Source organism: Salvia splendens, chromosome 10 (assembly GCF_004379255.2).
Source record: "Salvia splendens isolate huo1 chromosome 10, SspV2, whole genome shotgun sequence".
Classification (NCBI taxonomy): Eukaryota; Viridiplantae; Streptophyta; class Magnoliopsida; order Lamiales; family Lamiaceae; genus Salvia; species Salvia splendens.
Window position 1 is genome coordinate 10735622 of NC_056041.1, and position 102023 is coordinate 10837644.

General features: G+C 37.7%; 13 protein-coding genes, 1 long non-coding RNA gene and 2 other non-coding genes across 19 annotated transcripts; 9 read left to right on the forward strand and 7 right to left on the reverse strand.

The window, feature by feature from the left end:
- Nucleotides 1-1802: 1802 nt before the first annotated feature.
- On the reverse strand, nucleotides 1803-3303 carry LOC121752979 (transmembrane protein 230-like). Its single transcript, XM_042148100.1, has 2 exons — nucleotides 2933-3303; nucleotides 1803-2081 (listed from the first exon to the last, which is right to left on the reverse strand). Exons 1-2 carry the CDS (start codon nucleotides 3120-3122, stop codon nucleotides 1960-1962), a joined length of 312 nt encoding a protein of 103 aa, XP_042004034.1. The 5' UTR covers nucleotides 3123-3303; the 3' UTR covers nucleotides 1803-1959.
- A 16118-nt stretch (nucleotides 3304-19421) lies between these two features.
- On the forward strand, nucleotides 19422-19528 carry LOC121753471. The gene has a single exon (XR_006040445.1). It is a non-coding gene; the product is annotated as a small nucleolar RNA R71 (small nucleolar RNA).
- A 1505-nt stretch (nucleotides 19529-21033) lies between these two features.
- Nucleotides 21034-24624, reverse strand: LOC121753233. Its single transcript, XM_042148447.1, has 4 exons — nucleotides 24316-24624; nucleotides 23978-24211; nucleotides 22252-23490; nucleotides 21034-21580 (listed from the first exon to the last, which is right to left on the reverse strand). The coding sequence occupies exons 1-4, from the start codon at nucleotides 24591-24593 to the stop codon at nucleotides 21562-21564; spliced, it is 1770 nt and encodes a 589-aa protein (XP_042004381.1). The 5' UTR covers nucleotides 24594-24624; the 3' UTR covers nucleotides 21034-21561.
- A 1042-nt stretch (nucleotides 24625-25666) lies between these two features.
- Nucleotides 25667-26719, forward strand: LOC121752604 (RING-H2 finger protein ATL43-like). The gene has a single exon (XM_042147725.1). The coding sequence runs from the start codon at nucleotides 25667-25669 to the stop codon at nucleotides 26717-26719; it is 1053 nt and encodes a 350-aa protein (XP_042003659.1).
- Nucleotides 26720-27218: 499 nt separating this feature from the next.
- On the reverse strand, nucleotides 27219-35013 carry LOC121752238 (villin-4-like). The gene is made up of 23 exons (XM_042147190.1): nucleotides 34738-35013; nucleotides 33332-33395; nucleotides 33069-33168; nucleotides 32328-32396; nucleotides 32010-32246; nucleotides 31741-31918; nucleotides 31523-31655; nucleotides 31207-31369; nucleotides 30968-31118; nucleotides 30736-30836; nucleotides 30477-30632; nucleotides 30277-30345; nucleotides 30123-30191; nucleotides 29896-30033; nucleotides 29687-29815; nucleotides 29456-29603; nucleotides 29329-29339; nucleotides 29066-29206; nucleotides 28816-28941; nucleotides 28668-28733; nucleotides 28245-28572; nucleotides 27951-28159; nucleotides 27219-27847 (listed from the first exon to the last, which is right to left on the reverse strand). The coding sequence occupies exons 2-23, from the start codon at nucleotides 33385-33387 to the stop codon at nucleotides 27734-27736; spliced, it is 2892 nt and encodes a 963-aa protein (XP_042003124.1). The 5' UTR covers nucleotides 33388-33395; nucleotides 34738-35013; the 3' UTR covers nucleotides 27219-27733.
- A 3005-nt stretch (nucleotides 35014-38018) lies between these two features.
- On the forward strand, nucleotides 38019-43411 carry LOC121751157. Its single transcript, XM_042145875.1, has 10 exons — nucleotides 38019-38192; nucleotides 38795-39011; nucleotides 39123-39280; nucleotides 39413-39558; nucleotides 39695-39757; nucleotides 40135-40227; nucleotides 40378-40539; nucleotides 41026-41117; nucleotides 41825-41991; nucleotides 42915-43411. Exons 1-10 carry the CDS (start codon nucleotides 38096-38098, stop codon nucleotides 43217-43219), a joined length of 1500 nt encoding a protein of 499 aa, XP_042001809.1. The 5' UTR covers nucleotides 38019-38095; the 3' UTR covers nucleotides 43220-43411.
- A 661-nt stretch (nucleotides 43412-44072) lies between these two features.
- On the forward strand, nucleotides 44073-48426 carry LOC121750665 (cationic amino acid transporter 2, vacuolar-like). The gene is made up of 14 exons (XM_042145245.1): nucleotides 44073-44778; nucleotides 45093-45294; nucleotides 45474-45558; nucleotides 45774-45914; nucleotides 45988-46106; nucleotides 46184-46280; nucleotides 46347-46519; nucleotides 46602-46668; nucleotides 46783-46941; nucleotides 47097-47352; nucleotides 47436-47544; nucleotides 47641-47753; nucleotides 47853-47928; nucleotides 48080-48426. Exons 1-14 carry the CDS (start codon nucleotides 44619-44621, stop codon nucleotides 48237-48239), a joined length of 1917 nt encoding a protein of 638 aa, XP_042001179.1. The 5' UTR covers nucleotides 44073-44618; the 3' UTR covers nucleotides 48240-48426.
- Nucleotides 48427-50793: 2367 nt separating this feature from the next.
- Nucleotides 50794-53901, forward strand: LOC121750587 (CDT1-like protein a, chloroplastic). The gene is made up of 7 exons (XM_042145147.1): nucleotides 50794-51159; nucleotides 51343-51462; nucleotides 51559-51787; nucleotides 52218-52964; nucleotides 53056-53254; nucleotides 53331-53421; nucleotides 53538-53901. Exons 1-7 carry the CDS (start codon nucleotides 50837-50839, stop codon nucleotides 53593-53595), a joined length of 1767 nt encoding a protein of 588 aa, XP_042001081.1. The 5' UTR covers nucleotides 50794-50836; the 3' UTR covers nucleotides 53596-53901.
- Nucleotides 53902-54836: 935 nt separating this feature from the next.
- On the reverse strand, nucleotides 54837-54909 carry TRNAE-CUC. The gene has a single exon. It is a non-coding gene; the product is annotated as a tRNA-Glu (tRNA).
- A 153-nt stretch (nucleotides 54910-55062) lies between these two features.
- Nucleotides 55063-58745, forward strand: LOC121753077 (NADH--cytochrome b5 reductase 1-like). 2 transcript variants are annotated; one of them, XM_042148238.1, is made up of 10 exons: nucleotides 55063-55187; nucleotides 55409-55539; nucleotides 56033-56174; nucleotides 56288-56378; nucleotides 56508-56585; nucleotides 57279-57359; nucleotides 57498-57587; nucleotides 57745-57810; nucleotides 58266-58352; nucleotides 58427-58745. In XM_042148238.1, exons 2-10 carry the CDS (start codon nucleotides 55425-55427, stop codon nucleotides 58517-58519), a joined length of 843 nt encoding a protein of 280 aa, XP_042004172.1. In that variant the 5' UTR covers nucleotides 55063-55187; nucleotides 55409-55424; the 3' UTR covers nucleotides 58520-58745. The 2 variants fall into 2 exon arrangements, with proteins under 2 accessions (XP_042004172.1, XP_042004171.1); XM_042148237.1 differs by lacking the exon at nucleotides 55063-55187 and adding an exon at nucleotides 55214-55235.
- Nucleotides 58746-59222: 477 nt separating this feature from the next.
- On the forward strand, nucleotides 59223-62190 carry LOC121750600 (probable arabinosyltransferase ARAD1). Its single transcript, XM_042145161.1, has 2 exons — nucleotides 59223-60750; nucleotides 61255-62190. The coding sequence occupies exons 1-2, from the start codon at nucleotides 59891-59893 to the stop codon at nucleotides 61826-61828; spliced, it is 1434 nt and encodes a 477-aa protein (XP_042001095.1). The 5' UTR covers nucleotides 59223-59890; the 3' UTR covers nucleotides 61829-62190.
- Nucleotides 62191-66133: 3943 nt separating this feature from the next.
- On the forward strand, nucleotides 66134-69429 carry LOC121750593 (FT-interacting protein 7-like). Its single transcript, XM_042145155.1, has one exon. It carries the CDS (start codon nucleotides 66314-66316, stop codon nucleotides 69305-69307), a length of 2994 nt encoding a protein of 997 aa, XP_042001089.1. The 5' UTR covers nucleotides 66134-66313; the 3' UTR covers nucleotides 69308-69429.
- Nucleotides 69430-73170: 3741 nt separating this feature from the next.
- LOC121751738 (stigma-specific STIG1-like protein 2) lies at nucleotides 73171-73590 on the reverse strand. The gene has a single exon (XM_042146532.1). The coding sequence runs from the start codon at nucleotides 73588-73590 to the stop codon at nucleotides 73171-73173; it is 420 nt and encodes a 139-aa protein (XP_042002466.1).
- Nucleotides 73591-75149: 1559 nt separating this feature from the next.
- Nucleotides 75150-77514, forward strand: LOC121751720. The gene is made up of 3 exons (XR_006040180.1): nucleotides 75150-75208; nucleotides 76940-77027; nucleotides 77240-77514. It is a non-coding gene; the product is annotated as an uncharacterized LOC121751720 (long non-coding RNA).
- A 9003-nt stretch (nucleotides 77515-86517) lies between these two features.
- On the reverse strand, nucleotides 86518-87480 carry LOC121752605 (protein PHYTOCHROME KINASE SUBSTRATE 4-like). The gene has a single exon (XM_042147726.1). It carries the CDS (start codon nucleotides 87478-87480, stop codon nucleotides 86518-86520), a length of 963 nt encoding a protein of 320 aa, XP_042003660.1.
- Nucleotides 87481-89716: 2236 nt separating this feature from the next.
- On the reverse strand, nucleotides 89717-96235 carry LOC121752948 (UBP1-associated protein 2A-like). Of its 3 annotated transcripts, none has more exons than XM_042148052.1 (4): nucleotides 94760-96235; nucleotides 93188-93913; nucleotides 92802-92884; nucleotides 89717-90299 (listed from the first exon to the last, which is right to left on the reverse strand). In XM_042148052.1, exons 1-2 carry the CDS (start codon nucleotides 96141-96143, stop codon nucleotides 93903-93905), a joined length of 1395 nt encoding a protein of 464 aa, XP_042003986.1. In that variant the 5' UTR covers nucleotides 96144-96235; the 3' UTR covers nucleotides 89717-90299; nucleotides 92802-92884; nucleotides 93188-93902. The 3 variants fall into 3 exon arrangements, with proteins under 3 accessions (XP_042003986.1, XP_042003987.1, XP_042003988.1); XM_042148053.1 differs by having other exon boundaries at nucleotides 89717-90316; XM_042148054.1 differs by lacking the exons at nucleotides 89717-90299; nucleotides 92802-92884 and having other exon boundaries at nucleotides 93600-93913; nucleotides 94741-96235.
- Between the last annotated feature and the right edge of the window lie 5788 nt (nucleotides 96236-102023).

The window sequence follows — 102023 nt, forward strand, 5'->3', positions numbered from 1 at the left end:
TAAACAAGAGTGAAGTAAAATCATGCTAAGAGTGATGTAATTTGTAAATAAGAGTGAAGTAAAATAATGCTAAGAGTGATGTAATTTGATTAAGTTAAAATTTGAAGAAAATATTAGATTAAACTTTAAGTTATTTCTAACCAATATCCATAACTATAAAGTATTATCCTATAAACTATATCTAAACAGTCAATTATATCTTAAATTATTTACTCCACAATCTATTGATTTTTAAGCAGTACACTTAATTCATCAGCTGAAAAAATACTCATGGGTTCAAACCCCTTCGAAGACATTTGGATTTAATTTGCAAATCTGTCTAATAGTTTAGTTCATGTGGTCAAACATGGGAAAAAAGTTTAACTTATAATTTGCAATTGACTGTTCCCTCAACCAAACACATGTAGGTTCGGCTTCCAAATCATCGAAATTCCACTCACTCCGATTTCAATTTATGTGTAGCTCCTCTTCGATCCAATTCCCAATCCGATCTCGCCGCCGATTATGAGGAATAAACGCGTCCCCGATTGGCACAACAGCTCTCTCTGGTCCGCTCCGTCGCCGCATCACGCCACTGCCGACCCGCAGCCTTCGTCCCCTCCGCCGCCCGCCGCCTGCCGAGAGACCGCCGCAGCCTAAGCCGGAGGTGTCCTCTCCCGTCTCTCATTCAGATTTGGAAGGAGAAGGAAAGGAAACAACGTAATTTGATTTAAATTTTATAATGTAATTTCCAAAAATACCCTTGAGCTATTTTAGATTATTAAAATAAATAATATTTGTTCCGTTAAGATGTGTGGCTGAGATTTAGTCTCTAGTTATACACTTAAAATTAATTATTTCTTGATTACTAACCTATATATATATATATATATATATATATATATTAGTTTTAAACGAAATGTGAGTGAAATGAGTTAATCGAATGTGAAACCTATGATCACAATAGGTTTGTATCTATCATTTTTTAGATAATCACTAGAAGACTCTTTCACAATCTTAATACAAATGATCCTATTTATACGCAAGATAATGTTAATTACCATCTCAACATCTTAGCATGCAGAATCAGATGCAAGCAAAACCACAGTTTGGGTGCAGGGGAGAGATGATTTCACTAGAATCCTTCCTCGAACTCAAGTTAATACGACTTTGGTGGAAGTCGGACACCATTGTCTAGAAACGGAGACTCTCACAGTTTAGGTGCAAGGAAACCAAAATACAGGAATTTTCTAGAGTCTGAAGACGATTTTTCACTTCACTGGTCTGAATTCTTTAGCTGTTATTAGAGGAAAATCTACACTATGTTGAGTGCTTGTGCAATAATAAAGTTATGGTGGTGGTAGAGATTCTGATGTAGAATATCATGTCTTGCAATATGTAATTCATAGAATGTATGAAATGTCAAAATATAACTATGTTCAGGTGAAAGTGAATTCATCAGATGTGATATTTGACAAGCTTCTTGATCTCACATTTTGTAGTAACAAGAAACTCTATTGCAAATAAGAAAACTACCTAAGCTTAAGAATCCCATCTTATTTACAATAAGCACACATATAGGGAACCAGTCATGACTCATAACAGCTCAATCAGGGATTGAAAAGGTCTTACTGATTAGTGTGTGTCCCTAAATGAGTGTCGTCAATTTATGCAATATAACCAAAAACTTCCCACTCAACAAGAACATCCAATGACAAGCAGGCCAATATCCGGTGACAGACCACAACAAAGCAGTCTTGGAGATTTGCTTTCATATTCAAGTAAAGAGGAACAACATTCAACCCAAACGACACAAGATAGTCTTGAGAGCAATACTATACTCAAACATGTATATATATTAGTGGATAAGTTTAAATTGTATTGTCATTGGAAGAGTTATGATAGAGACAGTATTAAGGTAATAGCAAAAATGCATGTATATATATATACAGTAAACAGTAGTTGAGCTTCCGAACATCTCTAGACTTGAGGTATATTTGAAAAGGAGAAACCTTTATATCCCTTGTAAGCATAATAGGCAATCCGTGTGTAGTAGAATCCAGGAATGAACAGAATCCCACCCAATACGGAGAAAAATAGCCCTGCATTACAGCATCCAAGATGAATAGAGAAGAATATGTGACTGCTGAGATCCAATATTTGAAAACTAAGTATAAAAGGTTAACTGGGAAACCTGTGTGCCATAACTAACATGCTGCAAAGGAAAATTTGTTAATGGATGAATCAGAGCCAGGGTCTTTAAAGGAAGGGAAAATTCTGAATTTTACTGCCGTAATGGATGCAACAGCCAAAATAGAAAAGCTCAGTAGACCATATAGTATTAGACTATTAGGTAGTCTTCATCCTTTCGCTTCCCCAACCAACAATAGACAATGTGAAAGTTGTCATTCTTCAGCATGGACTATGGAACACATACCATCCATTGATGTTGATAATGGAAGCATATGAAGATATTGCCAAATAACTGGAGATGTTATATTAATACTAAAACAACTGACACAACATTATCGCTTAGTATCTCCGTTGAAGCGCCATTTGAATTCATGGAACTAACCCTCTCCTTCCCTAAAACCTAATCACTCTTTTACTTACTTTAGAATCTCACAATTCAGCACCAATCTACTCCTAACATACTTCAGCATTGAGCAATGACCAAACTCCCCACACAATTTTAAATAGTCTGACACCAAATTTTTTAATGGCAAAGACATATTAGCAGTTAAAAGCCTATTTCTCCTGAAATTTTACTACTAGTATTTATTTATCGACACAGATCTCAATGATGAAAGTAGCTCACTAAACTGGCAAGAAATCTTCATGAATCTAGAAGCACGAACTAAACAGCAACCACCAAAACAGCTCAAAAACCCTCCAAAATCCATAAATCAGAACTGAACCGACAAAAAAAGATACTCCAGCAAAGAGTAAATACCATGGGCGCGGTCACCCCCGATTTGATTGACCGCCATGAAGATACCGACGACGATCCCTAGCGCGCCGAAAACAAAGAGAGCGATGGCGAGAGCTGTCTCCTTAATTGGCGGCCTGTTGTTGACGGCGTAGGAAGTTTCCATCAGGTCGTCGTCGTAGGAGATAGAAAACGCGTGATCCACATACGCCATTGCTTCTCTCAGAAGATTCCGATTCGGTTTATCGTCGAGAATTTCGATGAGGAGCAGGAGATTTGGTGGGAATAGGGAGACGTGCTTGAGAGACAAGGAAGAAGAAGAAGAATTGATAAGTAGAGAGCGATAAAGTAGCGTCAGATATTAATACGATAAAATAAAGAGGGGTTTTGGTATATCTGTGATTGGACTTCTCCCTAACATTGTTTGAACTTTAATTAATAGACGTTCGGTCTGGTCGTTACTAATATAACGAGACTATCTATTTATGATTAAATTGTAGGATTATTTTAATTTGAGGGGAGACTATGACTAATTATCATGAGACTATCCATTAATCTTATGAACCAAACATGATACATATTTAATCATGTGATTTAATCTTACCAACCAAACACCCCAAGTATACTAATTTAATAGTAAAGTCCAAAATCCATTTCAATATGCGACATCCGATATTGTTTTTAAAAATTAAGGATAATATTAATATTTAGATGCATTTTGATTAAAAATTTTGAATCCGATCAACTGCTTTTATTTTACTGTGTGCGGGTTAAATATTACTTCCTCCGTCCTATAAGAATACACACTCTTTTTTTTAGTCTGTCCACAAGAATATGTAATTTCTAATTTTAGAAACTCTTTTATCTCTAATAAGGTAAAACACATTCTCCACTAAAATTACTGTATTTACTTTTTCTCTCCACCTCTCTCTTAATTTACCAATTTTGCATTAAAACTCGTGCCGAACGTGCATATTCTTTGGGGACAGAGGGAGTACATATTTGGATTCTCTAATTTGGAAAGATAATATGTGCGCTTTCTGCAAAGAGAAGCAAGAAACGGTCCATTACATCATCTTTGGATGCAAATTTTCAAGTTCTCTATGGTATTTTGTATGTCGTTGGAATGTCATCTTCTGCATGTCTAGGGATACGATGTCATGTTTATAATCGTGGATGGGCATACATTTTTAAAGTTTGACAAGAATTTATGCAATACTCTCTTCTTCTATGTGATCTCATGGGCTATATAATGGTTGAGAAACAAGTTATTTTCGTAAAGAGAAACTTAGATGGAAAGTGGAGAATGGGCTAATTCCATAGAGAATGAAGTCGTGGACTAAAGGGTGGTGTCCAAAATTTTTTATTTACCAAGGCATATGAGTGAGAATTTGGTTGAAGTGAGAAGATGGTAGAGAAGGAGTCACAAAACAAAGCATATAGGATAGCCGAAGACAATTGATGAGGTTTTTTTGCTGATCCGTTGTCTCTAGTTCTTGCTGCTTCTGCGGATTCTTGTTGATCTATGTTGTTGGAGGTTGTGATCTGATGCCCTTTTAGTGCTTGTTGTGTTGGTTTTTTTTCTGGTTTTTATTTGTCTAGGATATTTGTCTTAGTTGTTTAGTTCTGTTTTCTGTTTCACCATGTTTTAGCTTGGAGTTTGGTGCATTTCTGATCATTACTCATAGAAGCATTTTTATGTATCGAGAAAAAAAATAAAATATTCTCATACATTGATATGACAAAATTACAAATTTATATGACACTCTCTACCAGTGCGCGAATAGATGTCTCTTTTTTCATTTTGGTCCATCCGCGAATAGAGTTCCAATTCATTATTACTCTAAATGGTCAGAGATCTCACATTCTACTAACTCATTTTACTCACATACTCCATTTGTCCGTGAATAGGATTCTCATTTATCTATTTCAGTTCATCCGAGAATAAGAGTCCCAAATCACTTTTAATATATATATATATATATGGGTGTGGTAAGGTCCTTCGCAGCTTTTCAGTCCAAGCTTCTTTTTAATCACAACCCTTGGATCCTTGGATTGGATGGTAGTGATGATCTGCATTATTACACTATAATGGTGCATTATTAGTCGGTGTGCATTATTCAACTAAAAATCTGCATTATTACACTATAATGGTGCATTATTAGTCGGTGTGCATTATTCAACTAAAAATCTGCATTATTAAATGACACGTGGCATCAATCTAACCGTCGGATGACAAAATCGTGGGGCTGAGATTAAAAAGAACAATAGAACAAAAGATACAAAAAGGAAATGAATACATCCATATATATATATATATATATATATATATATATATATATATATATATATACAACTCTATATATATATATATGTGTGTCTTACATTCCACTAACTCATTCCATTTACATTTCATTAAAACTAATACTAGTATATATAAATGAGACTAGAATTTCACTAACTTTTGTCTCACTCATTTTCTTAACATTTCTTAAAACTAGCGCCGAAAAGAAATGACGCTCCTATTTGCTAACGAAGGGAGTATTATTTAAAACTAATATATATAAGTGTGACTCATATTCCACTAACTTTCTTCCACCCACTTTTCTTAATATTTACTCTCCCATCCCTGAAAATTTATCACTTATTTTTATTTTTGTCCGTCCCCAAAATTTTGTCACCTTTGGTAGTGGATCCCAACTCATTAACACTCATATTTTATTACTATAACTTATAAAAAAGTAAGATTCATATTTCACTAACTTTTTCAACTCACTTTCTATTATATTTCTTAAAAGCCATGTCGGGTTAAATGGTGACAAATTGTTAAGGATGGAGGGAGTACTATTGAAACGTGTGCAGAAAAGAAATGTAACTCTTAATGGTGATAGGAAGGAATACTATTTTTCCTAACTGTAATGACCAAAATTAAATACGAAATCAATAGATGGTTTAAGCCTAGGATTTTAAATTAATCAATATAGGTTTTAAACTATTCACTTTATCCTATTAAAAATGAAAAATTTACCTTTTTGAATTATTCCATTAAAAATAAACATTTTCTAAAATAGAAATATTATCTCTACTTTTTTCAAAAGAGTGAACTACTTCAAAAGTCTCTAACTTTTCAATTTGTGACGCTGCAGGTCCCTAACAAAAAAAATAGTGCCAGCGGACCCTAACGTTAAATATAATCACGAATCATATTTTTTCAGACCAAAATTCCCTCATGCCCTAAAAGGGCATTTTTGTCACTCAATTATATTGTTGACATGTAATTTCTGCCACATTTTTTTCAGCAACTTCTTATGTAATTTTTTAATAAATTCTAGTACTTCATGCGTAATTAAAATTTTGTCATTATTTACACTTTCTAATTTTTTTTATAATATACATATTTATCATTATCTGCATTAATTAATATGAAAATAACAAAATGAGACATTTTCTTACTTATAAAACTCATTTCCAGGTATTTTTTGATGTTTTCTATTTCCGCTAATTTTTATTTGTTTTTTACCTTGATTTATCGATTGATTTTATTTATTATGATAGTATCCCAATTTTGCAGTATTAATTTATAAATTTACATTGTTTTAATTTCAGATACTATTATTAATAAAAAAATCTACAAGGATTAAATAGTTAATGTCACATGCTTGAATATTTTTAAAATATTACTCATGTTTCAATTTTATCATGAATGACAAAAAACTATGCAAATTTATATATAAAGATTGAATATTCATATGATGTTAAAAATTTCAGTTTGAGATAAATTAAAATTCTTAATAAAATATTAATAAATATAAAATCGTCTTGAAGTTAGGCTTAGATTAACAAATTAGTTCGACGATATATAATGAAAACATATTTTAAATGTTAGTGTTTCAAGAAAAATAATATTGTATCATTTAATTAAATATGAAATATTTTTTATTCTGTGTATTATTGATTCAGATTTTATTTCATAAATAACTTCACTTTTCCATATTTTTGTTCTTTCTCAATGAATTTCCTATATGATATAACTAATATATTGTTATCATTAACTAGAAATAGAGGAATATAAGAAGTTTTTTTGTGTACAAATATAGACAAAACTTTAATACGTATAAAGTATCAGAACTTATTATGATATCACATAAGAAGTTGTTGACATAAATGTGACAAAATTCATATATCAGCGAATTTAGGGATTGCCAAAAAACATGATTCGTGATTATGTTTATGTTAGGGTCATCTGATGATATTTTTTTTGTTAGAGCATCCACAGTGGGGCGGAGGATAGCCCGTCCGATGCATCCTCCGCCCTATCGTCCGCCACTGTAGGTGGGCGGACGATGCGCCCTCCTTCCTCCACGCCCTATGCATCGTCCGCGGAAGATCATGCAATTTTTGAATCATCCGGACTATCCTCCGCCCCATTGCGGGGGTCCGGAAGATAGGTCCGGACAATGCAACACAATTTCTTTTTTATATATATTTTCTTCTATATATATCACCAATTCTTTTACTTCATTTCATATTTTTCACTCCACTCTCTTCCTCATCTTAATTTCTCTCTAAATTCAATAATGAATTCGACGATTTTCCATATTTGCAAACATAAAATATATAAAATAAATACAAATTCTGGCAATAGGATTTGGTTTTAATTTGTGGTGTTTTTATATTTATTTTTGCTAATTGATATATTTGCAAACATAAAAAATAAAAAAACAAATACTACAAAATAGGAGTTAAAATTATAGGGCGTCTCACTGCAGGTGGATGGAGTGGACGATAAAATGCCGATGTGGCGGAGGATAGTCCGCCCTATAGGGCGCCCTATGCTCCGCCAGATCATCATTCTATCCTCTTACCCTTCCACCTGCAGTGGGACGCCCTATAGTCTGCCCTATAATTTTAACTACTATTATTTTAATTAATTTTTTATGTTTTCAAATATGTCATGCAAAATTATAAAAAAAAACACCACGATGAAAGATAAATCCTACATTACTAATTAAAAAAAAGTTACAAGAATTAGAAATAAAAAACAAGTTCACTACATATAATAGTAAGAGCATACTCTACATCATTCCCAGCTTGCGGCGCAGATCATAGATCATCCACTTGAGGTATTCGGCTTTGTCCGGGTCCTCGCACTGCATGAGGACGTGATGCGTGCCCAACAACGTCCTCAGGTTGGCGGCCGCCACCAACTCCGCGTAAGCATGTCCCACAGCCGAAGTCGGGGTCGCGATCGAGGTCGGGGCCGAGGCCTGTGAGGATGTCACCTTCGTCTTGCCCTTGTTCTTTGCAGCCTTGTTGCCGATGGGACGCCGGGAGGACATCGGTATGCCGGAACTCTCATCCTCGTACATCGGCTGGTTGAGGTCCATCGGAGGTGTGCCGCTGTCGCTGCTCGTAAAATCACCAGCGGCGGTGTTCTTCGCCCTCTTCGCCGCAGCCAATAGAGGCAGAATCCGTCCTTGGAACTTCTACTTGTCCTTCAAGAGGAGTCAGGAGTTGTAATGCTTGAAATCGCCGTACAATGAAATGTACGACGCAGCCACTTTATCGCGGACATCCGTCAAACTCTCACCGCTGCCCTTCTCCCTCAAGCACTTCTCGTACTCCGACGAGAACAAATTGACATGCTTCTTCACTTGATCCCAGTGCTTACGGAGCTGCTCCCTATGGCGCTTGTAGTCGGCCGGCGGCTTGGCCTCGTTGTAGCGATCAGCGATGCGCTCCCAGTACGCGATTTGATTTTGGTTGTTGGCAAACACCGGGTCATCTGAAATATCAATCCAACACCTCGTCAAGACGATGGTTTCATCCGGGTTGTAGTTGTCCTCCCTGGGGCAAACCCTTCATTCTTCTCCGGAAGCGGCAACTTCTGAGCACTTTGCTTGTTCCACTTATTCTTGGTGGCGGAGCCCGAGGCGGCGGCGGCGTGGGGCGGGGGCGCGGGTGGGAGACGGCTCCATGTCTGACAGCCGTACGAATCCGCGCTGAAATCGGGATCGTACCAGGTGTTGGAGTCGAAGGACCGGTATTCATCAGAGTCTGTACCTGGCCACCGTGCACCACCACCGAACATCGGACTATTCGGACTTGGGTAATCATCGGGATTCATTGTGGTGTATGAAAGAGTGAGATAGAGAATGAGATAGAGAATAAAAGTGAATGGAAGAGTGAAAGAAAGTATAAAATGGTGTATATATATAAATTTTAAAGAATTTTAAAAAATAGAAAACGCGTTGCATCGTCCGCGTCGCCAGCAGTGGGGCGGACGATACCACAGACGATGCGTGGTCGATGGCCCATCGTCCGCAGACGATGGATGTGCCATCGTCTGCATGGCTACAGTGGCGGACGATAGTCCGCCCAATGCACTGTGGATGCTCTTAGGGACCTGTCGTCCGCCCGATGCACTGTGGATGCTCTTAGGGACCTGTAGTGCCACAAATCGAAAAGTTAGGGACTTTTGAGGTAGTTCACTCGTTTCAAAATAACACTATATAAAATTTCGTGCCGAAAATAAATATTTCTTTTCTAATTGGACGGACGAGGAGTAATTACTAGTAATATATGGTTTACATAAATCCATGAAAGAAGTACTACGTACCAATTAACTTGGGATGTTCAATGAAAAAGTACACATCACTTACTTTTGGGAGCGAATGAGTAATAATTAAAGAGGGAACATCATTTTTTGTCCACGAACTTTGTCAAAGTATCATTTTAGGTTCGTGAACTTTGAAAATATCATTTTAGGTTCGTGAACTTTGAGTTTGTATCATTTAAGGCACTTTTTACTATTTCCAAGTTTTTTTGGACGAAAATACCCTCAATACCTTAAAGTGTATATATTTTTAATAAATTTATCATATATTCATATTTTTTTATAAATATCTTTATAATATATTTTTGACAAATTTTCTAAATATAATTTGACCTTCAATATTATCATTTAATTTTGTGACATGCAAGAAAAGATCTTTATTCAATTTTTTATTATTAAAGAAAAGTTCTTTATTCAATTTTAAAAAAAATTAATATAAAAAATTGAAGAAGCAATTTTACTTGCATGTCACAAAATTAAGTGATAATATTTAAGGTCAAATTATATTTAGAAAATTTGTCAAAAATATATTGTAAAGATATTTATAAAAATTATGAGTATATGATAAATTTATTAAAAATATATACACTTTAAGGTATTGAGGGCATTTTCGTCCAAAAAAACTTAGAAATAGTAAAAAATTCCTCAAATGATACTAACTCAAAGTTCACGGACCTAAAATGATATTTTCAAAGTTCACGGACCTAAAATGATAATTTGACAAAGTTTATGGACCAAAAATGATGTTTCCTCATAATTAAAATGTGATGAGAGAAATGCCACGTCAATAGTTCCGTTTGTATTAGTTTATCAAAATTTCGAAATAAAAGTTTGCAATGTGCCGAAAGTCAAAACTTTAACGTGATCTAGTGCTATTTCTTAATCATAGCAACAAACAATGCTCCCGGAATTATCTGTACATGATAGTGATGATATACGTGGCATAAAAACAAATCACTAAAAGATTTATATTAAAACGGAGAGATTGAATTGCAGTTATTGGAGATGTGTGAACTGTGAAGCGATATCATCAAGAATTTAATTGTTTTGTCTTATATCAAATTAGATAAGTAGAAAAAGGCTGGCAACAGCAAAGGGGAAATTATAGAGACGGATCATCATTCATATCTTTCCAAAACAATCAATACAAAATGGAATGTGTAATCTTCGTTTTAGGACATCACTGTATTATCTGTATATTTGAACTTTTCACAATGACACAGATTAAAGCCAAAGACAAAAGCAAAAGCAAACGCAATCACAAACACATTAATATATATATATACATAACATATATGCTGAAAGTAGCAAGGTGATAAGAGTGGGTGAGAGTGAACATTGAGTCATATATTATGATGACAAAAGAAATTAAGGTTCATTGCTTAGAGCAGAATGGAGTGAGAGCATACCGTTAGCGTATTGCTTTCTCACCTTCCTGTACTTGTCAAGCAGCATTCTGTAATGTAGTTCTACATCCCGAAACTCTACTTCATGACAAAATCTAGACCTGACCTGAATGAAAGCAGCCTCCGCTTTATCCTTGTGATGAATCAGTAGATCAAACAGGCACCTGCTGTCTGCCGACAAGTTAGACAAACTCACTATTTCCTCTGCTTCGAGAGTGAGGTACTTCATCCATCTTAAATGTTCGAGAGGGTCTTCATTCTTCAGTAGAGTTGCTTCTAGATGTGAAACTGCATCTGAAAACTCTGATTCACTGATGATCCTGTTGATCAAGTAGCCAAAGGTTTTTCTCTGATTTTTTTGAAGCCACTCTCTAGTAGTATCGGAAGAAAATGGCATTGCGTCAACCAAGCATGCCTTCTGAAATGCTGGATCAAGATTTCCGATTAATTTTATTGCAATATGCAATAGCCTCATAGATAACAAGTGTAGATTGCGTAGAATAGAATCCTCGGACTTGTACTGTAATCTCTGTTTACTATCCCAGCTAAAGAGGGCAGCATGCATAAAACCTTCTGATGTGTAATTTTGGAGTTCAATTATCAAGTGTTTAGTCATACAAGTTTGATTAATTAACTCTAATATTACAGCAATACTGCAAGAATACAGTGTCGATTGTAATATTTCGAGTGTCGATCCACAGGGAAGGAATTGATTATTTAATTCTAAAACAAAGAAAAGACATACTAAAAGATGATTTGTTTTGTAGATTTTGATTTCTAAAAGTTGATGACAAAAATACTACTGCAAGTTAACTAAGGAAGACTTTTCAAACAGGAAAAAGACGTCACTCCAAGTTGCTCACGAGACTTGTATTATTCTACACCGATATTAAAAGCACATATTTGGGATCAACAAATCAACCTAATCGCGTGCACTGAACATGTCTACGACGTATAGTTCACAGTCAGCTGAACACTTGTTCCATGAACCAACTTTCAACGACATTTAATTCCTGCGGATGCGCGGGAACGAACGTCGTCTACTATAATCACTTACCTAATCCACTATCAATTTATCCCCTGAACAGTTCTAAATCGAAAGCATACCAACAAACGATCAATCCTAAGCTATGTTAAAGAGACGATAGCAAAGGAATTAACATCACTACATCCATAGCCAAAAACATAGTGAATAAAATTAAGCACATTGTTGGACACAAACATATGAAATTAATGGTGTAAAAACATCCATACAAGCCTAGATTACAACTTGGAGCAACATAGGGAGCTTAGACTAAAAACATGGTGAAATATGCAATGAAAACCGTAGAAAGCTTGCTCTCGTTGAGTGGAATTGAGATTCTGAAACGGAGCGTCGGAATGATGGCAGAAACTCTGAATTCGCCGCCACCTCTTTCCTCAATTTTTTTGGTGTATCATTAAAGCTCCCTCACGTCACATCTATCTCTCTCTCCCCACCTTTTTTCTTTTTTTAATCCTCCTGCCAACTCTCCCCTCTTTCCCTTGTCACGTCCCATCCGTTCCCTTTACACATTTTTCAAACCGCCACAAAACTGCAATATAGCAGTTAAAATGAACTACCCGGCCGGGTTTATTTTACAGCTGAAAATTAACCCGGCCGGGTGGCCAATTTTGAGAGCTTTCTGGACAGCTTTTCACCCTCCGAGCTTCCTTCTTTGTTTCACCATTTACTCCTCTTCCTACACCATAAAACACACTTTTGCAAGCATCAAACTATATAAATCATGTAAAGTTATAGGAATAACAATGTAAATTTGATTCACATCAAATACCCCCAAACTTATTTACTTGCTCGTCCTCGGGCAAGATCATATAAAACACAACACTTTGAAGCTCAACTCACAAAAGTTTTTTTTTCAGAAGTTTTTTTTTTTTTTTTTTTTATAAGAATGAATCACGTAGAGACATGAATGACAAAGTCGAGACCCCCAACAATTTCAATCAAGATTTCCCACTCTCATGAACCATCACTTATCAACTTAGAACTTCAAGTCAAGGTGCATTTCAAAGTAAGTCCAAACATGTGATCAAACAACTCAAACCGTCATCATTGACTCGTCAAGCATTACTTACCACATAGACTCACGGATTTCAAATCAAACTTCATTAACTTTACCAAGTTATTTACAAAGCATCCACAAGCATCAACAAAAAGGTACAAGGTCTTAATTCAAGGTTGTAATGGGGCTAGGGATGAGGTAAGATAAATATGGATAGTGAGCTCAAAGGCTACACATTTGAGTGCCAAATTCTTCCCTCCTACAACTTCCTTCCAAAGATCAAACAAGATAAATTTTACAACCAAACTCACACTCCCCCAAACTTGAGATCTATTCTAGACAAGATTACATCAAACAAATGTAGAAGCTCTATCTTTATTCCATCAAGCTTATTCTTTTTTTTTCTAAACAAGACCCCGACTCTTGCAAATTTGGAGGTCGTCTTTTTCTTTCTTTTTGTTTTTTTTTTCTCTTCTCTAAGAACTTCATTCTTTTCACTTATACATTACATCAAGTCTAAAAATGTCTACACTTTTCCAATACACCACCCAACACTCAACATTCAACCACCAAGCTCAAACTAGTATTTAGCACCCAAATAGTAGCAATGTCTTTCGATGAGACTAAAATGAGGCTTATTTAATTGGCTAAGTGTTTGTACAAAAGAAATAGGGAATAAGCTCAAGGTGGCTTCTAGGGGATCATTTTTAGGACTAGGCATGTGAATATTTGGCCATGGAGTTCATTCTAGTGCCTTATCCTCCCTTATCATCAACAAATTTGAATGCAAGCACGCAACGCAATAGAGCAAATCAATCCAAAATAATTTCCACAAGGCATGCGACTTTCATACTCTCCTCAACTCAAGAAATCGGATGTAATCATGACATGCTCTTTCAAATAAATTCATGCACCCATTCCATTCATCCTAAGCTTCAAAGTTCAAATAAAATCAAGCAAGATTTCCCAACCAGAAAGCCGAAGATCTAACATGCACCCGTCAAATACATGATTCAAAACACATTTAGCAAAAAATACACCCAACAAACATGCATCATGCATAAATCAACCCCCCCAAACTTGAATGCATCATTGTCCCCAATGCATGCAAAGAAGAACATTAAAAGTAAAGGGAAAGAGAACTCCCCCAAACTTGGCGTGACGTCCATAGTGCATTCGGGTGGGAGGGCGGGTGTATCTCCAATTGTAGGTGTACTCTCTCATAAGCTCCAATGTAAGCCCTTTCTCCATGTTGCTCCTACACAAACAACAAACAAAAACAAAACACACAAAAAGAACACTCAATTCAAAATAAATGTTGGAGGAAAGAATTGAGCAAACAAAACCTCCAACATAAGAAATCAAAAATAAAAGAGAAAAAAAAAAAAAAAAAAAAAAAAAAAAAACTTGGGTTGCCTCCCAATCAGCGCCTTTGTTTATAGTCGTTGGCTCGACCTTCTTCATTCTTGATCTACACTCTTGAGTCCACTAGTGTAGTCACTTCCTCTGTCTCCATGCCTCCTTCAACTCCAACATAGGCCTTCAAACGTTGGCCATTCACCTTCCAAATGCTACCATTCTTCTGATCCCGAACATCCACAGCACCATAGGGGTATAACTTGTGCACCACATAAGGACCCCACCATCTAGACTTGAGCTTGCCCGGAAACAGTTTAAGCCGAGAGTTGTACAAAAGGACCAGTTGTCCCTCATGGAATTGACGAGGCTTAATGGCTGCATCGTGAATCTTCTTAGCCCGCTCCTTGTAGAGGTCAACGCTCTCATAGGCACGGAGCCTAAACTCATCCATCTCGTTCATGTCGCACATCCTCTTCTCGGCTGCAGCATCATAATCCAAATTAAGCTTTTGCAAAGCCCAAAAAGCTTTGTGCTCAAGCTCTACCGGCAAATGGCAAGCCTTCCCAAAGACCAATTTGTATGGCGAAGTTCCAATCGGGGTCTTGTACGCCGTTCGATATGCCCACAAAGCATCATCTAACTTTTGAGCCCAATCCTTCCGAGACGGCCTTACAACTTTCTCAAGCACCCGCTTTATCTCACGATTGGAGACTTCAACTTGACCACTTGTTTGGGGATGATAAGGGGTAGCAACCTTGTGCTGGACACCATACTTTCCTAGGAGGTTTTCAAACAATTTGTTGCAAAAATGAGTTCCTCCATCACTGATAATAGCTCGTGGTGTCCCAAAGCGGTTAAAGATGTGATTTTTGATAAACTTCAACACCACTTTGGCATCATTGGTTGCCGAGGCCACTGCCTCTACCCACTTAGAAACATAGTCAACAGCAACGAGAATGTATTGCTGCCCATTAGACTTGGGAAACGGTCCCATGAAGTCTATTCCCCAAACATCAAATAGTTCTACCTCGTGAATGTTATTCATCGGCATTTCATTTCTCCACGAGATATTGCCGGTTCTTTGGCAACTGTCACATCTCTCTACATAAGCTTTTGCATCCTTGAAGATCGATGGCCAAAAGAATCCGGACTGAAGCACTTTAAAAGCCGTTCGTCGTGCTCCAAAGTGGCCGCCATACAACGAATCATGGCATGCAGACAAAATCTGAAGGTGCTCATGCTCTCCAACGCACCTTCGAATAACTCCATCACTACAAATGCGGAAGAGAAACGGATCTTCCCAAACATACGTGCGGGTGTCACTCAAAAATTTCTTCTTTTGATTAGAAGACAACCCTTCTGGTATAATGCCCGTGACAAGGTAGTTCGCCAAATTGGCAAACCACGGCACATATGTTTCCCGAGCCTCCACTTGCAACACTTGCTCGTCGGGAAATTTCTCATTTATCATTTTCTTTCTTTCATCTTCCGTCTCTTCCAATCCTTCTAATCTAGACAGATGATCGGCTACCAAATTCTCGGTCCCCTTTTTGTCTTTGATTTCCACATCAAACTCTTGTAGTAAAAGGATCCACCTCACCAACCGAGGCTTTGCATCTTTCTTGTTCATCAAGTACTTGATAGCCGAATGATCCGTAAACACTACCACCTTCGTGCCAAGTAAGTAAGCACGAAACTTCTCGAAAGCATACACTACTGCTAGCATTTCCTTCTCTGTCGTGGTGTAATTCAGTTGAGCTTCGTTGAGTACTTTGCTAGCATAGTAGACGGCGTGTAGAACTTTGTCTCTCCTTTGGCCTAGAACGGCCCCCACAGCATAGTCCGAAGCATCACACATCAGCTCAAACGGCTTTGACCAGTCGGGTGTGATAATAATAGGAGCTTCGACTAACTTTTTCTTCAACAATTCAAATGCCTCAAGGCATTTCCCATCAAAGACGAACTTGGCATCCTTTTCAAGCAAGTTGCAAAGTGGCTTTGCAATCTTTGAAAAATCTTTTATAAACCGTCGGTAGAATCCCGCATGACCAAGGAAACTACGGATGCCCTTCACATTCGTTGGGGGAGGTAACTTCGAGATCACATCAATCTTCGCCTTATCCATCTCCAACCCCAACTCTGACACCTTGTGTCCCAACACTATGCCCTCCTTGACCATAAATTGACACTTTTCCCAATTTAGCACGAGATTTGACTCCTCACATCTTTGTAGGACCCGTCTAAGGTTTTCTAAGCAAAAGTCAAATGAGGATCCAAAGACGGAGAAATCATCCATGAAGATCTCCATGATGTCTTCATTCATATCGGAAAAAATTGCCATCATGCATCGTTGGAATGTAGCCGGTGCATTACACAAACCAAAAGGCATCCGGCGGAAGGCATAAGTTCCAATAGGACATGTGAATGTCGTCTTTTCTTGATCTTCCGGGGCAATTGCAATCTGATTGTACCCCGAGTATCCGTCTAAGAAGCAATAGTGGGAATAACCCGCAATCCTGTCGAGCAACTGATCCAGAAATGGCAACGGGAAGTGATCTTTTCTCGTCGCCGTATTCAACTTTCTATAATCCATGCAAACTCTCCATGAGTTCACCAATCGAGTTGCCAAAACCTCATTCTTCTCATTGACGGTCACGGTTATTCCCCCTTTCTTTGGTACACATTGTACCGGGCTAACCCACTCACTATCGGAAATGGGATAGATCATCCCATATTTCAGCAATTTCTTCACTTCTTTTTCAACCACTTCCTGCATAAGTGGGTTCAACCTCCTTTGTCTCTCTCTTACCGGCTTAGCTCCATCTTCCATCAAGATTTTATGCATGCATATTGCGGGGCTAATTCCTTTGATGTCGGCAATGGACCAACCTAGAGCTTTCTTGTGTGACTTCAGTAGCTCTATCAACTTCAATTCCTCTTCATCATTCAACATCGCCGATATCACAACCGGTAAAGATTCATCCTCACCAAGGAATGCGTATTTCAGATTTGTCGGGAGTGGCTTCAATTCTAGCTTTGGTGGTACTTCAATTGAAGGCTGTACATCCGCCACGAAACTATCCACCACACATTCATTCTCGAGACTTGGTTGATCAATTTGAGCATCCTCACTTTCATCAAAATCAAAATCAACTTTAATTGTCGAACCAAAGTCTCTTTCCAAGCTCCCCTTATCATAAACGCTTCCTTCTATACTTGCCGAGCAACGCATCTTATCAAAGATACACTTGTCGAGGACGTCAACTCTAAAGCACGCTTTTGCATCACTAGGATGCTTCATCGCTTTCTCCACGTTAATGGTCACTTGCTCACCATTAATTCTGAACGTGACTGAGTTGTCCTTTGCTCCAAGCAACACGTCCCCCGTGGCAAGAAACGGTCTGCCAAACAGAATTGGCACCTCTTTGTCCTCGGGCATATCCAATACTATGAAATCAACGGGGATGACGAACTTGTCTACCTTGACCAAGACATCCTCTACTATTCCAGTGGGCTTCACAATGGAGTGATCAGCCAATTGTAGAGCAATGTCGATGGGTTCCATCCTCTTCTCTAATCCAATGGCACGTGCCGTTTTCAACGCCATCAGTGAGATCCCCGATCCTTGATCCAATAGACATTTGGTGAAAATTGTGTTGCCTATCTCACAAGGAATCACACAACTTCCCGGATCCCTCTTCTTCATGGGCATCATTCCCGAAATCAGTTGTGAGCAATTCATGCTCAATGCCACTATTCCCTCGTCTTGAAGTTTCTCCTTGTTTGCCATCATGTCCTTAAAGAACTTGGAGAACTTGGGGAAATTAGTGAAGAGGTCCACCAACGATACATCCACAGTCACTTTTCGAATCACGTTCATCATCCACTCGAAGCTTTTCTCCTTTGGAGCTCTCTTCTTCCTCTTCGGTGGATATGGTGGAGGAGGAATGTGATCAGGGAAGTTGAACTTGCTTTTCGGGTCTAATGCCGGACTTGTCATCAGCTGTCCATTTGATCCCATCTCTACTTTCTGCTTTCCCTTCTTTTCTGCCAAAAACTTCTCGCTTAACTCGGATTCTACACCATTTTCCTTGCTGCCGGATGCAGCCTGTTCTTGACCATGTTGGGCACCCTGCACCAACGCGGGACTTCCCTTACATGCCTCGTCCGCCCCTGCGTGCGAGGAATGCAAGCCTAACATCTCATCCGCCCCTGCGTGTGAGATGCCGGAAGTACCTTGGCCGTCCATTGATGGTGTCGAATCCAACTCACGACCACTTCTCAAGACCACTGCCTTACACTGTTCATTGCCTCTCGGATTAGGTACGGTATTGCTCGGGATGGTGTTAGGAATCCTCGTGTGTGATGCCGTGGCAAGCTGCCCTATCTGCGTCTCAAGATTCCTCATTGTCGCATCCATCTGCCCAAACTTTTCCACCGTCCTTTCCTTGAAATTTTCGTTCTCCTTTTGACTCTTAGTCATGAAAGAGAGAATCTGCCCCAACTGATCATCGACGGTTGGCTTCTTCTCATAACCCGGCGGTTGAGTGTTGTTCCTCCATTGATTTCCCGAGTTGTTGCTAGGACCAGCCTGATTCCATCCCGTTTGTTGAGGCCTCCAATTTTGCTGATTGTTGTATTGGTTGCCTTGATTGAACCCTTGGCGATTGTTGCCAATATAGTTCACATCTTCCACAGGTGGTCCTTGAAGACTTGGGCACTGATCAGTATGATGCCCGCCTTGGCACAACCCACATCTCATCACCGTCACAGCTTGGGGTTGAGGAGTCAGTTGAAGAGATTTAACTGCCTTTGTCATCGACGACATTTGAGTGCTAATGTCCGCCAGTTGAGCCTCAATTGCGGTCACTCTTTCCGCATCCTTGGTAGCACCAAATGTATCTCCCGCTCTATCAGCCCCTCGCCTTGGATTGTGCCAATTCCGTTGATTGTTGGCCAGCCTTTGAAACAAAGCCCTCACCTCATCGTGAGTTAGATCATCTAGGTTCCCATTCGAACCTGCAGTCACCAATCCCGTGCCTTCACTGTTGAGTCCCTTGTAGAATTTCAAAAGGTCATGCCCCGGAGCTAGTCCGTGACTTGGGCATTTCCTTATCAATTCCGTGAATCTCTTCCATGCTTCCGCGAAGGACTCGTCATACTTTTGTCGGAAAGAGGTGATCTCCTCTCTCAACTTCTCAATCTTCATAGGAGAATTGTATTCCAAGAGGAACAACGTCTTCAACTCTTGGAACGTTGCTATGTTGTAGCCCGGGATAGAGTCATACCAAGCTCTTGCTTTCTCCCTCAGAGAGAATGGGAATAAGACCCTCTTGATTAGATTGTGTTCCACATTCGGGGGTCTGTGAGAGTTCGTCAACTCGTAGAAGGCATTGAGGTGGCTCACCGGGTCCTCATCATCCCGTCCATGGAAAAGATTCCCCCCATTCACCAAACTAATATAGTGAGGTGGAATGTTGATGTTGTTGTTCGCATAAGCAAACTCTCCGGGGTACTCAATTCCCGATCTCAGTGTATCGCCAAACCTCACAACAGGTGGTGGTATCTCATTGTTATCTGCCATCTCACTTTCTGATTCTGAATCTCTTTCTGTACTCGGCTCGCTGAACAAGTTGCCTCTGATTGGACTCGGATAGTCCGGGAAGATTTCAGTAGGCGATCCTCTAACTCTTCTTCTTTGATAACAGAGCAACCCAAACGGTGGTGTACCCTGTGATCGCGTGTGCATTCACTTTTTTATTTTTATTTTTTTATTTTTACCTACACAACAGAAAATACACCAAGCACAAGCATAAAATATTTCCTAATTACCGAAAGCGAGACCTCTCGACAACTTCGGGGTAAGTCCTATAAAATGTGTGTGCTTAAGTGAAAACTAAACTATCTAACTAAGAGATAAAAAGATGTCACCTAGAAAATATACTCCTTCGTCTTCAAGTCCAGACGCGGTAGATGGCTATCACCTCCAAGAACACGAAATGAGTACCTACAAAAATAAGAGAAAGATCAAATAAAAATAAAACAAAACACAAACTAGAAGTTAAACAATCTATTGCCTTCCCCGGCAACGGCGCCAAAACTTGATGTGTAATTTTGGAGTTCAATTATCAAGTGTTTAGTCATACAAGTTTGATTAATTAACTCTAATATTACAGCAATACTGCAAGAATACAGTGTCGATTGTAATATTTCGAGTGTCGATCCACAGGGAAGGAATTGATTATTTAATTCTAAAACAAAGAAAAGACATACTAAAAGATGATTTGTTTTGTAGATTTTGATTTCTAAAAGTTGATGACAAAAATACTACTGCAAGTTAACTAAGGAAGACTTTTCAAACAGGAAAAAGACGTCACTCCAAGTTGCTCACGAGACTTGTATTATTCTACACCGATATTAAAAGCACATATTTGGGATCAACAAATCAACCTAATCGCGTGCACTGAACATGTCTACGACGTATAGTTCACAGTCAGCTGAACACTTGTTCCATGAACCAACTTTCAACGACATTTAATTCCTGCGGATGCGCGGGAACGAACGTCGTCTACTATAATCACTTACCTAATCCACTATCAATTTATCCCCTGAACAGTTCTAAATCGAAAGCATACCAACAAACGATCAATCCTAAGCTATGTTAAAGAGACGATAGCAAAGGAATTAACATCACTACATCCATAGCCAAAAACATAGTGAATAAAATTAAGCACATTGTTGGACACAAACATATGAAATTAATGGTGTAAAAACATCCATACAAGCCTAGATTACAACTTGGAGCAACATAGGGAGCTTAGACTAAAAACATGGTGAAATATGCAATGAAAACCGTAGAAAGCTTGCTCTCGTTGAGTGGAATTGAGATTCTGAAACGGAGCGTCGGAATGATGGCAGAAACTCTGAATTCGCCGCCACCTCTTTCCTCAATTTTTTTGGTGTATCATTAAAGCTCCCTCACGTCACATCTATCTCTCTCTCCCCACCTTTTTTCTTTTTTTAATCCTCCTGCCAACTCTCCCCTCTTTCCCTTGTCACGTCCCATCCGTTCCCTTTACACATTTTTCAAACCGCCACAAAACTGCAATATAGCAGTTAAAATGAACTACCCGGCCGGGTTTATTTTACAGCTGAAAATTAACCCGGCCGGGTGGCCAATTTTGAGAGCTTTCTGGACAGCTTTTCACCCTCCGAGCTTCCTTCTTTGTTTCACCATTTACTCCTCTTCCTACACCATAAAACACACTTTTGCAAGCATCAAACTATATAAATCATGTAAAGTTATAGGAATAACAATGTAAATTTGATTCACATCACCTTCCCACCTGTAATGTCAACAACCATAGTTAATCTGTTTTAGAAATAACAGCAACCAAGTTTGAGCATAGTTGAAATTTGGATAATACTAAGTAATCAAAAATGTTGAAGCACCATATAATACTAAGTAGTCAAAATGTTGAAATTTGGATAATACTCTCCCTCCGTCCACCAATAGTTGAAATTTGGATAATACTAAGTAGTCAAAATGTCTCATAGTTGAAATTTGGATAATACATAGTTAATCTGAAGCACCATACAATACTAAGTAGTCAAAATGTTGAAATTTGGATAATATTCTCCCTCCGTCCACCAATAAATGTCTCATAGTTGACCGGCTCGGATTTTAAAAAATTGTTTGACTTTATGATGGAATGCATATAGAAAAAGTTGGTGGAATGTAGTCCTTAGTTTTATAATAAAACATGAGTGGGATGTATCAGTGGAATGTGGGATCCACTTATCAAAAATAGTACAAGTAAAATAAAACATGTATTGACAGCAAGACGGAAAAGGAAAAATGGGACATTTAATAGCGGATGGAGGGAGTAAAATATTAATGCATGAAATTGAAGGACTCACTCAAATGGAGGCTCTATTTCAATGGCTAGTGTCATATGCAAGGAGAATTTGACGGTGGCCACATTGTCATCGTCCACATCGGTTATTGCCTCATGTGGAAAACCTCTTGGAATATATAAAATGTCGCCTTCTTTCAGCACAAACTGCTGGTGTTCATGACCCTCATGACCTTCATCCTCCAAACCATGCAGGCTATAGCAAGGTTCATATAAGCGAGGTAATTTGGAATCTGGCCGAGGATATACTTTCCATCTTTTCGTACCGATGAGTTGGCATACAAAGACACAGTGATCATCACTGTGTCGAGCCAAGCCTTGTGAATCAGATGGAGTTAAGTACATATTAACACCAGCTGAAGGCTGCCCAAAGAGAGATGCTAACTCATCTGCAATTACAGAAATGGTTTGACAGCGAAATTCCATACCACGTAGAGCAATTGAGTAGCCCTTCTTAAATGCCTCTTCGCATTCCAAAATATCATTAATACTGAAAATATGAGGAGAAATGGAGCAGCGAGACTCTGGCTGCTTTTGAAAATAGTGCAGCTCTTGTTCTCCGGACTGTGTTTTCACAACGCGGATATCCTGGTTGTAAATAATGGGGTAACCAAGATGACTTTTAATCTCCTCGATGACATGAAGTATATCAAGCTCATCTGCTACAATGGCAGGGCAGGAAGTAAAGCATTTTAGCATGGAAGGGAGACTAGAAGGTATTGCATCTTTCAGACGATGATACTGCAGAAAAGGATTGAAAATACTATCCTCGCTCAATAAATCATTTGATGCATTCCTTAAAAGCTTCGGAGACACCTCCCAGACCTCGGAAAAAAATGACTCAATACTAGCTTCCCCCGAACCGAAAATACCGCTCTTTATATATTCGAGGTATATGGACTCTGGGAGCAGACCACGATTGATTGATAGCATGAAAACACTTTCAACCAAATTACATACTCTGATGTTACCTGCGAAAAAATCATTTCTCTTATCACATGTTGAAGAAGTACTATGCAACCTATGTTCATGCACTGCTCCCAACAATCCTCTTAAATGCACTAAAAAGGTTTCACTAATGTCTGTTGGTATTAGCTGCAGCTGCTCAATTGAAGAAGAGTTAATAAGATCAGTTGCTCCCTGAAGAAGTAATATTGAAAGATCATCTTCTTTCAACAGTGTCATATTCGCAGAAGTACCAACTGTATCTCCTCGAGATTTGGTTCCCTGTGTCAAGCATACACTAATAGATGTTAAGTCATATAAGCAGCTATCTCTTCAAATAAAACCTGGCAAGTGATGCTTAGCCAGCTTAGGTGATTCTCTATTTCATCCAATATTTTATCATTTAGGCCGTTTGTTTAAGATAAATCATCAAACTAAACTAGCTCGCACTATATGCATCCCAGCAGCAATTTTCTGTTCGTGTTGCATCTCTCCTTACCAGCAACAAATTTCATGAATAGCACAACATCTTTTTAAGCCAAGGAAATGAACTATAGAAACTAAACCCCCGAAAAGCCATCAATAACCAATATCATTATTCATGAGAGCCCAAACTAGGAAACCAAAACTATTTCGTTCATGATATACTCATATCATCTCCATCATCAACCAGCTTCGAAGTATCTGAAAGCATATCTTACACACCAAAACCACCCCTAACCAGCAGTTAACTTCACATTTTACCCAGAAAATCATAATTTCTCATTAATATAAAAAATACTCACATAAAATTCTCAATTGCACGGAAATCAAGCAGCCGCAGTCTTCCTGCTGACGCCGCAGATAAATCCAATACAGCATTGCAAGCAGCAATCGCAATTTCCCTTTTTGAATTTCTCACCAGTGCGATCAATCTCTTTACTATCTCATCCTCCGCGGCAATCTGCTCACTCATCTCGAGGGTTGCCAGCGACGCAGCGCCTACGATGTCCAAACTTTTACACACGATTTCAGCACAGCTGCCGCAAAAAACAACGCAGACGCAGAAATCAATACACATAACATCACACGGAATTCAAACAGTAAAAGTAGATTCTCAACGAACTTATAATTTTATCATTACTCGGATTTCAAAAGCGAAGGAAGCAATGCGAGGAATGGCGGCAAATGCAATTGGGGGAGAAAGAGTAGCATCTTCTTCAAACATTTCTTAATTAGGGCTTTTTCCACGTGAGGTTTCGAACAACAAGATGCTAATAGCAAAGGAAAAACAATTTCATCATTCCTCATATCCTTCTTCTTCTTCACCATCGTGATTCTTCTTTTTCTCTTCACCTTCGTCTTTGTCTTCTGCTGTTCTTTCATTGTCAAACGTATGATTCCAAGTTTTCTGCATTCCATATATCGAAACGAAGAGCTCTTTGTACTAGTAAAAAATATATGAGTATTTTAAAACATAGAGTAGTTCAGTCACGAACCTGTTAGTGGGCCGTAGTTATTTAGACCCTGCGGCTGCCCATTAAAACAAATTGTAACACAAAGGTAATAACACTAATTTCCAATCAATAAATTAAAATTATCAACACAAATACATAACATTATTAATACAATATATAAATTTAAATATCAACACAAAAGACATAAGTATATCAAAATTCTTGTATTTCTATATTTATATATTTGTGTTGACAATTTTAACATATAAAGTTGAAAAAGCTCGAATTGAAAATTAGTTAGCATTTTATCACGGCCTTATAGATTTAAATTTTTTATTTTAGTGATATTTACCTCTCTTATTTGTGCATTATTTGTTTTTTGTTGTCCCAACAAAGGGATAGTTAGTAGTTACCATTTTTCTCATTATTTATTTATTCTTACAACCAATGTCAATAGTATATACTACAGACATTGATTTTAGGAAATCTATATAGAAGCAAACTGATAATAGTGCAATAAACTTGGGCGACCATTAGAGGTTGGGGTGGGAAAAATGATGTATAAAACCACAAAGATGGTTCTACCTATATATTTGGCCACGTTAAGATGTGCAAAAATATAGCTACATATATACATATAACTAGTGGCGTACGAGCAAACCAAAAAACACGCCGAAATAACCACTTCTTCGTATCTCAGCATCAAATCTTCCTTAAACTAAATTTAGGAATTATTGTGTAAGAAATATCAAAGTGCAGCATGAAAAAGGTTTGTCAAGAAATCACTACTATACAAGGAAAAATAATTAATGGTAGAACTAGTAACACCAACCATCTGTCACTCATTCTTTTACCTCCCCCACCCCATGTTCATTTTCACAATTTTGCATGTTGCATGATGAAATTATTGCCAATATTCTCAAATTATAGAGAAAGAGATATGCAGCCTGATCATCTATTTCCTTCAAAATTTCAAGATTCAACAAATGCGTTGTTTTTTTTCAAATCCTAAAATCCTTGTTATTTTTATACCCGAAAATGGGGATGTCCAAATTCTTCCTCATCGTTTCCTTAATCCAAACAGCATCCTCAGCAAGGAGACTCGCGCAGGAAGACGAATATTACTACCAGTTTCCGCCGCCGCCGCCGTCATCACCGATTCTGCACACACCCTCGGAGGTATTCAAGCCAGGCACGACGGTGATCGTGGCTTCAATCTGCACCGTGTTCACAATCACCTTCGTGCTCCTCTACGTGCAGCGCTGCAGGACCGCGTCCGTCTCCCAGGCGGCCATCCCTCTGGCTAGGGTGGACTCGGGGGTGAACCGAAAGGTGATCCAGCAGCTGCCCCTCTTCCGGTTCGCCTCCCTCCGCGGCCAGAAGGACGGCCTCGAGTGCGCGGTCTGCCTGACCCGGTTCGAGGCGGAGGAGGTCCTCCGCCTCCTGCCCAAGTGCAAACACGCGTTCCACGTGGAGTGCGTCGACACGTGGCTCGACCAGCACTCCACGTGCCCGCTCTGTCGCTACCGCGTCCGCTCTGAGGATGTGCTCCTCGTAGACCGCTACGGTGGCCGCCACAAAGCTCTCCACAACTACCGTCTCCCCGCCGGTCAGGCCCGGCACTCCTCCGCCTCCGCGTCGGGGAACGAGTTGAGGAGGCGGTCGTCGTTCGATGGGTGGAGTTCAAGGAGGCGGAGAAGCGGGAATTTGTCGAGGAATATAAGCAGGAGAAGCGAACCATTAGGGGCGCAAGGGGATAGGGATAAGCATCGGCTGGAGCACAAGATTATGGTGTCAGACGACGGGGAGGAGGGGCAGAGTAAGGTACCGATGGAGGAGGAGGAGTTGTATCTGAGGACGGAAATGCTGATGGCCGATGGGGAGGCGGACGACAACCATGACGAAGACGAGGAGCAGGCGGCGGGAGGGATGAGGAAAAGTAGGAGTGATCTAGGAGATAGGAAAGGGAAAGAGAAAGAGAAAGAGGAAGAAGGGATAGTGAAGAGATTGAAGGAGTGGATTCCGCAGTTTCAACAGCAGCAGAAAGCGCCTGCAAAATCTACGGCTGCTTCTTCTTCTGGTACAGTTTAGAGAGAGATATATACTGTTTTCTTCGGTGTTGTAAAACAACAGTTGGAATTCTACCTATAAATAATGTTAAGCTTCATTTTTTCAATTTTTTCCCTCTTACATATATATAACATAAACTTCACTTTCATAAAAAAAATTGTTACAAACCAAACAGAATTCATCCCAAAACCCCCCCACACCACACCATTTGCTCTCACTGGGGACATGAGTTTGTAACAACCAATACCCTAAAGGGACAACGTTCCCATGGGTCACGACTGATTCTTTGTCAGGCCAACAACACTCTGAGTTCTCGTTGGTCACGGCAAGTTCTTTGACCCAGCTACCACTCCAAGTGGGCCACAAACGTACTCGTTGGTCATAGCTGTCTTCCACAAGCCATCACTACGAGTCGTTTGGGCTCTTAATGAAAACACCAATTGTTATAGACCAAACATTTTATATAAACCGCACACTAGTTTCTCTTATAAGTAATGACTAATGTGGGGCATTGAGTCCATAACCAAAAAAAACACACATTTTTATTGGGTAGCCAAATAGTAATAAGTGAACTGGTTTACATAAAAACTGTATACACTTGAAGTAAATTGCTCAGTAAGTATCCTAAAATGTAAAAATTCTGCATTTGCAAAGTTTCTAACCACTCTCCTAAAAATAGATAGCCGAAAACAATGAAAACACAAAATCAAGAATAAGAAACCCCCAAAAATAGAAAGAAAAATAAAATGAATTTGCAAGCTCACAACAAACCTGGGACCAGAAAGAATATCAAAGCTAATAATTCACAAACACGAAAAAATTAAGTCCAATACTCATCTCAAGCATGGAAGAATCGCAGTTGCGTCGCCCCCCTAGAAACTCGGGAACTTGCTTCTTTTGTATAAATAATGCATCCCGTGTGCAGCGAAGCCTGAAATGAAGACCGCATTGGGCAAGTATAAGGAGAGATAAAAGGACACCATAAGAATTTGCAACCGTTGCTGATGATCTACGTCAGTCGTCAGGGGAGAGTGTTCAGAATAGATGGAGCGACATCTTGAGCTTGTTCTGTTTCCATTTAGGCAGCTTGTAGAAGGTGCCCTTCGACATCCCAAACTTCTCCCTGAACTCACCCGAGGACAGATACGTCTGTAGAAGGAGACGTGTAAGTACATATTTGAACGAGCTCGAAATTGTTTAACCCACGAGGTATGTGGTGAATTAGCCAGTGTTATTTTTATATCCAATATACCTCTCGTTTTGTCACATCAATGTCGCTGACTGGATCGGTCGATGTCGTCTTGAGACGTTCGTATGGATATAAAGTGAGTCCCTCCTCATCCTCAGCTTCATTCTCCTTCACATCTTCCTGTATGGGCTCTGGCTTGGACTTGGGGCTCGGATCTACGGAGTTCTGCCTGGATAGTGGCTCGGGTTTCGGTTTAGGTGTCTCAGGACTCGCTTCAACGTAGAGGAAAAAACATTTCAACGAACATCTCCAGACTAAGAAAACAGCATTCATTCTTAAAAACTCGATAAAACATACCTTTATTCGAACGAGGTATGACGAATTGCCGAGCAGGTGGCACTTTTTCGAAACTCGAACTCAGGGCAGCTATAGACGAAGATCTTGGGCCGCTTTTCCCGGAATCCGGTGTCACAGACTTGGGATAAACCTTTCTTACCACTGGAGGAGGAGTTGACATATTTCTTGCATTGGCATTCTCAAAAGTCGCAGCCAGAGCATTGAATGCCGGAGATCTGCCTCGTACACGAGCTCTGTCCGGGCTAGATGACATGCTTCTTGGACGCTGTGATTTCTCGGGTGCAGCAGACCTCCCTCCATATGAGACAGGCGTTCTCCTTTTGGGTTTCTATGATGGGAAGAACGCAAAATTTGTCTATTAAAATCTAGCATAAACCGACGTCATTATCCAAAAGAGAACGAACAAGAGGAAGAACGGCTTACATCCAACACTGGAGCGCCTCCATTCTTAAGAATAGTAAACTTTCTCTGGAAAGAATTGCCGTGCATCTGTAACCATATACCAGTCAAGTGAGTGTACGGCGAAGATCTGATATTGAACTAAGCTAAGGCATAAAGCGGTATGACTTACTGCAGATTTTGAGGAGTCCCAGGAGAAAAAGCGAGTGAAAAACGGTGGTTCGCCTCCTTCCATAACAATATAAACCGGTGCTTGAAGTGATAATTTCTCATGAAGATAATCACGCTCCAGAAATTTCTGTTGAGTTGTAACAACAAACTACATATCAACAATATCTCTGATGGCAAAGAGGAAAAGTATCCAAACTTTATAAACAATCTATGCTAGCTTAAATGAGCAGAAAAATCAAGTTAAATCTTACCTCCGCAATACTTAAAGCATTCAACTTATTCTTAGTGTCCACCTGTTGCCCAACCCAAACGTAAACGTCAGCGTGGCAGTCGAGAATGAATATATCTTCGGTCATTAGATCATCCTGGTCGAAGTTGTAAACCTCCGTCACCTGCAACATAGTTAGTGACCAACTCTCATATATCCAGTGGTTTTGAATTAAAAGTTAAAAACATCAGAATACTAATCAAACTGCATTTTTGTTTCCTCCGAGGTAATATACAGATAGTGTACCTTGAGATCTCCTGAAACCAGTAGGCAAGATCGTTATAAGAGCAAACAAATTAAGTTAGATGGATTAACAAGGACAAAACAAAAGAAGAAGACAAAAAAGGCGTAAATCAGTATGCAGGCGGCATACCCTTTGTCAAGGTGCACGAGAATAGATGAGGATCGCTCTCGGCTTCTCTAGTAAGTTTCTGGCTTGGGTATTCAGACTTTCCTCCTAACAAGTCCCAAAACTGCTCAGACTCGGCACCTTCCTTGAGCAGTTTAGACTGTGCGTTTGGCTGCAAGAAGTTTGCGGCATGTGAGACAACCCTAACATAAATTTGTATGCAACCACAAAAACATTCTAACAAAAGTTTCGAACTTTTATAAGATCAAGCTGCCTCTCGACGAGTTCCTGGGCTTCAGGTGTCGTGAGATTCCCCGACCATGTAAACACAGTTGGCCCGCTATGCAGTATGTAGCAATAGGAGGAATTTAATGACGAAGCGACCTGAATCCGTTAAGAAATGAATTTACGTCGCACTCGATACGCAACGGAGGAGGTGAAAGCAAAAGTAGTACAGGGCTTACCGGTTCGACTTGAATTGATTGCATATTTTCAGGTCCGCTTCCCTGAACCCGAAATAATGCGAGTGCTTCATCCTTATATGTATCATCAGGAAGTTCCTTCTCGGCAAGGTAATTCTTGTAGGCGCTACTAAGACCACCCTAGTAAAATGCAGACAAAATCATTTCATGGCCTTTATGAAAAAATATGACCACGAGGTCTCTCTGTTTATGTTAGTGAATTCTCAGACCTTGAAAACGATGAAGATCTGAAATATCGCAAAGAACTGGATCGGTTCACTTCCTTCATAGAAGCGAGCCTAGTGAGACATGAAATTGAACGATTAATATAGGTGTTGGAAAGAGAAAGCATCATATATAAATGAATAAAGGAAGATAATATGCCTGAGCAGGTAGGAACTTGAGAGACTCGACCATCTTGGTTGCCTGAGAAACTGCCGATATCCTATCATCCTACAGAGAATGATTTGCATTATCAGTAAGTCCATTAGTAGATATCTGACCACTGGAAAACTCAACAGGTTGAAATTTCTAAATAAAATAAAGGGGAAACTGAGATGTTTTTGCTAATATGAATGCTTCACCTCAACACTGAGCTTCCCGATCCACGTGCCAATTAGTTGTTCTTCTTTCTCATCACCGGCATAAGAATATTGGAAAATATAGCAGTCTCCACTGTAGAACTTGGATAGATCAGAAGATGAGAGAAGAATCTTTTCTTGACCTTCAACACGCCAAACCTGGGAACCAGAAGCAGTAAATTAACAAACTATTTAAAACAGTGAAGCATGATATACAGATAATTTAGACGGAATATACCCGCCTTGTCTGTTTGCAAATCACCTGTAAATTCCCAGTGCAGTCTATATGAGGTTGAGGTTCTTCCTTGGGCGTTTCAGCCTTGAGAAGACCCTTCACGTTAATCCCTTGCCTCTTCAGGAGTGCTAGACATATCAAATTGGAACCAAAGATAAGAACTCAACAGAAAATTAAGTTATATAATCCGAAAAATCATAATGATATCAAGCTACCAAACAAAGTGTGAAACGAGATAATGTGAATACATATTACTAACCTGCAACTTTCCCTCTACCATCTTCGGTTACAGCCACATTGTTGTTCGACTGGGGCCATGAGTTAAACTTAGAGCGAAATGCCACCGTCTCAAACCCCTCAATCACACGAATCACGTGAGTTCTTGGTCTATCTTCGCTATTCAGTAATTCCTATAAGCGGATGTGCAAATATAATTGACAAGAGTAGGACTACAAGTCCAGATGAAAAATGTTAACTAACTCAAGCAGCTGGACTTACATCAACAGCACTACTTGCAGCTTTCCTTTGATCAAGAGAAGTATTTCTCCCCATCCAAACAAAGACTTCGCTACCACAGTCTAGGATATAGCAATAGTATGTGTCCAGTAAATCCCTTGTCCAGGTATCAGCCTCGATAATTGTTCTCTCTCCTTTATCAACCCTAGACATAACACAATGATAAAAAAAAATTATGGTTGCAAAAGGAAGACTGCTTATTTTTTATAAATTTTCAATAAAACTTACCTAAAGGGACAAAATTAAAAAAAATAGGTGAATCAAAATGAATGCAGCTAGTATAGAGGAAATTAAATACCGGTAAAGCTTAGGTGGAGCTGCATAGTTTCTCTTAGGTTCATCAGAAGCGGATTTCTTTGGAAGTGGAGCAAAGCCACCAAAGAACCCCCAAAATTCTCCTGTATCAGCATCAGCCATCAATTTCCCATCATCTGCAGTCAAAAGGGAAAGACCTTCAAGCATTCGTCTACGACTCAATAATGAAAACCTAAAACACCCGATTAGTGGCATAGTTACCAATAGCTGCTATTTCACATTTTCCATTATGATAAGTATCTTTAATGTACTGAACGACTTCAAGAGCTTTAGCCCTCTCTTGAATGCAAGAGTTGGAGCCATTAAATTGATAGATTTTGGACTTTGTATCAAGAATGAAAATATCTTCATGATTGAGTGAGGATCGAGCAAAAGGCACCTGTTCAATCACAAAGAAAAGAGTTATGCAAATACATGTACTGGGAGATAAGTCGTTAATCGCTATGTGCTAACGAGGGATGACAAGCTACCTCTTTCACATGAACAACATGCTTCCCTTTACATACAAACAAACGAGTCTGGTGCTCCTCAGCTTCAGTGTGCTTGAAACCTGAGGCAACTCCACCTTCTACGGGTATTATACATGGCTTGAAATGAGAAAGGAACTTCTCGGTTTCGTGACCTTGCACTTCTCGGTATTGAACAGCACGCCCACCCAGCGCTGCATCCAACTCAATAGTTTTGATCGCTGCAGTACCAGCTTCATCCTGCAGGAGAAAATACTCACAGAATCAGGAAATACAGTAACAGAGGTAGTGCCGTAAAGGAGGATCAGATAAAGACTTTACCTGACTGGTGTCTTTCCCGAGCCAATAATGAATATCGTGGTGTAGGGCACCGGTTTTTAAGGCTGTTGTCTGCAGAAAAGGAAATATAGGTCAGAATGAAATAGATATGTCAAGCATAGTCACAATAAAAGAGCATGAAAATTAAACTCAATTGAAACTAGAGTAGCATGCCATCGAAAAAAGAATTTTTCTTGCAGCCAATGTCAGAGTATGCCATCCTTTGAGGGCCCGTTTACTTTTGGGGTGTTTACTTTGAGTGATAGGATAGATTGATAAAACATATTATTATGTATTTGAAGGATAAGATGGTCAAACAAATTCAAATTTAGTCAATCCAACAAAATAAATGGTGGCATAGCCTATATTCTTTTTATCTATCCACCCATCCATCCTATCACTCATAATAATTCATTGTTTACCAAGATGGATCGGAACTTTGGGGTTTCTTGCACTTGACCATTTCTATCACTTCAGCTAATTTGCTTTATTCATGTCCAATTGAAAGGGGAGGACCGGACAAATCTTACTAACGAAATAAAAAAAATACTTTGTCATGTATCTTATCAATCATGAAAAGTAAATGCCCCTTGAATGTTTGAGGTGTATGGTTGACTATAAAAGGGGAACTTGAGAACATAGCATGTTAGATTTCATGGAAACAAATACAAGAGCTATTGCAAAATGTAGAGTTAAAGAAATTGGGCATCTAGCATCTTAACAACATGGAGAGACTTAACCAACCTTTAAAATCACGTAGGAATCTCCGGTGCAAAATTTTCCATGTGAAGATTTTGGGACTGGAACGGGACAAAAATTTTCGATTCGCCATATCTCAGTGCCACTAGACTATGTCAAGGTGAGAAACAAGTACAGAGCCTTGATGCTGATTTTTAACAGAAGCAAAAGAAACAGGAAATGGAACTAGGATATACATTAATGTTGCTGAAAATAACAAAATCAATAAACGTATTTAAAGGGAAAATGCCACATTAGCATGAGGATACGCCTTTTGTCCTGCACCCTGGAAAGCAGGATCTAAGTTTTTCATTGAAACAGCCATATTTGTTCCTGCAATTTGTACAACGCTGTAGATTCAAAAACTCGACCTTAAAAAAACTATGAAGAAACTGTTTCTTGTCAATTCATAAATAACAATTATGTAAAAGAAAACCCAAAGTGGCAGAAAACATGACAGGGCCTTCTAAAAGCACGATTTTGCTTAGATAATAGAGAAATGAATTACGAAGAAGCACGATCAAAACAAGTACTTGAAAAGTGCAGAAACTAGCAAACAGGCATAGCACTTGATGATTCTCAATAACTTGCTAATAATAAGCTATGATCACAAATTCACAATAATTTTATGGAACAGGCTAAGCAACCCCCTAAAACTTTCCTGCTAACTTCAGAGCCTCCTCTGTCGAATCATAAAAACAAGTTCAAAGAGCTCGCCCAGAAGAAAATGTGAAATCAATCAGTTGACTACTTTGAAAGCATCTTAAACAGGCCTGAGATTGTGGGTTTCAATCCAAATCTATTTAAAACCATACACTTTCTCCAAGCTCCAACCCCTTCTTGCATCCGCTTGGAATAGCTACTCTCCTCAATGCACTTTCATCAGCTATGCAGCATTTAAACCAACCAATGTTGTGCTGTTCAATAAGTCTACAATACACCATTGACACCATAGATAAGCAACGAAACTCAACCCAGAAGTTGCATCCAATGCTGAAATGAGAGTTTTTATCTTCAGCCTAAAGTTCTGTTTCATGTGCTTTCACTTGCAGATATGCTGCACAAATCCATAATCCATTCTGCAACTAAACTTGACATCTGTCTCTGTGCTTTCGAATCATCTATGCCAATAACCTTCAAGAAAAATTCCTTACACCATAATTTGCAGCTAGAACATACTCCTACATCCCAATCCAATTTGATCCATATCGATCGAAAGGTCTACTATAAATCATTCATCACTCAAAATAAAATTAACAGAGGATGCAAAATTGCAAACTAAACAAATCAAAATTTCTTTACTCACATTTTTAAAAAAAGACAAAACAGACTAATTCTTTCCACCAGTGTCTCAATTCTCCAATTTCTCGGACTCAGTGAATCTTGAATTTATGCCTCATCACATCGAGTATAGACAAACCTTTTTATATCGTATCGATTCAGCAAACAAGACAGCTTACATTCAAACACCTAGACATAACAAAGCCTCGAATATAACAGTCTCCAATGCATCATTACTAGTATTTTTATACTCCTATCAAGCAGCAGCTTGCCCGATCACCAAGGCTCAATTTTTATCATCAGTCAAAACGCCAACATTTATTAAGACTCACTGAAACAGTCAAATGAAGTTGATAGAAGAAGAGAAATAGATTCGATTAAGCTAATTAATTACCTTCTTAATCTCCTGGTTTTTGAATTCCTCGGCCCACTTGAAACGAACACAAACAGATCCAATCTAACAAGTCAACAAAAAGCTCAATCAAAGGAAGAAACCCCCAAAAAAAAACGACGGGTCCTCGCGAATACTTGAAAAAAAAAACAAAGAATTCCGAATTATGCGATTTGAGAGAGAGAGAGAGAGAGGTGGAGGGAATGATGATGAGTTGCCTGACAGGCGTGCCTATCACTAACATCAGCTAAAAAGAAACCCCTTTCGCAATACAGTAACATATGAACTGTAAAGAATCATCTAATCCATTATTGAAACTATGACTAAAAAGATTAAAGATTTAATCCCTTCTTACTTTTACCTGTTTCTTTTTGACAACAAATTTTATTACACAAAATTCCGTAAAATTGACGGCAAAGAAAAGACATGAAAATGTGGCGATGCTGTTGCCTTCTTAATTTGGAGGGATGGAATGTTTAGGCTGTTCAAATTACTCAATGTTTAAGTTTTAACTCGTTTTATTAAAGTGTTTTTCTATATGAAAATTTACTACAAATTGGGATGGGAATCCATTTTCCCTCCTAAAAAGTTGATATTTTTATGTGTGATATAATCTTTATTCTTAAAATATTTATCTTCAAATTATGCTGATAATTCTTAAAATATTTCATGCAAATTACGTTGATATTTTTGAAATATATCATGTAAATTATGTTGATTATTCTTGAAATATTTCATGCACATCCAAGATTACTGTATTAGTATATTTCAATAAAAATTATTATTGTTTGAATATAAAATGTATCAATATACTAACTAGTCGGAAAATTATAATTCGATGTTAGGTGTCTAATCTGATTTTTAATACCTGGGATTGTAATTGCAAATGTAAGTTGTTATGTAACTAATACAAATAAAATAGTTCACTTATTTGCATGATTACAGGACAATAAATTGATTATGAAATATATTAGATTTGTTTTTTCAAATTTTAAAATTGACAAAAAAATATCATAAAATTCAGAATTACTATAGAAATCAATGTAAAATTACAAAATAATTTATGCCTCAAAATCACTGTCTTGCCTCATTTTTAATACGAATGAAGTGCAATCGTGATGAGCAATTCTAACAAATAAAATTCATAAACTTGGTTCAACGAATATATCTTGCATCATATATTAATTCAACGCCATATTATCAAATTCGTTAATAATATATTTATTTAAAACAAAGTTATCATAGTTTAATGGCTCTAACAAACGCTTTTAACCGAAATTTGAAGGTTTGAAAAACTATTTACTCAGGTTCCTTATTCATCAGTAGGAGTAATAATTAACTAGTACTAATAAATTTGAAATTAAATGCCAAAAATTAATATATGTCCTAATCGAATATAATTGACCGTGATTCATAATTTCAAAATGTTAAATTAAAACAAAATTGATTGAAATTGAGACGATGCAAAAGTAAGACACGATGTGCATTCATTCGATCTTAACCTTCAACTGTCGTCTAACATATACAATTTCAATTAATTTAGATATTATGCAAAACTGGTGTGCATCAATTTACACAACTATTATTACTATGAGTTAATTTTTCAATTTGAAGACTATTAATTTGACAACCCAAGATTCCAAGTGCACAAAAATGTGTATTCGAAAATAATAAGTTGGACTTGATTAAAGTGATTTGATTGGATAAAAAAATGATCATAGGTGGCGGCGACCGGCCATGACTAATGGTAGTCCTCAAATGGGGAAATAATCGCAATGTTCTTAGAGTGTCCACTTTGGAGCCCGCGGTTATAGCCGCGGGTTGGGGCGGAGGGCGGGCGGCTATAGTGGGGAAGTTGTTCGGAGGGCGGGCGGACAACATTTGGGGCGGTAGGGGTGGCTGACGCGGGATAGGCGGGGTTGGGGCGAGCCCGCGGCTGGGGAGAATTAGCAGCGCCTATAGGCGCGGCGCCCATAGGGGGCAGACAACCGGCGCGGCGGATTCAATTTTGATTTTTTTTTATTATTTACCTCTACAAATACCACTTCCCACCACATATTTTTCACCATTTTCACAAAATCCATCCACTCACTATCTACACAACCACTCTCTAAAAATGCTCCGAGGCGACGACGAATCACCCGGTTTGCAATACAACGAATATTCGACCCTAATTACCTCGTTTTCTATTTATTTACACTGCGATTATTTTAATTACAAAATTTGTGAGCTATTGGAGGTGTCCACTATAGTGGCGGAAATAGAATTTTGGGGCTGTAGACAATAAAACTGAAGCTATGGATAAAAACTGGAGCGAGGCTATTGGGCGTTTCCGCCTTATAGTGGATACCCATTTTTACCTATTTATTACTGGGGCTATTTTAGCCAAAGCAAAGATGCTCTTGCCTAACTGTCTCTCAATATGGGACCCATTTTTACCTATTTATTACTGATCGTACTCTCAATATTAATATAATAGTCTTTACGTATTTATAGTTGAATCTCTAAAGTAGTGATATTAATAAATCTTTTTGTCCATTTTTTCACCATATTCTACTTGTCAAGTGAGTCAGACTAACATTTCCACAAACCTTTATTTTGTGGGAAGTCTTTGTCAATATATTCTATCTGGTTGGGTTATGCCAACATTGGTTATTAGTAATTTTTTTTTTATTTTTCAAGGTATTCATTTTGCCGACCGTTAGATACTATCCTCATTTCAATAGTTTTCACTCCAATTGCTAGCGCACTAAGCAGTAAGAGACTGACCAAATGATAGGATAAACCCGTAATCTCATGCTTAAGAGATGAGGTGTTGAACCACCATGCCAAGTTGATGCCAACCATGTTGATTTGTGATTAGTAGTCATAGGAGTACTATTTAACATAACAAAGTGTGACTGTATCCCATAGTTTTGATTAAATCATTTGCAAAACGTAATATTCTATCCGTCTTACAAGAATAATTGTACAACAAAAATATGAGCTTTCTAATTTTAAAAACTCTTTTCTATAAAATGAGATGAGATTCATTTTCCATTAACAATACTTTAATTATTTTTTGTATATCTCTCTTATTTTACAAATTATGCATTAAAACATGTGGTCAAGCAAAGTATATACTCTTTTATACTGTTTTATACTCCAAATACATATATACCAATAACTAAAAATAACATAAATAATCTCTTTATAAAAATAAGTATTCCACTCAGAGTATGATACTACTACAAATTTTTTTTTTGCAAATAAAAGAAAATTAAACTCTAGATTTGATACTGTTACATAATCTGGAATTTAGCGCGCGTTTATTTTCGAGGCTTTTCCTTCTCTCTCTTTCTCGCGAACGGGAAAAGAAATTATGGGTGGCTCCGCCGCTACGACTTCCGCTCCCGTACTCTTCATTCTGGTTTTGATCTTTGCTGCTTCAGGCGCTGCCGATGTGGAAGCAATCGCCGGTAACCATTTCTCGCCGAATTTGCTTTTATTTATTTTTTAGTTTCCTGGAATTGGGTTTTGTTCCCAGCGGTAGTGTTGGGCTGCGAAGTTGTGGTATGTGATAATGCGTGCAAATTAATGGGTTTAGATGATTAGGTTTATTGATTATTGTTTGTACTATTGATTAGAGTTCACTGTCTTTGTGTGTGTTTATATTTATATAGTCCTGAGGAGATTAAGGTGGGGGGAATATTTCATGGGATTTAGGATTGGATTACTTCTTGCTTCAGTCCCAGTTAGTTCAATATTTATACATCCCATCGGCCCAATCCTTTAGTTGATGATTTTGGAAGATGACATGCGGTCTTGTTTCCGAATTGTTTTGGTAATTAGGGTTTTGAATCCTACGTCATTAGCTAAGTTTTTGAATAAAGCTCTGGATGCTGTAAAGCTATCCGGATTGCATATACAGTAGCTCTGAAGGGGCTAGTTGCGCCTTAACTTATCTATTGATGAGAAATTTAATGATGAATTTTGAGGGTTCCATGTGATTTACGGTTATATGTACACATAAGCCGTAAAATGTTATCTGATATTCTCATTTCTCTTGTCATACTTGCAGGAAGTAATGCGGAAAATTGTCAAGTTATAAATGCCACTCCTGGAGTGCTGATCGAATCTGTTCCATCTAAAGATATTGTGCGCTGTGCACGTGTCAATGTTTCTGGTCTATCAAGACTGAAACTCGGGAGTTATTCTAGTGCCCACAGGATCACTTTGGTCCCATCAGATAACATACATGAGAAATCCCACAAGAAAATTCAAATTTGTTTACACAGGTTTAAAATGAGACTGGTATTTCTTAATCTCGTCTTTTAGTCTGATGCCTGATTAGTCTCTTGTCTTTAAGTCTGATGCCTACTTAACCCCGCATGTAATATCTTCTGCAGAAATGCCTCACTTGGACTGTGTCAATGTGAGAATGGTTACTGGGATGGTATCCATGGTGGAATATGGAGCACTACAATTTCCCCATATGAAGATGGATTCATTGATGTGAAGTTTGTTGACAACTTGTTTGGTTCAGTGACCGTCAGCACCAAATTAGGTCAGACTTGCTTATCTATTCTCATTGCTTCTGCATATTGTAGCACTATTTCTATCTTCATCAGCATCCATGTGTGGGTGTGACTCTGTCACATACCACTATACTAATTTTCTCAATGTTTCCTATGAGCAGAGTTCCATAGCTGGCGGTTAATTTGTCTAGCCATTGGTTTCGCTTTACTGCTTCTGGCACCAATTGTTAGTAGCTGGGTTCCATTTTACTACAGCAGTTCAATGGCTATTGGAGTTTGTCTTGTTGTCATAATTGTTCTCTTCCAGGTACCTTCATTAGTTGAAACTTCTTAAAAGAAAGCATTTGGTGCCTAAATTATCGTATTTGTCAGTAACCAAATTTCAGAGAATTTTAAAATATTTCTAAGGTTCCAGTCCTCTCTCTCTATGCATTCCTGTGCAGGGAATGAAACTGTTGCCAACTGGCAGGAAAAGTGCTCTCTATAGTACCATTTGTGGCTTGGCAGTAAGTATTTCACTGTTTCTGATTACTACTCCCTCCGTCCCCGATTAATTGTCACTCTTTTCCATTTCGGTCCGTCCCTCAATAATTGTCACACTTCATTTTTACCATAAATGGTAAGTAGGTCCCACATTCCACTAACTCACTTCACTCATATTTTATTATAAAACCAATATAAAAAAGTGGGTCCCACATTCCACTAACTTTTTCAACCAACTTTTCTTTACATTTCTTAAAACCCGTGCCCGGTCAAAGAGTGACAATTAATCGGGGACGGAGGGAGTACATGATTATCTTGTAGTATGATTTTAAAGATGCCCCTTCTCTCTTTGCTTTCATTAGATGTTCTGATGCACTGATACTAAGGAAATGTATTTCAGCTTGGAGCAGGGTCCTTTTTACTGAACAGATTGTCTGTATTTGTCAATTCTGTTCTTGTCAACTTTGGCATCAATCAAGAGATGCACAACCCTGTAAGTTTTTCTATATAGATCATGTCAATGTTATTTCTTTTGGATATTGACGTAGGAGAGATTTGGATGATCAAATCTTGCTGAACCCACTTTTTTGGGGTGTCCAGATTATATATTTCATGTATTTGATATGAAAATTTCTGCCTACAGGTGCTTGTATTTTTGCTAGTTGGAGTTGTACTGGCTGGGGCTGCTTTTGGCTATTGGCTAGTACGGAAATTTGTTGTTGCTGATGATGGAAGTGTGGATGTTGGGGTAGCCCAATTTGTGAAATGGGCTTTACGTGTAGTAGCTGTGACTTTCATTTTCCAGGTTATTTTATACTCCTATAAGTTTTGGTCATGGATGTGCTACAGTAGTTGCTTTCATTTGCTCCTTTTTGCAACAGAGCACCGATGAGATAAGTAACTACCACTGGATAACTTTAATCTTTTCAACAAGACCAGCTGTAATGTTATAACTGGCCCATCATCTATTCGCTACTTTCTATAACTATATGAGTTTTGCAAATGAGTTGACACCTTTTTTTGTACATTTAGTTCATTTAATTAGCTTTTTAGATCAAGATTTTTCATACAATCTTTTCATTATGCTAGAATATAAATCCTTTCTCCTAAAAAGTCATGATGCTGTCTTCCCTTTTAAAGTTTTCGCAGCTTTCTGATTGTTGCTAGCTTATTACTTTGAGCCTCATATTTTTAGTTTTCCATTTGAGCTTGAAAATTTTATTGGTGTTTACGTTCTGCTTTTTTGGGGGATGATTCAGCTTTTAACTATTTTCTTTGTTCAAATATTCAGAGCACACTTGATATTCCAATGGCAATGGGACTGCTGATGTTACTTTCAGGATTATACTTTTCTCTCACTTCTTTTAACTGGCTTGGCTTCAGGTAAACACAGCATGGTTTCTGTTAGTCATTTACTTCCTTTCTTCTTGATGAATGTAATTACTGATTATTGTTCTCGCTAAGTGTTCATGATAAAAGCTTTATAATCCAAGATTCCAAGTGTATATGCACCTGGGGCTCGACTGGAACTGCCCCAAGGTGGCTGGGGCAAGCGATATTCAGGGGTCGCTGGTGGGGTGCTGGGAAAGTACAATTATTTTTATATAGAGACTAGAGAGTAGAAGGAAAGATAAAGGTCTATATTTATAGTCACCTACACCTTTAGTTAGTGTGTCTTTTGACATTCTCAAAAGAAAGTTCGAAACTAGTTAACAGTTGTTTCTGCTGTCGTGAAGAGTAGAAGGAGACATGAAATGTCTACATATGTGTCTTTTGACATTCTCAAAAGAAGTACTGTAATTGATAGCCTATAATACTAAGTCTTGACAATCTTACCCTAAACACGCATAGCCCGGTGCACACCCCGCCCTCCCGACAACACATGTCTATTAATTTAGTACTCCATTGATATGGTTACACAATCTTTTGATCACTATGGCTTTGATCATATATTTGGTTTGAATATATTTGTTATATTAGAAATGAGTGACCATCATTTGTTGCAGAGAAGAAAAATATGTAAATTGTTAGTTTAAACGCTGCTGTTTCTATCCTCCAGAACATATTCTTAACATGCACTTGTGGTACAGTGATTCAACATTTTCACCAGACTTGAGTCCTCCAAGAAGAAGAGGTGTAAGAGTAAGTAAGACTAAGCGTGCTGAATTCCTCAGAAGGTCTGAAACCACGACCCATCGAGGAAGTCTATGGAAAAGTTATAAGGGTTCACCTACATATACAAATTCTCCTTTGAAAGGTACCTGTTGATGGAGCTTAGTCTCTGTGTTTTCGTCTTTTTCTTTGTTTCTTCTGACTATCCTTCCAAAGAATTGTGTGCTAACATTTTTGTGTCCATGCGTTTATGGATGGATGGATGTAGAAATAGAAAGGAACAATTGAACTCTGTTCAATAATGCTGAGTTATAGGTAAATTAAAATATATGTACATGTCTTGATGATTGAAAACTTTCCTGAAAAAAAATGTGCACGTTTAATTCCACAAGAAGTTGTTGATATGATAGTTTGTTCAAGTTGGAAGTTGGCTTTGTATGGGTGTAGGTGAATTATCTGCATCATATTATCACACCCAGTTCATTATTTATCAGAAATAGACATATTCGAGCTTGATTTGCTGTTATTACTTATTCAGCTTGAGTATTATGCTGTTAACAACAGTTTATTCCTAAGACAGATGTGATCTTTTTAGAGTCATTTCGGTACGTACCGTACGTTTCATAGTAATAGAGTCATTTCCTTTTTTAGTAAAGTCAACACATTTTTCCACACATACCTTACTCTCTCTTACCTTTTTCTCTCTTCATCTCTCTATCTTTTTCATTTTCCACTTTATTCTCCCTTTACTTAACTAACCTGACACAATTTTTCTTAATCTCCGTGCCGAAAAGAAACGCCTCCATTACTATGGAATGGAGGGAGTAACAGTTATTGAGGAAAATTAACTGAGGAACTGATTAAATAAATGGGGCAGGGAATTCTGATCATTAAGAATGAATTAAAATGAAGTTAAAACTGTCACATATCTTAATGGAAATTTGATCATTCTTAATAGTTCACCTATCTTACTAGTAGTACTGTGCCCCATAGCGTAAGTCTCAATTCCCTGCCTCTTCCCAAACGCCTTTGCCATAACATAATGATTTATTTTGTCATTTGTTGCAGGTGTGGTGACTCCATCGAGTTCAGTTGACTACTACTCGACTTTCCACAGAACTCCCAACAAAAAGAAATATTCCCAGGAAGAATGGAAGGATTTCACAGAGCGAAGTACGCGCCAGGCTGTTGCAGAATTGGCATCATCTCCCCAGTTCACTGATTGGGTCGTGAAAAATGCAGATAGAATACAGCTCCAGTCAACAGAGAGAAGCTTCAATGAATCTGTTGGAAGCGGGTCAGATTCGAATGAGGACAATATTGCAGCAAGCAGTAGTGGCAGAAGCGGTCTATCATGGCGACGCCCATGGTAGATAGAGCATCATATGCTGTACCTGCGCCTTTTTTTATCTCATTATTTTTCAACCTTACATAGCCTCATGTTTATGTATATGGTAGAGATTGTCATATTACTGGTAATATAACATAGCAGAAAATTACTATCAGCACAATGTATATTACCTTTGTGTGTTTACTTTTGAAATGAAATACTACTGTGTTTTGTATTTGTCTGTTACCAAAAATTGTACACTAGGAAAGTGGATAAACAAAACTTAAAATCTTTTATTCTTAGTTATTGCGTGAAAAGGGTAAAATGGGGAATAAGGTACCATTTGTTCTTTTTCTTAATTGGATGTTGGAAGCAGATGCTGCTAGCCAAGATCATTTCTTGGGAAAATCATATACTGTAGTAAATTTTAGGTTTTTCAACTTTGAGTTGCATATTTGATGTGTGCATGATAGTAATATTCCACCTGAGATCCAAGAATTTGGATATCCTCTTTGTAATTAAAACAAGTCCTATATACAACATTTGCAACTTCTATTAAAAGCGTTGCGGAATTGTTTTATTTTTTTTTACCATTAATCAATCTTCTAAATTTCTTATCGTACATAAACTGAAATGGTATGTGTTTATAATAGATGCAATTTGATTGTTACGTGTCGTGAAGGAGTGTAATACAATTGGACCAAATTTAGCTGGAGATTCCTCCTCCTAAGAGCGTCCACTATAATGTGGACGCGGCTATAGCCGCATTTGGGGCGGAAGCGGGGCGGCTATAGTGGGGAAGGTGGGCGGACAACACGCCGCGGCGGTGGGGGCGGCGGACGCGGGATAGCTGCGTTCGGGGCGAGCCCGTGGCTGGGGTGAATGGAGGAAGAATGGGTGGGGCGATGGCCGCGGCGCCCTATGGTGTGGAAACGGGGCGGATGCAGGCGCCGCGGCGGTGGGGCGGCTGTGCGAGAAGGGGGTGCGGCGCGGCGGTCGGGCGTCTAGCAATAAAAAACAAGAACAATGAGCCGAAAACAGACCAGGTTCACACCTATGGATCTACATACTTCATTACTAAATTATTAATAAAATCAAATTCCGTCAATCCATTGGAAACAGTGCTAAGATTGCTATCACATCTCTCTATCTCTCTCCTTATCCCCCCTCTCTCACTCTCACCTCAGCTAAATCTCTGCAACGTCCAACCCACGTGGTGATCACCCAATCTTCTTTCCATCATTTCAAGAATTTGTCTTTCACTCACCTCCAAGATTTACACAAGGGTGGGGTGGCCTTTTTGTTGTGTAAAGTTTTCTCATCATCCCAAAGAATGAACCTTTTCCAAGATTCATTTTCTGGGCCCTGAGGTTTCTTTGATGATTGGAATTGGTTAGGAATATTCGTAAAGTTGGGAATTCTTTTTCTCTCTCTTTGTTGGCATGGGATTCCCTTCTGATGTACAGAAAAATGGCGGCGGAGGTGGGAGTTTGAACACACTCGTCAGGAGGAAACAGGTTGATTCTAAGCATGTGTCCTCATCTGGGAGTCGCCAAAATCAGTTGGCCAGGGCTCTCACTGCACCTCATCTCATTGCCATAGGTAACCAACCACACATTTCTCATTTCTGAGAGAGAGAGAGAGAGGGACGTAATCTCTGATTCAAGAATTAGTACTTTGTGTTTACTCTCTATTTGGTGCTTAACCTTTCTCTGTGTTGCAAAGCGAAGAGATTGTCTAATTGATAGTATTTGTTGGCTTCTGTTAAGTTTGCATTGATTATACTTGTATTTAAAACATTGAATTTTAAATTAGACTTAAAATGGAAATATGTCCTTGATCATCATACTCTTTCGTATGTGTTTATGGTCTTATTCATGATGCCTATGAGAATGGATTTTTAATGGTGTTTGTAGGAGTTGGTGCAACAATTGGTTCTGGTGTTTATATTCTGGTTGGCACAGTTGCTAGAGAGCATTCAGGTCCAGCTCTTACACTTTCATTTCTCATAGCTGGAATAGCTGCTGGCCTTTCTGCCTTCTGCTACGCCGAGCTTGCTAGTCGTTGCCCTTCTGCTGGAAGTGCCTATCACTATTCTTACATATGCATCGGAGAAGTGTAATTACTCATTGTTTCATAATGTCCACTTTCTGCTTTTAAAGCCTTTATTACTAATGTCAACAGAAATTATGTTTCATTTCATATGATCAACATCACAAATACTCTGTCAAAGTGAGAGTTATGGTGTCTAATTTCTCTGCATATGTATCAATATAGCTGGTGTTCAACTTTTGCAGCGTTGCCTGGTTGATTGGTTGGGCGTTGATGCTGGAATACACCATAGGAGGTTCAGCAGTGGCTCGAGGTATATCCCCAAATCTGGTAAGCTTCTCTTCATTTTCTTGATTTTTTATTAAGTTTTTGTGGATTCATATCTTACAAAACAATTGTCACATTCATCAAATGATCCTTCATTTCCTTAAATCATTAGTGTTAGATGTCTTTTATCCATCGATAATCAGTTTTGACAGTAGAAGTTCTGCTACTATTATGATATATATAGCAGGGTGATCAAATTTCTTTCTTTTCTTCATCAGGCCTTGCTTTTTGGAGGTCCAGATACTCTACCTTCTTTTCTTGCTCGCCAGACAATCCCCGGATTTGATATTGTTGTCGACCCGTGTGCAGCCATCATAGTCGTTTTGGTCACTGCGCTTTTGTGTCTGGGAATTAAGGAGGTCGTTCTCGAATGATCCTCCCATGAATATTCTCATTTTCTAAACTTTTCTAGTGAAAATATGATTGCTGCAGAGTGCATTAGCCCAAGGGATCGTTACTTCTGTCAATGTCTGTGCCTTGGTCTTTATCATCGTGGCAGGTGGATATTTAGGCTTCAAAACCGGATGGCATGGGTACGAACTCCCTGCCGGGTAAGACACTTTCCATCTCATTTGACATGATTTGTGTTTCTTGTAAAGGTTGCTGATCCATTTTACATCTCCAAAAGATACTTCCCCTTTGGGGCGAAAGGGATGCTTGCCGGTGCTTCAACCGTGTTTTTTGCATACACAGGGTTCGACTCCATCACAAGCACCGCAGAAGAGGTAATGGTGTTTATAATTTTTCCACGACTAATGGGAACTAGTTAGTAACTTTTTCTCTATACACAGGTGAAAAACCCTCAAAAGGATCTGCCAATCGGCATTGGCTCTGCTCTATCCATATGCTGCACCCTTTACATGTTGGTTTCTGCAGTCATCGTTGGTTTGGTTCCCTATTATGCAATGGATCCTGACACCCCGATTTCCTCTGCATTTGCTAGCCATGGAATGCAATGGGCAGCGTACGTACACACTCACCGAGGGGAAAGATTTATATTTCTCTAGCTTCTCTTTACATCATTGTTGTTGTTTATCGTCATGCAGGTATATCATTACTATTGGATCTTGTACTGCTCTTTGTGCGTCGTTGACGGGGTCTCTGCTTCCGCAGGTTTCATTTTCACATTGTTTTAGGTTGAGAATTGGGACAATGCAAACAAATACTAGATGATTATATCTTTTTTTCCCAATTAAATGTTGTACTCTTTGCATTTTTACTATGCAGCCGCGGATATTAATGGCAATGGCCAGAGACGGACTGCTGCCATCGTTTTTCTCAGATATCAACAGAAGCACACAAGTTCCTATTAAAAGCACGATTGTGTCCGGACTTCTTGCCACAATCTTGGCCTTCGTCATGGATGTAGAACAGTTGTCTGGAATGGTATGCTGCCGCCACTTTTTCCAATTCTAGTCCATTTAATTCTGAGGTATAATATATCGATGGTTGTTCAAGAAAAAGAATGCTACATTTGGGAAATATGAGAAACAATGGTGTGTTGTTAGCATGATGTTTCCACTCATTGTTCGAGCTTTCAGGTTAGTTTGGGCACGCTTCTTGCATACACGACTGTAGCAATTTGTGTGCTGATACTGAGATATGTTCCACCAGCTGAGGTGCCATTTCCGTTATCTTATAAAGAAGCAATTGATTCAGTTTCTTCGCGACGTGCTATCAGCAATAGCCCTGCCGACGTCTGCGTGGAGCACCCGAAAGTTTACTCCTTGAATACTCCATTTTTAGTCAGGAAAGAAACATCTATTAGATGCCCTTCTATAAATAGGGATTGGAACTGTAAGTTCGACTGGTTCTTGAATGTTCTTTATTTCTAATGATCATATATTAGGTGATGCTTATGTTTCTTCTGCGTGTTCCAGTCCTCGTGAACAAAAGGAATCGGCGGAATACTGCTGGTTGGGCTATTATGATCACGTGCATTGGCATACTTATATTCACTTGTGCTACTTCATTCTCGAGCCTCTCAAGGTGCCGGTTTCTGTCACAGTGGTCAACTTTTAACTTGAGAGTGCGCGTCTTATAGTCTTTTTGACCCGTGTACTGCTGTTTCTCTACATATGCCAGCATTCTCCGAACTACATTTTGTGGCATTGGCCTGCTTCTCCTTCTCTCGGGTCTCATAATGCTCACTTTCATAGATCAAGATGTCGCGAGACATAGTTTTGGGCAGGAAGGAGGTAGCCAGTTAGTTAGTCATGGTTTTGATTCTTTTGTAACACGTCTAAATTTCGTTACCCTGAGCGGTATCTTCTCATGAGCTGTTGTGCCACGTTCAGGTTTCATCTGTCCGCTCGTCCCACTGCTTCCGGTAACTTGCATTCTCATCAACATGTACTTGTTAGTCAACCTCAGGTGAGTAGTTTGATGGTGATCTTAAAAGTTGATGAAATTGAAATCCATACTGTGTGTATTCGGTGGTGTTTGGATCCGGATCTTGACCCGACCCATTTGAGAATCCGACACAAGATTCCCCTACTAAGAGTTTGGAGTTTATGTCTTGTAGTGCGGCGACTTGGACCCTGGTCTCGATATGGCTGGCGTTGGCGCTGCTCGTCTATGTGTGCTATAGCTGCAGGCGAAGCCCGTTGAAGCACGCATATTACGTTCCCGCGGCTGATGTGGATGAAATCTATGAGGCATCAGCCCAGGCAGGCCATAATTAGAATGTGCATTGATGATAGATTTGTGGTCATATACACTTAACGAGTGTTGTTGCCCTCGCGATTGAAAGCACTGTTGTATTATCTGAAATTCAGAAATTGTACATAACTTCATTTTTTGTAACGTAATACGCAACCTATATTGGTTATGAATAATACTCTATGACATTAAGTTCATTTGAGGATAAAATAATGACATTATAAAGTAGTAGTAATTCATTTTTTTATGTACATTTAAGTTCATTAGGGGATAATAATGATATTGTTCTAATTGAGATAATACTCCATAACATAGAAGGAAAAAGATCAAGCTTGAAGTTCCAAGTGTTGTTGTATCTCAAAATCGAAAATGTTACATGCATCAATGCATTGATACATCTATACTAATTTTAGAAGTCTTGCACATTTGTCGTTGCATTGATACATCTATACTAAACATCTTTAACATTGTTCTACAATTCCTTTACTCCTTTGAACCTCGTCGATTAAATAAATGAGTAATATGAAATATGTAGTCATTACTAAAAATATTGTATACATTTGATAGTGTATTTGTTAAATTTAGGGTTTAGAGGTTAAATTAAAGCCAACATCATAAAAACATAGGATTACATCTCATCAGAGGCTTTTTTTCAGCCACATAAAGTCCTTGGAAGCTTTTTATTTCATGTCCTTGTTCGCCTTTTCAATTGTCGACTCCCATTTTTAAAAAATAAGTTCGCATAAAGTAAACAAGCCTCAACTCAGAACACACGAAATGCAAATTGTGAAGCAATTCTTTTGAGACAAAAGAAGAGGCATAAAGCAAATATAAAAGGGTATTCACAACGTTGAGCATTGAGAAATACTACTACTTAACCACACTATTTATAAGTCTCACAACTACTTCTAAGTTATAAGCACTATAATTTCAGATTTACACGTTCATATTTTTAAATTTTTTTCTTATTTATATATTTTGATTAAACAAATTTTACAAATATTCAAAAGTACCTACTAAATTTTCATTAAAACAATGAAAATTACCAATTGTTTTTTTTCAAAATATGTAATTAAAAAATTTATATAATTAAAATAAAATAAATACATAATTAGACATACACATATTTATCACTCCACAGTCCACATGTTATTAGGGACAATAACTAAAATCAGTTTCATTGTTGTTTTAATCCTTTAATTCCAATTATTAAAAATATAGCCATCCATCCCGACATCCGCCATGAGCGGTGCGCCACCAGGATCATGGCCCTCCTCACGACCCCTTTGAATCAATAAACTAACAAAACATGATAAAAATATACTACTACGTTTTATGTTATTTTTTCCCTTCACTCCAAGATAAATGAGTTATGTATCCTATCAAACTGGCCAATGTTTAATGTAAAACCATTATTAGTTTTTTGATGAAAAAGAAATTGAAAATCAGTCAACAATTTTGATTTCACACTGTGTTACCAACTATTGGAATTTTGACCCAATGAATTAATTTAATTCGATCGATTGTTGCAATGAGGTTGTAATTCTGGACCGATATGCATATATCTGATGTAAAATTAAAGATGATAATCTCAGATACAAACATTAATTTTCATACTAAAACTGAATTCCTTATACTTTTGAACATGTCATTAATTTTCTATATTTATGGAACAAATTAATGGTACGTATATAACATAGAAAGCGCAACGGCTTTATTTATTCGTCGAACCAAATTCCTTAAAGGGGTGTGTGTGTGTGTGTTCAGCCCAATTAATCAAAATAAAAACGAAAATTAGGATAAAAATATTTTTGGAGCCGTAATAATATTATTTTTATATTAAGCAAGGAAGGATATGTATGTTGGCAACCCCATATTCACATAAGGACTTAAAACTTTATTAGGGGGTCTCTCAATCCTTACTCGGCCATTAATGTTTTCATTACAATCTGGATCAAATTCTGATCTAATACGAATAGTATAATTTATGCTTTAATTCAGATTTCTAAGAATCTTGAAGCCTTGACTCTAAATCAATGTTGCATTGTTATTGAATAATCTCCACAAAGATTAATGCATAATAGTGTGATCTAATTGCATTCAAATTAAAAAAAAGTATTTATTCTGATAAAATTCAAATGTAGTAGTAATGCATTAATGTAGCTTTCCTAAATTGCATTTCCATCTTCAACCTCGAGGATTCTAACGTTCAAATTTTCAATACACTAATTAAAACAGAATTTCCAAAAACTATACAGAGTAATTATTGTGAATTTCATTACTTCTACTTACTATGTTTTGGATTTTTTTCCTTGCAAAGAATTGTTTGGGGGATATTTTTTGGCAAATTCTAACCCAATAAATAATTGGGCCTTAAGCCCAACAAATAAGCCTTATTCTCTAAGCACCCTCAGATGAAATGACACAAAAGCCCTCATTTTCTTCCCGTTGGCGAAAATGGCGCCAAAAATGACGTGGCTATCCTCCACATCAAAATGCGCGCCAAAAAAGAACCCTTAATTACTGCTATAGATTGCGCAGCTCCCTATATATACCTCGCCGGGTCCACACCTTCACCTCCACCTCCACCTCCACCTCCACCGTGCGTAATTGAGCAGCCATGGATGCCAGTAAACAATCTCCGATGCGTTCGTTTAAATCGAAAAAGCTTCTGAGTTCTCCGGCGCCGTCGGATCGGAAGGTCTCTGACCTGAGCCCGGACCCGCTCAGCGTGAAGACTCCCGGGAAGCCGGCGTCCCAGCCACGGAGGCAGCGCAACCACACCGTCGCTATGTCGATTTCGGATGTCAGGAAAGCGGCGATGAAGCTCCGGGAAAGGAGATCCGATCCGCCTCCGAGAACCGACGACATATCGATTTCAGAGGAAATGGAGATTGCAAAGGTGAAGAAGCCGGCTTCAGCTGAGATAGAGCTTCCCCCAAAGTGAGTGTTTATTCGGATTTATGAATTTGTTTTCAGATCTGCACGTTTGCAATCTATGTCGTCAATCAATTTTTCTGCTGCTGGCTCACGCAATTTATGAAGTTAATTGGCGAGTTTTTTTTCCTTTTTTTGTTTAAAATTTCGTTTTCGTTTCTAATGATATGTTTGATGTTTAATTTTCAGATACGACTTGTTGGAAAAATTCTTCAGCAGTTTGGATTCTTCAATCAGGTTGCTCAAGTTGAAAGGATCTGCAACAACATTTAGTAATATTAGCCCCCAAATAGGAACTTTGACCGACCGGTATGCAGAATCTGAGTTCAGATTACATTTTTATTATTGTGTTGCGACTATCAAGCATCTTCAAGTTCTGATTTGTTAGTCGGCTTTAAATTTTAGGAGATTTACATTCAGTCATTTAGCCCAATTGAAGTTCATCTTGCCTGAGGCCATTGTGTTGGAAAAAACCCTTCAACACGATGAGCGTACGTGCTGTATGAAACCTGATCTCCGCATCACATTGGATGTTGAAGCAATCAAGAGCAAAGGAAAATCGAAATCTGGAAATTTGCAGCTGCGAAAAGTATTTCACAACCGGCTTCTGGATTTCATCAAATCACACCCAGAGGTAAATATTTGTACTTTAAACATTCTTATTCGGATTTACAAGTGTTTGTTTCATTGAGCATATGTCAACTATGAAGATTTGAACTATTGGTAGTTGAAAAATCTTGTCACGTTGATCAATTATACAGTTCTATGGTTATGTTTTTTGGTAGATTGACTAACTTCTCTTGCAATGCAGAACAAAATTACTTGGTATTAGACACTCACTGCGCTCTACTTTGTCTAGTTTACATATTGTCATAGAACTGTAAGAACATACATATTCATAAAATTGCAAATCTGCTTGATGATGTGCTTGGACCATTGTTGTCGCTCATATGGAGCAGCTTGTAATATGTGTACTTGACTTGATCGCTGTCATTGATTTTGTGGCGCTACCATTATCTTCGATTAGTATTAATCAGTTACAAATTTCCACATTCTGAACTCAGGGCGATGAAGTTCCAGAGGAAGTGCTACCGGAGCCATTTAATCGACCGAAGGAGGGTCTAAGTACAAATTCAGCTCAACCTTCCGGCACATCTTTAACTGGTCAGAGTCAGGGTGTGGCATTCGCAGGATCATCAGTCAAAGCCTCACTTCTGCCTCCATCATTTAAAAGGAGTTTTTCAATGCGGAATTCTGGTCATCAAGTGGAAAAGTTACAGCAAGAACTGTCGTCATTTACTGTTGCTACTCTTCCTTCTGTTAATTCTGAAGATAAATCTGCTGGATGTAGCTCTCACAAAGATATTAGTGAAGATAAATCTGCTGGAGGTAGCGCTCAGGAAGACATTAGTGCAATTGGGAGAGTTTCATCTATGGAAACATGCTTTTCATATGAAGATTCTTCAAATAGTAAAACATTGTCTACTTTACCTGAAACCCCGGTGAAATGCATCAATTCTGTAAAGGAGGATGAGATGGCTTCTGTACTTAAAACGCCAGCGTGCATGACATCGACTCCAAAGAGTGCTACGCCTGCGCCTCAGCCGACTAAAAGATGCTACATGAGTCCGGAGAATGATTCATGCAGACCACCAAGCAAACTTGTTAGACGGCAGCCCCCAAAGAGACCTCTGATGTTTGATACTCCGGAGAAGAGTGTGAAGAATGATGATAATGAGGATGTCCGGAGAGGGAGCTCAGCAGCTCGTGGTGACATCTTCAACATTCTCCCAGCGTCTGTTATACAATCTGTAAGCCTAACTAATCTCACTTCATAGTAGTTTTGAAACTTAAATGTAAGATTTTTCCCTTTTCTGATGGACTGTTTGTTTGCATCTACAGATTCAAGAAAAGGAGAGATTGACAGCAATGGAGCAGGAGCCAGCAATCTCTCAAGCAATGAGGCGCCGGAAAATGATCGCTGGCCTACCGAAGCTCTTTGACAGGATTTATTTCTTCTTCCAATCAATCAGACGCTCTGTCGTCACAAAAGAGGAGCTGATTCAGAAACTCATAACCCAGCTAGACGATGTGGACAGAAGTAAGATCATTAACCAAATCAAAAGCTTAGTCATTCTTGTATGTAAAACTTCACCTAAACAAATTTGTTACAACAGAGGAAGCGGAAGAGCAGCTCAGATTGCTGCAAGAACTTGCTCCAGAGTGGATTTACGAGAAGCTTGCGTTGAGTGGTGATCTCCTCTTCTGGTACGACCCTCTCTCAATCTTCATCTTCTTTCACTCTACCACCATTTCCACTCTCTGTACTCCAACGATCAGATTCATTTTCGACTTTGGTCTCATCCTAATCTTGTCTCTTGCAGTGTGAAGAAGATTGCGAGCCCAGAAGCCATGCGTACGAGGCTGTCCGAGGCGATATGAAAGGATTAAGAAACTATGTAAAGGGCATTGTGATAACGAACAGTGATTGTTCTTCAATCATCCATTAGTTCATTCTTTTGCCACTGAAGAACTGCCAGAATTTGCTCATCCCCGAGCTTCGGCCAGAATTAAACTGCTGGAATTTAGTATTGGGATATAAATTAGTACAACATAGGAAGTTAATATTTCCCATTTTGTTTTTATGTGTAGCAGTTTTAAAACTGCAGCTGAACTGTATTGTAACTTGAATATGATACATTTGATCATTTGGAGAATAATGCAAAATATATACTTCATTTGATTAAATTTTTTCGACCTTAAACTGCCCCTCAATTGGAAACTAGGAGTAATACAAAAGTCTTTAATAGACTTGTTGAACAATTTTTAATTGGCCAAAATTATTTGATTTAATAGCCATCCATTTCCAATCATTTTAATTGACCAAAGAAACTTGTTTTTTTTAGTACGGTACAAATTTGACATTTGGAGAATAATGCATAATATATAAATTTTGATTTGATTCAATTTTCCGACCTTAAAAGGGCCCCTCAATCGGGAAACTAGGAGGAAAAACGTGTTTAATATTTGAAATGACCAAAATAATTCGATTTAATAACTACCACATTCCCAATAATTCAAAATATATATTCCTACATTTTGATTTAATTAAAAAAATTTCCGACCCTAAACGGGCCCCTCAATCGGAAACTAGAAGTAAAAAAATTTCGGACCTTAAACGGGTGGCCAAGCAACATACGCACGAGGAGATATACATTAGTCGAAATGAAATCACCAATTACATACATTAAGGGAAATGGAGCCATATTTCACTTAAATAAATGGATTTATCCCATATTTCACTTAGTTCGCAAGTTAATTATCTGCAGACCGTGTTAGTTCCTTGTCCCAAAATGACCCAAAATCATTTTCAAATTGTGTGGGAAAATTAATTTAACCCACTAAATTAGTGAATTCATTTATTCGCATTGAAAATACAAACTGATTAACAACATTAATTTACTTTATCCCAATCTTTCTTTTATGTATACTATTACGTTTTTCAAGTAAATAGTGTTTTTTTAGTAAGGTTAGTTATCAAATATACATACCAAATATTCATGGATATTAATCATTCAAACCTAACTCAAATTCCATTGTTATTTTCGAAAATGTGGCGATTTATCAAGCCACAAAGCTTAAGAAAAAATTATATGGAAAACACTACTCCTTTAAAAAAAACATTCCGTTGCCGGGACTTGAACCCGGGTCTCTCGGGTGAGAGCCGAGTATCCTAACCAACTAGACTACAACGGATTTGATATACAGGTGATTGTCTAGTTATGTATACTAAATAGTAGGATTACTTTTGAACGCACGTGGCATCATAGCAGCACGTGCTCAGCCCAAATTTCGGACCAGCATTTGCTACAGTCCTACTCAGAGACAGTGGAATTGGTAGGTGACAATTTAGAAGACGTGTGCAACTCCGATACTATAATAAATACTCCTACTTCATCTCACCTATTAAACAATAGATCCCTTTTCACATTCCCGATTTTCTCAATCACTTCTCTCATCACCGGTTTAATTCGGTAATCTTGTCGAGAATCAAGAGTCTCTTTTTTTCTAGCCTAGAATGCGTGCGTGTGTTTGAGTTTTAATTTACCTGTAAAAATCTATTAGTGACATCTTCATTGATTTGTTTAATCACGCCCCCATTTCCTTGTTTTGTCTATCTTACATCCGTATTTACGATATGTATCGGGATTTAGCATCTCTCTCAATAATCGAACTCCTTTCCCTTTAATTTTAGGTGTTGTTTTAGCATTATGGGTGCGATGGAATTCTTGGGAACACCTGAAGGTCAACTGTTTATAGCCGTTGCAGTTGGTCTCGTTGGTGTTGGTGCTGCTTATTTCTTGTTATCATCGAAGAAGCCCAAAGGTTTTCATTTTAAAATTTTGATGTTTTTTTTGCAGCTCAACCTTTTTTGTTTGCTTCCATCACATGCTTTGCCTTGTTTTCTGTGATGGCTGTAAATAGTGTTTCATAATTGGTCTTCAAGATTGTGTTTTTTCTACTTATTGTTTTGGGTTTCAAGATTCAGTCTAGGGCTTATCACACTAGTGTTTATGCTTTTTTGAGTTGGTGTAGAACTTGAGATTATTAATCTTGTTTATAGAAGCTCAAGAGAGAACTGGACATGACTATTGTGGCTTGGCTTTTGTAAGTGTATGACTGTATTTTCATTTAAATTTATTTATGGAGCATCGAGCTTGATCTTTAAAAAACAGGCTTTTGGAGAGAAAATTCATGTGATGTATCCAGTAGTATCTCCTTAACTATTTGGAAAATAGTACACAATGATGGATTCTTGCCAAACGTATGATCGTTTAGGTCATATTCTCTACTTGATTTAGTATCTTGTGGTGGACAGTGTGCTTGGATCCCGATAATTTCAAGGAGTTCAAGCTGGTCAACAAAACATACCTTAGTCATAATGTGGCTAAGTTCAGATTTGCTCTACCTACACCAACCTCGATATTGGGACTTCCTATAGGCCAACACATAAGCTGCAAGTCAGTTTCCATCTTAGTTTTGTGCTCATGAATCGTTCTACTGTCTTCTTTCAGGGAGTACTAGTCCTGGTTAGTACTTACTACTTAATTCTTTGTTGTCTTATTACTCGAAGGGGTAAGGATAGTCAAGGTGAAGATGTAATCAAACCTTACACTCCGACTACTTTGGATTCTGATGTTGGATATTTTGAGCTGGTTATCAAGGTGCATCTTCTTTGCGTTGGGCATCTCTTTTGTTTTGTTATGTATCTTTATACATACTCATCGACACTTTTTTTCGGGTTTTTTTGTCTGTGTTGGCTGACTTTTTATGTATATTTTACATTATGCCAGATGTATCCACAAGGAAGAATGTCCCACCATTTTAGGGGAATGCGCGAAGGAGACTATCTGGCTATAAAAGGACCAAAGGTATCTTCTGTCCTACTATGGTCTCTTTTTAAGCATTCATGAAGGGATGCAACTTAATCGAATTGAGAAAATCCCTCCATTGCTTCCCTCAGGCAGTGAAAGCCAAAGTTTAGGGGAAAAATGGGGTGGGGGTTTAGATGGAATGATCCCAATGCACTTTTTGAGTTGCTCACCTTTTCACTCTGAATTAATGTAATCTTTGCTTCTTCACTCTAACTAATGCATGAAGTAAGAATCTCTTTTAGTTAGAAGGGATACTGAGCCCATCAAGTCAATCTCATGGTACTTCTATGTTCCGTTTGGAGATATAAAAGCTTGTTTGGCTTAAAGATTCACATGGTCACTGCATCGGCATATCATGGCCTTGTACCCTCATAAGATCCTCTAAGGCTTAGTAGTATATACCTTCTTGAGATTGTTAAGCAAATTATTTCGATACAAATTTGTTACACACTTCCATTTCTGTAGGTGGGAGATATTTAGGCTAATCATGGTAGACCATATGCAATTCCGTCACTAAGTAAATATGCACGAATTTAGCAAGCTTACTTTTACCATTTTAAAAACTTGTTGATGTTAAAATGACAATCACCTATGAGCCTTCATGTAAATGTTTAATGCTCATTTGAAGAATCTCTCATATTGCTTCTCTGGATGGTTTTGAAACTTTTTGCTATATTCTGTTGTTGTTAGGGCCGTTTCAAGTATCAACCAAATCAAGTGAGAGCATTTGGAATGATTGCTGGAGGTTCTGGAATTACCCCAATGTTTCAGGTCTATATTCACCATTCTCTCTCTCTCTCTGTCCCCCCCCCCCCCCCTCTGTATTTTAGCCGGGGGGGGTGTGATTGATGATGAATCAAATGGAATCACAATGAACAATATCTTCATAGTTCTTGTTTTTGTGAACAGGTTGCTAGGGCAGTTCTTGAAAATCCCAGTGACAAAACAAAGGTTCACCTGATTTATGCTAATGTTATGCTTGAGGACATTCTCTTGAAGGTGATATATAGTATATCATATATGATCTACATCATATAATTGCTAAAAAAAACATCAAGAATCACTTCAATAACTTGTACTGTTGGATTTATTCTGATGGAGTGCATAGAGTTGTGTATGGTCTCAACTCTCAAGTAGTTTTATTTGCCGGTTTCAGGATGAATTGGATAATCTTGCAAGAACATACCCCGATAGATTCAAAATCTACTACGTGCTCAATCAAGTAAGTTTACCACTCTTAATTTGTTGGATTTGTTGTAAATTCTCCTAGTCATTATCCTTGTCACTTGAATTACTGTAAATATGCTTAATTATATTGCATTGTGTACTGTTTTACACGAAAAGATGATTACTGTAGATGTGGTTAAAAATCAAATGGTTTGTTAAAATCTTCAAATTTGGATATTTATTCCCATACGAGCTTATAAAATGCCAACTTATCATCATACCCTCTTAATGTGAACTGAGCTAGAATGAGTATGTGTCGAGCCAGCGATATACTCAATAGACGTCTCTCACTTTTATCCTGTCGGAAAACATTAACTAACTTTGAGTTGAGATGATCAGATACTGAAATAGGTATACTGAAAATTCATCTAATTTCCTCAGAAAGAAATGTTGAGTAGAAGTACAAAACCGGCACTCACACTTCCTGTTGCTTGTTTGAACTTTTTTCAGCCTCCTGAGATATGGGAGGGAGGCGTTGGATTCGTATCAAAAGAGATGATTGAAGCTCACCTCCCACCTCCGGCTTCTGACATCCAGGTTTGTGAAATCTAACCAACGGTACGTTACAACTGCAGCCTCTCGAGCACTAAGTTTGTCCTTTGTCTGTGCAGATGCTGAGATGCGGTCCGCCTCCCATGAACAAGGCCATGGCTGGCCATCTTGATGCTCTTGGCTACGCCTCAAAGACCCAGTTCCAGTTCTAACTCTGTTCAACAACTTTGGCCTTCATTTTTAGCAATCTTCATAGACATACTGTTTTCAACAGCATAAGGGCATTAGTGTTTTCTTCCAAAACTTGTTAAAAATCACGAGCTCTATAAGCTTTACATGATACAGTGCTCGTTCATTAAATGGGCCAAGATATAAGTCATCAAATGAATTTTTGTTTGGACATGTTTATGTTGTGATTGTGAAGTTTGGGTCGTGCTACTCCGGTCCAAGGTGCCGTTTTCGGTTCAAAGTATTTTTTTATAGCAGTTCTACTTAAAGCAAAATGCTAGAAACATTGCATAGCTGCAATGCATTGCCACCCACTAAAATGACAAAGAAATGAGGAAAGATTATTGCTTGTAAATTGTATTCTATCATTAGTAATCATATGGGTCCTATTCTACTTGTGATTAAGAAAAAGATTGTGGCGATAACTAGTTATCATGAAGAATTATTATCACTCAAGATTAGATTAGAAGACAAAGACAGTTGAGTATTTTCACAGTTTTGGACCATTGTTTTTATTTCATCATTAAAATAAACTGATGACAGAAAACAATTTCATCATTAGAATAAGGTAGTATTATAATAAAAATCTGAATTATTTGATCGATTCTTCATAATCAATTGGTTTATTAACATAGGCAAAAGAAAATACTATAATACTAGTATGCGTGTAAACTCCTTTTCATAAAAATCAGTATTTCCTGAATGAAAACTGAAAGGATTGACAATTGACAAACGCCCCTTTTCTCCGAGGTTTGTTTGCTTTTACTTGAGCTTTCACGTCTCTCTTGCCCCTTTCTCCCTCATCACACACTGTGAATGACAATGTAATCTCTCTCTCTCTCTCTCTCTCTCACAGAGCATACCTTGTTCTTTTTCATGAGTTGTAAATTGGGTTGAGAATCTGATACCATAATCTATCTGGGATTTTATTTCTTTCGAATTGCTTCCTCTTTCAGTACCCTCTCTCTCTCTCTCTCTCTCTGTCACTCTATCACTCTCTCAACCGTTTATTCCCTTGCTTCTTCCTTGTGTTCAATAGCAATCCATCTAAATCTATTTTCTTTCGCATTTCTATTTCGGTAATAGACAAACCCTTCCACTCAATTGACACCGACCCTTCCCAGCTTCAAGAGTTTGCTTGCTTTACATTTTATATTCTGTTGGGGCACCTTTCCTTGATGCATGCTAGTTATTTTTTTAGCTTAGAAATGTAGAAAATGTGACTTAAATTTAGGGTTCTATTTCAAGCTCGAATCTTGACAAACAAATTGAAATAGTAATGATAATTCGACCTTTCAGTGATTGAATGAAACTCCTGATACAAAAGGCACTGAGTTTTGGGTGTTAAGTGAAGTATGTCAAAAATGGTATCCGTTGCTTACAAATCCCTATTCTGTTGGTTCTTGTTGACATCATCACTGTTCATATTATCATTGCTAAGGTCAACTGGGCAGTCTCATTCTGTTGCATTTGGTATACTGCCAAGCTCGACGCTTTTTCGATTCCCTGATATTTGGAATCTTGATGAATCAGTGGGTGAGGGAGCAAACTGGGATAAGAATTCAGTGAAATGTGGTGCTAATGTGCCAATGCTTAGGGTTTTCATGTATGATCTGCCATCAGAATTTCATTTTGAATTGTTAGGGGTGAAGGGTGTTGGGAAGAATGATGTGTGGCCCGACATTCGGGAAAAGGTTCCCGATTACCCTGGTGGGTTGAATCTGCAGCATAGCATAGAATACTGGCTGACTTTGGATCTCTTGAGCTCTGAATTTACAGAGAATTTGATAGGTCGTAGTGCTGTGCGAGTGCATAATTCTAGCAAAGCAGATGTTGTGTTTGTACCCTTTTTCGCGTCTTTGTGCTATAACCGATTCTCAAAGGTGAGGCTGGGCCAGAAGAGGAGCACAAATGTTGTATTGCAGGAGAAGTTGGTTAAGTTCTTGACAGCTCAGGATGAATGGAAGAGGTCTAGTGGGAAAGATCACATCATCGTTGCTCACCATCCGAATAGTTTGTTAGACGCAAGGATGAAGCTTTGGCCTGCAATATTCATTCTATCAGATTTTGGGAGGTATCCTCCAACCATTGCTAATGCTGAGAAGGACGTGATTGCGCCTTACAGGCACGTCACTGAGAGTTACGTGGATGACTCGTCTGATTTTGATAGTCGTCCCACCTTGCTCTATTTCCAGGGTGCTATCTACAGAAAGATGTAAATTGGCTTTGTTTCCTTACCTTTTATACTTGTATATATCTACGCCCGTTCACTTCTCTTTTTTTAATGAAACACGTTCTATGCTTAGAGCCCCGGCCTTCTGTTTAATCTAGGAGTATTTCTGATTATAGTTAGTTAAGTATGTAGAACATAGACTAGGATATCTGGCCTTTTTGAAAGTCAATTGATTGTTATTGGTTTGGTGCTCGTTTCTCTGCGCGTGTTTGTGACTATGAACAAGGTGCATGATTTTTCAAATAAGATAGTGACTATCCAACACAAATGGTTGAGAATTGAGCAAAACATTGATTCTATACGACACTCCTTTCTGCAAAACCTGTGTTAGCTTAGCTTAGCATAGCATTGGTTTTCTTGCACCACCTATCCCGGTTGATTGATGGCAGATGCATGATCGAGTTATGTTTTGTTTAACTGCTTCCTCTAGCTCGTTGTGGTCTACTAGTCGGTTTCATGTTGTTTTTTGATGCAATGCGCTTTAAGATTTTCTCCTCAATTTCAGGGTGCAACAGTTCGGCAAGAGCTATACTACATGCTGAAAAATGAAACAGATGTGCACTTCACTTTTGGAACTTACCAAAAGGACGGCGCTAGGCAGACTTCGAAGGGAATGCGCGCATCCAAGTTCTGCCTCGACATAGCTGGTGACACTCCCTCATCAAACCGCCTCTTTGATGCCATAGCTAGCCACTGCGTGCCTGTCATCATCAGCGATGAGATCGAGCTTCCCAATGAAGATGTCCTTGACTACTCCAAGTTCTGCATATTCGTCAGCACATCAGATGCTCTGAAACAAGGCTTTCTCTTGAATCTTAACAGGAATATTGGCAGAGAGGAGTGGACTAGGATGTGGAAGCGGCTGCGAGAAATCGAACACATGTACGAGTATCAGTATCCGTCTAAAGAGAAAGATGCTGTTCAGATGATATGGCAGGCTGTCTCCCGCAAGGTTTCCGGCATCAGATGGAGGATTCACCGGAACAGGCGATTTTCTCGAACGATCACCCACAGAAGACAAGCTGTTAGTTCCGGTATAGAACCGAGGAATTTTGGTTGATCAATCTCGTTGTCTTGAAAATCTGTGAAAGCTAAGGTTTGATCTGGTCCGCATGTCTGCCGGAGATTGACTGGTTTGAACAAACGGAACGAGGAGGAAGCCAGTGGCCGGAAAAATCAACGGTCCTAATTCTGGAGATTAGCTGTAAGCTTACACGGTTGATCAATTCGTTCAGCCTTTAGTATTCAAAATATTTGTTGCTTGAACTTGTTTTCTTGTAGTTGTACTACTTCTTGTTGAGGGAGGTCAAGATCATTGCTTTAAGCATTATAGTAGTATTAAATAATTATTTTACATGTAAAATAGTAGAAATTAATATAGCTAACAAGTTGCAACGGTTAATACAGATCGATTGAGCTTTACAATCTGCTTGCATTTTTTGTCCACCAATCTTTACATCACTCTATTGCTGCTATTGAATTAATTTTTATTTTAATTTCAATTTCAATTCCAACTCAAATATTCCCTTAAATCTTAAATAAAAGACTCCACACAGATGAATAAAAAGTGGAGGATTCGTTTTCCGTTGTTACGAGAAAAAAAAACATTTAATTAAACCCTGTAATATTCCAGCCATGAGAATAAAAGTACAATGGAGTAACTAGTTTTTTGTTTTTAGTTCACATTATCGCTATTAACGATTAATTAATTTGAGTAATTCCATAATCCTATATATAATTTTAAGAAATTAGACAGTGTGAATTGTATTTTACTGTGAATTTTTGGAGCACAAGAACAAAACAACGTTCATATTTGCAGAGATAGTGGCCAACCAACTTTCGGCTCTTCATGCAAAGCCAAATTTAAAGGTTTTCACTGTATATGCACTAAAAATATATATATATATTCATTGCAATAAGCATTTACTCTTTTTTTCTTTCCTTTTCAATTATATTTAGTTAAGTAAAATCAAAATCATCAAATTTATAAGTTCCATAAATTTTAGAGCCTAGATTGACATTTTCATTAATCTATTTGCAGTTAAGGAGGAAAATGGTTTGTGGCACTAAATCTAGTATTGGGATGTTATTTCTTTGCTTATGCGACAAGGTAAAATGAAACCTAGCTACTACCAATAAATTATAAATGTGATGAACAATTTTCATTAAACGGCTAAATTAATTATTTAATCAATGCAAGTACTACTTACTTATAGTACTAAATAATTTCATGACTGTTTTTTAATAACTCAAATTAAATTATCCAATTTAAATGGTTTACTAGTGAGTGATGATAAACGACAAAATTTTGTACAACCAAAAAAGGTTATATTAGTAATTTCATGTATTAATTATATATTAAAATAATAAATATAGTTAGTGGACAAGTTAAATAGACTTATTAGCCTTCATCCTCATTTTCAATTTTTTATTTTTATATTTGAATTTTCTCTCTATTGCTTTTTAAATTTGAATTAAAGTATACATTAATTACTATATTTATGGTTTAAAAAAGTAAAAAAATTATATACAAAACATTAATATATGACCAGCGTTCCATGTACTATATATGCATACATATATTTAATTAAATGTATAAATAATCTCACTTTTTCTCAAATAAATCAATTTTTGATTATACAAAATTTGGTCATATTGTTATTGTTATCCTTTGAACGTGTCGTGCCTTTCTCCTCTTTTTGTTAATTAGTGTCGGTTTGATAGTCAGTGAACTAATTATTACAACAATAAGATGAAACATCAAATCACAAATAGCATGTTAAAACAACAAAGATTTCATGCCAAAACTTTTTCACCAATGACAAAGTAACTAGCATTTATCATGAGAACTTGACCAATCAAAAAGTTCAATTTCTGTACGTATGAATGATTTCCTTTATGACCATGCAAATCTTATGAGAAATAGCAATAATTTTTTGTTCCATGTGAAAGTACAATTTAGTTGCGAATAGAAAATAATATACTCCCTAAAATTGTGTTGATTTAAACCATTTCACAATATGGGTACACATACACAGCAAAAACTTGTCTTCATTTAAATAAAATTAAAACTTGTCTTCATTCAAATACAAACATGATTCAAATTTTAATTTTGAACAATACCTAATAAAATTGATCAAATAAATATTTATAGAAATTATAGATTTCATATAACTTTTGCAAGTAAAATTACAAATATATCATAAGTATATGCTTGATGCTTCCATCAAAAGATGCATGGGATATGAGTTCGATAACTAACAAACCACCTATAACATGGACTAATCTTTATGTACTAACATACTAGTAGTCCTAAGAAAAAATTGGTATTAAAAAACATCATCGCCTACCTATCAATTAGGCAAATTATTAGAAAATCATAAAATTAATCAAATTCTGGTCCATCTTAGTATAATTTTGAAAGCTAAGTCAATCTTAAATTATGATTTAGTATCGTAATTTTATCAATTTTATAGGAGTATTAAAATTGGAATGATTCACTATAAATAACCGTGAAAATCAAATAAAAAATCATAAAACTTAAATTCTGGTATACTCCATATCGTAATTTTACCAAGTTTAAATTAAAATTCGAATTGTTCACTATGAGGTAGGGACGAATACTACTTTTACGACGCCACTAAGAGCGTCCACTATGGAGTGGACGCGGCGGACGCCGCGAAGGGGGGCGGTGGGGGTCGGTAGGCGCGGCGGTCATAGTGGGGGGGGTGTCCGCCGCGAGGGTGGACGCGGCTGGTGGGGGAGGGCGGCGGATGAGGCTTCGCCGCGAGTGGGGCGAGGACGCGGCGGTGGGGGCGGTTGCATGCGATTTTAAATTTTTTTTACACTTCAATTCACCTATAAATACACCCCACTCCATTCATTATTTTCACACCATTCAAACACAACATCTGTACAAATTTCTCTCACTACAATTTGGGGTCGGAAATGAACAATTTGTGGAGAGACAACTGGAATGCTATGATTCAACGCTTCGCTGATATCCGCAGGACCACATCACATAACACACTGCAGGCCGATTTGATTGAAGAAGTGTGGGCACGTAGGGGAGGTGGTGGCGTTGTGTAAACTTGGTAGTGATTTGTACTAGATTCAATGGAGTGTGTGATTTTAATTTTAATTTTAATTTTAATTTTAATTTAGTGTGTAATTCTAATTTTAATTTTAATTTTAATTTGTATTTTATTTTATTTTTTATTTTAAGTTCGTATAGTCGGCTTCTTCTAATTACGTATAGCCCGATAAATTTGTTCATAATTACTTGAAACATTATAAAATGAAAGTTGATTATAAAATTTGTGGGCTATTGGAGGTGTCCACCATAGTAGCGGACACAAAATTTTGAGGCTATGGACAACAAAATTAGGGCTATGGGGCGGGGCTATTGGGCGTGTCCACCTTACAGTGGACACACATTACCTATAGTAACCCTCTACTAAATAAATGTAATGAAATACCTCATGTGAGCTGACTTGGCATTTCTGCGACAATTGTACTGGCTTCAACGGTAACATCATCTGCTAGTTGGCATAGCATATCACTTGTATTAAATCGAGTTTTGCATTTAATTTGGATTAAAACTTGTGCCCCTAAATAGCAAATGGCAAACAATACTTATACTTCATGTGCCGTTACATATTTTGTTACACGCTACAATTTTATGAATCGCTTCCCACATTTATTTCAGCAATTCTAATAAAAAGATTTGTAAAAAATGAACAGTGCCAAGTTTCAAAATAATGAAAAATACTATTCCTCCGTCCCACGTTACTTGATGCGTTTCTTTTCGGCACGAGATTTAAGAAAGTTGTGTTCAGTGAGTTAAATAAAGTAGAGAGTGAATAAAGTAAGAGAAAATAGAGAGAGTAAAGTAAAAGAAAGAATAAAGTAAGTGAGATGAGATGTTTTGTTTTTATCCAAAAAGAAAAATGATTCAAGTAATTTAGGATAATCAAAAAAGAATACTTCTCAAGTAACTTGGGACGGATGAATTACTATATTTTATGCTACCGCACCGTCTGCACCTATGGTTTAGCCAAACACATAAAATTAGATTTGTCTAAAATTTCAAAAATAAAGGAACAAGTTTTAAATAGGTTGCAAAAGTAAACACACAAATTATTCGTCTAAAATCCAAAAAAAAAAGGAAATAAAATTGGCATTAAAGCCGAGATAATCTGTTTCTACCGTATACTTAATTAAACTTGATAAGCTCGATGTATAAACCTTTTTTTTCAAATTCGTTGAATTTATAATTAAACCAATTCAAATTTAATTTCAAGAAGTCGTTATAAATCTAAATTGAAGTCTTAATTTTCAAAATTACACCAGCTCCCAAACGCTCCTCTCAACTTTTCGACTTCTATAAATTTCCACAACAGTCCCCACAATAATCCTAAACATCATTTTTCTCTCCATCTTTTAATCTCCATCTCTCCAATTTGAACAAAAAAACCCACCATTCACATTTCACTGCTCCAAAACTTGAACAGCAATTTCTCAGAGAGAGTTCAATTCACCGTCAATGGCAGCGAATTGCACCAGGAAATTGACGGTGGAGATATGCAACGCGAAGAACCTGATGCCGAAGGACGGCCAGGGCACCTCCAGCGCCTACGTCATCGTCGATTTCGACGGCCAGCGCCGCCGCACAAACACTATTTTCCGAGATCTAAACCCACAGTGGGACGAGAAGCTCGAGTTCCTGGTGCACGACGTCGATACCATGGCGACAGAGACGCTCGAGCTCAACGTCTACAACGACAAGAAAGCCGGAAAGAGGAGCACTTTTCTCGGAAAAGTGAGGATCTCAGGAAGCACTTTCGTGAAATCCGGCGACGATGTGCCGTTGGTTTACTATCCGTTGGAGAAGAGAAGCGTTTTCTCTCAGATTAAAGGCGAGATTAGTTTGAAGGTCTCGTACGTAGACGATGAGCCGCCTCCGGCTCCGGCACCGGAGAAGAGTGATGCTCCGCCTCCTGCTGCGGCGGAGGAGAAACCGAAGGAGGAGGAGAAAAAGGAGGAGAAGAAGGAGGACAAACCGGCAGAGGAGGAAAAGAAGGAAGAAGAGAAAAAAGCCTCGCCGGAGGAGGAAAAGAAGGAGGATAAACCAGCGGAGCAGAATGCTGAGGCGGCGTCGGCTGTGCCGCCCCCAACACCACCGCCCTCGACTGAAGTACAGCATCCGCCAATTGCTCAACAGAAACTCGTGCAAGAGAAATCCGTTGCTTCAGATCACTCGAAAAACATGGAAATTGAATCAAAACTCTTCCGAAAAATCTCCAGCGTCAGCTCCGATCGACGGATCGCATTCGATCTCGTAGATCCGATGCCGTTCCTCTATATTCGCGTCGTGAAGGCGAAGATCTCGAATCCGGCCGGTGATTCCTCCTTCTGCGCTAAGATCGTGATCGGAACTCACAGTGTCAAAACAAAATCGCTCTCCGCCAACAACGAATGGGATCAGGTCTTCGCCTTCGACAAGGAAGGACTGAATTCAACTTCGGTCGAAGTTTCGATTCGCGCAGAGAAGAAGGTTGCAGAGAAGGACACGACGGAGGAGACATCCGCCGGAACGGTGTGCTTCGATCTCCAGGAGGTGCCGAAGCGCGTCCCACCGGATAGCCCCTTAGCGCCGCAGTGGTACAGCCTGGAAGGAGAGGGATCGCCGGGAAATGACATCATGCTTTCAGTGTGGGTTGGGACTCAGGCCGACGAGGCGTTTCAGGAGGCGTGGCAGTCGGATTCCGGCGGCTTGATACAGGACACCCGAGCCTCGGTTTACTTGTCTCCGAAGCTTTGGTATTTGAGACTAACGGTCATCCAAACCCAAGACTTGCAGCTTGGTTCGGGTACACCTGGTCCCGAGCCTAAGCTTCGGATTCCGGAGCTCTACGTTAAAGCGCAGCTAGGCGCGCAGCTGTTCAAGACAAGCCGAACAACCATTGGCTCGATCAATCCTACGTGGAATGAGGATCTTGTATTTGTAGCTGCCGAGCCGTTTGAGCCGTTTTTGACATTGACTGTTGAGGATGTGACAAATGGGCAGCCTATTGGGCACGCTAAGGTGCAGGTTGCCACCGTGGACAAGCGCACGGATGACAAATCAGAGCCTCGGTCCAGGTGGTTCAATCTGATTGCTGACGAGGTGAATAAAGCCTACGCTGGCAGGATACACGTGCGGGTTTGTTTAGAGGGCGGGTACCACGTGCTAGATGAGGCGGCTCATGTGACCAGCGACGTTCGAGCCACGGCTAACCAACTTGCCAAGCCACCTATCGGGCTGCTCGAAGTAGGCATCAGAGGGGCTACAAACCTACTCCCGGTCAAGACCAAGGACGGTACGTGTGGCACCACTGACGCCTATGTGGTTGCAAAGTATGGGCCAAAGTGGGTCCGGACACGCACAATCCTCGATCGATTCAATCCAAGGTGGAATGAGCAGTACACGTGGGACGTGTATGACCCTTGCACCGTGCTGACTATAGGGGTGTTCGATAACGCAAGGTACAAGCACGACGAAGCAGAAGGCAAGAAGGATGTACGGCTCGGGAAGCTAAGGGTGCGGCTCTCGACGCTCGACACCAACCGGGTGTACGTAGGCACGTATTCGCTTATGGTGTTGCTCCCGACCGGGGCTAAGAAAATGGGGGAAATCGAGATTGCATTAAGGTTTTCTTGCTCATCTTGGATTAGTCTCATTCAAGCATATGCTAACCCAATGCTGCCTAGAATGCACTATGTTAAGCCCTTGGGTTCAGCTCAGCAAGACATTTTGAGGCACTGTGCGATGAGGATCGTCACGGCACGACTAGCCCGGTCTGAACCTGCATTGAGTCAAGAAGTGGTTCAATTCATGCTGGATACGGATATGCACATGTGGAGCATGAGGCGGAGTAAGGCCAACTGGTTCCGTGTGGTCGGGTGCCTATCTAGGGCGGCCTCAATCGCTCGTTGGATCGATGGAATTCAGACCTGGATGCACCCGCCCACGGCGATTTTGGTCCATATCCTACTAGTAGCCATAGTGCTATGCCCACATTTGATACTGCCCACAATTTGTATGTACGCCTTCATGATCATATCACTCAGGTTCAGATACCGTCAGCGCACATCCTTTGCAATGGACCCGAGATTGTCCTACTTGGACGCCGTGGGGCCAGACGAGCTGGACGAGGAGTTCGATGGATTCCCGAGCGGCCGGTCGGAGGACCAGGTGCGTGTGCGGTACGACCGGCTGAGGGCCGTGGCGGGGCGGGCGCAGACGCTGCTAGGGGACATAGGCGCGCAAGGGGAGAGACTAGAGGCGCTGTTCAATTGGAGGGATCCGAGGGCGACTGGCATATTTGTGGTGGTGTGCTTGCTGGCTTCTTTGATGTTTTACGTTGTGCCGTTTAAGGCGTTTGTGCTGGCCTTCGGGTTCTACTACCTCCGGCACCCGAGGTTTCGCCATGACATGCCGTCGCTGCCGCTTAACTTCTTCCGGCGCCTGCCGCCGCAGTCGGATCGGATCATGTAGGCTATTGTTTAATTTTATTAGTCCTATTTGTTGAACTGATGCACTTTCCCAGTGTCCTAGTTATTGGTGTTTTTTACTCATTTTGTAAACCTGGAGATGGTGAATTCACCCGAATTTATTTATTTTGTCTTAAACTGCAATAAAAATATGCATTAAAAAAGGATAATCAAGAGTATAAATTTCTTGTTTGGGCCTAAAAAGTGAGGGTTGAGATTGGGGGTTGGTAATGTCTCTTTTCTTTTAATTAAGCTTTGGTGGACTTAAATTTAGTGACCGTTGCAAATTGAGGAGGTGCGCAAGCTCTTCCTTTCCTTACTTTCTTTCCCGGTGTGTTTAATTTTTAACTTTTTTCTGCAAATTGTGAAAGGACTTTTTGTTGATATTTTCTAGATCCTGTCACACGGCTAGCTTTGGCCTGAAATATTAACTCTCTAGCATATTAAAAATGAAACAAAATATAAGAAATATTAGTAGTATTTTCGTATTTTTCTTACATTCAATGGAAAAAAGGGTTAATGAATTACATTATAAGTATGATGCTCTAAAATTAGATGTACTAGTATCATTTAAGTTAAGAAATGATGCTTAAAAGCATGCTCACTTGACATAGTTTTTCAAGCTCCGTGTGAATGATGATTAGATGATGCTAAAATGTTAATTGTGATCTTTCTACATGATATATTTCGGTATCTAATGCTCTTGTTTTGTGAGTGTAACCTATTAATGATTTTTGTTAAGGTGAACTTGAATGATGTGCCTATTAAATTCGAATCGTATATTGAATATTGAATAGTAGTATTTAATATTTATATATCTGTGAACAGTTACCGTTGGAGAATTCAATAATGGAGTAGGTGAGGAAGTGAAGGATAATCTGATTGCTCCAACAAATATAACAGAAACTTTAGTGGTAAATTTCGAACTATTTTATGATTTAATTAGTGAAGTGCTAATAATTAAATGGACGAATTGACCTTTTTCGGCCCAAAATGCCATTCAGCCCTCAAGGGAAATGAAAGAGAAATGACAATTTGACACACTTCAATTTTTTATGCAAATTTTCCTATTTTATTTTCATAGATTAATTGTAAATAAATAGTAATACTACTAACATGTAGTAGTGGATAGTGGTGACGTCTATGCAAATTCTGAAAATGAAATGATGATAGTCTCTTTTCATTACAAATAGACTAAAATAACACTTCAGAGCTACAGGATATTTTGGACAAAAAAGTCTAAAAATGTAAAAATCATTCTACCGATATTACGTCAAAGTCTAGAGACATGTGAAGATAATTTTAACATATAAGTATTATGTTTGATATAATTACAAAGTTTAAATATCAAAAATGAAACTCACTCTGTACAATATTAGGGAATACTATATGTCTATCTCACTAATTTAATTGAGATCAACTTGCAATGAAAATTAGACAATACTTCCACATGTAATAATATTCATGTGATCCTAAGGGCATCCACAACGCGTGGCGTAACCGGCCCGCGTTCCGTGCCGGAGGAACGAAACCGCGGAGAAACGCGTTGCAGCCGGCCTTTCCGTCCCCAGCCTGTCCCGAGACCCGCCACCACGAGACGCGGCACGCGACGTCTCGCCACGCGCCGAGGCGACGTGGCGAGCTCCCAGGCCATGCGTGACGCCCACTCGTCGGACCGCGAGTGGGCGTCGTCACGATGACGCAATAAATATATATATTTTTTAAATTTGAATTTAAAAAAAAAATTGTAAACGATAATGTTACCGTTTATAGCCGTTTTTCAATTTTTTTTATTTCTTTACTTTATAAAATACTCATATTTCATACTCATTTCTTCACTCACGAGTGGGCCGACGCCCACTCGTCGGCCCGCGAGTGGGCGTCGTCACGATTACGCAATAAATATATATATATTTTTTAATTCGAATTTTAAAATAAAATAAAATTTGTAAACGATAATGTTACCGTTTATAGCCGTTTTTCAATTTTTTTTATTTCTTTACTCTATAAAATACTCTTATTTCATACTCATTTCACTCACAAACACACATCTATTCCTCTCAAATCCTCTCTATTTCCACCTTTGGGCAAACTTTGGCGGATGAAATTATTAAATTGTGTACTTTTATTTTTTAGAAAATTATTAAATTATGTTTTTTTTTACGAATTTTATGTTGTAAGTCTATTTTATTTAATGAAGTGTGTTTGTTTTAATTGAATTGGGTTGGAAATAAAAATAAAAAATGAAATTGAATGAATAGTAATTTAAGGAACGGTTAAGGGACGGATAAGGAACGGAGGGTTGCAGGTTCCGTTCCTTAGTTAAGAAATGGAGTTAAAAAGTACAGTGACGCCCGCAAATAGTAATTTAAGGAACGGTTAAGGAACGATATAACAACAACGTTGTGGATGACCTAACGCCATATACCATGTGTAGGCCCATTTTTGGCGGTAATAATCTAAGGCCTTTTCCTGGTTTGAACTCAATACTAACGTTTGTTTTAGCTTCTCACTTAATTTGTAAAGCCACCATTTTAGTGAAAACTAAGTAACCACTAATCACAAAAGTTCACTTTACTTGAATTTCAATTTGAAGTTATTTGTTACACAATTTGCTTGTGCCTCTTGAACGACTAAACCAAGTGGTCCTTGCAAAAAAGTCTTTCTTCTTAATTCATTCTTAATTAGTAGTAACATTTAAAATAGAATAATTTATCATTTCTATTATTTCTTCGGAAATTGAACCCAAAAATTTATTAATATTATCGCTAATTAGTTTGAGGTTTCCTTAAAAAAATAGTTATGAAGTTCATACACGGCTAAAATTATTTTGATTGGTTGTCATATTAATTATTTGAGATTTTCTTTCATTAAAGATCACATCATTAATGATATTATTATATTGCTACAATCAATTTTTTTTGTTCATTCCGAAAATCTACAGTCCGTCGTTCGATTAAAAAAACCTTATACTCCACCAATGAAAATCATACTTATAAATTTTATATAGCTTGAAACATTGTGTCAATAAATTGTCTAAGGTATTAGAAAACACTCCGTCCGGTAAAGAGTATTTTTTTTTATCATTTTGTTACATCCACCAATAAAAATCATACTTATAATTTTATATAGGTCGCATATTTATTTTAAATTTTTTATTATAAAATTAATATATTAAAAATTATAGACATTCAACTAAATTATCATCTCATTTTTCTCCACTTATTTTAAAACTCGTGTTAAAAAAGGTAATTCCTAATCGTGGACGTAGGGAGCACTATGTATAATTGCATATGTACATGGAATTTATTTAATTTTGCTTCTGCGCGAAATATTAATCGGAGAAATTTTGTTTTTACTCGAAATCACAAGATTGAGTATTGATTCTAAGTTGCAATAATAAATTATGTATTCTTTATCTTACGAAAGATACATGTATATGACAATCAATATTAATCTATAAAACTAGCAAACTTTCCATATATAAACTCGCAATGATTAAATATCGATAATATTTGCATTGAAACAATAATGTATGTAGCCATACAAATCCACTAACACCGGCCAAAATTTCATGTAGGTACGGATCAAAACAATCGACAAACTATTTTAATACACACTCTTATATATATATGATCAATTTCTTGATCTTTTATGTCCCAATCATAAATACACATTTATTCATCAATTTATATACTCCTTAAACCCACGAGGAATAATACGTGACACAACAATACTAAACACCCCACATAAATATAAAAACCACCAATTCGAATGCGGTTTTCATTTATTATTGCAATTCATTTTTCAGAAAAAATATAGGTATATACCAACCCTTGAATTCTTCCTTTTCCATGTCACCTTGATCTATGCATACTCGCACGTGCCGTACAAACATAACTTGCACTTCTTGTCGCACGCGCCACAGTGTCTCTTGTCGTAGGCGAGTAGCACGCACTCTCCTCCGCAGCACTTCTCCGTAAAGGCACACTTCTTCTTACACGAGCCGCAGTTTTTGTCGTCGTACTGCAAGTCAAGGCACTTGTTGTTGCAACATGTGGAGTTTCGGCCGCCTTCCTGGCAGGCGTCGTTGTCCTTCTTGCAGTGGTCTGCGGCTCTAGGGTTTTTCTCCTTCGCTTGGAGGAACCGGCTGACACGAGCTGTGGCAGCAGGTTTGGAGGGCGGGGCCCGAGAGGGAGGCGTGGGGTCGGGTGTTTTGGCCGTGAGGGTTAGGGTTACGGCCATGGCAAAGGCGACGAGGGCGAATGTCACTTTGATCACCTTCATTTTTTTTGAAGGTGAAGGAGGTAGAATTTTTTGTGGTGTTTATGAAAATGAAGATTTTTTTTTTATATTTGGGGATTGATTGAGAGAAGTGAGATTGGTGATTATGGGGGAATGGGGTTTATAAGTGTGGGAGAGGAGAGTTGACGCGGAAATGGTGGTGAAGGCGTGTTGTTGCATGGAGTGTGTTCGAATATAGGCGTATATATACTATTAATTTCTTATTTTTTGATACTATAAGTTTTGTTGTGTCTATGTTATGATAATGTGTATGCCATGTTTGATTTTTCCTCAAGATTATCAACATTCATTTATCGTTGTGAAAAGTTATCATTATTGTTAGAAATACAAATCCTTTCGCGCGCCTATCAATATTGACTATATACCATTAAACGAAATATGTACTCATAATAAAATAGTAGGATTTTATTTGTGGAGTGTATAAAAAATGAAAAGGAAAACAAAAGTAGGATTAAATTACATGGAACGCCAAAATGCGAATTAAAGAACCTTCTTGGTTGACCTTATGAGAAGCAAGAAAAAATGTAAATCTAAGGATGCCATTTATAGAAGCAAACGAGGGGAAATCGATTAAGAAATACTACTACTACGAAATCAAATCTATTTAATAATTAGTTACATTTTCCTTATGATATATGATTAAAACTATTTTGTATCCTTTCCCAATCTCTCTTTTCTTTAGAAACTATAATTATTTATAAAAGGTATCCAAAATGAGAAATTAAATATTTAAGTATTTTTGTTAAGTAGTATAAATTAGGACTAACGCGGATCATTTTGCCCCAAATTAGAAAGCACCAACTCCTAAATCGCGATAACGTAATTAATCAGCTCCGAAGTTGAAATCGTCACCGGCGCAGGAATTGTCAGCGGCCACCGCGGCGCAGGAACTGTGAGCGGCTACCTTTTGGGGAATGACTCGAGAATGAAATGACTGTGAGCGGCCACCGCGGCGCAGGAACTGTCAGTCCTAATTTTGTTTTTGGGGAATGACTCGAGATTCTTGCTGTGATAATACATGTTTGGGTACATTTTGGGGAATTACTCGAGAATGAGATTGTGCCAGTAGCTTGACCAGAAACTGCTTGAATGTTCTATTTTTCTGGAATATTTTTTTGTTTGCTTCTAGCCTTAAAGTAGCAGAAGGATACATATCCTGAGTATTTGCTAAAATAGAACTTTGATATTCAATTCAGCATCATGTGGTTTATTACAACAAATAGCAAATAGAAATGGTTTAGGAGAGCTAATATGGGAAAACTAAGGACACTTTATTTTTCAAACTCTCTCAAGTTCTCCACTCGTCTAAAATGTTACAATTCACTCCTATTTATAGGCATCATCTTCCTATTCTAGAATCTAATATCTATCATCTAGATTATTCTCCTAAAATATCTAGATATTTCTACTAAAATATCTAGATATTTTCACAACAATTCTACAATATCTAGATATTTTCATTACAAAATCAAGTTTAATAATATTCCAACATTATTTATCTGGGATGGGCCGTGTTCAGTTATAATTCCCAAACCTTGTTATGGGGAGTACTATTTTTCGGTTGATTCATGTTTTGCTGTGCCTTAGCCAACAATAAAAGGTTCGATTCTCTTATTGCATCTCTGTTGGGTTTAGTAGAAGTAGTTATGATAAAGTGAGGGGTAATTACATGTTTTATACAAAATGTTTTACTTTTGTTTCAATTTAGTACAAAAAGTATTAAGTTTACATATTTCATACAAAAAGTTACATTAGTGTTTTAGATTAATACATTCCTTTAAATATTTTAAATACAGTTAGTTAATTTATAATTTATCCAATTTATCATTATAATAAAAGAATAATTAGATATTTAATACAATTATCACTCAAAAAAAACAGTCAATATCAATTCTTCCATCAATTGATCGTGGTTTAAAAAAATTATGTTTCTCAATATACTTTATTTTTATTATATTCTTTATAGAACATGGTATAAAATAAGTTCATATTTCATATTTACAAAATGACTAATCTAAGCTTCAAACAGTCAATAAGTCAATATTTAATTTTTACAAAAAAGATTCAATATCTTTTTAGTTGTATTCTCCATTGTTACATGAGAAAGCTTCGACAATAAAATGCAATTCGCTAATTTGATGGTGAAGAGTGGTGATTTTTATGTGTTTTTCATTTTTGTGAGTAATAAAAATAATTGTGTTTGAAATAATTAATGGAAAGTTTTAATTTAAAACTTTTTGTACAAATTTGAAACATTTATAAAATTTTTTGTATGTATGATGTAATTGGAAGTAATGGTGTTAGTAGGGACTTAACGGAATGTATTATTTTGGTACACTAATGTAACTTTTTGTATGAAATAGATAAACTTAATACTTTTTGTACTAAATTGAAACAAAGGTACACTTGATGGATACTGATCCATTCAAGGTAACATTTTCTGCCTCTCGCATTTTGGAGTTCTTTTATTTGGGATCCAATGCTCCACGCTCAGCAATATATCATGGCAATGTAGTAGTTCAAGGTTATTTTTTTAGTGGTCCAGATACCACCGAAAAAACAAACATTGAACATAAATAGAGAAAGGAGATTATTCTCAAATCCTGTATCCTGCAGTAACACAATCGGTAGAGTTTAAGCCAAACGAAGCAATTGATTAAACTTGCAACACTCTTTATCAAAACTTAATTCAACAACACAACATATAATAATAAATGTGAAAGTATACCGCAAGGAAATAATTATATTTAGAACAGAACTCAATTGAAAAACTGACCTCGAGTGAATGGCTCTGCAAGGGCAGGTTTCCGAAAGCTCACACCACAGTGTTCGCACACATTCAGTTTCTCGCCATGCTCCTTTTCTTCGTTCAGCTCCTTCTTACTTTCTTCCTGCAATTCACAAAATCCCTCATCAATTAACACAATTCGACAGTAAATTGCTTAACTGCATGCATAACAGAAGATGGAAATTTCAAAACACAATCCGCAATAAACTCCATCCTCCAGTACCATAATTCAGATCTTAAAAACACATAATCAAGCACACACCTCGTGGCGAGTACGGATGTGAGCGGTTTTCTTCGATCGGCAAATTCCGCAGAACTCGCAGTAATGTCTCGGAAGATTGCATCGCGCGCTTTATCTACTTCGTCCACCGCCATCGAAATACAGTATAGGTGTAGAATACGAAAAGGCCGAGGTAAGAAGAGAGGTTAGGGCTGAATATATTGGAAGAGAGGCTGAATACCTGTGAATTTTCATACTGTATTACTCCGAAAGCCGGAATTCGTATATTAGACCCTCTAATTAACACTGCGAATACCGTGCAGTGGAACTAAACCAAAAATACTCTCGACACGATGCCTTCTTTGCCTCAGCCAGGCACGGTCACCATTTGCGAAATCAACAGGGAACTAGGTAACAATTTCTCATCACTGTACCTCATTTTTGCAAACTTCATTATAATCATTTCCACCTGGGGATGATCAAGCGAATTATACCTACTCTAAAATGCTTGTACTCCATTCTAATCGTTATTTGCTTAATTTTTTTTGTTGTATACTAGTGGTTTTCAGGGCTGTGATAATTAGTTGTTAAATAATTTGATGTATTGATTGGTATAATTTCAGGGGAATGTATTCAGTCCGATCCAATTTGAATCAGAGAGGTTGTTGGAGGTGGGGACTGAGCAGGAATCAGTTGAACGGAGGCATTCCATATGCGGTACTAGAGGCTCTGTTGAGAGGCTCCCTCAGGCCTCTTTTGCTTTGCAGCCTGCCGATGTAATGTAATGATCATCCTACACTTGCTCCCTAGTTAACAGTTTTATAAATTACACCTGTTTCGACATTATTGTTTCAAGTTATGAAATTACTTGGCCTAAAATTAAGCCAATTACTCGTTATAGGCCTTACGCACAAGTTCCACTGGTCCAGTCTAATTTTTATTAGGCATAAGTAGCAATGTGTTTTTGTTAATAAGATAGCAAATTATTATCTTTTGGATATTTGGTTAATGCAACAATTATTATTGTTTTTTATATAATCAACTGTTGAATAATATTATAAATTTAATTCATAAACCTTTTTCATAACATCGCATGTGCTAAAAGTTAACAACTGAATTGGGCCTTATTTAAATCCAAGGGTTACATTTTCGTTTTATAAAAATTAATCACTATAGGTAACAAAAGAATTTTAAAAAATGTGTAGAATTTACTTAACTATATCGTGTATCAAATATACAAGTAAATCATGGGGAAAATAGCTTACAGAAACTTCTCTAGCATATAGATTTACTTAAAAATATAACACTGTATTCACGAATCTAACTTTATAAATATCATTGTAAAATTTTAGTATTAATTTATTTTTAAGAAACTAATTTTTATAAATAAAAATGAATGCTTGGTCATTCAAGTAATTATCACCACTACTTGTCATTGAAAGAGAAGAAGATGGTACTGGGTACGTGTTGCAGGTGGGTAAGTCATGGGAGTGACTATCACCATCACTGGTCTTGCCAACTCATCTGCAACACTACCCAATACCTTCTTTATCTAATCATGTATTTTTAATACTATGCAATTATCAAATTACTATTCACATGAAAGAAACAAGGATAGGATACTTGGTCATTCAAAGTAACATGATAATACTCAAGTGGGAATACTTTTCCTAGTAATTCTTAAAAATTAGTAAGTAGTTGACTATTTTGAATAGGTGTTATCAAATTATTTTAATGTGTATAATGTTTGAAAGGAATAATACATAGTAGCTGTGTAGTTCCAATGCAAGTACACTATAAACATAATACTAATATTATGTTTGTTTTAATAAGTAGTTCAACTCTTTCTCTCCTTTAAATACCAACCATAATTTTGATCAAAACCCCCATCTGTTTGAAAGAAATATATTAAAATCTTGTATAGTTTTTATAATCAATTAAATATCGATCGTTTTTTTCCAACAGGACTCGTAAATACAGTTAAGAATCAAGTGTTACTCGACAAGTTTCATGTTCAGGTATCTCTCTCACAAATTTCACATAATATTATCAAGAAATTAAAACTGATTTAAAAACACGAAAATGATTCTACATTGACCGTTACTAATTATTCTCTATTTAAACTTTGTAGGATGTTAGAGAAATTGAGAATTATGAGGATGTGAAGGTAAAGATTTTAGAGAGAAGACTAAACATTGAACTTAATGATCAATGCAAGCACTTAACTTAATTAATTAGGATTTTAGTATATCTAACTACGCAAAAACTAATCTAAAAGGTAAGCCACATGGGCAATAAATTTAACTTTTTCTTTACAAAAGTCACTAAGACAAGGGAAATCAACATGTAATATGGCTTTTAATTAATTAATTTCCCTATTTTTTTAGTCAATTGCATCATCATAAGAATATTCTATATATACATATACTTACTATACGATTGGACATGCACAGGCACAATATTGGTTGATTCCGAACCAAATTATATATAGCATCAGATCTTGGTTGATTCCGAACCAAATTATCAATCATAAAATCCCAATTCCTTAGTGCTAGCTGCAAAAGTGTATTCATAATCTAGCTCAAAACCAAACATACACGAAAAGATCATTTTTTTAATCCCAACAATTAATTTATCTCATTATGTATTTTACTAATTATATATTCTTGAAGCTTGAAAACAGCAAACTAGGACAGAAAAAACTGTCCCACGTAAGAACAAGCCATAGTCGGTTTCACATTTGAATATTTAATTTGGCCTTTGCTTTCTGCTCTAATCTCTATCATTAAATATTTACGAATATGTGAGAAACTAGGACTCATGTCTGCCTAACGCCAGAAGAATTATATTTGGGCAGATATTCTAGATTTTTCTCTCTTTTTATTTATTTTTATGCATTCCTGATTCCTTCTTCACATGGCCCCAAGGGCGGACACACGTGGAGAGAAGGTAGGGCTTTAGCCTCTAATGAATTTATATTTTTAATTTTTTCTTTTATAAAGTTTTATAATTTTTTCATAATTTATACGTATAATTATACTAAAGCCCTTGTTAGTAATTTAAATCACATAGAAAATTGTTTTCAAATAATATTTTGAAAATATAGCCCTTATTAATGTTCATTTCTGCGTCTGTCCCAGCATGGCCCAAACCCTAGAACTTTTAGACTATCTCCATCTGTGACACTCACCCAACCCAACCCAACCCCAATCAACTTTTAATAAAATATTCATTTCTCTATCCTCCACATACACAACTCTCCCCCAATTTAACCCCCATCAACTTTTTTACTTCCATCAGTGACCCCAACCCAACCCAATTAAATATTTTCTTTTTCATATATTTTATATTAATCTTTTAATTTATAGTTAATTTAGATATATTAAATAATGTCTAAAAATTATAATAAAAAAATATATGATTCAAATTTAAAACAGAAAATATTAGATATTCAAATAATTAAAGCACAATATAATAATAAATTACACACATTAAAAAATACAAGGCGATAATAGAAATAAACAAACCAAAATACAAATGAAGAGTTAAAAAAATCATATAATTTGGCTTTTTTGGAAGAACGTTTCACAATGAGTATTGGAAGGATATATGGATAAATATAATAATAATTGAATAAAACAAATTCATAACTAAAAGTAATAAAAAAATCAAAAATTAATTTAGTGTAAAATGTTCAAGATTAAAAATGTAAATCTATATATGGATAAATATATTTCTTATTGCAATAAAAATATAAGTACAAATTTATACAATAACCAAATTTGTACAACTAGTAATAAAATAAATCAATAAATAAAAGTAAAAGTATTTCAATATTGACCAATAGGATTGTGCCATGTGTACATGACCTCCACTTTTTGCTTGGGCCGACAGATTGACAATGGAAGAGGAGGTTGGGTTGGGTTAATATAATTTAGAATTATTTTTATTTATTTGTTTTTTGTCCTATATGGGTGACCCTCCCTCCATTGTCACGGATGGAGGTGGTCTTATGTCCTTTTTGGTTTGACATCACCTCAATTCTTTCACATATGTACATAACCTCCGTTCTTTGAATTTCAATTTTCAACCATCTCGCGAGTTAGAGTTAGAGTTATAGTTACAACTCACACCCTTCCATATACGCAAACATGAGATGGCTCAAAACGCAACTTCCATATGTTTGGATAATGTGTGTGAGTTGTAACTTGGAGTAAAAAATTTATGTAAAGTACTACTATATCGCTTATATCCTTTTGTGAGCATCTTTTTGATACTTAGCTGAAATCAACACTTCCTAAGTTGTTATTGAGATCACCGAATTTACAATTTTATACAAATCAAAGCCGATCGAGATATAAATCAATCAAACTTTCGTGCGTAAATTTATAGTACTACTATTATTTAAATATAATGGATAGCAAATACAAGTCAAAGAATGATAAAAAGTATTGTCGGAAAATATAAGAGCATGCACAACGGTGGACGGACGGCGTCCGTCCGTCCGTGCCGCTGGCAAGAACGAGACCCGTCGCCGCTGCGCTCGCGCCGCTGGCACGGCGCTGCTCGCTGCATCGAGCACGTCCGTGCCAACGAGCAGGCGACGTGGCGAGCAGCGATTGGGCAACGGCATAGCCGTTGCCTTTGAATTTTTTTTATTAAAAATTCGGTATTTAATTTTAAAAATCGATAAAAAAAAATATTTTTCAAATCCCAAAAATATGGCCCATTTTTTGCTCGTTTTTCTGAATTTTTTTGAATTTATTTTATTTTATTTTTCCCCAAAATCATCTATAAATACACACATTCATCATCCATTTATCACTTCAAATCATCTCTCATTCATTTCTCATTCATAATTCTCATACAAACTATCTACACCTTCATCTCTCACTCAAACCTCAAATGGATTTCACCCTTCTTATGGCGGAAGCAGAGCGCGAAGAACAAGAATACTACGAACAACATCGTGCCGCTTACGAAGCATATGTCGCGGCGAATACCCCCGCTCCTCCTCCTCAACGAACTAGATCAACTCGCCGCTACATCCATCGTGACCGGGAGAGAGCCAACGAAAGGCTCGTTGCAGACTATTTTGCCGACCAGCCGCGGTTTCCGGCAGATTACTTCAGACGCCGTTTTCGCATGTCAAAGCGCTTGTTTATGCGAATTGTCAACACATTGTCCGCACGTGTTGAATTCTTCCAAACAGGTCCAGATGCAACCGGCCGGCAAAGTATCACGCCGTTACAGAAGTGTACGTGTGCCATTCGACAACTCGCTACTGGGCAAACGGCCGACCTCTTCGACGAGTATTTGAATATCGGTGAGTCCACTGGAATCCTTTGTTTAAAAAATTTTTGCGATGGCGTTCGTTCAGCCTTCGGTGATGAATTCCTTCGGTTATCCACCACAGATGATTGCCAAAGGTTGCTTCGTCTTCACGAATCAGTCCATGGCTTTCCCGGAATGCTTGGCAGCATTGACTGCATGCATTGGAGGTGGAAGAATTGCCCGACTGCTTGGAGGGGGCAACACTTAAGTGGTCACAAAAGCGGCGGCCCAACACTTATCCTTGAGGCGGTCGCCGACTACCACCTATGGATTTGGCATGCATATTTCGGCGTTGCCGGATCCAACAACGACTTGAACGTGCTCTATTCTTCACCACTCTTTAATGATGTGATGAATGGTGTAGCACCGGCGATCGACTTCACCATCAACGGAAATACATACCACATGGGTTACTATCTCGCCGATGGTATCTACCCAAGGTGGTCGACTTTCATGAAGATGCTCAGCAACCCACACGACCCGAGACGGGTTCTTTTTGCGCAGCGTCAAGAGTCTGCGTGGAAATAAGTCGAAAGAGCCTTCGGGGTCCTTCAAGCCTGATTCAACATTGTGAAGGCCCCGGCTCGGCTGTGGTACGTGAATAATTTCGCTGACATTATGTTCACGTGTATTATCTTACACAACATGATTATAGCCGACGAAGGACCGAGGGCGGCTAGCTTCTACGACGAGGATGAAGCCGGAAGCTCAACTGCGAGGTCTCCCCCACGCCGATGTGTGCATACGACGGTGGGCCAGAGGATCGAGACAAGGCACACAATGCGCGATACCCGAACCCACATTGAGCTACAAGAAGACCTAATCAAACACATGTGGGCGAAATTCGGCAACGAGTAGTGGTTTTTTTAATTTTAGGATTTTAATTATGTAATTTTTAATTTTTAAGATTTTAATTATGTCTTTTTAAATTTATTTGTAATTTGTAATGTTATTTCGGTTTTTTTAATGAATTTTCATATTATGGAAATGTTTTTGTTTAATTGAATTTTAAATTGAATTGTGTCCGTCCTTGCGGAAGAGCACAGCTGTGGGTGTTGTGCTCTTGCCAGAGAGCATGCAGAAAAAGTGGGGCCGAGCCCACAACCTTACTCGCTGGCAAGAGCACGGTTGTGGATGCTCTAAGTATGCAACTATCCATTAGTATGTACTAAAAAGCACCGGCAGCCATCATCATACTTTTATTTAGTAGAAATCAAATTATTGTGTATTCTAATATTGTTGAAAATATAATGCATTATATGCACCTAAATAATAGGATAATATAGGAAGTTTAAATTAGATGTGTGTGTGTGTGTGTGTGTTTTACTCTTTTTTTGAATTTGTAGCACTTTCAATCAACGCATTAAGGAGACAAAGAAAAACCTATGAAGAAGTGGAGGGATTCTTTAATGATTAATGGAGAATATCAACGTGCATGCACCTCAAAAAGGAAAAAAAACTACTTTATGTTTGGCTTTAATCTTAAATTAGGTAGTATGTAAATTATTAATGGTATTGCATTTTTATTGTCATGCAGAAATATATGTGACAACTTAACATAGATCTCGTATAGGCTTGCCTTATTAAATTATTTTGTATGTGCGAGTTTGTCTTGCATTAGATTGGATATCGCTTTAATTAACATATTCAGTACACGGTTGGGTACGTAGAAAATTAATAGTACTAGCAATTTATATATTAGTAGAGAATAAAATACATATTTATTAACAAAATATTACTATACAGGTATAAATAATTTAGAGGACAGTACTTAAGTAGTTTTAAATTTCCGACGAAAGTATAAGGTGATAAAAAAAAAATTAAAAAAAAAAGTGAACAGTTTCCCTAGCTAATGTTAAATTAATAGTACTACAATACATAGTCTAACGTCCATTGGCATCCATCGACTATTTATAACTATTAATTATGGGATCAGTTTCTTGTTAACACACTAAAATTCAGTTTTATTCGATCAATTTCACATGTATATGTGTTACTCCTGCTACTATAAGCACGATTCCTAACATTGTTTCGTTATTTAAGGAATTTATCTCCCTAGACATTGGGAGGAAAGGAATTAATGTCTAATAATTAAAATAAAGTCCATAGAATCTCATGAATGTTACGATGCCTATTTTAAAAAAATGCATCGTTTTACTAGATTGATGAAACTTCAAAGTTTGCGGCTATTATGAACCTGCAAATGTTTCAAAAGACGGCTTCAAATTTGAGGTGTGTTTTTCCGACAATATTATGAATATAAGATAACTATTGAAATCCGACCCGTTCACACAAATCGCTCACAAGCTGATAGCCTGATACACATTAGGTTAATCATTAAAATTTGTTATCAATTTATATACATTCAACTCAATTAAGACATCTAGTTATAATAGTTCACTCAATTGATTTGTGTGGACATTAATATATACTCTGTTTGAGTTCTTGAGATTAGAATTGGGAAGTAGAGGAATTTATTATTATTTTTTTAATCGGGCTGACGATTTTAGTTTTTAAAGTTATTGTTTGAACCTTTTTTAATTTTACGTTTACATGAAATGTCGAATTTTTTTTATTTTAATTTATTTTTTAAATTTCGAATTTTATTTGTGCGGGCGAACTAGCAATTTTCGGCCACATTAATTTCATGGGGAAAATAGGGAATCACAAAACAATTTATATGTACCAATCTCAACCTTTTCAGGTGAAAATCACACGAAACTATGATTTCAAATTTCTAACATGGCCACGTATTGCAGGAAATTCCAAATTTGCATTTGCCTAATTAAATAGTCTAAACTAGTGAGTTATCGGGGCAAAGCACATTTAACTAAATAATTATAAAGTTTAAAGATTACATTTCATTGGGATTGTTTAAAAAATCTTGTTGTTACCAAAACGTGTACTTACAAGTTACAACGAATGTATAATGTAATTGCATATATAGTGAAGGATATTCATGAAGCGTACATCTTTAAGATCAAATGACTAAAAATACTTCCCTAACTCTGAGATTAAAAATGTTTGTATTTGAACTATTTCCATATTAGAATCTCCTAATCACTATAATTAAAGTAATTCAGGGCACAAATATATACTCACTCTCCAACCCAATAGATGTCTCATATTTAGCCCTTGCGGATTTTAACTAATTGTTTGACTTTGTGAAAGAATGTGGATAAAAAAGTGGATAGAAAAATAAGTGAAATTTGCGAGTCTTACTTTCATAATTAGTTTTATAATAATTGTGAGCATAATACGTTAATATAATGAGAAGTCCACTTACTAAATATAATAAAAGTGAAATGAGACAATTAATGAAGACCGAATGAGTATTGTTTTTTGCAATGTTTTAAAAATCGGACCGGCAAGCGAACCGGCGACGTTACTGGTTCACGGTTCAACCGGTCCAACCGGTCGAACCACCGGTCTAACCGTTTTATTGTTGCAAAAATATATAAAAATATATTAAATTTAGTAAATGATTTACAATTAATAATATATCACAAAACATTAAACCTTATAGATAACTAGTGATTTATAAATATAAATAATATTAAAATTTAGTAAATATAATCAGATATATATATTTAATATTAGTTAGTCTAGATAAAAAAATTTAATATTTCATGTATTAAAATAGATAATGTTTATATTAATTTAAGAAAATTTATTTCATAAAATAATATATAATATATAATTTACTTTTAGTTTATTTTAATATATATATATATATATATATATATATATTTTAATCAAGGCTCGATTTATTCTTTTTAGGGTTAGCGTCAGAAAATTTTAAACTTCCAATCCAAATAAAGTTGAGCAGATACCCAAAAGGAAAACCTATTATATCTTTATATTTTGGGTGACGCACAATTTACTACAATAAAAAAAAACTATTAAGAATATTTTCTAATGCAATTAAGAATAATAATTTGTGTTTCTAAATATACCACCACTCTTTAAAAAGCGTCCTTATTGTTAGTGCTTCAATTAATATTAGAGGAAACGTTCTAAAAATAAGCAAAATATTAATTAATTTATCTTTAATTTAAGAATATTTTTTTTGCATCCTAAATTATTATTCTTTTTTAAAAAAAATCAACACAAGTAATTGCGTTTAAATTTTTTTATCCCTATAACATAAGTTTTTTTTTAGTGATTCCTCGACATTCTTACATCTTTGTCCAAAGTAAATGTTGATCTATAATAGGGGTGAGAATTCAATTATTCGATTAATTCTAGCATCACTTAAAAACAACGTTTATCTTAAACCATCAAATTAAATTGTATAAACCTGATTTAGAAATTTAGTATTTGGAACATTTGAATAATCATACAAGTGTAAATAAAAAACCAAAAGCATCGTATTGACCAAACTAATAAACAATCAAACCAAAACAAAATTTTGATCTTTACTTTTCAGCAAGAGATACATTTTGCATAAACACCTTTAAATTATTGTAATTTCATTAATTATATTTAACCACACTACAAATTAAATTCCCAATTAACCTTAGGTTACAAATCATTTCAAATATCTTCCACTCACGCCGCCGCATCATCATCCACCCGCCGTCACCAACGGCGGCGATCGAGAGCTCCCCGGCCCCGGTCCCTCCCGGCAGCTCATCGACGTCGCCCCACCGTCACTCTTCCTCCTTCCCTCGCCGCCACCCGCCTCCTCCGGCGACGGCCTTAACGCCTCCACACTCTCCTCCGATTCCCCACCGGAGGGACGACACTCGCTAGCCGAAACGCTTAGCCGGCTACGGAGGAGTCCGTTCACCGGCGCTGATTTTCTATCGCGGCTTGAATTTCCATCAACCGAATCAGTCAACAATTGGATCGGACAAGACGACGCCATTTGAGTAGAAAACGCTTCAATCTCGAATAAATCCGAGCTGGCATCGCTTCCGACGTCGTCCTCTTTAGCGGCGGCGACGGAGCTGAGGATGGGGAAAGTGAAACTGACGGTGGCGTTGATGAATGGCCTCCCCGTCGCCAGTATCCGCTGCTGACCTGGCGCCGCCTCCGATGCCATAATTCGATGTATCTCAACGACGTCGTCTTGCTCGTAGCTGTGATCTGCATGCACGGTTTTAGAGTTTCTGTTGCAGCTGGATTTGACTGAATCCATCACCACAATCGGCCTAATTTGATCCGAATCGGAGGCGATCACCTCCTTCATTCGAATCGATTCGCCGTCGCAGCAGCATCTTCTTCTTCTCAGAATCCACTTCTTAGCGGCGAACCACGCTTTGCTCGCGCGGCGGCGCGCCGCGGCGGTCGTGGTGAGGAGCGCGGTTTGGCTGTTCCAGCTGGCTTCCGCCGGAGAAGAAAGTGGATCACGAGATTCAGGCTTCTTCTTCTCTACTGATATTTTGAGGTCGTTCAATTCTTCGTTGAAATACTTCTCAGCATCAAAAATGCTGATTTCAACATCTTCAATGGCGGTTTCTGTAGCATTGGGCGTGGATTCAAATGATGATTTGTCATTTATTTTGATTGTAGATAGTGAATCCATGTATAAATATCTCACTCTTTCTCAATGTGTGATGTGATGAAGAGGGAGATGTTTAATTAAGCTGAAAAGAGAAATATATTTATGTGCATAAAAAAGTTACCATGGACTAAAAAAGAACATTTCGAAACATCAATAATGTGGTATGACCTATTTCGAAAGTCATGTTGAACTGTGAATGGGGGGCGATGCCCAAGGTTTTCGGTTCGGGCGGTTAACCGTGGAACCGTAATCGGCGGTTCCTGTTCCGAACCGGAACCGTGAGATTTAAATCGAACCGAAACTGTCACTTTTTGAACCGTGGTTCGGTTCAGGTTCCAAAATTTCGGAACCAAAACCGTGCCGGAACCGCGAAAAACCGCCGAAAAATCATGAAACCGTGCCGAAACCGTCAAAAACCACCGAAAATGGTTGTTCGGAATCGTGAAAAACCGTAAAAAAACCGCCACCGTAACCGCCGGTTTTGAAACCGGAACCGTAACCGTGAAACACCCTCGCGGTTCGGTTCTTGTTCAACAATTTCCAAACCGGAACCGGCGATTCCGAACCGTAACCGCCGGTTCCGGAACCATGGGCATCTCTATCTAACAACATGTCCAAGTTTGGTGCATGAATCTTTGTTTTATACAAACTACAGAATATGTGTCTACTTTTCAATAGATGATTGAAAGCTTTGTTGTTGTTATACTATTAAGGATTTCTCCCATCCCACTTTTTTAATGAGATACTAAATCAAATAAAGTGAGCTGGTTTAAATGATAATTGAAGGCATTGATATATCTCAACTTTAATCCTACAAAGTGAACAAAAATTCTTATCTAAGCTATTCCTCAAATGTAAACGCTTCTTATATTTCGTGGTCTCATTTTAGATTTCTTCCACCAACTATGTTTTACAATTTCAAAATTATGAATTTTACTATATTTTAATGTTTTAAAATGAAAACTATGCATGTGTGCACGTGTATAAACTAGCGATTAATTATTTCTCAGTACCAAAATAAATTTAGGCAAAAGGCACCATATTGTTTTGTTGAATTGAAAAGCTGCAACATGTGCGAAAGTAGTTGTCTGGTTAACGAGTTAGCATTGAGGGATAAATTAATACTCTATTAAAATCACAAATCTTGACCTAATTTACAATTTAGATTTTATTTGCAATTGAAATTTGATCAAAATCTTGCTGGACCAATTCTCAACAAGTGTTGTTGGAACCACTCACATGCCTAAATGTTCATTTCCTCATAATGGCAGTGCTTTAATTTCTCACATAAAAAAATCCATGGAAATTTTCAAATTTCGGCCGTTGGAGAATTTGGAAAAGTTATAATTAAAATAAAATACTCATGTTGCAAAACCAAACTATATTTGTACTACTCCTTCCATCTATAAAAATTAATCTCATTTGTGGATGACACGTGTTTTAATAATAAATTGGTAACGTAGGAGGAAAAGGAAGAAAAAATGGGTAAAGTATGAGAAAAGGCGAGTAAAATATACGAGAATTTCTATTTTTGAAATAAGATTATCTTTCGTGGACGTTCCTGATGTGTAATTTTCGAGCTTTTATATTAATGGATTAAAAACACACAAGTTTAATTAAATAGCTCTAATATTACAACCTATCTGCAAGAGTACAGAGTCAGCTGTAGTACTTCGAGTGTCGAACCACAGGGAGGCGTAGATTATTTAATAAGAATTGACAAGATTAATAAACTAAATTTAAAAACTAAAATATGAAAATGGAGAAACTCAAGAGATTGAGAACATTGCTCCTAATATGCTCCAGATGTGAATTAACTTAATTGACCAATTAACCTATGGATTAAAGATTAATCTAATGAAAGTTGTAATAAACTCGTTCATTCTACTCACACTGAACATGTTTGTAGATGCTTGAATTTAACCTTGCTGAACACTAAGATCAAATTCGTACTCGTCGGATTATCACTCCTACAGACGCATAGTAAGCTCTAATCCAACTTCTACGTTCAAACGTACATGATTCATTTACAAAATCAATTAAACATTCCTACAGACGCATAGTAAATGTCCAACAATTATTGTAACGACATGTAAATCAACTTATCCAAGATTCATATGCTGAACACGATACAAATCTCAAACTCTTTATCTACGTTTCCAACTTTTAACCAAGTTAAAGAGACATTGGCTAAAAGACAAGTTTGAATCATAAATCAGGCTGGAATTATAATTCAACGTAAAAAGCACTGTAGAAAAGATCATAGAAAAATACTAATCCATAGAATCCAAAAGTCATTCACATCTTTCACACATTAGGAGCAACGTAAGAGTTTAGCCTAAGCACATGGTAATAATAACAATTAAAACCGTAGGAAGCTTGCTCTTGTTGAGTAGAATGGAGATATGGAGATGGATCGTCGGAATGTTGGTCGGAATTTATTCCTTCTCTTCTTCCTCCTCTCTGTCCCCAGCCGTCTCTCTCCTGCCTTTTTTTTAATTAATTCCTCTGTCCCCCTTTGTCCTCCCATCACGTCACCTCTCTTTCCATCTTTTAAGCTGCCACTTTTTCTCTTGGGAAGGGAAAAACCGCCGCCTTTAACTGCAAAATTACAGTTATAATTTATCCACCCGGCCGGGTGTATTATTGGGTACAAAATTCACCCGGCCGGGTGGCCAATTTTGAGAGCTTTCTGTCCTCTCGCTGCCTTCTAGAAATCACCCGGCCGGGTACATTATTGGGCATGAAATTCACCCGGTCGGGTGGCCACTTTTGAGAGCTTTCTGCACAGCTTTTCACCCTCCGAGCTTCCTTCTTTGTTTCACCATTTACTCCTCTTACTACACCATAAAACACACTTTTGCAAGCATCAAACTATATAAATCATGTAAAGTTGTGGGAATAACAATGTAAATTTGATTCACATCAGTCCCAAAATGAGACTATTTTTCATGGACGGGGGAGTAAGTATATAATTTATGATTAAAATGCCAATTATGTACTACCACTAAAGTTATAAGAAGTTTGATTTGATGTTAATCTAGCATCTCTCTCCATCAACTTTTTCACCATCTCTTTTCGGTCTTGCTTCAACTTTGCACTTCATTTCATCATATACAGATCAAGCATGTGCGATTCTCTCTCTATCTCACAGCAGACAACAGTTCGCTAAGCAGTCTGATACCATTATCAGGTGGGGAAGAGTGAAAAGGTAGCAGTAGACACACTAATCTTTATGAACAACAAGAATCTTATTTTAATTTTATTTTCAAAGATAGGCCCCATTTAATAGTAAGTGTGAATGTGATTTGTGAATTGGAAATGTTTATCGTCTGTTTATGGGACAATATAGGCTATTGAAGATTATCAGATTGCAATTTCTTATCTTTATCACTTTTCTCTGGAAAAGTATACGTAAAAGCAAAAAAAATTCATCATTCCGTACTTTAGGTTTTTGTCTCTAATTCATGTGCCAACGATTAGGCTTGCACAATGGTTCCGAACCGCCGGTTCCGGTTCATGAACCAGCAGTTCACAGTTCATCATATGCATGAACTGGAACCGGACCGCCAAGGGTTCCGGCAGTTCCGGTTCCGGTTCAAAAAACCGCCGGTTCACGAGGCGGTTCAAAAACACCGGTTTTTTGCCTAAACTGCCAGTTCCGGGCCAGTTCGGCGATTCAACCAAAAATTTTAAAAAAATTATTTATAAAAAATAATTTTTATATTTAAAAACAATTTTTACAAATAAATGAATACAAGAAATTCATAATAGCCCATATATATTTGATGGACTTGCGAATTTATGAAACCATTCTTGGTTGTTTTTTTTGTATAGAGACATCCTTGAATGTTTTATGTTTCACTTTCAATGTGTGACAAAATCATTCTTGGTTGTTCTCTTTTATGTATTATGTATAAAATGTGCTTAAACAAATTTCAAACAATAAGGTGAAAATTACAATTTTATTGATAATAAATTTCAATAAGACTAAAAATTACAACGTATAATGAATACATTTTATTTATAAAAATTAATAAACACTACTTAAAGTTAAACCTTTTGATTTTTAAAATATCAATACTTAATATTGGACTTGAGCATTTAAATTGGAAGGGAGTGTATTGGATTATTCTTTTTTATAGTTACACATTCTTGGATGTGTTACTCTTTCTTTTAATGTGGGATAAAAGTCATTATTTATAAGTATATGATAGATCGTACATCATTCTTCCTCTATATTAATACTCTATCTTCTATTATTATAAATTAATAACAAATATTATTACATAAACTATTATTCATTAGTTTTTTATCATTAATGATTTGATTATGTTTATAAATTTAAGTATATGTTAACTAATAAATAATATTATACACATTAAAAGAATAATTCTTATACAAATTGTATAAATCTAACAATAATTACTATACAAATAAATATTTTCTATATACAAATTATATTTCTCAATAATTCTTTGTTTTTATCAATCAAGAATATATTTGAATAATAATTTTGTTTATATATATATTATACAAAACATGAAGAAAAGTAGAAGATAAAATAAAGTTTTGTATCCCACATTGGAAAAAGATGAATGAATGCTCGAAACATGCAGTTATAAAAGAAAATACTTCAATATATTTTGTCTCACATCGAAAGTGAAACATAAAACATTCATGGATGTCTCTATAAAAGATAAACAACCAAAAATGATTTTGTCTCACATCGAAAGTGAAACATAAAACATTCAAGGATGTCTCCATAAAAGAGAAACAACCAAGAATGGTTTAATAAATTCGCAAGTCCATCAAATATATATGGGCTATTATGAATTTCTTGTATTAATTTATTCGTAAAAATTGTTTTTAAATATAAAAATCAATTTTTAATTTTTATAAATATTTTTTTTAATTTGGTTGAACCGCCGGTTCAAACCGGCGAACCGGCGGTTCAAGCTTCATCATTTTTCCGAACCTGAACCGGCTTGCTTGAACCGCCAGCCGGTTCCGATTCATGAACCGGCATTTCCGAACCGCCGGTTAACTGCCGGGCCGATTCGGTTTGTGCATGCTTACCGAAGATGCTGTTTTCCACCACCAATGCATGTTCAATCCAACCTTTTAAGCTGGAGATAATGTGTTAAAATCTGTTTTCTTTTTTTGTTTTCTTTTTAAATATATTAATGGAAGCACCTATTTCATTTTACTACTTTATGAAATATATTAGTCCCTATGTAAAGAATAAGGTATATTGTCATTCTCACACATGTGATGTGACTGTAGTCTAGGACAAAAAATATCTCATTTCAAATGCAACTAGAAATTGAATCAAACTCTACCTGTTAATAACAGAACGACTCTTTGAGTGAGGTCAAGAAACCAAGCCATCATCCAAGGCTTCATTGGCTATAAATATCATTTCCTGCCAAAAGTTCAAGTTTTTTCTGAGTTATGAATTATGAGAGTGTATCAGTAATCCATTTTAACAGCCCTAGAGATGAAATTGCAGTTACAGACTTTGTCTGATTACCAAAAATAAAAAAAGATACGATGTATTTTCATGTGAAGTTAACAAATATGATCAGAGTTCAGATATGAGAGTGACTGCAATTACAAGCTGAGGGATTTGATAATGGCTATCTAACAACTGCATACAAGAAATACAAGCTTCAATAATCTAAAACTGTAGGGAAGTATACTGTTTTTAAGAGGAAACAATGCATACCTTCATCTTGTAAGCTCTGCTAAGATGTAAGCTCCACAGTCGTCTACCCTACCAACGCTTGTGCATGACGAACTGGCAAGGCAGGTTTTAAGACCATGAACTGAACCTTGGAGATCGTATTGGATGTATGTGGTGCAAGACCTTGACACAAATCTAAAATAGGCACAATGGCACCATATGCGAATAAAAACTTATGGATTCAAATATCCATATATCACTCCAGTTTGAAAATGAAAATTTGGGGATCTTATGAACTCATCACAAGATAAATTGCCATTGATTCACTGAGAGGATTATCTTGATCAATAGGCTTCTGTGTAGTTATAAATTATAGTTGAGCATCTCCAAAAACCAAATTTTAAAGCATAAAACAAAATAGGAGGAAAAAGTATGGGCACAAATGCAAAATCCATAGGAGAAGCAGACCATATTTCAAATTCGAACACGATCAGAAATGGATGAAATGATACAAAAGGTCGCTATTCATGAAACACAAGTGAGGGAAATATTAACAATCACTATTAGGAGAAGAAATTTTCACAAAATAAACCAAAACAATGGCCAAAATCTGTTACAAACCACTTTCCAATAAAGCTCTCCTGTCTATGAGAAGATAAGTTTATAGAGGATAGATTGGAAAATTGTAGGCACTGCCAAAATATATATGAATATGCAAATGCCTGGTTTGTGAAGACCGATTGAAGCAAAATCCCATTCATAGTTTCACTGTGAGAAGAAGAAAAACAATTGTCAAGGAAAAATGTTAATGGAGCAAGAATTGGGTGAAGAGGCTAGGAACACACCAATTAATATTTAGAAAATGAAATAAAAGCAGAGGTATAAGAAATTGGAAGTATATAACATTCTTCAGTTTAAATGGAGTATTATAGTAGTTACCAGATTTTTAGTATATCATACCCATTTTGTTGTTCTAAACTTCTAATATGCAGTGTTAGTTTATGATTGCTCTACATAGTGACAAACACATTCTGAGATGGATCTGTATGGCTTTGTTAATGATGCACACCAGATTATTTGGGTGTATCATTCACAGACACATATTTTACTAGCAAGTAGAGTATAACAAAAGTAAGATTGATCAGCAGAAACAATTTTCTGACAAAGATGCAGTCTTTTGAACATGAGGTGATACACTTACAGACAACAAATGAACCACAGCACTCACATCTTTGGTTTGTTATTCGTAATCAATTATCAGACAATTAGCATCAATTAGTATTTAAATACCAGACCTATGTTAAACTTGATATCTGTTTGACGACTTAACAACGACATCTAAATTATTGATAGGCAAAACAAAATTGCCAAATTTTATCAACTATATTCAGGGCTTCTCATGATGAGACTAGAAACCCTGAATGATAAGTTGTAAATCAAGCTCTCAAACTGACCTGAGATACATCACTAACAGTTCTCTTAAGACTTTTCTAGGAAATCCAACATAAGTTACATTACCAATTCAGATCACAAGGCATATTGACAGCATAGAGAAACAGAACATACAAATAAGCTTAAGTGTGTTTAAAGTATACCTGTTCAAAATCTACTGACCTTTGCGCGGCCTAGGACCCTGGCGTCCTCTGCCACGACCTCGCTGCCTCATTTGGTTGGTCGGGTATCCCCATTGATTCCAACCCCCTTCCAACCCAGCTGATCCCATGTTTACTACACCACCCATTGCGTATCCACCCGGCACCACTACAGTGTTGTTATACATCCCTGTGGCTACTCCAAACGCCCCGAGAAGGCTCAATGCCTGTCCTACTGCAGCAGAAGGGTCCATCTGCATATAGGGAGGCGGCACCATAGTTGAACCAACCATACTAGGATACACATTGTCGACATATTGCAGATTCTTAGCCCCGCCCTTGTGAGGCTTTGGTCCATCAATTGCTTGTTGGCAATGCAATGTAACCCCTTCAAATTGCTTATGAGGCTCGCTCAGCGCCAATTTCGCGCTCTCAACGGTCTTATATGTAAACAAGCAGAAGCCCTTCGGCTTGCCAGTCTCTCTATCAAGCCCCAAAGGGCCTTCCTCGATCTCCCCATACATGGAGAAGAAACTCTTCAATTTCTCCGGATCCAGATCCTCCCCCACATTACTCACAAAAATCTTCCTCTGTGTATACTCTGTCACCGGTTTCTGCGGAAATGCCGTAGCAATAGACCCCACGGATGCCAGCTGGGACGACGTCATTCGTTCGTCGATCAACTTCTGAGGATCCTTCAGAGCCTGGCGAGCTTCGAGGCGGGTCTTGAAGAGAACGAACCCATAGCCCTTGGATCGGCCAGTGGCCTTGTCGGAGACGACGCGGCAATCCTCAATTTCACCGAATTTCGCGAACTCCTGGAACAGCGTCTCCGTGGTGGTGTCCCACTTGAGGCCGTGCACGAATATCTTCCGGTTGGAGGGTTCCACATCCGCCGAGGCCCAAACCCTAGCCGCCACGTCGGCGTGGCAATCGGCGGCTTCCGTGAGCAATTGGACCAATGTTTCTTTACTAAATGCAGCTAGGACGCTCTGAATCGGCTCCTCCTCCGCCTCGTCGCCGTTATTGTTGCTCTCAATTGGCTCTTCGCCGCCTCCGTCGTGATTGCTTGGAATTGTCAACGCGTTGCCACCAACATTGTTGATCGGGATTGGCTCCTCTCCGACGCCGCAGATGATGTGTGGATCGTCTTCTTCAGCATCCGCCTCTTCTTCCTCGTCTTCTTCATCTTCCTCTACCACTTCCACTTCCTCTTCCTCTTCCTCTTCCTCTTCGTATTCCTCTTCATATTCCTCCTCGTATTCCTCTTCTTCTTCTTCTTCATACTGAACTTCGTCGTGCCTAATTTCTTGTGCTACGACTCCAGCAACGATCTTCACATCCCCATTATTTTTTGAGGGTTCCGCTTCGAGCTTCCGCTTCTTCGCCATGTTAGGATTGTGCATTCGGAGAGACTCTAGGGTTTAACGGTGGCGACGAAGTTGATCAATTTAATTTCTTACTCATCTTGTTTTTGGCTCAAATTAATTTGCATGTCGTCAATGCGGCCCGGATTCGGATTTGACCCGATACGACCTTTAAATTTATAAAGTGCATCAAGACATGCCCACCGGTTCCGGTTCCGGCGGTTAACCGCCGAACCGGAACCGGCGGTTCCGGAACCGGAACCGGAACCGGCGCAATATTCCCGAACCGGAACCGGCGCAATTCGGTTCGCGGTCCGGTTCAGGTTCAAGATATTTCGAACCGGAACCGTCACCGAACCGGCGGTTCGGGACGGTTCAGAACCGGCGGTTAACCGTGGAACCGCCGGTTCCGGCGCTTAAATCGAGGCAGGGGGATGGGGGCCGGTGGTGATCTTCAAAAACGGTCGAAACCGCCGGTTTTTCGGCGGTTAACCGGCGGTTAACCGGAAAAACCGGCGGTTAACCGCCGGTTTAGTGGCTTTCGAGGCGGCGCGGAGCACGAGGCGACAATGGAGCAGCTTTTGCAGACGGTTCGTTGACCGAACCGGCGGTTTTATTTCGGAAACCGGCGGTTTTGGCCCGGAAACCGGCGGTTCCGCCGGTTCCGGCGGTTTTCCGCCAAAACCGCCGGTTTTGTGAAAATTCAAAATTTTTTTTTTTTTTTAAATTTCAAATTCGAATTCTTCCATTTTCCCCCTCATTTTTTTCTATAAATACCCCCCTCTATCCTCATTTACATTCACCCCACTCTTGTGTTAATAAGAGTTTCTCTCTTCAATCTCTCAATTCTCTCTCTTTGTCTCCAATTTCTCATTTGTGCTATTGTGCTTCCATTTAATTACGCAATTACTACTCTTATTACGCATTGTTATACACGTATACAGTTATACTTGTTCCCGTAGTTCTATAAGTTGTCTTTCTTTCTCAATTACTAAAACAAAAAAAAATATATTATTCCATATTTCTACATTTCTACATACCATTCCAATATGTCTTCATCCCGAGAAGGTCGTGTTGATAAGGGAAAGGGAAAGGCCAAGAGGCCATCTCGGAGATCCGTTATTGATGAAATTTCTCAAATGAACATGGATGAGTGGCAGGTTAATATTTATTATCTACTAATTTCATTAATTTTGAATTACATTTCATTATTGTTCATAATTTTATTTTGTATTTACAATACAAATATTATTTTGTAGGCTCGAGAAGAGCAAGATGTGGCACATGCTATTGCTCTCTCTCGCTCTCAATACCAAGGCGATGCTTATGTTGGTACCGGTAGTGGTGCTCCCGGTCGCGGTGCCTATTCCCAACAAAGTCCAACCCCCGTGAATGTTGATGAAGACGATGATGATGATGATGATGATGACGACGAGGAGGAGGGGGAGGAGGTAGAAGAGGTTCAAGAAATGCCACCCCCACCACCACCAAGGAGTCGGCGTGGTCGTGGTCGTGGACGTGGACAACCTCCTCAACCTCCTAGACCAGCTGAAAGGTCTTTAACCTCAAACATCTTCGTGAAACATTTCAAGAGGGTACAAGATAGTAACGATCCAAACACTTATAATGTGTATTGCAACTATTGCGAAAACGTATACACATTCCGAAAGGGTGGAGGGTACGGTACATTTACCCGTCACCTGGAGAAAGCGCATCCGGTCGAGTTTGGTATCGCTCCAACCCAAACTCAACTCAACTTTCAACATGGAGTCGGAAGTGGGACGACGGGTTCATCCCAAACATCAGGTATGTGTAGCAATACTCTTTTGAAATATGATCACAAAAATGCTCTTAATGTGATGTCTAGATTTGCCGTTATGAAACATTTTCCATTCAATGCTTTTGATAACGATGCTTTTGAGTCGAGTATGCGGCAAGTATATAATGCCGCTGCAAGAAAATTGAGTCGAACTTCAATGACGCGAGCCGTTGTTCGACAATGCATGGAAAAGAAGGCGCAATTAGGTACGTTTATTATTAACTTAGGGCATAAAGTTTCTATTTGTTCTGATGTGTGGACTGATTGTTTTTGTAAAAATTCGTATATGGGCATCACGGTGCATTTCGTTGATCACAGTTGGACTTTAAACAAACGTTTGATTGCATTTCGGGAATTTCCCGCACCACACACTGCACAAGCAATTGCTCAATTGATCATTCAAGTTTTGAATGAATTTCAATTGATCAATAAAATTTTTTCTATTGGTTTTGACAATGCTAGCGCTAACACTGCTAGCATAGATGATTTAATCAGTGCATGTTCTCCTGTTATTGATGGTAAATATTTCCATGTGCGATGTATTGCCCATATTTTGAATTTGTGTGTTCAAGATGCCATCGATTTGTGGCAAAAGTATGTTGATCCTATTAGAACTGTTGTGAAGTTGATTCATAACAAAGCTCCTATTGGTAGAGCTTGGAAGAGATATTGTCATGGTAAGCAATGCAGGTACACCAACTTTCGTTTGGATGTTTCAACTCGGTGGAACTCGACATATGATATGTTGGAGTCGACTTTGAACCACATTGAGTATTTATGTGATTTTTTTAGAAGTTGTCCTCATGTTCCTTCTGATTTGATTTTGATACCCGCTTGTTGGGACCACAGCATGGATTTATTTCTATTATTCCGCGCTTTCAAAAATGCCACTGTTGAGTTATCCGGTGTTTATTATCCTACTTCTGTGCGCGTTTTGGAGCATTGCATGTATGTGGCAATTGGTTTTAAAACTTGTGTGAAAAATACTCAATTCGTTGAGTTGAAGGCTATTTTGTTTTACATGGTTGAAAAATGGTTAAAATATTTTTCACGTATTCCAAATGTGTTTTTGATTGCAAAATGCTTGGATCCAAAGTGGAAGTTGCATGGTGTTTATAAAATTTTAGACATGTACTATGGTTGTTTGCACGCTTTGGATTTTTCTCAACTCCGCGAAATGGGCTTGACAAGAGGAGAATGCTTCGAACTAAGTATTCCGGATGTTGATGAAATCAAACATAGGTTAGATAGTGCACTTCGTTCTCTCTACGCGGAATATGAAATGCGGTATAACACCGCTCACCAGGTACGTGCTCCTCCTAGTCCTTCTACATTTGATTTTGGTGGAGGGGATTTTTCCAATGTCATGATCGATCCCGACGTAGTATCACAATTGCAAGATCTATACGGTACTACAACCAATAGGACTAGAGCGACTAGTGAATTAGATATATATTTGGAATCGCGCTCTATTTTTCAAGATGCAGGTCCTCCTACTCAACAAATTGACGTCCTTAATTGGTGGGGAACACATGACAAAGAGTTTCCGATACTCTCCATCATGGCTAAGGAGATATTCGCCGTTCCCGCTTCCACCGTCGCCGTTGAACAAGCTTTTAGTGTCGGCGGTTGTGTCCTAGACGACAAAAGGAGCAATCTCTCCGCCAAGAACATGGAAGCCACTATGTTACTTGACGATTGGGCAAAGGCGGACATGAGAGCACAAGAGCCGGATTTCGACTTCCGTGTAGAGAGTGATGGTGAAGAATTTTCTTCCGATGGCGATGACGAGGTCAGAAGCGATAGCACTCAACATTAGCAATGAGTCGACGGGGGCGGTGAACGGCGAGCACTGCCGACCAAAAAGGTAAGCAAGGTAAGAGAACTACGTGGGCTTTGATTCCTCAATAAAATTGTGGATACGTAGGCACCTCAACTTAAATTTGAAAAGTTTAACTTCGAAAGTTTAAGTTGAGCTCAAGCCCTTTTCAATTTTTTTTTCCCCCCTATTTCATAGATCATTCAGGATGCGGCTATGTTGTACTTGAAGATCATTAAAATATATTCCCCATTTGATAAATATCAAATGCGGAATATATTTTAATGATCTTCAAGTACAACTTAGCCGCATCCTGAATGATCTATGAAATCTTACCTTGGAATCAACCTTTTTTTCTTGCAAAATGTTGCCCATTTTCTAAGCAAACACATATCAGCACGCTATATACACATTGCTGCATTTCTAATAGGGGCAATTTGATCTTCCAAAGCAATCAATGCATCTCGAACACACATAGTCAGAACATTATTCAAGCATCTAGCATGGAAAAAATCAGAACAAACTATCTATTAGTACTAATTTTTTCCATGCTAGATGCTTGAATAATATTCTGACTATGTGTGTTCGAGATGCATTGATTGCTTTGGAAGATCAAATTGCCCCTATTAGAAATGCAGCAATGTGTATATAGCGTGTTGATATGTGTTTGCTTAGAAAATGGGCAACATTTTGCAAGAAAAAAGGGTTGATCCCAAGGTAAGAGAACTACGTGGGCTTTGATTCCTCAATAAAATTGTGGATACGTAGGCAACTCAACTTAAATTTGAAAAGTTTAACTTTGAAAGTTTAAGTTGATCTCAAGCCCTTTTCAATTTTTCCTTTTTCCCCCCCATTTCATTTTTTTTTAAATTTACCTTCCGAGTCCGACGAGGCGACGAGCCGACGCCCGACGACACTTGTAAATTATATTACATTGTTGTATGTTGTTGTATTGTATACTTATATATTGTAAATTGTAATGTATCGTTGTCCGTTACAACTCAAAATCAATAAAATTTATTTCATTTTCTCCTTATTCGTCTTATTTGTGCTTGAATTATGCATTGTCTTGTTCCGATTTGTTGTATAAAGCCAAATTTCAAATTAAAAAAAAAATAATAAAATAATTGAACCGGCGAAACCGCCGGTTCAAAAACCGGAACCGCCAAAACCGCCGGAAAACCGGCGGTTCCGAACCGGAACCGGAACCGCCCGGTTTTCGAACCGGAACCGGAACCGGAACCGTGAAATAGCCTCACGGTCCGGTTCCGGTTCCGCTTCCGCCAAAACCGGAACCGGCGGTTCCGAACCGGAACCGCCGGTTTTCGAACCGTGGGCATCAGATCAATTGCTAACAGTTAACGATTACAAATTAAAATTAATTTTTAACTATCAAAAAAGATGATTGATATAATGACAAGTGTAATATATTTTAAATTTAAATAATTATTAAATAAAATTAAAATGTATTAATGTCAATTCTCTTTTATTAAAATTATCCTAACACTTTAAATTTACATAATTCTCTCGATTTAAATTATTTTTTCATAAAATATATGTCAAATTAAAGGTAATTTTATAAGGATTCTATTGAGATCTCAATTGCATATATTCCGACGACGTTCGGATGATTAAATTTGATGATTTTATTTCAGTTTTTGTATATGATAAACTGATTTTTTTATCAACAAATATATTTAAAAAATTTCAATATAATGCATATAAAATATCAATATAATGACGCTTTGTTGATATTTTATCTATTATTTATTAAAATCCGTAAGATTTAATCTCATTCATTCATTTTAAAATCTAAGACTGGAAATTTGGTCTTAATTTTGGATTATGATGTTATAAGCAATATAACAGGACCATTTATTAATAATGTTTGATAATGGTGATAGCTTATACGAAAAGACATGAAGTGAAATTGAGTCAGAGTTGGCCGTCAAATTCATAGTTTCATCGCTGGCAAGACAAATAAAGTGATAGTAAAAGTGACTTAATTATTAGCATAATATATAATGTATATAAGAAAATATCTCAACTATCAAATAACTTTTTAAAATAAAAAAATGGCTCAATTATAATGGAACGGAGGGAGTATGAAATATATCTAAAGTCTTTTGATTTTTACTCTAAGAAGCCAATTGTGTATTCAAATGCCATATTCGTCGAATAAAAGTTTATAACTCGAATCGTTTGTCCATAAAGATCATTCGGTCAGGTAAATTACCAATGGAGTCCCGCGAAGATCGCTTCATCGGGTGTTTCATTAGTA

Coding starts and splice junctions, on each gene's coding strand:
- LOC121752979 (XM_042148100.1), bottom strand. CDS start 3,122: ATGGCGTATGTGGATCACGCGTTTTCTATCTCCTACGACGACGACCTG. Junction 2,082..2,932: donor CGGGGGTGACCGCGCCCATG/GTATTTACTCTT, acceptor GCTGTAATGCAG/GGCTATTTTTCTCCGTATTG.
- LOC121753077 (XM_042148238.1), top strand. CDS start 55,425: ATGGGTGCGATGGAATTCTTGGGAACACCTGAAGGTCAACTGTTTATA. Junction 56,379..56,507: donor ATTTTGAGCTGGTTATCAAG/GTGCATCTTCTT, acceptor ACATTATGCCAG/ATGTATCCACAAGGAAGAAT. Junction 57,811..58,265: donor TCTACTACGTGCTCAATCAA/GTAAGTTTACCA, acceptor AACTTTTTTCAG/CCTCCTGAGATATGGGAGGG.
- LOC121751738 (XM_042146532.1), bottom strand. CDS start 73,590: ATGAAGGTGATCAAAGTGACATTCGCCCTCGTCGCCTTTGCCATGGCC.
- LOC121750665 (XM_042145245.1), top strand. CDS start 44,619: ATGGGATTCCCTTCTGATGTACAGAAAAATGGCGGCGGAGGTGGGAGT. Junction 45,915..45,987: donor TGTGTCTGGGAATTAAGGAG/GTCGTTCTCGAA, acceptor TGATTGCTGCAG/AGTGCATTAGCCCAAGGGAT. Junction 47,353..47,435: donor TATAAATAGGGATTGGAACT/GTAAGTTCGACT, acceptor TGCGTGTTCCAG/TCCTCGTGAACAAAAGGAAT.
- LOC121751157 (XM_042145875.1), top strand. CDS start 38,096: ATGGGTGGCTCCGCCGCTACGACTTCCGCTCCCGTACTCTTCATTCTG. Junction 39,281..39,412: donor GACCGTCAGCACCAAATTAG/GTCAGACTTGCT, acceptor TCCTATGAGCAG/AGTTCCATAGCTGGCGGTTA. Junction 39,559..39,694: donor TCATAATTGTTCTCTTCCAG/GTACCTTCATTA, acceptor ATTCCTGTGCAG/GGAATGAAACTGTTGCCAAC.
- LOC121753233 (XM_042148447.1), bottom strand. CDS start 24,593: ATGGAATGCAGAAAACTTGGAATCATACGTTTGACAATGAAAGAACAG. Junction 24,212..24,315: donor CCTTCGCTTTTGAAATCCGA/GTAATGATAAAA, acceptor TTTTTGCGGCAG/CTGTGCTGAAATCGTGTGTA. Junction 23,491..23,977: donor CGTGCAATTGAGAATTTTAT/GTGAGTATTTTT, acceptor AACATCTATTAG/TGTATGCTTGACACAGGGAA.
- LOC121752238 (XM_042147190.1), bottom strand. CDS start 33,387: ATGGCTGTTTCAATGAAAAACTTAGATCCTGCTTTCCAGGGTGCAGGA. Junction 31,370..31,522: donor GCTCCACCTAAGCTTTACCG/GTATTTAATTTC, acceptor TGTTATGTCTAG/GGTTGATAAAGGAGAGAGAA. Junction 28,942..29,065: donor ATGCTTTAAGTATTGCGGAG/GTAAGATTTAAC, acceptor ACAACTCAACAG/AAATTTCTGGAGCGTGATTA.
- LOC121752948 (XM_042148052.1), bottom strand. CDS start 96,143: ATGCACAATCCTAACATGGCGAAGAAGCGGAAGCTCGAAGCGGAACCC.
- LOC121750600 (XM_042145161.1), top strand. CDS start 59,891: ATGTCAAAAATGGTATCCGTTGCTTACAAATCCCTATTCTGTTGGTTC. Junction 60,751..61,254: donor GGTGCTATCTACAGAAAGAT/GTAAATTGGCTT, acceptor ATGCGCTTTAAG/ATTTTCTCCTCAATTTCAGG.
- LOC121750587 (XM_042145147.1), top strand. CDS start 50,837: ATGGATGCCAGTAAACAATCTCCGATGCGTTCGTTTAAATCGAAAAAG. Junction 51,160..51,342: donor GAGATAGAGCTTCCCCCAAA/GTGAGTGTTTAT, acceptor TTTAATTTTCAG/ATACGACTTGTTGGAAAAAT. Junction 53,422..53,537: donor AGTGGTGATCTCCTCTTCTG/GTACGACCCTCT, acceptor TGTCTCTTGCAG/TGTGAAGAAGATTGCGAGCC.
- LOC121752605 (XM_042147726.1), bottom strand. CDS start 87,480: ATGGATTCACTATCTACAATCAAAATAAATGACAAATCATCATTTGAA.
- LOC121752604 (XM_042147725.1), top strand. CDS start 25,667: ATGGGGATGTCCAAATTCTTCCTCATCGTTTCCTTAATCCAAACAGCA.
- LOC121750593 (XM_042145155.1), top strand. CDS start 66,314: ATGGCAGCGAATTGCACCAGGAAATTGACGGTGGAGATATGCAACGCG.